Source organism: Electrophorus electricus, chromosome 15 (assembly GCF_041902795.1).
Source record: "Electrophorus electricus isolate QZ-2024a chromosome 15, ASM4190279v1, whole genome shotgun sequence".
In the NCBI taxonomy this organism is placed as follows: Eukaryota; Metazoa; Chordata; class Actinopteri; order Gymnotiformes; family Gymnotidae; genus Electrophorus; species Electrophorus electricus.
Genome location: NC_137511.1, coordinates 9,541,569 through 9,665,000, shown reverse-complemented (window position 1 = coordinate 9,665,000; position 123,432 = coordinate 9,541,569). Strand labels below are relative to the sequence as shown.

At 42.2% G+C, this 123,432-nt stretch overlaps 7 protein-coding genes and 1 long non-coding RNA gene across 39 annotated transcripts in view; 5 read left to right on the top strand and 3 right to left on the bottom strand.

Annotated features, from left to right (window-relative positions):
- LOC145651337 (uncharacterized) overlaps positions 1-96 on the bottom strand; it is an 8,305-nt gene extending 8,209 nt beyond the window's left edge. The window contains exon 1 of the mRNA XM_081697860.1: positions 1-96. This exon is cut by the window's left edge and continues 26 nt beyond it. The gene's annotated coding sequence lies outside the window, so the exon portion shown is untranslated.
- Positions 97-7,385: 7,289 nt separating this feature from the next.
- On the top strand, positions 7,386-10,159 carry LOC113572823 (epithelial cell adhesion molecule). 2 transcript variants are annotated; one of them, XM_035533779.2, is made up of 8 exons: positions 7,386-7,477; positions 7,900-8,001; positions 8,228-8,480; positions 8,558-8,621; positions 8,995-9,093; positions 9,186-9,383; positions 9,605-9,649; positions 9,889-10,155. In XM_035533779.2, exons 3-8 carry the CDS (start codon positions 8,248-8,250, stop codon positions 9,910-9,912), a joined length of 663 nt encoding a protein of 220 aa, XP_035389672.1. In that variant the 5' UTR covers positions 7,386-7,477; positions 7,900-8,001; positions 8,228-8,247; the 3' UTR covers positions 9,913-10,155. The 2 variants fall into 2 exon arrangements, with proteins under 2 accessions (XP_035389672.1, XP_035389671.1); XM_035533778.2 differs by having other exon boundaries at positions 7,461-7,570; positions 9,889-10,159.
- A 94-nt stretch (positions 10,160-10,253) lies between these two features.
- On the top strand, positions 10,254-19,373 carry msh2 (mutS homolog 2 (E. coli)). The gene is made up of 16 exons (XM_027002695.3): positions 10,254-10,609; positions 11,114-11,268; positions 11,485-11,772; positions 11,883-12,029; positions 12,269-12,418; positions 12,750-12,883; positions 14,493-14,692; positions 15,277-15,386; positions 15,472-15,595; positions 15,692-15,842; positions 15,942-16,039; positions 16,137-16,382; positions 16,607-16,811; positions 17,051-17,298; positions 17,395-17,573; positions 17,675-19,373. The coding sequence occupies exons 1-16, from the start codon at positions 10,402-10,404 to the stop codon at positions 17,849-17,851; spliced, it is 2,820 nt and encodes a 939-aa protein (XP_026858496.2). The 5' UTR covers positions 10,254-10,401; the 3' UTR covers positions 17,852-19,373.
- A 351-nt stretch (positions 19,374-19,724) lies between these two features.
- On the top strand, positions 19,725-33,890 carry fbxo11b (F-box protein 11b). 6 transcript variants are annotated; one of them, XM_027002642.3, is made up of 23 exons: positions 19,900-19,974; positions 22,035-22,104; positions 22,874-23,001; positions 23,128-23,209; positions 25,520-25,664; positions 26,033-26,162; positions 26,380-26,463; positions 26,654-26,786; positions 26,975-27,081; positions 27,205-27,316; positions 27,470-27,576; positions 28,977-29,114; positions 29,211-29,428; positions 29,676-29,856; positions 29,946-30,068; positions 30,147-30,232; positions 30,403-30,479; positions 30,724-30,867; positions 31,051-31,161; positions 31,414-31,521; positions 31,610-31,718; positions 31,821-31,919; positions 32,105-33,890. In XM_027002642.3, the coding sequence occupies exons 2-23, from the start codon at positions 22,098-22,100 to the stop codon at positions 32,232-32,234; spliced, it is 2,559 nt and encodes an 852-aa protein (XP_026858443.1). In that variant the 5' UTR covers positions 19,900-19,974; positions 22,035-22,097; the 3' UTR covers positions 32,235-33,890. The 6 variants fall into 6 exon arrangements, 5 of the variants coding, with proteins under 5 accessions (XP_026858442.1, XP_026858443.1, XP_081553426.1 ...); XM_081697300.1 differs by having other exon boundaries at positions 19,919-19,974; positions 22,035-22,094; XR_014117149.1 differs by lacking the exon at positions 22,035-22,104 and having other exon boundaries at positions 19,725-19,974; positions 31,610-31,660; positions 32,105-32,243.
- A 2,755-nt stretch (positions 33,891-36,645) lies between these two features.
- foxn2b (forkhead box N2b) lies at positions 36,646-47,962 on the top strand. Of its 2 annotated transcripts, none has more exons than XM_027002700.3 (6): positions 36,646-36,807; positions 42,835-43,427; positions 44,269-44,393; positions 44,565-44,617; positions 45,008-45,076; positions 45,252-47,962. In XM_027002700.3, exons 1-6 carry the CDS (start codon positions 36,798-36,800, stop codon positions 45,602-45,604), a joined length of 1,203 nt encoding a protein of 400 aa, XP_026858501.2. In that variant the 5' UTR covers positions 36,646-36,797; the 3' UTR covers positions 45,605-47,962. The 2 variants fall into 2 exon arrangements, with proteins under 2 accessions (XP_026858501.2, XP_026858502.2); XM_027002701.3 differs by lacking the exon at positions 36,646-36,807 and adding an exon at positions 37,264-38,300.
- Positions 47,963-49,428: 1,466 nt separating this feature from the next.
- Positions 49,429-57,193, bottom strand: fshr (follicle stimulating hormone receptor). The gene is made up of 10 exons (XM_027002704.3): positions 56,702-57,193; positions 54,201-54,272; positions 53,552-53,626; positions 53,212-53,286; positions 52,873-52,947; positions 52,531-52,611; positions 52,332-52,400; positions 52,154-52,228; positions 51,509-51,694; positions 49,429-51,361 (listed from the first exon to the last, which is right to left on the bottom strand). The coding sequence occupies exons 1-10, from the start codon at positions 56,884-56,886 to the stop codon at positions 50,239-50,241; spliced, it is 2,016 nt and encodes a 671-aa protein (XP_026858505.2). The 5' UTR covers positions 56,887-57,193; the 3' UTR covers positions 49,429-50,238.
- A 3,442-nt stretch (positions 57,194-60,635) lies between these two features.
- LOC145651338 (uncharacterized) lies at positions 60,636-63,219 on the top strand. The gene is made up of 4 exons (XR_014117233.1): positions 60,636-60,789; positions 60,990-61,348; positions 61,509-61,560; positions 63,147-63,219. It is a non-coding gene; the product is annotated as an uncharacterized LOC145651338 (long non-coding RNA).
- Positions 63,220-81,415: 18,196 nt separating this feature from the next.
- Positions 81,416-123,432, bottom strand: part of nrxn1a (neurexin 1a) — a 125,310-nt gene continuing 83,293 nt past the window's right edge. For 12 of the 25 annotated variants that reach the window (XM_081697429.1, XM_081697435.1, XM_081697433.1 and 9 more), the window contains 7 exons: positions 109,570-109,751; positions 101,426-101,597; positions 96,918-97,007; positions 95,402-95,718; positions 89,982-90,041; positions 85,334-85,415; positions 81,416-83,400 (listed from right to left, as the gene is read on the bottom strand). In XM_081697429.1, coding sequence (XP_081553555.1) covers positions 83,096-83,400; positions 85,334-85,415; positions 89,982-90,041; positions 95,402-95,718; positions 96,918-97,007; positions 101,426-101,597; positions 109,570-109,751 — 1,208 coding nt within the window. In that variant the 3' untranslated portion in view covers positions 81,416-83,095. Of the gene's footprint in view, positions 83,401-85,333; positions 85,416-89,981; positions 90,042-95,401; positions 95,719-96,917; positions 97,008-101,425; positions 101,598-109,569; positions 109,752-117,305; positions 120,491-123,432 lie in introns of those variants that run through there. The other 13 variants (XM_081697438.1, XM_081697440.1, XM_081697439.1 and 10 more) reach the window with 8 other exon arrangements.

The window sequence follows — 123,432 nt, the reverse complement described above, 5'->3', positions numbered from 1 at the left end:
TACATGACAAGCTGCTCCAAAGCATGCATATTCACTGTACAGGGTGATATGGGCTGTTCTCTTGCGAAAAATCACATAACTTCATTTGGTGCAGGAAAGACCTGAGCGGCAGAAAAATGAGACAATGAAAAGTGTAAGACCTGTTCCAAAAATACGCCCCTGCTGTCAGCCCCCTCCAGGAGGCAGTTCTATGACTCATCCTGCCCCCTCACATCTCCGATATCAGTGCTGCTCCGCCATGCTACACCGCCATGCTGATGGCAATAAAAGAGAGCTCTTATCATGGGAGCTTTAATACATGCATACGAACAGACGTCCATGAATTGACTGTTTTCAGTGGAAGATCAGAGAGCTGTGATGTTCTTACCCCTATGGCAGTGCTAGCTTTAGCATTTGGCTGTGCTGAACAAACCCTTGTGCCACTGTTGCAGCGGTTTTCTGCAACACTGTGCTGAATGCTTATCAGTTCCAGATGTTCTGAAAAGGAGAATTTAAAAAGGAATAGTGGAGCAGAACCAGAACATAGACTGATAGAGAAGAAGCCTCACTCCTAAAGATGACAACACAAGCACTACTACATTCTGTGCTGAAGGCCAATCTAGAGGCATCTGTAACAGACTTTCAAATGTCAAAGTTTGTTAATAAATGTAGCAGGTTGCAGGCAATGGATTTCATTCACATTTATACAAGTAAATAAGTACAGTACAAACATGTTTTGTGTTTGTGAAACAAACAAGATTGCAACATCCTCTCCTGCTCCTCATCCTCTCTTACATTACAGGGTACATATAGAGGTGTTCTTCAGGAAGGAAATGTTCTTTCTGGCATCCAGTGACTGCTATACCTGCTAGGTATCAGTGTTGTACCTAGGTGTTCTCACCTTTGATCCAGAAATGAGTGTTAACTGATGCTGCCATCCACTGCTAAAAATGACCTTCAACTATATTCAGTTGCAAATGATATTCATACATACATTAACTGCTCTATGAGAACTCTGCAGTTAGAAAAAAATCGAAGCAAAGTTGTACTGCATTCAAGGGCACAGCTGGCATGGGGCAAGAGCCCTGAGTAGGGTGCCAAGGTGAATGGATGCAAGCAAGAAAGCAAGAATCACTGGATATGGATCAAATTTGGACATAATTTGGATAAAATTATTTCCAAAATATGAGCGAGAGAGTGGTGTGCCAGAGACATGGGAATATAGCATAATCCCAGTGGCAGGTGCAAGCGTGTGCTGAAATGGTGTGTCTAGATCATCTGACACTGATGAAGAACCACTCAGGTGACTCATCAGCATTAGGCCAGATCCCAGCAGTGATGACTGTAAGCATGACTCACTCTCTGCCTACTGATCTGACAAATATTCATCAAACATCAGCATCTGTCATATCAAAGCTCCTCGATATTAAAGCTTGCTGCCACCCACAGTTTGGCGGAGGCATTTCTTGTTGGGTAGTTGAGTATATTATGGTGTAAGGGTATGGGCCAAAACTGTCTTTAATGAGGTAAGCAGATTTGGACCTAAAACCCCTTTACATCCTCCTCTGCAGAGAGCAGTACACATGCTCTAAGTGATAATGACCTTCCCATGCTCTCACTTCTAGTGGCGCTTTAGCAAGCCTTTGGCTCAAAAGAGAGCTCTTCTGGGGAGACAGCAGGCAGAGGATGAACCCAGAAGAGTGTACTCTTGGCATCTACCCCTTGTTCCATCGCCCTTTAAGCACCTCACCCAGTCCCCTGATCTGAGAACAGCCTTTAGCTGGCTGACAGATGCTGTGTGGCATCAAACACCTCAATCCATGTACTCAATAAGATCAATGATGGCAATTAAACCGGTTTCAGAAGGAAGCATTGGGGATTTTTCATCACTCTTTCTGGCAGAACAAAGAGAGGACAGCTGCACCTCCAATCTACGTTACAAGTCCCACCTGGCCCATTGACCTACTAATCAGAAATAGCTCAGTGTTAGCAGAGTGTGGGTGAACAGGCCTTTCATTCACACATCCTGACCCCCATGGTGATAGAGAGAAAGAGCAATAAATACAGAAATATACCTGATGTCCATATTTACTTCCAAAAATATACCATAGATACATTTCAGACAGGTGTGCTCTGTCATTTTTATGCATCCTTTTTCCTTCACACTCTCTTACCCCCTACACTCACCACAATTTAATGTTCAGTCAGACTCTAGTCAGTTCTTTACCATCGACCTATCACAGGACACACAATGTAAAGGAAACTGTGATGGAAGGTGTACATCAGCCTAGTGACCCACTGTGCAACAAGAACCAGAAAATGAGTGTGCATCTAACACTCAAGCATGAGCAGCAGTTGTACAGCAAGCTACTCAGCTGCAAAGAAATCTCTTTCATGTCTTTAGTTTGGGTTCTGCCCCTCCCACTATCATCACTCTTAGCAAGAAGTTATGGATTATGTAAGTATGTACAACGCTTGCCAGATCTACAGAGTTAGCCATGTCTTTGGATGAGTCACATATCCTCAGTGCGAAATGAGCGTGTTCTTTGCATGCACTCCCCGAGCATGCATTCTGTCACTCCTATTTATACGTTCTCCACATGCCTGACCGTCCAGATCCCACAGCTTTACCCCATTCATCAGAGCTTTAAGCAGATCTTCTGTTACCACCACCATTAACACTTGTGCGCTATTCTCTGGGACTCTGGTATGCTGATGAGAGATTTGTTGATGTTTATCAATGTAGTCATTAGAGAAGCATCTGGAGATCTCGCTAGTTTTTGCTCTGCTGAATCTCACAGTATTTCCTTGTGCGTCCCACATTGTATCAGCTCCCACCTACAAGATAAGACACCATCATCATCATCATCATAGTCTTTTCCACTTCTGTATCATAAGGCACATACTGCCAGTAGTCAGATAAGTTAACCATTACATATGGAACAAAATATTATGTCCTGATAAAAGCAATGCTATATGTTACTAGAATGCGACAATATAGTATATTATATTAATATTCTGCTTGTTATCCAATTAGAAACGCTTCTCAGTCTCTGAACGAATCAAAACTAACCATGTATATGCCCCGTGTCATATATTTTACATATCACTGTGTAAGCTGCTATGTTGTTGTATATGCACTGATTATAAAGCATTGAAACTTAGTTCGCATTTCAGCAGTCAGCTTCCTACTGAAGCCATTGTTCCAAACACAGCTATACCAGCAAGGCTGTTTCAAACCGATACCTTTAGTACACAGTACCCCTGTATGAGCAGATGCGCAGTGTGATGTGAAATGCTTGCGCTCAAAGCAGTTACAGTGTGCTGAGTGCATTTGTAGGGACTACAGACAGGAAACCCTCATGGAAGGAAAGGGAAAAGTGAGAGAAAGCAGGAGAGGAAAGCCTGATTCACCACACACTAGCTTTTCTCCTGTCCTCCATTGTCTGATACTATTCTCTATTCTTCATCCATGTTTAACAGAACACCTCTTTTACACAAAGAAAGGCACTCGATGATGTTGAAATGTTAATGATGGCACCAATAAACAACTGAAAACGAAAATGGCCTTTACATGTTTTATGAGAACTGGTGGCTGACTGCTTTACACAGAAACTGAGAGACAAAGCAGAGTTTGGGAAACATGCCAGCCAGAGCAAACTAGAACAGAGCAGTAGAGTAAAGACGAAGGGGAAGGAGAGGGGAGAAAACGAGGAGAAATGAGGAGGGGAGCTGCGCGTGGAGAGCACAGAGGCGGAGTTAAAAGTGGGGGGGAACACAGAGAACTGTCGTGATGTTTTCCACTCTCTTTGTCACTCCTTCTCTCCCAGTGAAATGTTGATATGATGAGGATCATGAGGCAGAACTAATGATCAGAAATAGGTCAGAAGTAAAGGAAAGAAGTGGGACAAGCAGAGAGGAGACACGCAGAATGGTTTTAATGTGGCTCATTACATGTTAGGGATGTGTATAGAGCACTCTTTACATTATGAATGTAAGTAACCATGTGCTCTTGGGTCTGTGATTGCCTAAAACAGTGAGCCAGGAAAGCCTTCCTACAGTGTGGCACAAATGTACACAACAGAACAGGTTAATCTGCCATAGCTATCTCAATCCACTAAATTGAAATTGAAGCAGGAAGGGATACAAACATCTTTGTCACTCTTTGTCACTATCATTCTGTCACTCTCGCTCTTTCTTACTTGAGTCCTTTCTTAGTCAGAGTTCGGCAAGCACCCCTACTGGTTGTAAGATTACTTAAACCTCAGCAGCTGCTGTGTCATGTTATGTTAAAGACTTTGATCCTGGGTTTGCAGGGCCAGACTCTGAACTAAACAGCACCAATGCATGAAGCCATGGTGGAGGATCTTCCAGTTCCACAGAGCTCTCCGTGTGATTGCAGAAAGCAGGGTGAGGACAGAGGAGCGTGCGTGAACGCTCATGTCACTGGAAGATCAAAGAAGCTCCATCAGACACTATAGAGACCATGGTTTAGGGGGATGGTTGAAAAGACTACATCTGTGATGACAGCACGGTAGTGTTAGTGCTGACAGGAATGTATCTGGTGAAGAAAATTCTGGCTGATTAAGTTGGTGAGTATGTGATCAAGGATACTTTGATCTCATCAACTGAGACGTACTAATGTTTTATGTGATCAGATCTAAGATGTATGATAAGTAATAATCCAAGAGGACATTGGGATACCCTGTACTTTACATTGGTACCCTGTTATTTGTACATTATACTACATGAACTGCAACACTTAGTGGAAAAGGCAATGTTCACTCCTCTCTGACCTCTTAATCACAAGCTTATTATCTGAAAGCAATTTGCAGTTCATGTAATTTTCATTTGGTCCCTGTGTATTCAGGATGGCCCTTGCCTCCAATACTGCATTAATGGAACATGCTTTTATCCAGCTTCCCTGCAGTCGCTGGCCCTCATTACCACACCCAACACTGTAGGAAGAGACACTCTGCTCTCCAAGGAGGTCAGTCCACTCATCTGCATCTTGTCTCTAAATGTTTTGTGCATCCAGGGGAGCTATACGCCTCTCTCTCGCTTTCTCTCTCTACCAGCTGTGTACACAGTCCCTAGGCATGGAGATGCACACAAAGGGATTCTAATCTATTCTTATTGTTGTCTTAATCACCTTTATGTAGTGCTCATTCAAAGAAAAAAATGTGCAGTATGTATAATGTTGCTCTCATTCTACTGTATAGAAATTAATTATATGAACAGTGCTAAAATTCAGTCCTCACACTCTTCAAAAGGGATAGGAAAAATCCATCCAAGGCCATTATTACTGGCACTTCCTCCCTCACCCTCTTGCCCTCTCTCCCTCCCTTTCTCTCCCTCTCTCCCTCTCTCCCTCTCTCCTTCTCCCTCTCTCCCTCTCTCTTTCTCTCTCTGGCTTTAGCTCTAATTATACTGAAGTAGGCTGCTGTTCTAGTTCAGAGCACCCAAGTGGGTGGCCTGATTCACCATCAATGGCAGGACAGAGTCAGAATGTGTGTGCATATGTATGTAGACATATTTATCCACATACACACGTGCACGCGCACACACACACACACACACACACACACACACACACACGCACACACACGCACGCACACGCACACACACATGCAGCAGCTTGTTTACAAAGCCACAAGTATAATTCCAGCACGAATGGTTGCTTGGCAACCCTTCATAAGGGCTTAGTTTCCCAAAAGATCATCTTATCAGACTTATCTGATACAAAGAGCAAAGTGTTATTCTAATCACCATGTTACAGCTGTCTGTACTTGAGAGAAACCAGGCCCTGTTCAGAAAGAGAGCTACTAAGCTCTTCCTGTATCAGTGCACACTTTACAGCCATTTCACACCCACTCTATGTTCCCCACCTACACAGTCAAAGGCAAAAAATATTATTTTATGAGTCTGTATATTTACAAAAGCAGGAGAAATGTGGCAGTTCTTGAGTCAGGACAGAGATTAGAGGAAAAATTAATCATCACTACAGAGAAAAAAGCAGAGACAGGAAAGGAGTGAGAGAGAGAAAGAAAATTGCCAACATGTTGACTTGCATAACCATGAGCAGCTTTCAGTGAAGCTGAGGCCGAGGTTGCTAGGCAACCGCATCCGCGCAGCAGCTGCATTGCGACATAGAGTTGGGAATACAGTCTGAAGCTGACCATAACCCTGCCCCCCCACCCCCTGCATCCCTTAGCCCTCGTGTTATTTAATTGGAAAGGTGTGTCTCTGCACCAAACAAAACCAATAAGAAGCATATATTCAAAATTGCTTGTATAGTCTGAGGTTCCTTTGAGGACGAGCACACCTCCATGAGATACACAAAAACAGCACACTGTCTAGAGCTGGTGCACTAGTCAACCTAGATTGTGAAATGCTGACTCACTCCTTGTTTGGAGAAGTCATGAGGATGCGGGAGAGCAGTAGATGCAGAGCAAAGGGAGGCTGTCTTAAACCACACACCAGCTGTTCTCAGGGATGATGCCGTTCTAAAATCCACAGGAAACAGGGGTGCAGTGTTTTAGCGCATAAACACAGTTTGGCAAAATTACACATACCCTTAGCATCAAAGCAAAAACCCTGTTCCTCTTAGGCAAGCTTTCTGTGATCTGTGCAGTCAGCACTGAGTTCTGCCTCCTCCATTTTATTAGGCTGCACTAACACCTGCTGGTCATAAAGAGTAACAACGAGCCACCAAGAGCCATGCCATAAAATGATGTCATTTTTTAATCTTTTGTATACACGCATACAAAAGATCCAGAAAAATCTTTAAACTTTGAAATAAAAAACAGTTGTTTTGTTTTCTTAGGGCAGGAATGCTTTTAGGAAAGGCGCATTGTATTTTATTGTCATTGGTATTTATCAGTGTGTGCATTCTGTCCTGTGTCTAATGGACTGGCTCCACCATGTTGCTGCTGATCATGCACTGTATTGGTGAATTTAATGTTTCACATAGTTATCCCTTTGATCACCAAATATTGTGTGCTGTTATTTAAATAAGATTTATTCGTTATTTTTAATTTGTGTGAAGACCCAATTACGTTTAGAGGGTAATGCAGAAATTCAGAATTCTTTCACAAACTGTTTCTCATACCTGTATATTTGCAATATTTAGTTTACACATATTTATGCAGATGACATGCAATATCAAAGACAATTGTTGCCATGATATGTTCTGGTAGGAATAACTTGTGTAGCACGTCTTTCTGCTACACTTTTTCATAAAAAAAACCCCCAATTTATGGGGTTTTTTTCCCCACATTTTGTATATAGTGCAGAAAAGGAAACAGAATAAACTCATTACATTCTTTATCAGTCTTTATTCAATATGTGATGTGCTTTCTGTAAAGCCCCAGGACAAATGTGACCGAGTCTGTTCCGGTTGACAGGTAGAACATTTTGGCCAGAAGGTCACCGCACCTGTTGAATAAAGTGATCGTGTTCACCTTGGAGAGCTCACTGATACCCAGGACATCTTGAGGTAGTTATAAATCTGCATTCACTCTCAGTAACATGGTTTCATTTGGAGTCCTGCTGTTTCTTTCTCTCTTTTGTGTTGGATCATCACATGCTTGTAAGTACACTGGGGTCTTCATATGATGTTTTAAAAATGGTTCATATTTAAAGTAGCCTGTTACCTGTTATTGCTCAAGGTTAGTCAATTTTCCAGCACCTATGACCATACTGTTTTCTTTGTGTCTTCATAGTTGTGAATAATGTTTTCTTCTTGATTGTTTATGACACATTTTTATGTCATTTTGTTAGAAAATATAGAATATGTTTGTTTTTATCTGAGAAAGGGTTTAGCCATGAGGTAATGAATGTAATTCTTTACAGCATTAAAATATTTTTATCTGAACGTCACATGGCTTCACTACAGTGTTTGCTGTTTCTTTGTCATAGGCTTCTGTGCCTCATTAAGCTGGGCCACTTGTAATGAATCTTCATGTGAATGTCATGTCATTGTGGGTAAAGGGCAGAGACAAGCTCTAAACTGCACTACATGTAAGTGTAAATATGTTTTGCTGTGGGAGTATTTACTGTACATATTCGAATACACCCAGTCCACCTGAATATTGTAGCCTTTTCTAGCCAATCTAATGGGCTGACTAAGGATAGCTTGAGCTGAGCTTCCTCTGTCCCATTCTTCCTCTGTCCTATCCTTGTTCTATCCTTCCTCTGTCCTATCCTTGTTCTATCCTTCCTCTGTCCTATCCTTGCTATGTGTCAGCAATTCCAAAGTGCCTCCTGATGAGGGCTGAGATGCACCGCCTTCGGCACCACCCGTCCTCGTTGAGCCAGCCCACCCAGATGCCAGTGGCCCACGACGGTGCCCCGTACGACCCACAGTGTGGTTCTGACGGGCTCTTCAGGGCCAGGCAGTGTGACGAGGCAGATGTGTGCTGGTGTGTGGACGGCTTAGGAGTACGGCGCTCTCACATGGGGGCCCGGAGCCTTGAGGGTGAGGAGCTAGTGGAGGCGAGGCAAGTGACATGGCTTCCCCAATGTTAAGATGAGTCTGCACATCTTCCTGTATGCTTACCCATGTGGTTCTCCACAGCTGGGTACAGGTTGAGGTGAAGCACAGAGGCCAGCAGCTCCCTGGTATCTTTGCAGCTGCAGAGGTGAGTTGTAGAACCTTTTCCCCTCTGGACACACAACCTCATTTCAATGTAAATCAACAAGTTGGGTTGATATTTTAAAGTATGATTAAAATTGACCCAGAGGGTTGTGACATTGTGATACAATGTTTTATTAACTTTAAATGTGGCTTTTCTTCCTGTAGAGTTAATAAAGGAAAAAGCGTGCAGACATTCTAGCAATTGAGATCAGGTTACTTATTTACAGAGCAATTGCTAGTGCAATTCAAGAACAGTACAAAGTGGACAAGAAACTGGTTAGCAAGATCAAGGTCAAGGTGAGACTGACTAAAAACAAAAACAAAGAAAAATAATAAATCATTCATATAAAATACTAGGTAACGTTGTTTTTCTGTAGTATGATGTCGATGCCTGTCTCATCACTCTGGATGTGAAAAGGAACGTCGGCAACCAGACACACGAGCTGTCTCAACTGGCCAACTACATGGAGAAGGATGTGGGAATGCATACATTTAGAAATTTAAGGGGCGACATCTTAATCTATAGGCTGTTGTTATATTTTGACCAGATTTCCTATTTCTCCATAAGGTTAACATGCAGTTGCTCTTCGATGACCTAGTGAAGATCGAACAGACAATAGCAGGTGAGAAATTGGAAATGGAGAGCATCCAGGCGTATTATGTGGGTGAAGAGGCAGCCTCTACTACCACACAGAGGCTCAGTGGTACCATGCTGACTCTCAGTGTGGCCCTGATCCTTGCTGTTCTTCTAGGACTTCTCATTCAGGTCGGTCACCACTTACGTCGCATTTCAGTTATGAGCTACTTTTCTGTAGGATGGAATGTTATTCTGTTTCAATAAGTGGTAGGAAAATGTAACTTAATGTAACTTGTTCCAATCCATATAATGTCTCATGTTTCCTTTAAGGTCTCACTTTAGGGGGTGGTCTTTATAAATTCTGAAATTAGTGCTTTCAGTTACAATAATGAGACATTTTTCTTCTTTAGCTCCTGATAAGAAGACAAAAGCAGGGTAAATATGAAAAGGCCCAGGTGAGTTGGCTGAGTGTTCAAGCCAGTGAGCTCTCTCTTTAAGTCATTTACAGTTCATCATATGCAAAAACACTAAACTAGATTTTTTGAGAACTGTTTTATGAAGTGCTAAAAACTGAGATGTCAGACACTTGAAAAAGTGTGTCTTGTGTCTTGTTAAATTAATTAATGTTATGTTAAAAAAAATTGATTCAAAATATACATTTTAAAAGTTGGTTTTTTTTATATTGTTTTCCCAGACAAGTGAAATGGAGGAAATTTAAGATAATCTTCATGTTTATACATATTACATTTTGATTCTGTACTCTATATTGAGACCATAAAAATGCAAAATTAATCTTTTTAACTGAATATTTGTATAGTTTATTATGTATTAATGCCCTATGTAACTAAGTGACGTGTTTCGCCATTATAATCAAATGGTATTGCATTTAAAATGAAAGTACATTTAAAAAGACTGCTGTTGTACTCGTTGAAATAACCTCACTGCAATAAACATCTCTCATAATAAACATTGCTGTGTTCCAAAATGCGCTGATACATACAAATACTTTTTGTTTTCGGCCAATGTTTCCTTGCTCTTTAGCCTACAGAATGCTCTGTTAGTAGTTATATCTACAGCAGACCGGCGTGCATATTTATGTACCTTGTGGAAAGACACCGTACCGGCCCGTTAGGACGGTCGTTGTGACGTTATTTCCTCTGCTTTGCCTTTGACCTCGTCCACATTGTTGGTGGCGGGAGATTCCAGCATGGCGGTGCAACCAAAGCAGAGTCTGTCTATGGACAGTGCATCAGAAACTGGATTTCTAAATTTTTACTTCTCTATGTCTGAAAAACCAGACACTACAGTGAGAATATTTGATCGAAGTGATTATTATACTGTGCATGGAAAAGATGCTATTTTTGCTGCAAAGGAAGTCTTCAAGACGAATGGAGTTATCAAAAATCTTGGTTCAGGTAAGATAAGCTAGCTAACTAAGTAGATAGCAATCAAGTTCGCACTTGTTACTTATGCTCGCTGGCTTGTTGCAATGTAATTCGGATAGTCTTAGTGTTTAAACGCGCAATGCAGTTTATAAAATGTTTTACCGTGTTTGCTTCTTGCTGAATCCACTTCCTATCTATCCAAATGTTAGTTAGCATAGCTACCCTGCTAATTGGAAACGGCCTTGTTTTGCGCACAATTTTAGTTAGCTAGGTTAACTAGGTAGTGTTAGCTGTCCTAGCTACGTTAAATGTACACGCTGTGCTTTGCTTGTCATTGTTTTTAAAACATTGCACAGTAATTGTTCATTATAATTCCATTATGTATGTATTTAATTTTTCTTTTTTTATCACAAATGTATATCTGCGGAGTAGACTGTTCAAAGTAAATGATAATAAATTTATGTACTAAATCTTTAAAGCTAGTTAACTATGTAAACAAACTCATATTTTGGTTTTGGCTGTCTTCGGATGCAGGTAGCAGGAGGCTGGAGAGTGTGGTCCTCAGTAAGATGAACTTTGAGTCATTCGTGAGAGACTTGCTCCTGGTCAGGCAGTATCGTGTGGAAGTGTACAAGAACAAGGCAGGGAGCAAGAGCAGCAAGGATCACGACTGGCAAATAGCCTACAAGGTGCTCGAACAGACAGAGATAGTTGCCCAACCACTGTTTGTCTCACATTTCTTTAATTTTAGCATTACCATAATCAATCTTATACAAGTGGATTGGGTACTTTATTTTAAGGTTATTTTATTGTCTATCACATTATTTACAAATAGCATGTTGCTGGCCGTCTTATATTCTTGTATATCATATTCATTTGCCTTTGTTTTTGTTCATTTACTCTAGGCCTCTCCAGGGAACCTGACCCAGTTTGAAGAGGTCCTGTTCAGTAGTGCAGGAGGCCCAGGAGAAGGTGCTGCTGGAGTGGTGGGGATACGTTTGGGCACAGCAGGTGACGGTCAGCGTGTTGTGGGTGTTGGATATGTTGACAATGCGCTGAGGAAACTGGGTGTCTGCGAGTTTCCTGATAATGACCAGTTCTCCAACCTAGAAGCTTTCCTGGTACAGGTTGGCCCAAAAGAGTGCGTGCTCGCTGGCGGAGATGCAGCTGGGGACGCTGGTAAACTTAGACAGGTGATTATGGGACCTCATACCTATTTGGCAGAAGTTGCAGTGTCTGATGTTTAAGACATGTCACTGTTATGGTTTATGTCTTTGATGTGCTGTTTTTTGCTGTGTTTAAGGTGGTAGAGCGTGGAGGCATTCTCCTTTCAGACAGGAAGAAGGCAGAGTTTACGACCAAGGACATTGTTCAGGATCTCAACCGTCTGCTGAAGGCTTGCAAGGGAGAGTCCGTTTCTAGTGCTGCACTACCAGAGATGGAGAAACAGGTTAGATGGTCAATGTTCAATGTATACAAGTTACAATGCCCTCACTCAAATTTAACTGTTACAAATCCTGAATTGCCAAAATACTGAACATATTTGTTTTCCAAATTAAAGGCGAGCAGGATATCTTACTGAGCCAGATTATTCCAGACCCCTAGACCACCCCTAGAATACAATATATGCTGTACCATAAAGAAAGACGCAGAACAGCAATGATGACTTTTGATAATTGCCTTTTTCAGATTGCCATGTCCTGTTTGGCAGCCGTTATCAAATACCTGGAGCTTCTTTCTGATGAGTCCAACTTTGGTTCCTTCAAAATGATGATGTTCGACCTCAGCCAGTACATGCGTTTGGACAATGCTGCTGTACAGGCTCTTAACCTCTTCCAGGTTTGGGGTCATAAGACTTGTAAATATGTCTTTGTGATTAAGTGATAATGTTGCTTTTCAAGGAATGGTGTTTTTATGTTTAAATAGGGCTAGTTGTCTATCGATGACTCTCTTGCTAGCTTGCTTTTCCCGTGTTGCCTTAGTGTGCTGTTGAGCCTTTGATTTTTGATGCCACAATACTTTTCATATTGTCCTTGGAAGTCAAGTTAACCTGAACTTATTTGTGCCATATGAAGAACCAGCATGTCATAATGTTTTATATACAGATGCATCTTTCTGACACATGAAGCAATTTTCTGCTAAAATAGTTTAATGCGATTATTTTTTCTAGGCATCTTCTGATGATTCTACAGGTACCCACTCCCTGGCAGGACTTTTGAACAAGTGCAGAACACCTCAAGGCCAACGTCTGGTCAACCAGTGGATCAAACAGCCTCTCATGGACAAAAACAAAATTGAAGAAAGGTGGGGTCATCCAGTCATTCAATATGTACAAGGCATGATTCATCCTATTCATCCTTTATATTGCAGATGTTTCTGATTTGCTTACACTAGAGTTGGGGTTTGGATGAAATTAGTCAAAAGCAAAGCACTTTGTTCCAAATCTTACTTGCATGTTGTTCCCCATGGATGTCATCAGTAAATACAACAGACAGAACAAACTATTAATATTGAGGAAAACTACAGTTTTTGTATTGACTTCACTTCATCGGTACCTATAGGATCATCAGAAGAACCCCGTCTGAAATTACTTGATGCACTGTTATAAATGGAATACATCATTTCAAACTGATTACTGACACCGTAATAGACAGTGGACAAAATGCCTTTAGTACGCATGGACAAATTATTACATGTTTAAACGTGGTGTGAATTTGAAGGACGTTATACAATTAGAGCACTAATACAACTGTGGTATTTCAGAGATTTGGCGTACTTTGACTTGCCAAAATATAACCAGGTCTTCCTCCCCCTGATGAGTAGGACTCTTAGAATATTCTTCCCTCGGGCCCTACAATAAGCCTTCTACTTGTTATGTCCTCAGCATTTCGCCAGCATTTTTAGTATAAGACATTTTATTACTGTATTTTGCTGGTACCGCAACCTTGTTTGAGTGTTTGCCATCGATTATTTGCTCTTCTCTGTGAGGTAATTGGCATTGGTAGTTTATCCTTTTCTTCTTCTGTTACTGTGTTGCAATGTTTTGTTTGATTTGCATATGTATTACGCAAGGTGTTCGGTCATTAGGTATGTTTTGCTTCCTTAGACAGGTCATAGTGTAATTGCCTTTAGGTTTATTGCCTTTCTTCATGGGTGCTGGTGGTTGATCGTGCTGGTGGTGCTGCTGTGCCTGCATCTCATAGGTCCACTCACTAAGTGTGAGGGACTTCCATATTAGTAGTACGACAGGATGGACAAGCACCAAATGTGGCATCGTGTGGCTTTCAGCATGACTGACTGAACCCAAGTTAAAGTATAACTGTGATTTTTGAGAAAGAGGAAAACAGACCATTGAGCTCAGTACCAGATGTTTCAGCCACTGCACTGCATTATTTGTGTAATTTCTGCCAACTAGTGTTTATAAGCAGCTTTGAAGCCCTGAACAGTGACAGACGAATTTAAACTACACATGTAATACTCTCACAGGATGCGATCACATCTGTCATAAAATGTTTAGCTAGTCAATTTACCTGTCCTAGCAGCCCTTAGATGACGTAGAACAGCTGAGTGTGTTGGCAGGGGAGCAGTACAGATTACTGCTTAATTATGTAAGGAGCTCCTCAATGTCTCCCAATGCTCAACACAGTGAGGGGCTTGCGAGTAATCCCTGGCCTGCGTCCCTGTTGGTCATGTTTTTGTGGCATTGCTGGGACAAAGTTTTAATGTCTCCTACCACATTTCTCCAAGTGCTTCACATATGAATGAGCAAAATCAGTATCAGTGGGATTCATTTAGTCTAGGAGAAATTGTAAAATATGGGTCATGGTGAAAATATAATATTGCCTGTACATATTGCCTATTGCCCTCGGGATATAGCATTGATTTTATCTGGCATTTTGTGCTCATATCACAGGCTGGATCTTGTGGAGAGTTTCGTAGAGGACTCGGAGCTGAGGCAGAGCTGTCAGGAGGACCTGTTACGGCGCTTCCCTGATCTTAACCGCTTGGCTAAGAAACTACAGCGGCACAGTGCCACCCTGCAGGACTGTTACCGCGTCTACCAGGCTGTGGGTCAGCTGCCAGGACTGCTTCTGGCCCTGCAAAGACACACTGGTAAGACACTGAACTTTTTTTGTTTAGTGTGGCATTCTCTACACCTAGAAGGTTTATTAGTAATATCTTTTAGTGGTTATATTCTTCTTTCTTTGTTCTAGAGGAAATTGCTGATTGGGGAAAGTTTTACTAATCATGTACACAAGAAAAGCAATGAACTATAAAATAAACATTGTATTCAACGTGTTCGTAAATCATAAAACCTTTGAAACTACTTCTGACAATTATAGCCAGTAATCTATTTTGGATAAGACACTGTAAACTTCGCATATTGGAAGAGAATAGGTTCGCTTGTTATTGAATAACAAAATTGTCCTGACTGCATGTGGTTGGTCGGGAAATGTCAATGAACAGAACCTTGAGGCCTTGCTGTATTTCTAGTAGTGTTTGGATTAAGGCAATGTCTTAAATGTTGATTGGGGCAGGGCTTTTTTTTTTTTTTCTCTCCCCCCCCCTTTTCGTCTAGCTGGCAATGAGTGGTAAATTGCTGTGACCCATTCTAGAAGAAAATGTAAAAGTATGAACTACGTATGCTAAAAGGACCCTTGGGGCATTTGGCAAAAATCTTTTCCATTCACTGGCAGGAAATCATCAAGTCCTGCTGAATGCAGTCTACATTTCGCCCCTCAGTGACCTAATCTCAGACTTCTCCAAGTTTCAGGAGATGATTGAAACGACACTGGACATGAACCAGGTCAGTGATGGCGTACATCCCTGCTGTCCTATATATTGCATTCTTCTTAGTTATTCTCTTAGTTGTGATCTTGTTCCCCATGTAGGTTGAGCACCATGAATTCCTGGTGAAACCATCCTTTGACCCTGCACTGAGTGAACTGAGGGAGAACATGGACTCACTGGAGAAAAACATGCAGGGCTCCTTAAACAGTGCGGCTCGCGAGCTCGGTACCGACACCCCTGTGACCCTTAAGATCACCTTTTTTTTTGTGTAGAGATGCTGTTTATACTCATGGATTGGCACTTTCGGGCCTCTTGCTGTAGGTCTGGATGCAGGTAAGACAGTGAAGCTGGAATCCAATGCGCAGATGGGTTACTACTTCCGGGTCACTTGCAAAGAGGAGAAGAGCCTGCGCAACAATAAAAAGTTCACAACTCTAGACGTGCAGAAGAACGGAGTACGCTTCACCAACAGGTGAGCAGCAGACACCCCTGGCCAACAGCCCGTTTTATGCTACTGGCCTGCTGTGTGCTTTTAGCCCATGATGATGGCATGGTGTTGACTGCGTTGCAGTAAGCTCAGCTCTTTGAATGAGGAGTACATCAAAAGCAGGGAGGAGTATGAGGAAGCACAGAACGCCATCGTTAAAGAGATCCTCAGCATCGCCGCCGGTGAGGTGCACGAGGGGTCTAAGGCCTTCAGGTTAGACTTGTGTTAGCTGAATTAGCAGTGGTCTAACAGTGCTGTACTATTGTTTCTGTGCTCCAGGCTACGTGGACCCTGTGCAGACGCTCAACGATGTGGTCGCACAGCTGGACGCAGTGGTCAGCTTTGCGGTGGTGTCCCACGCAGCTCCCGTGCCCTATGTGAGGCCTAGGGTGCTGGAGAAAGGCTCTGGCACGTTGATTCTGAAGGGAGCACGTCATCCCTGTGTAGAGGCCCAGGACGACGTGGCATTCATCCCCAATGACGTGACTTTCACTAGAGGAGAGAAGATGTTCCACATTATTACAGGTATGCTGCTGTTCATTGGAAAACTCAGCTTCTTGCTTATAGCTAATAACTAGCATATTGTGACAGTTGTTGGATTAGGCACATCGTAGATGTAGATTTCTAGTGGTTCAACGTTTACTTTAAAGTATGTAAATGTATTCAAATTTGAAAAGTTTATAAAGTTGTCTCGAAGGCGGAATATTTTAACCCGCCCTCAAATGTTGCTGTTTTGTTCATTCCTCTAGGTCCAAATATGGGTGGGAAATCAACATACATCCGTCAGGTGGGGGTGATCGTGCTGATGGCACAGGTCGGTTGCTTTGTACCCTGTGATGAGGCGGAGGTTAGTGTAGTGGACTGTATTCTGGCCCGTGTGGGTGCTGGAGACAGTCAGATCAAAGGGGTGTCGACATTTATGGCAGAGATGCTGGAGACAGCCACCATCTTGCGGTCAGTGCTTCATTTGGTGTCCATTCTCCTATGATTCCTTAGTCTTATTATTACCCACCCATATTTGTCTTTTCATTGCGTAATATAGAACAGTGGTCCTGTAACTATTATACACAGTGTGATGGAGAATGGCTGAAACTGAGTGTAATCATACTCTTATACATTGCAATCAGTGTGCAATTTTTAGACGTGTGCTAGGCTGCCGTTTTCATCATTTTCCTCACTGTTTTGTTGATCAGCTCTGCCACTGAGGACTCTCTGATCATAATTGATGAATTAGGCCGGGGAACATCCACTTATGATGGCTTTGGCTTGGCTTGGGCAATCTCTGAGTACATTGCCACGCACCTCAAATCTTTCTGCCTTTTTGCCACTCACTTCCATGAGCTGACTGCCCTAGCACAGCAAGTGCCAACGGTCTGCAACCTACATGTTACTGCACTTACTACAGACAGCACTCTCACCATGCTCTACAGGGTGAAGAAAGGTGAGCTGGGCCTTTCCCTAAGCTAATGGCTTCAGCAGACATCTGCGTCTCTGCTGTCTCCATGTATCCTCTGATCCTGCTCCTTCATTTGTTCAGGTGTGTGTGACCAGAGCTTTGGGATCCATGTGGCTGAGCTGGCTAACTTTCCCAAACATGTAATCGCTAGTGCACGAGAAAAGGCTCTGGAGCTTGAAGAGTTCCAATACGTCTCCAGTGCTGGTGAAGAAGGGACTGAGACTGGGCCTGAAACCAAGAAGCGCTGCATGGAGAAACAGGTGGCTGCTTCCAGCATGCATCTTTTCGTATACCCTTGGATTTGGCAACATGTTTTGTGAGAATTAAAATCGCATTTTTTATCACGTCTGTTTGCCAATAGGAGGGGGAAAAGATCATCGAGGCATTCCTTGCTAAGGTGAAAGTGCTGCCAGTTGAGGACATGTCTTTGGAGGACATCAAAGCACAGCTGGGCAAAATGAAGGTGGAGGTGTTGGCCCAAAACAATGGTTATGTTAACAAAATACTGTCCTGCACTGCAAATGTGAAAATGGATTAAGCATGAGAAGACTGATGTTTGATGCTTGTGATTCCTCTCCAGCTTTTTCAGCTGTACAACACTATCCATTATGATAAACACCTATAACATAAGAGTATTTTTGTATTTTAAAACATTTTTCTGGCTTGTTTTCTTCTCCCTTATGTTCAGTCACCCAATTTCATTGTTTCTGTAGAGTTCTGTTTTTCATAGTAAACGTGTTCTGCCTGTTGTGTGGTTTTTTTTGTTTTTGTTTTTGTCTCCATGTGACTGTCGTCCTGCATAAGTGTTTACTGGTTTTTTTTTTGTTTTGTTTTTTAATGTTCTGATGTGATGTTGCTTCTGATTGTTTAGGTAGGTAGAGGAGTCAACATTCACTGCAACATTGCTCCCTTTATATTATTGTAGAAAAACAATTCAAAGAAATTGTGCCATCTAGTGGTAGAATCAGATCAGTCAACATTTAACATTTTTGAACAAAAAAAAGCATACTTAATATTTTTTTGTTTTTCTTTCTTTTTAAATTATACACTACAAATATGCTACTCAAGAGCATAGATTATAAAATTGTATTTAGAAACGTACCCTGCTCCAGGGATGGATAGTGTAGCTCAATATTCATCACTTGTGATATTTCCATCTAACTGGGACCTGATCAAGCAAAAATTCTGCGACCATTTTTATATTTTATGCCGCTAACACAGGTGCTTTTGCTCTTAGGGTTTTGGGTGAATATGTTCAAATATTTAGAGTTGGCACCATCTGATAACTTGTTTATTGCAGTTGTACTAGACTGTCTTGAACCTGAAAGATACAATTTTATGCCCTGTGGAAACCGATGGAAGGTAATTCTACAGCCCATGTTTCACACACAAAAATGGAGTTCTGGAAATTTTCTTTAAAAGATGCACTGCTAAAAAACGCAACGTTCAGGTTTTAATCTTTTGTGAAATTATTGCTAGCCACTTCTATATATATGAGTGCATGCTGCGCTTACTATTTGGTTCTTAGTGAGTTTGGTGTTAACTAACCTATTGCAAATGGCAAATTTAGCTTTTGTTGGATAGGTTTTAATTTGATTCCACAGACACCTTAAGTAATGTTCAGTGGTTATAGCTTTTTGTCCAAAATGTTATTTTTCACGTTCATTCTGTGGTTCCACAGAGCAGGATACATTAATACCTAGAGAAACTGATCTATTCTGAGTGGGGACAAATTAATTTTCCAATCCTCTTGTGTATAACATTGCGCCTTAATGTAACTATCACTTAGAACACGGTGGATAATTGGCATGTTTTATGTACTTTAGTGGAATTGTTATCTAGCGGGGAAGATAAATACAGGCCTACAACAAAGTACATTTATTCAAAACTTTTATCTGTTTCAGTTTACATGTTGGTTCTGTAAACTAATCTTTCTGGATAGAATCACGTAGTTAGCTGCAATGGAAGTCTGAGTAAGTAGCCAGTCGGGTTTAATAGCATTTTGAACACGATAATAAAAATAATTATAATTAGTAAATAATAAATATATTGATTAAGTGCTCGTGTGCATTTATTCATGTATGCATGTGTACATATGTTATATATGTTCATTCATTCTACTCATTGGGCTTCTTAGATTATCCTATAATCCAAAACGCAGCTGTAAGTACTGAGTTATCACCAAATCTTGTTTTTTCTCTTTTTGTTTGATATTATTAAAACAATAACCAGAATACACAAGGGATAATTTGCAAAGTGGGGACCCACAGGTTTCTATGTCACTGATGAATAGGGATCCCTTGTGATTTCTCCCCCCCCCCCGCCTTTTCGTTTGTGTCCCCGTGTGCGTTAATGGCTCCTCCTGCAAGAGAGAGACGGAGCTTGCATCGAAGAGTACAGGGGGAGCTGCACGAACACCCCCACCCCCCCCCCAAACAAATTGCTGTAAGTTGGCGTTATTTTTAAGTGTTTACGGCGTGGAATTGGTTTCTTTGAAACTAGGGACCCTATGTTAACGATAGAGGAGAACGTCCGAGGGAAACGATCTAATTTTTGAAAAATCAACTCACCAAATGAACTCCGTCAGAGCAACCAACAGAAGACCCAGGCGAGTATCGAGGCCGCGCCCGGTGCAGCCGGAAAGGAACAACGGCGAAAGAGGTAAGACACGACAGTAACACGATACATGAATGTGTATTTCTTGTCGTTTAACACTGTTGGTTGGTGTGTACTATGAGGCGGTTTTTCTCTAGTCCTAAGAACTGATTAGATTCAGCAGGAAATGTCGAGGCTCAGAGATAGTGGCTTGCAGGCCAGGCCGCGCTTTGTTTGGCTTCATTGGCCACGAATTTGAACTAGCTTGTCGGCTATGCTCAGAGCCAAAACCTCAAAGCTCAGTAATTATCGCGCTGTTACGTATTGAGGCAAATAAAATACATATCAAAGCCCTTTCGATTCGATTGATTTTATAGAACTGTTTTATTGTTAAATAAAAATAATTTAAAATGTGTATTTGGACATTACGTCTGCGTAGCTACCCAGTGGGCTGCCATTTTGGGGGGTGTAGGTTAGTGATGTAAAATTGCTAGCTAGGGTTAGCCAGTTACCTCAAATAACTAGTTAGCTAGCATCCATTGCTAGGAAAAATCACTTGTAAGGAAACACATTAAATTATTAGGGTATGAAATATAGAAAGGAACACTGTGTACGTACATACAACCCTTACTCGAGTTACCGAAGCACAGTAGTTTTAAAGTTTATTTTTACATTAGCCTACTGTCTGTTTACACTGCCAAGACTTATAGCAGTAGCTAAGCGAATGGCTGCTACCTAGCTAGCTACGCAGTTGGGTTCACGCTAATGAAGTTTGGAGAAAATGCTCGTCTTTATGTGTTAGCTAACTGGAATTGTTAATGTTTGAAAATATTGTCAAGCCTATCGATCTTATAATTAATGTTTATGCGGAGGGTATCAATAGTAACTTTGCATCGCAACCATCTTTATAGACACGGCCTTGGTTTGCTTGAAGCTAAAAAAAAAAAAACCTACTGCGTTTGTGATAACTAGTCAGAAACCTTTGTTTTAATCTGTTCAGGTAAATTACATTATTGAGTGCTAAGTAAGTTACGTAGCTCTGCTTGTTAAACAAAATGAACTGTTAGCATCTGTGGGCATTGTTGATCAGGTCTTTGTGTTAATGGTTACCGTACATTTTGCTTGTTAATTGTTTGAAAGTCTTATGATGGACCATCAACATGTAAGCCTCTAATAGGTCTAAAGCGTTTTAAAACCTTAATCACAGGTTATTTTGTCTGATTTGTAAGTTTAACAGTAGAACGGCAGTTAGTGTTTTAAGCACACTTAGGATAATAATTACAACGTAACATCAGATTTATCTTTCTTTGTAAATTAATTACTCTAGTTCTAATTTCTAAATGATGCATTTGCTCTAACGGGTAGGGGTGTATTCTATTGGGCTGATTTGATTTTGGTATGAGTAGTCTGCTGTTCTTTAGGTAAAGGCTATTTGAAATTAGCAATGTACATTTGAACCGGAAAAGTCATCTTTTGCCAGAATCACATCAACTTTGCTTTTTCAGAGGATTTTTTTTCATTAATTGATGCATTTGTTTTCTAAATGGGGGGTTATTGCAAGCATGTTCCAAACACGTATCTCAAACTTTGTTGACGGTCTTTTAAGAAAATGATTACTTTTCCGCTATCCAACATAAAATCGTACAGCCAGGTAGCAAAATAGATTTTACCAGTGTTTTTTCCTTTGTCAAAAGAACTGACGTATTGTACTCCCTTCTGCCAACAGATCAAATTATCAAGGATAAGTTTGTTGTAGATACTTCAGATTCATCTGCTGGTATTTCAAAACCTATTTTATGATGCTGCTTGAACTTTATTGATATGGATCTTGGCGACTTGCTTTGTATGCAAACCTCTGCAGCATACAGCGTTTGAGAAATGTCTTTAGTTAACACTCCTATTAGTTAGGAATGACGTTTGCAGGATAACTATCCCAGGTAGCATGTAGATTAGATCAGTACATATTGGGCATTTTGATGCCTTGCAACCCTCTATAAGTGATTGATTGTTGGTCAGCCAACAGTGAATTCAGTAAAATGGTGAACACACAGTGACTAGCTTCAGCTCGTGCTGACAGTAGTGCATTACCATTTAATACGTTTTTAATTTTTGGATGTTGTCTCCAGGTGCCATTTGTGCTGTAGGGAAGGACAGACTGTAGGCCTCTCAGGTGATCAGTACACCAGGTAATGACAGGTAGGTAGGGTGTGCACACACAGAGGTCTTGAACAGGTAGGGATTGTGCAGTTAGGACACAGTACAGAGTGCATCATGTGAAACAGAATATTTAAAAAAGGGTTATTCAGGTCAAGGCTGCCAGGTAGAATGTTTTGTGCAGTACTGTGAAGGAAATGGTGAGCTGTTACCTTCCTTTCCTCATGATTAAGATAATTGCTTTAGAGAATATCACAATGTTTGCAGTTCTTTGATCTTTTAAAGCAAAGTCAGTTCAGAGTGATAGGGATTGTATCGATGAGGTATATTGACCATACTCATAAACTCACGGTGGCATGGTTTGCATAGCGTAACTGTGGCTTGCATCATCAGTTGAGTTGAAGTGTTTCTCTACTCATTTGTATTCAAAGAAGGCCTTGATTTTCCTTCTCTACCTCAGATGGTTTTCCTGTGAGTGTATGTCTATTTTTATATGCCTGTCCTGCTCTGTTACCACTAATCCAGTTGTGACTTTTTTGTGCTCTATAACTCTTTAGGTAGGCTGCACCATTTTTACAAGAGGACAGACTCGTAAAAGTGCTTCTGTATGTTTTTGATGAGTCCCGTATCTGTCAATCTCTGTCTCTCCTTTCTTGTAGGTACTGTATGCTTCATAAACTTGGAAAGGGGAAATTTACCAGGAGAATATACCTGGTATATTCTATAGGGATCACTGACCTGTTACTGTATCTTGACAAATGACTACCTGATTGAGTTGTACTTTTTTCTGTTTTGTCCTGTTTCCATGCAGATGAGGACGTCCCTGCAGATATGGTTGCAGAAGAATCAGGTCCAGGAGCTCAAAACAGTCCATACCAACTCCGCCGAAAATCCTTGTTGCCCAAGAGAACCGCTTGTCCCACAAAGAGCAGTATGGAGGTAAGCAGCAAACTGAACAGTTTTTCAATTGACAAACTTTTCAGGTCACAGATATAGCATGTTTGTTTATATTTCCTTTCAAACATCATTTTATTATTGTTTCAATGTGGTGTTCACATTTTGAAGGGAGCGTCCACTTCAGCAACAGAAACATTTGGCCACAGAGCAAAACGTGCCAGAGTGTCAGGCAAGTCCCAAGACCTTCCAGGTGAGTTAGGAAACCGATGATGACTTTACCAAAGTGTTGGTAATTATGTAGAACATATGGACATAAAAGCTTCAGTAGGAATTCCCTACTGGAAATATGACAGCATGAACATGTGAAAAGCAGAAACGCTGAGGCCTTTATACTAATCTTTGGTAATGAAGAATAACTAGCACACCGTTTGCCTCCTATTCCTTGGTCTGTATAGAGTGTAAATAAACTTTATTTTGCTATGATTTCTTGAACATTTAACAAGTTTATCATAGCATGAAAAAAGTAAATTACTGGTAACTTTGTGATTAACACTCACCTTTCTCATAGCATTACCTTGATGCGTGAGTGTTTGTGAGTACTTGATGCATGAACACTGTTGTAATTGCCACAGCTGTAAGCAGTCTTTTACCTCCCAAGAGCTAGAAGGAAAATGCTAGACAGTTACACAGGAGCAGTTCACCTTATTTCACAATTGACCCCTTCTAATTATTTATGGCCAATTTCTTTCTTTTTTTTTTTCTTTTTCTTTTTTTTTTACACCAATTAAGTAATTTAAATGAAATAAAACAGCCCCCACCCCAATTTAACTCTCTTAAATGGCGAAATACTTCTTGCACGCATTGTACACGCATGCCTCGGCTAACAGGGATAGGAATGCTTGTAATTACTGTTAATTTCCCTCCAAGAAATAGCATTATATACCATTAAATAGCAGTATGTTTGTTTGTTTTTTCCTCTTCATCTGCCTTTTTGCTTCATAGATTGACTGTCATTATCTCTGTGATCAGGACTTGTTCATTCATAGACTTGTTCAAGTAATACTTGCCAAGTTGGTAAGCAAACAATGTTCATAAAAGTGTTAGAATATAAATGAGGTTGATTCTTATAGTGGTTGCTTTGAACATGGTGTCATTGTTTATCACTTTGTGTCAGTTATGACTAAGTAATACAGCACCCCAAATTTGGCTCAAAGCTCTGTCTCTTAATGGAAAAGAATGAAAAACTTAATTTTGCGGTGGACAATTTTCAGTAACTAAGACATATATAGCCAGTGAACATATCCTGGTGATGCCATTTGCTGTTTTTAAACCAATCAAATACAAGAGCAGTTTGTTCTTTCTCCAGCAACTCAAACCTATGAGCCATGAAGAGATTGGACTGAATTGCAGAGGGAAGGCGTTGACCTTTGAAACAAATGTTTTTTGTTTTTTTTTTCTTATTTTTTATAAAATACATATGTGGAGGAAATGAGCATTGTCTATGTATGCTGAATGATTTGTCATAAAATCATGTAATTATAATTTACCATTGATGGTGAAAAAAGATCATTGATGGTGAAAAAAAAAAAGATCTTATAACTGCATATGTTACAAAAACTGTTTGACTCTATCTAACAGGTATTTAATGGGGTTTTGGGTGATCTTTTAAGTAAGACACAAGTTACCAGTAAGAGAAATGAAGCAATTAAACATTTCTAGACAAAACTAGTGGCTTTGCTAATACTCTCAGTATTATGACCACTAAATAATGCAGAGTTTCAGTAAGGGCACATTTTTTTTCCTTTACACAAGTTTGAGAACATTATAGATTGTTTACTAAGCACTACAGGTTAATTCATTTTTCCTCAGTGATGGTGAATTCCAAAATTAGGTTATTAGTATCTTAATCCACATTGTGATCACTTTAGTGAGAAACAACTGGTTGAACAAAATGACAGTATTTTCCATCTAATTTGGTTAAATGGATTACAGGTGTGTGATTCAAGATGGTTCTGTATTGGTGTAAGTGAGGGGGACACTTCAATAGGGAACTCCTTTTGATTTTAGCGCAACATTGTTAGCCATATTTCTTATGCATTAGATTCGTAGTTTTGAATTCATGAAACCTTTGATTTAATCGAGTATTTCTCATTTAAAAATATCTTGGAGCCTTTACGTTTCATCCCTGAAACAGTTTGATTGTATATCCTGTATTATCTCTCTGAGCTATTTTTAATGTTTAAAGCTTTTTATTATATTTAATAACTTTTAATTGGACTGGTTGATTGAAGTTTTAAATAACATTCATGTGATCTCCAAAATGAAGAAGGCTGAATACTTTTACAATTCATAGAAATGAACACTGGCACTAAATTTTATTGTGCAAGTTAGATAATGTCCTGTTTTAGACAAATGTACCTCTTTTTAAATGTACCTAAAATTATATCCTGAAACTCACACCATTTTGTACTAATATTTAAAATGATTTGTGGCTTTGCCAAAATCAATTTGTTGCAGTAAGAAACTGTCTGGATTAACCTTTTTCATGTCTTCCCCTTAGCTGCCCCTGCAGAACAATATCTCCAAGAGAAGCTTCCAGATGAAGTGGTCCTGAAGATCTTTTCCTACCTGCTGGAACAGGACCTGTGCCAGGCAGCTTGTGTGTGCAAGAGATTCAGTGAGCTAGCAAATGACCCTATTCTCTGGTGAGCAGTGCACCTTAGATTTTGTAGATAATCTTCAAGTGCAGACTTTTCCTCATGATCTGTTACTTCACATTCTATTTGAATTTTGTGGATTTCAATTTGGTTGAAGTAGTAGTAAGTTGATTGTGTTGGTTGATTTTGTATTATTTAGTTAATAGTTTGGGAAATATCTAGAATTTGTTGCTGTGTTATTTCGAGATAATGGGGATGGAGAATGTACAGGATCCAAAGCAGGGTTTTAGGTTTTTTGCTGATTATTGCTTTGTAATTGGCTTTGATTGCAAGGATTTCCTCAAAGTAGTAACAGTTGAATAAGTAGTCAAGCAGTTAGTCTTGTTTCTAATGATATTTCTGGATTTGTATTGTAGGAAGAGATTGTACATGGAGGTGTTTGAATACACACGGCCCATGATGCACCCAGAGCCAGGAAAATTCTATCAGATAAACCCTGAAGAATATGAACAGCCCAACCCATGGAAAGAAAGCTTTCAGCAACTGGTATGAATGGTTCTGTCTGAAATCCCCAGACCCTCTAAACTCCATAGCTGCATTCTTTCATGGTGATCGCTATGCTTCATGTGTTTGTAATTTGTTTGGGGGTGGGGTGTTCACGGCATCTGCCCCTCGAGGAGTCATGAATAATCAATGAACATTGTGCTTTCATTCTTTTGAGTGTGTGTAGTTGATTCATAACTTGAAGCTTTGTTTTTTGCAGTATAAAGGAGCACATGTAAAGCCTGGTTTTGCAGAGCATTTTTACAGTAATCCAGGCAGATACAAAGGAAGAGAAAATATGCTGGTATGATATTATTTTTAGTTGTTTATTTATTTATTTATTTATTTAGTTAGTTAGTTAGTTAGTTCTGTTATCTTCTATTGGTGTTGTCTTTTGATTGTCTATATTCGTCAGTCATACAAATTATAGCCTGTACCCGTTTTCATAAGTTTTTATTTTTTTTCCCCTCCTTTTTCTTAAATCTGGTTTTCAGTACTATGACACCATTGAGGATGCTTTGGGAGGGGTCCAGGAAGCCCACTTTGATGGGCTGATATTTGTTCATTCTGGCATTTATACAGATGAATGGATCTATATTGAATCTCCCATCACAATGATTGGTGCAGGTAAATCTAGTTAGCATGTTTATAACTTGTTTGTATGCAAAATACTTTGCCTCTGTAACCCTTGGATATCAAAATCACAATGAATATTGTGATAACAGATTCAGCACCACACTCACGGAGCAATAGGTAAAACTACTGATGCCTGGACATGTTACAGAAATTATATTTTTGTTTTCTCTTTTCCACAGCCCCTGGAAAGGTAGCTGATAAAGTTGTTATTGAGAACACTAGAGATTCAACATTTGTTTTCATGGAGGGTTCAGAGGATGCATATGTGGGTTACATGACTATTAGGGTAAGTCTTGTAAACCACCTTGCCTCCTTTTTTAAACACTCAACTCTTTACTATAATATTTTGTCTGCTTTTCACATTGTGACAGGGGATTGTGAGATTTCAGTTGTCTTGTTTTACCTGTAGTTCAACCCTGATGATAAATCTGCCCAACATCACAATGCACACCACTGCCTGGAGATCACCGTGAACTGTAGCCCCAATATCGACCACTGCATTATCCGCAGCACCTGCACGGGTAGCGACAGTTTGTGTTAAGCTATTGCTACCTCATTAATGTTTGTGTTGGGTTTCTAGTAAATATTTTCTGACCATGCTTTTGTGCATTTTAGTCATCTGTGCTTGTTATTGTGTATTGTTTTACTTTACTGTTCTCAAAATGTCTCTACAGTGGGGTCAGCAGTGTGTGTCAGTGGCCAGGGTGCATGTCCTACCATCAAGCACTGCAACATCAGTGACTGTGAGAATGTGGGGCTGTACATTACTGACCATGCACAGGTAGGAAAACAACCTCGTGTCACAGTGGCGTATGTTTCATTTCACCTTTTGGGGGGGAAATGCTCAAACTACCCAACCTAATACATTATATAGTAGTGTGAGCAGGAATTGAGGGGGACGCCTCTTCCCCTCCCAAAACTACACCCGTGTCTTGTAGTAATGTGTAAAACTGCTCCCATCCTTCTTGGGAATCACCATGGCATCTTTCATAAGGCCATACCAAGCAATGTTTAAAGGCGTTTTCACACTCGATTCGAGTACACTTGAATCTGCTAATTATTGCTGGTTTGCGTTCACACATAAGAACTCTATCCGAACCGTGGATTGTACAATTCTGTGCATAATTTTTTTGCACATAGTTTCACAAAATTGTAGGAAGAAGCTTCATCCATTTGCTACTTATTATTTTTCATGGGTACAAAACAGCACTTTTGGGTTGCATGCAGGAGCACCGAGGAGTCATTCTTGTATGAGAATATTTTTGCTGCATTGTACATCTATAGATTTATTTATATATTTTTTTTATTTTTTTTTCCCTTCCTTTTTTTTCTTGTAAAATATACAGTGCTGTGCAAAAAAAAATTAGGTACCTGAGAGAAATGGATTTAAGAATTTTATCTGCATAGTATGTTTATTTAAACAGAAAATACATGAAACTTTAAAAGGGAAATAACACAATAAATCAAAGCAGTCTCATTACAAAATTAACCAGTCTCTCAGCCCCCACACACGGGTCTGGGGGCAGATGGCTTCAACACCTGCTGAGGACCACACCAGAGCTTGCTAGAATCGAACCTCAGCCCACCGATTTCAGAAGGACCAGACATTTTGTGTAAAAATGCCAGATTTCAAAGGTCGTGGGTAGAAGCTTTTTGCTATAAGTCAAGAGTTTTGATTCATTTGTTTTCTGTGCACAGTTGTTATACCCAAGTGATGCATAAAGCAATGGTTAACGTTTCTGTGAAGGTGCATGAGTATCAAACATCAGTGCAATTGACTAATAAGTTTATAATTATATTGTGTGGGAATTAATCTAGTTTGGGGGGGACCTAAGAAATGCAAATAAATTGATGGAAATCGATTTGTTCAACCCAACAAATTTTTATTACCAATTGGTTTGTTGTAAATATCCAGAATCAAGAGTTTATAGAGTCAAACAAAAAAGTAATATTGGGGGGGCCCCCTTGTGGATTCAGCAGCCTAAAGCTGCTGCTTATACTTATTGCGACAAATGACTTTAGACGCTGGTTACTTGGTTTTTATATTACAACATTGTGCGTTTTATACGATTCCTATTGTTGACATTCTTTGTGCAATGTTAAAATCTAGTATGATGGACTTTTCTCAAAAGTGGAAACTTGATTGCATATTTTCAGTTTTCTTATTTGCTATTTTCTTAGGGCATTTATGAAGATAATGAAATCTCAAACAATGCACTGGCAGGGATCTGGGTTAAAAATCATGGCAACCCCATCATTAGAAGGAACCATATCCATCATGGCAGAGATGTGGGGGTGTTTACATTTGATCATGGAATGGTAAGACCACTCCTCCATTTTAACTTTTCTATTCTCTCACTGTCCCAAGAATGATAGGCTGTAGACTTATTTCTGATTGTCTGTCTCCCCCTGCAGGGCTACTTTGAGAGCTGCAATATTCACAGAAATAGAATTGCAGGTTTTGAGGTGAAGGCCTATGCTAACCCTACAGTTGTGCGCTGTGAAATTCATCATGGCCAGACAGGAGGCATCTACGTCCATGAGAAGGGCCGAGGCCAGTTCATAGAGAATAAGATCTATGCCAATAACTTTGCTGGCGTGTGGATCACTTCCAACAGTGATCCCACCATTAGGTCAGGGTTCCTTCAATCTTCTTTAAATCATTTGTGTGTGTGTGTGTGTGTGTGTGTGTGTGTGTGAAAATTTGTGATGAGTTCTCATAATTAGTACGAGAACTGTCTTGCATGTACATTTTTGAAGAGGTTGACAAACTGACAAGCTCGTAGATTAGCTTTTTGTTTTTGTTCACTTCCTAAAATCAGGCAGTTACACTGCATTTGTCTACCTGTGTCTTGAGTTTTTTTTTATTTTTTCTTCCAGGGGTAATGCCATCTTCAATGGAAACCAAGGAGGCGTTTACATATTTGGTGATGGTAGGGGTCTCATAGAGGGAAATGATATTTATGGAAATGCCCTGGCTGGCATTCAGATCCGAACCAACAGCTGCCCTATAGTCAGACACAACAAGATTCATGATGGCCAGCATGGAGGCATCTATGTGGTAAATTCACACACTACTGGTTTTTATGCTAAAATGTTTGCTAAAATATTTTTAGTTATGCTAAACATGATTCCTTCTTGTGTTGACAGCATGAGAAGGGCCAGGGTGTTATTGAGGAGAATGAAGTGTATAGCAACACGCTGGCAGGGGTGTGGGTAACCACTGGGAGCACACCTGTGCTTAGGAGGAACAGGATCCACAGTGGCAAGCAGGTACACATCTTCATCATATTTTCTCTTCATGACTTACAGTAACTGAAGTGATGCAGAAATTTTGGTTTCTCTTTATAGGTTGGCGTGTATTTCTATGATAACGGTCATGGAGTGTTGGAAGATAATGACATCTACAACCACATGTACTCTGGAGTCCAGATCAGGTAGGATGCTCTTTTACGGAGGTTTTTAAAAAAAACAAAAAACAAAACAAAACTGGTCAGTAAGAGTTACAGGCCTAAATGAAGTCTTCATTTTTGCATGTTTGCTCTAAATACTGAAGCCGTTACTGTGGCCTGCATAACACATTTTGATCCTTCTTGTCTGGATGCAGAACTGGCAGCAACCCTAAAATTAGACGAAACAAAATATGGGGAGGGCAGAATGGAGGTATTCTTGTTTACAACTCGGGTAAGTGAATACTTTGCCATTGTCTTCCTTCTTACTGCACTTCATGAAGCTCTGAGCCCAAATTGTTCTTGTATTTGTCAGCCTGAGACAGTAACCCCAGTTTATGATGCATTACGGCCATAACACTCCATCTAGGGCGGCTATAAATACTACTCGTATAGTTGTTCTCCTTACATCAGGGTGGAAAGAAAGAAGCCCTGAATGTAACACGAATGTCTGTCTGTTTTTAACATTGTGTTCTCAGGGCTTGGTTTCATTGAAGACAACGAGATCTTTGACAATGCAATGGCAGGGGTCTGGATTAAGACAGACAGCAACCCCACCCTACGCAGGAATAAGATCCACGACGGCCGGGATGGTGGTATCTGCATATTCAATGGTGGGAGGGGTAAGGCAGAAGGAACGGTTTGTTCTTTATAAGTCCTCTGTGAAGTGGGGGGGCTTCTACCACATGCCTGGGAATTTGCATTTGTATAGATCATATTGACCAGTCATGGATGTTTGTTTAAATATGTTGATGAATTAAACTTATGCTGTCCATGAGCATACTGCAACAAATGTCTGTGTGCAGGGCTGCTGGAAGAAAATGACATCTTCAGGAATGCCCAGGCTGGTGTTCTCATAAGCACAAACAGTCACCCTGTGTTGCGGAAGAACCGAATATTTGATGGCTTTGCAGCAGGTCAGTTGATGTGTAGGGAAGTGAAGTGCATTAAAAGTGAATTATAGTGTTCTAAACTTTCTAAATATTTAGCACTCTATGACTAAGTAAATTATATTTATTGAGTGTATTTGAGATGAACCTATACTTTTTATCTCTGTTTAATAATGGGTATTTTATTTTGCTGGTTATATTAGGTTTTGCTCATTTTGTTTAGTACTGCTCTAATTTATTTATAAATACTGTATTATGTTTCTCGTTTGTTCCATTTAGGCATTGAGATCACAAATCATGCTACAGCAACCTTAGAAGGCAATCAAATATTCAACAACAGATTTGGAGGTCTATTTCTAGCCTCTGGTGTCAATGTCACAATGAAAGGTAAATACTATTGAGCGTCTATTGAGTGTCTGTCTGTTTGTTGTCCCTGGGTGTCATCTAATGGAGATGTCCCTCATTAATCCTTCAGACAACAAAATCATGAACAATCAGGATGCCATTGAGAAGGCTGTGAGCAGAGGTCAGTGCCTGTACAAGATTTCCAGTTACACCAGCTATCCCATGCACGATTTTTACAGGTACAGTAATTGGTGTGATAGTTCCCTTAAGGAAGTTGAAAAAGGTCTGTAGTTCAGAAGTTAGTTTATTAACATAATTGTTCTTTCTGTACTTTCTCTTAGGTGCCACACCTGTAATACAACAGACAGAAATGCAATCTGTGTGAACTGTATCAAGAAATGCCACCAAGGGCATGATGTTGAGTTTATACGGCATGATAGGTTAGTGTACATTACCTACTAGCTTTGTTCATATCCCAAGTTACCATTAGACCTGCTTCTTTTTTTAAATATATTTGATAATCTCTCTTAAACTCTGGTTTCAGTTAAATTGAAGAATTACTACTATTAGGTTTATTTAATCCAAACACATCTGATCTGACTCCATCTGTTATCTAATCCCTTAGGTTTTTCTGTGACTGTGGTGCAGGTACATTGTCAAACCCTTGCACATTAGCCGGGGAGCCAACACATGACACGGACACTCTGTATGATTCAGCACCTCCTATAGAGTCTAATACTTTACAACACAACTGAAGCTGAACTTGTCCTCTGTTTCAGCACTCTGGTCTTTAATTTAACCTGCCTATAATGAGCTTCTGCCACTTTGGGCTTAGAAAGACTCTGTAAAGCAAAGGGACACCAGGACTTTGAATAAATTGATATATGGGAAAGAACCATTTGAGAGGAGATATGCAGAACTCCCACGGAAAGCTGCCACTTTGCTGGAAAGTGATGTCTGTGTATCTCTAAATGGAAAGTGTTCTGATGCAAATGGAAGCAAGAACTATCCTGTTCTTTTTCAGTTGTGCGAAATGGCTTTCTGCCTGCAAAGAGTTAAATGTTGAGAAACTTTGGAATAGTTAAGGGTTGCACAGAGAAGCAATATGTTGACTCAGGATTCTGGAGATTAAGAGATGAGACAACAGTGGCATCACATTTTGGAGGAAAACGATGGAAACTTTCTTGGTCCTTCCAAACCGATCACCCTGTGCAGTCTCAGTGACGCGTGCAGGTTCAAGTGGAGAAGTTCTGCTGCAGTTTTGTACAGACCTGACAGTGGCCAGAACCCTTTGGAGCCATAGCCTCTTTCCAGAGAGGCTTCTTGGACAGAAGGGAGAGCCATGATGACATGGCTTCCTTGGCAACTGTTTCTAGGTAACAGATGTGCTGAATATAATGTATGGTTTAAAAAAAAGTCAGAAAAAAAATGTGGTTAGCACTTGCTTTTTTAAAAAAAATATGCTAATGTTATTCAGATCAACAAATATGATTTTAATGCTTTCTCATGTAGTTTTGTATTTTCAAGCAAAAAAAATCTTACAGTATTTGAATGTCTTATTTTATTATATATTATATTGTTATTAATATTTTCGTTAGCGCATGTTAGGCTTGTAATCATATTGTGTCTCAGCATATAAATTCTTTCTGTGAAAGAGGATTAGTGAAGAAAAAGATTTGGAAAACATAACACTAAAATATCCTCCAGCGATGGTTTTCGATATGCATGGTATGAAGCAGTCGGTGCATCCTTCCCTTTGGCTGTGATTCCTTAAAGGCCACTTAAGGTGTTCACTTCACCTTCCACTGCCATTTAGATAAAAACAGAAGGGTTCTCTGCATTTTTCTGTTCTTTCAAGAAAATGTCTAACAGTTTAGAAAAGTAATTTCTAAACCAAGAATTAAGTGCTACTAACGTCCCAAAGGCAATTGAGTTGCCCATGAACAGTGAACATTGCTTATAACAGCAGTGTGAAATCCTGTGTCCCTGTTGACTTTACTCTTGTCCATATATTGTTCAATCAACATGACATTGATACAAATGTCCCCTACTTCTAATCAAATATATTTTCTTTTGGGTCCATGGCCCATTGTGTGTGTGTTGCATAAAATTGAAAAGCATTGCTGGAGTTTACCATGTTAAAGGCCCTGGCCTCTTAGCTGAGACATATCTCTACAGCCTCACTGTCTTTTTGCCCCTCAACTTCATCCCCATCTATGTGTAATGTGGTGACTGTGGCTTCTCATGCCGCCTGAATTGTATGCATGTACCATAACATCTAGACTTAATATATTGTGAAGTATTCAATAACCATTATGTAGATGCTAGTATGAATTTAAAAAGGGTTTAATTTCCTAGAAAAAAAAAGGAAACTGGTCATTTTTAAGAAAATAAACTTTATTAGATCAAGACTAATTGTTTTTATTTCATAGAATTTAATTTACTTGACTGCTGCCAAACTGATAAGAATTCATGTCATCGTGGCTCTGTCTGGATTTTTTTTTCCCCTCTTGCTCTCTGTTCCAATCAAATTTGTTACTGTAATAATTTCCATAGTAGTCATAAATCCATTCCCCACTCTGGAACTCCAGACTGTTGAGTGCCGCACCTCTGTTGCTTGTGGCCTGAGGAGAATGCAGCACTGGGTTACACTGCTTGCTGCAAACTTACAGATGCAATTTTGGAGACATTTGGCTTGTGCCTTAATACTACTAATTTCTAACTTGAAAGCTTTTTATGACTGTCAACACAAAGCACAATTAAACACCTAGCACCCTGCTGGCAAGAGCTTGTCAAACATGACCTGATTTGTAAAATATATATATATATATATATATATATATATATATATATATATATATATATAAAAATTGTAAAATACAATCCATGGTTGCAGGTGTGGCCTTGGAGAAATAAGTCAATATGCTGAGCTCTCTATGTACACCAAGCAAATATTGTGAAAGCAAAGTCCTTAAATATCAATGCTGTAGAATTTTACTGCAGCTTGCCTGAGTGGGTTTTTATCCTGTCTGATAAAACATCTAGGTCATTATTGACTCAATTCATAAAGCTGTGGCTTTTCTCAATACTCATGTAAATAGGAGTATCTGTTGGGCAAATGAGATAAGCAAGGGCCCTTGGAGTTCTTTAACAGACCCTTCTGACAGACTAGTTTGATGGTGGCATATTAGTCCTCTATAGTATATACTCAATTAGTAGTCATAAAAACTTAGCATTGGATAACTGTGACCTAGTACAGTTTTATCTTGGTTTGGATTAAACCATCCTTGAAATTGTCTTCATTGACATTTTTTACAATAGTCATGTTTTACTGAGAGGTTTCAGTTATTTTTTCCATGTAACTTTACCTCTTAACTGAGTACAGCACTGGTGTTTGAGACTCAGTAAACTATTTACTGTTATTTTTTAGTTCATTATAGCAGTAAGCATTACTGATTTTCTCTTGTGTGTATATATAAAACCATAGCAAATGAGGTAATTGGTTATATTATTTTGAAACAAGGACTTTTCTCTGGTCTAGTTCTGCATCAATAATCTATGATGTATATCCTAACTATTAATTCAACAGGATTACATTACACTGTTTACAAAGAATACAAGTCAACTTTAATTTTTATTAATTGGCTCTTATCCATTTTGCAGCATTTTGGCATAGTCAGACTAAAAATGTTAGGCATATTGTACCAAATGACACCAAGATATATCATGGGCAGTTTCAAACACACATGCTTACATAGGACAAAGTGTATATGAGACCAATATATGTAACATCATTAAAAGTCAATAGCATTGTAGAGGTATTTGATTAGACAGATGAGCATTACTGGCAATGCAGACTCTTGCTTGACTGCATGGAAACGTGAATTGTTTGCACATGCTCTTGGCCTTGAGCTGCTTATCTGTGGATGTATTGGCCCAGTGGTTTGGATATTAAACTAGATGGTGTGTTTGAAGCAAGGAAGAATTACTTAGAGTTGTTCTGTACCTAACTTGATTATGTACTTGTACAGTCAAAATCATATAAGCACTATGTTTTCAAAAAAGTAATGATCTGCGTTACACTAAAGGAAAATTATACAGCCTAAGTCTAATCAAAGTGACTTATTAAATCTTTAATAATTTGGAGACAGCACAAATTAGAATTTAAATAGGGTTACTAGGCTCCAGTAGCGCATACAAGAGTTTATGCAGAATATGAAGAAATGGCAAATAGTAGCGTTTAGTTGTGGCCTGTGTGCCCTGTTAGTGAACTAGCCTCATTTAAATCTCCTACCAACTATGTCCTAATTGCCCTCTACAAAAACAGACAAGCATCTGCTTACCGACCCCCTCCTGTCAAACCTTATGACTTAGTCACCTCGCCGCAAATCAGTTATATGACAGCAGGGATCAACATATAGACTATTGAACACAGGAAAATAGTTCACACTAGTAGGGCTGCTACTGCTTTCTGCAGAAAGCTAACATTTTTTAAAACCGATGTTACATTTAAAACGACGGTAATGGGTTTATGTTTGGTTTATGACTGAGAAATATTGACCTCAAAGTGAGAGAACTGAAGAGGAGATTTGTAATATTCCTATTCACATTGCTATCCCAGTCTACTTCAGCCTAACCCATTCTAAGCAGGCACCAAATTAATGTAAGTTCGTCGCATATCTGAACAGTACAATGGTTCGTCTACGTCACAACGCGAAATTCCATTTCAGAATCTGCCTTCAGGACTCCCCCGCTAAAATGACGTAATGAAAATCTGACCTCGTTTCCATGTTAGCTAAATACTTCCTCAAAAATGTGTGCAAGAACTAGCCTACCTTTATCCAAAGTGTAGTAGGTTAGGAAACTACACATATTATTGTTTAGTACATGCCGTCGTAAGACCGTTTAATTAAATCTATATTGGTTATAATACTTTTATTAGATTACTAAAAGAGAATTAATAAAATTATAGAACTTTGCAGTCTGTCAATGCACAAACCCAGCGAGAGGCAACGCGTGGTGAATGGTGAGCGCAATCGCTTAGGTTTTCTTAAAAAAAAAAAAAAAAAAAAAAAAAAAAAAAAAAGTAGAAAAAAAAGTGCTACTGCGTTGCGGCAGTTGTCAGGGGATATCGGAGAGCAGGGGTATGATTGGCTGAAGTGGCCCTGTTGCCTTGGCGACGGTAGGGGGGTCCGGTAGCGTTGCTGTGCAGCGTGATCTCTGCGCTGCGTGGATGGAGGAAGCAGCTGCTGATCTTTTGACACAGTACAGGAGAAAGGCAACTGCACCGAGGCTTTGTCGGCGGACACGACCTTAGAATGCACGAATGTAAGTCAACGTTTTTCACTTTAATTCATAATGTATACAGCCACGTATAAATTAAAGGTATGTAGCCAATAACAAATTTACATAAATACATTTAATATAATGATAAGGTAAAATGACAAAAATCCGGGCGAAAAACCCCAATATCTTGCTATATGCACTGTCGTATATTCAAACGCACAGATCAATATATATATATATATATATTTTTTAGAATTGCTGTTTACCCTGTGCATGATGACTTCCGAACGTTTGTATTTAGCGAAATTAGTTTTGTTTCTTTTTAACATTAAAAAATCCTATACATTTCGGACCATGTGATCTATCTAGCTAGGTTAGCTAACTAAGTTGAATCAGTGGAGTGAACGCGTTTTACCTTTAATATAAACTTACACGACACGTTCAGACTTATTTAAATACTTTATTATATACGTTTATTACAACTTAAATAAAGAACAGTATCCAGCAAAAGGGTTTTACTTAACAGAGCTACACACTGTTTGGAAGCGAGGCAGCTTTGAAGCCACGCATTAGCTCTATTGCTATGTAGCTACCTAGCTAGCTAACTTAGTCGAATGCTTTCGCTTCATCAAGCCTCTTATTTTTCCACAGCATTTTTTTAATGCGCAAGTAGTTTTGTTTAGGTCCTTGAAGTAATGTTTACACAACATTTACAGTTCAGTGTAAGTTGGCCGGTAATGTCTTTACGTACAAAAGTACTTTATCCACTTTATTTTGTTGACTCATCACACATTTAGAATCTAGCGGAATAAAACGGCGAATAAACATGAAATTACAATTAACGAAATTGTGGGTTTAAGGTTATAAGCGAAGGTTACAAACATATCCATTTGGTTTCGAGTGCTGAGAATCTAGGGCAGCTATGTAAGAGGAGAGTAGAGGGTGGGAGCTATTATTGTTACTTTTTGTTTCCCTTTTCGTGTTGTTGCCCATATCGTTGGACCTCAGTTCCTCCGTGGCCGATTCAGTCGAAGATATTATTATTATTTTGTTGGCTTTCTTTACAATAAAACATGAGCGACGCGAATGGTGAATCCACATTTCCGGCATAATGGCTAGATTATGCCTGTGAGTGACATTGACACGTGGTCAGAAAGTGCACATAGCTGTACTTGGGAAAGAGCTCGGAGATAGAAGGAGGACGAGTAAGCAACTTCTACCAGTCGTTCCGCTTCGCTTGTCACATGATCACATCATTTAGCTCCGGTTTCATGGCCGAAAGAGTATCCACTTCGACACCCCAGACTGTAAACACACAACACCCACGCACAGAGTGCTCCTCAGTCGGGCACTAGATAATGTTCTAGTGTTATTTAGTTAAGGTAGCTATATATTTATCATGTGTACTGATGAACGACACTGCTTGTTGGTCCTAGCTTTTTAATTGGCTAGCAGTTAGCTTATTTTGCCATCGAAAGTCGAGCTTTGCTTGACTATAATTCATCTTATTATCTAGAGGACTCTGACCCAAATCAGTAAGTCCATATATTTTTTTTATTTAGTTCATGTGATGCATGCTGGTTAAGAAAGGGATATGTCTGCTTTGTTTTCCTGAGACCTGACTATCTTGCAGAATTATTGAATTATTGTTGCTTTATGGCTGCTCTCAGGAGGGCTCTTGTAGGGAACTGCAAATGATCCCTTGCTTATTGGTGCTCTCCTGACAATAGGCAAAGAAATTAATTAGTCTCATTATGACACTAACATTGTCAGGTGCGGTGTGGGTTTGGCTTGCAAGGTTGCATTCTTTCTCTCACAGACATAGAAAATGCAGAAATGGGGATTTGGTTAAATCATTGTAATAGCTAAAAAAACAGTGCTTACATCTCCCCTACATATTACCCCTTTTGAGCTTTTTTTCCAAATGGCCTAAGGATCCTTGACAAAAAGCTCTCTAATATAGTCAGTTGGTGACTGGTGATAACCCCAGTCTTCCTACTCAAAGAGGTGCTTATGACTGTCAGAGTGCAGAAGGAATGAGTGCCTTTATAAGACCCTTTGCATTGGTACTTATCTGAGGGGACCGTTTGGCATTTTCAAAACATGTCACATCTAAACAAAAAAACCCGACTTGTGTCCTTGCATTCACCCGCCAACTAATGACTGTGTCTTTGTCTGGTAGCCCCTCCTCCTGCCATCTTCTCGCTATGGCCCAGCTGCACATATTTCTCATCTGCAGTTAGCCTCTTTTCTTCCTCATGCCCTCAGCGACAGACCGTGAGGTGCAACCCTCATCCCCAGGAGGTTGTAACGCTTTGGTTGCCATGGCTACGTGGTCACATTGGGGAGTGGTAATCAAATATAGGCGATGCTCTGGATTTCATTTGCAAATGTGCCCCCCCCCCCCCCCGTTTGAACTAGGTAGCATCGTGCCCTCACGGTACCCAGCCCCCACACTCTCTCAGTCCAGCCTGGGGGTCTTGGGCTTCTCTCACACTCCCTTTAGCATCCATCTCTTTTGCTCCGAAGGACTTGGGACTTTGGAGCAGCCGCAGGCCGTCAGGGCCCCTCTGCCCATTGACAGTGATGCTAATGTCGGGCGCAGCCTTGACACAGAGAGCTAGACCGAACCCTGTAGCTCCTGTGTCACCTTGGTTACAATGGCCTCTATTGTTTGGGTCACGCCTGCCTGAATAAACTGGGTGTGTTTAATTGAGATGGCTGGGTGTGAGAGGGACACAGAATGGGCAGCAGACAGCACACTAGACGCAACAGCATGTGCATTCACTGTATACTCAAAACATGTTTAGGTGCTACAAGAAGTGTTGAGAAATGGCTTTCACAATACCTAATTAATAAATGGGGACTAGTTGTTAGACTACCCTGCTGTGAATGATTCTTATTGCAGTAGCACATAAAAGGTTCATCTTACCTTAATTTCCATGACTTAATTTCCTCATTTTGTGTGAATGAGATGCCCTATGCCATTAACCTAAAAGTTATAGGTTGTTGGCACATACACAGTAACAGTCACGAAATTTGATTGAACACATTCGGTTAAAGTTATGTTCTGATATGAAATACAACAGCAATTGGAAGTTCATGTGAGGCCCGGTGATTTAAATGATCAGTTGATCTGAGTAAGCTAAATGGTGAAATTAAACAAGGCATAGCGTGATTTCAGGTAAAAATGTTTTGTTGTTATTTTTTGTTGTTATTGTTTGGCTTGCTTTGAAAAAGAAACCTGAACCATTATTAATGCTGTGTCCTTGAGGTTTATGATTACAATGTTTTCGATTGCAGAGCACTTTCTTGTACATGTGTCAAATTGGCTTGGATTCTCAAACCCTGTGTTGGGAGAAAATGAGGCCCTAAACAAATGAAGACTGTCTTAGAAAAACTTTGTGCTGTATGAGGTGGTGAGAGGCAAATAGGCCATTGCTAATGGGGGTTTCAGAGACAGCTAGAATTCCTTGCCTGAACGTGACAGGAAAGTTTGTTTCTGTCAGACCTCTGTCCCTGCCAGGCGGAACACCCAACTCCACGATGAATTTGAAGGTGAAAAAAAGTTGAACTGCTATTGGTAAGAAATCTCCAGTAGTGGCGTAATGAGGGCAGGTCACCTTCTTTCCCAGCACACCGACAGAACACCAGGGGCCGCCGACTCATGCCTGAAACCTTGCACAGCAGTTCTGACAGGCTCGCGCACGTGCAGACAGAAAGTACTACAGGAGGTTCACTCCCAGCAATCCGTGGCTGAGGTGCACTGACCAGGCATGCCCATTCTCTCAGTGCTCTGGTCACACAGAGCAACTCCACTGCACTGATGTAATGCCTTCCCTATCCCTGTGGAACTTTGGAAGCGCACACAAGCGGTTCAGTGGTGAATTAATTCTCCCTTCAGCACTGATGGAAATTAGGCCGCCAAAGCTGGATGACAGGACAGGGAAAGGCGCATGTAGGGTATTTTTAGAGAGTGTTTCGGCCTGTCTCTTTGGAACAGTGATATGCTTGATACAACAGCAATGCTTTTTTGTTGATGGATTTGACTTGACTGTTACAAATAGCTTAAGTGACTAACTTTCACCCAAATTCTTATTTATAACTGCAAAAAAGAGGAAAAAAAATCATAACTTTGAAGAGCAGTGTGATATTTGGAAAGTTCCATGCTATGCATTTCTGTATATCCATAGGTGTGGGTGTGGAGGTGTTGTGTGTTTGTGTAGGGGGGCAGTGTGGTGTTGTGTTTTTTGAAGGTGCTCCACCCATAGACATTATGAGGGCTCATGTTTGAAGTGGCTGAGATGCGTTGAGTGCTGTCATTAGCATTGTCTCTGTTTGTGGATGGGGAGTTTGTAGACACGCTGATGAGCTTGCAGCGCACATTGCCTTTGTCTTGCTAATGGAGGTTAATAGAGAGGCAGCGTGTAATGCAGAGATCAGCGCAGAGAGAGTGGCCGGCAGGAGAACCCATACGAGGAGCTGGAAGAAGCTGCTACTGTCTGCTCAGCATGGGGACAAAGGCCATGTGGAAGGCCATGCCTTCTGTCTGTGAGCTGCACAACAACATGGACAGACACACACAGACACAAAGACTGAGGCTTAACTTAGCAGCTATCCAAATAAAGTTCGCTTCTACAGAGTCTGGTAAATTTTGTAAACAACAAGAGTTCCTCACTTGAACAGGAAGAGGGTTTTTTGTTTTAGGAGGAAAAAGAAAGTCTTTAAAGAGGAAGAAACACCCCCTCCCCTTTTCCTCCAGCCCTGCTTCACTTTCCAAAGAGAGAGAGAGAGAGAGAGAGAGAGAGAGAGAGAGAGAGAGAGAGAGAGAGAGAGAGAGAGAGAGATGGAGGCAGAGAGAGTGAGAGAGAGAGAGAGGGAGATGGAGGCAGAGAGAGAGAGAGAGAAGGAGAGAGGCGCGCTACAGGGAGTGAGTGATTCAGTGCAGCACTTTAGGTGATTATTTATTTATTGATGTGCTGTATGGTTTCCATGGCAGTGGCTCATTTGAGTGGTTGTACCAGTCGGAAAGGAGTGAGGCAGTCGCTCTCACTGGCAGACAGGCCTCCTTTGCTCCAGACGATTATTTATTCATCAGTGTATTCTGTGCGATTTCCGTGGCTGTCCATCAGAAGAAGCCATTTAGTTGCGTCTGAGCATCACTCTGATTGGCTGGTGAAGGACTGTTGTCTCCCCAGGACTCTGGGGGCTTCCTGTTGCTCGGGGCTGTCTGGGGCTGGTGCACAGACAGCCACCACGGTGAGGGAGACGGGGCCTGGCTCTCTCCCAGCCTCGTTGGCCTCGTCCACGCAGCCGCTGGCGGAGGTCATTACCGGGCCGTGAAAGCAGACACGGGCTTTGTGCCGCGCTCCTTGCCTTCTTTCTACACACAATGTGGTCCTTCTGGTGGGGCTGCATGCTGAAGGCAAGGATCAGAGTCCTTTCAGGCACTTCAGTAGACTCCTAAGAGGCCCTTAACTTTGTCCTAAGGACCCCTTCAAGAGCCTCTCAATTCTCTTAAGAAAGAGAGGGAAATGGAGAAGGGTGAGTGTGTGGAGGACAGGCTTAATGGCTGAGTACAGGCAGCGACAAATGGAGTGAAATCACCCAAATATCAAATGTGTGTGTAATGTCGCCTAATAGAATTTTGGATTGGTTCTGATTTGATCTTCTAGTCACCTTGCTGCACCTCTCTGTTCCTGGGCCTCTCCGCACTCAGTCTTTGTCACAATGCCAAAACGTGTGTATTGTTGACGTAGGCTAAATCATAGTTTGAGAAAAGAACACTAAGACCTGTCAGACAGGTTGCACAATTTTGATACAAGTTATAACACTTTCCTTTCGCTCTGAACAGAAACACTTATGCTTTTTCAAGCTTTGTGATCACCTGTGATTTCCTTCGATACAATACATATATTGTCTTTGTGTCATTGTAGAAGGCCAAATTAGGACTTGGTTAAGATTCAGAAGGAGCCCTATGGTCCCTCAGTTCATTCTTTAGCCTGTACAGTAAAATCTCTCTCACACAGCACTTTTTCATCTTCTCTTTATTTGTGTTTGTCTCTGTAGACCCTCCTGGTTTGATGGGTCCGATAATTGGGATGTCTCCGGATAAGAAAGCAGAATTTACAGGCTCTCAGGGCATGTGTGGAGCAGGGACTCTTCCAGAAGCAGAAAGTGCCTCCAGCCCTCTGGCCACTAGTCTGGACCGGATTGGCCCTGCTGTGATGGTGGGTGTGTCTGGGATGGAGCCTGAGGATGATGAGTTGACCAATCTGAACTGGCTCCATGAGAATCTGCTGCAGAACTTCACCTTGGGAGGGCCGGAAGCTCCACCGTGCAATGCGCCACTGTTCGACATCGAGGGCAGTGCCGGCTTGCCCCAGGACCACGGCCTGTCCTCGTCCTCTTCTGTTTCATCTGGTAGTCCAGGCGGTGAGCGCGATCCCCTCAAATCGAAACCCCCGTTCTCCTTCTCGCTCCTGATCTACATGGCCATCGAGCAGTCTCCCAGCAAATCGCTCCCTGTGAAGGACATCTACGGCTGGATCCTGGAGCACTTCCCTTACTTCTCCAGTGCCCCCACTGGCTGGAAGAACTCAGTGCGCCACAACCTGTCCCTCAACAAGTGCTTCCGCAAGGTGGAACGAAGCCTGGGCAAGGTAAGAATCCCCCAGTGGAAAACGGACACGTAGCCGTGTTCTACTAAACGGACACGTAGCCGTGTTCTGCTAAATTGCCCTCGCTGGATAATAGCCAGGCAGAGGAAAGGGCAGGATGTCTGATTAACTGCGTAACTTCATGTGAAATGTGGTAGCGGCGCGTTTATAATGTGCGGAGGTGCATTACAAGGAGGAGCAGAACAGAGCACTGTTGACCTTTTGGGCTTTCTGAGTGCAGGCCACTTGGCTCTCTGAGCAGGAGCACTTCGGAGCTTTCATTTCACTTTAGTGTGAACTGAAGAAAGTGCAGTGACTTGATGGATGTGATGTGTTTGGTTAGGGTGTCGTGTGTGTGTGTGTGTGTGTGTGTGTGTGTGTGTGTGTGTGTGTGTGTGTGTGTGTGTGAGTGAATCTGTGGGTTTCATGTAGCGCAGGCTTATGTCTGTTGCCATGGTAATGTTTCCTCTTTCCTGTTTATGAGAACGGCTGGTGATTTGAGTCAAGGTCATGTTACCCCTGCAGGACCACACCTCAGACAAAGAGGTGATGAGCCTGTTTTATGTACTCGCACCCGCACGTGCACGCCCAAGCACAAACAGACTTGCGCGTGCACGTCAGCACCAAACAGGTCCAGCCGGTTCTGCCATGCAGCCTGGGGACAGCTTTGTGGCTTTGGCAGGCAAGACTAAGCGCTAGCTGAGAACAATACTTCCAGACTTGCATTACGCAGTGGGTGTGTGGAATGTAACACACTGGAGTTTAGTCATGGCACTTCATGAAAGCTTCTTCCAGCCTCAGTTTACCCTCTGCACACTAACCCCACCCTCTCTCTCTGATCCAGACCAATGGGAAAGGCTCTCTGTGGTGCGTTCATCCTGAGTTCCGGCCCACTTTGATGCAAGCTCTGAAGAAACAGCACTTCCCTAACGCACATGCCTTCTGCACCCCACCTGCCTCCCCCCCCAGGTGATGGACTTATATATTATATTATATGAATATTACAATCAGATGAAGTTAGCAGTCCTAATAAGTATTTTAAGGCTGTTTAGTCTGTGTATTCAGCACATATGTGTGAAGTGGGGCTGGTCCTGTGAAGTGTGTGTTACTGCGTGTAAGTAACAGGGCTTTTCTCCACAGTGCCTCGTCTCCTCCTCACCTGTTTTCGTTGGAGCAGGGCTACTCTCTGAAAGGTAAGTGGAATTAACTACCGGCCCTCAGCGTGTCACTTCTGTTCTGGAGGACTTTAAGTGGCTCATAGCCTTCACACACCATGGGCAAATGTATCATTTCACATTTAAGCACATCACTCATCTCAGCTCTTTTTGTTCTGTTCGTCCTCTTCCGGTCTGCACGGCGTGCAAATGCCACCTCTCTCTTGTATTTTGTAACCTTGACAACCAAGGCACTGGTGCTTTTGTAATGAGGGATCGCTCTGGCTGCAAGTGACTCATTCACTTGCACGCACAAACACACACACAGACAAGAGAGAGGCACGCGTACAGACATGCACACATGTGCACGCACACACCATCGTTGGCAGTCAAGTCCTGTGTCCATCCAATGTGTCTTTCTCTTTGCAGAATCTGATTTTGATGCTGCCACTGCTATGATGCTGTTAAAGTCTGCCTCTGAGCATCACATTGCCTCATGTAAGAGACCACCATTACACAGACGCCATCCATCTCCCTGCTTCTCTCATTCTTTCTCCCCTCCTGGTGTACTGTTTTGGTTTTCTCCAGACACAGGGGGATGCATATTCTGTCCTTCATTAAGGTCCTGCTGCTTCTAAACTGTAATGTTCATTTCTGATTTGCTACCTCCCAGATGATCAAGAAGGGCCCATTGACCTGTCCCGAAGGGTCCTCGTGAGTCGCGATCCAAAACAGGACCACAACTACAGCAGCGCGCCCATGTGCTCCCCGCCACGCCAGACATCCCCCTGCCAGGCAGCGGCCTCCGGCCCGGGTTCCCGACTGCAGCAGGAGAGAGGCGGCTGGCCCCCCAGCGCCCACGGCCCCCCACGCAGCTCCTTGCCAGGGAAGAGGGCCAGGCGAGAGTCCCGGCCCGAGTTGGACGAGGAGCTGAAGGAGGCGGCCGGCTCGCTCCTGCACCTGGCTGGCATCTGCACAAGCCTGGGCACTTTGAGGGGCAAGAGCAGGAAGCTGAGCAGGAAATGATGGCCAGTGGCTCGGCTGCTCCGCCCGACGGGACTCCTTCCTGGGGCCTCCAGGCCTCTCTCCTCTGGTTCCCCTCTTGTTGGCATTAGTTTATTTTATTTATTTTTTTTCATCTTTTTCAAACCTGGATCAAATTCACTGTCATCTCATTAAACAGGCAATACTAACACATACACAGGAGAGAAAAGCCATACTGACACTTTTTTGTTGTGCAGTCAAGAGTAAAGGAAGAAGATGCACATTGAACCGCCACCATAAGTTCTGTTCATGAATGAAAGGGTGTGAGGAGAACAGTAGAACTTGGAGGGGAAAAAAACCCAGAGGATATTTGCATGCTTCCACATCTAAAAACCACACAAACCTATTTATACTGAGAATGAATGCATGGATTTCACAAGGTCCCAAGTGGCCATCATCATAGAGGGGGGAAAAAACTAAACAAGAGAAAAATAGAAATATGGAAGTGCCATTGATTTTGGATCATAAGACTTTGGTTAAGAAATATGATACAAAGATAAATGCAATAATTAGTTGACCTGAATACTTCTTTTATTTTTGTACTGCTGTTTTTGTATTTTGTGTGGTGAAGATAGCATGTCCCTTGGAGCCCTGTGCTATCACAGATATGATGTCAAAACCATGTGACTTTTCTGTCCATCCTGATTGGATCTGTGCCCTTACCCAGCCTCCCAGTGCAGTACATATATATGTGTCATGCAGAGGAGATGAGCAGTTCGAAGGTGACACTGTAGCTCTTGGCATGCACACTCACATCAGTATTTGTCCCGTTTATCCATGTAGCCGGTGTAGTCTTGTGCCATCACGTTCACTGCCTTAACCCCCCATTCACGCTTACGGCGCTTTCGCATTTAGGCAAGCATAGGAAACGACACACTGAACGACACGGCGAGGCATGTTCAGCCGAGAACCCCATTCCCTCTTCACTGACCCGATCGGCGTCTCCCTGCCCTTCCTGTAATCAGCAACGCCGTTCCCCACATATGGGGTCTCGGACTGGCTCGTGTCTGCTGCGAAAGCGAATAGCAATCGCCGAAGATGGACTTTAAGAAACGGTGCTTCTCTGGGTGGAGAGTGGTAGAAGCAGAAAGGCTCGTCCGTTCCGGCTGAGAGGGGGCGCTCCAACAGGCAGGCCTTCTCCGCAGATATCCCCACACCCGGGAGGAAACTGGACATAATGCAGCCTCTGGAAGAAGGGTGGCCACGGGCCAGGTGGAAGAGGAAAAAACAGCCCTGTTCCGGCAGCTCTTTTTGGGGTGGCGTCATGGGAACGGACCTGCAGGATGTCAGGCGGGAGAAAGGCGAAGTTCTAACGTGGGTGGACAGTGTTGGCGCGGCTGCAGCGTTCTGCTCTCAACGCACCACTGCTGGGAGTGGATCTGACCTGTGCGCATCGTCTCCATAAAGAACTTGTTGGACTTTCTGTCCAAATTCATGTTTAGGTTTGTGGTTTCTCTGAAATCCTCAAGGATATTATTGACAGCAGCTACTGCAGCTATCTCTGTGACTTCGACCTCTTTTAAAATGGTTTTTTTTTTGGGGGGGGGGGGGATTTTTCAGTGTTTGATTTTTTTTCATCTCAGCTTTTATCTGCCTGAATGATTGAAATACCATTGCCGTTTATCTCTGGTTCTGGCCATATTTATCCCTGCTCAGGACTCAATACACCTCGCAGGCCAGAACGAGGCCTGGCGCCTACTGAGCAGTTGGATCAGCAGCACTGCTGAAATCTGCCGTATGAATGTTCATTCTGTGCTTTCTGGTTGAGCTCAGCTAGGCCTGGGATAGCTGTGGAACGTTTTATCTGTTCCTGACCGGGTCTTTGAAACCCCTATTTAATTTTATTTCTTTGAATGCCTGCTATTATGAAGTTGTGGCCCAATCACTTTCACCAAGGCTGCCAATTTCCCTTGATCTGTACATAGTGATGACACAAAATGCAAGTATTACTGGAGAAGATGTAGAGGAGAGGGACAGTGCTGTAGTATTAGATTTGAAGACTGAAGGCAGGCACTTGCTTCTCCCAGACCAAGAATATTTTGTTAATGAAACAGCTTTTGGTAACATTTCTGTGATACAGGATAGTGATCATTTTTATTATTATTATTATTATTATTATTATTATTATTATTATTATTATCATCATCTACTAATTCAGAGTTGCCAATCCAATCAGTTTGCTCGCATTTGTCTGCCATGTCTGTCTGACAGACTGAACCATTTGGTTTTGTAAGCTAACCTCTGTTAATAAAATGTTTATAAAGTTTATTTTTGCCAAAGATATGCAATTGTTGCATTAAATATGGTATTACAAAATAATAAAAAAAATTGTTTCTTTTATGGCTGTCTGTTACTTATGGTTTATAGGAACTAGGATTTGAAACTAGTGTTATGGTTTTATTGAACAATGCTGCCATCTGGTGGTTGCACTTTGTAAAAGTGAATAGTTTATACACTCCCTTGATGTGCATTGTTGATGGAATGACACCATAATAACTTAACTCAGACAGATAAGTAGAGATGTAGAGGGAGGGTAACAGATGATGGTATTTGGTGTAGAATATCTTGTGTATTTTTCTTCTCTCCCTGTGTGGTGTTCTCTGTCCACTAGGTCCTTGACCTGTATCCTTGAACTCCAGGCCTTGATGCTTAAGCCCTATCATCATACCAAATTCCCCTTTCTGTGTGTGTTCAAGCTACAGAATCCAGCTGCAGCTGACACACACACACACACACACACACACACACACACACACACCCACCCACCCCACCTACCCACCCTACTCCTACCTAATCTCTGAAACACTTACAAATTCAAAAAAAGAGTGAACAACTGTACTCTTGTCTTGTTGCCCAACACCAGTGCAGGTGTACAGATAAGCTGCACAGGGGTCTAGGCCAGTAAGCTCACTGCTCGGCTTCGCACGCGTTTATCCAAAGACACTGCAGAAATAAATCAGTGACGTATTAGGCAGCGTTAAAGAAATCCACAATAATTACATAAATAAACTGAGAAAAACAAACACATGTTTCCGTAGAACCACAGTGTTCACCTTTTTAGGAAATGCGCTGTTGATGTCTCTCTCCCTGACTGTCCGTAGCTGGGAGTCCTGCTTGTGCTGTAACGTCCAGGCTTGGCTCTGCATGCATGGTTACTGAGACACTGAACATGCTGGATGTGCTAAACGAAAGAAGGTTGATGATAAGGGGTCAAAGGGCAAGGTAGGTCAGTGTTCTCTCAGCTGAGGGTGTGATCACACATGGAGATAGTTCTGTTGATTTATGTTTAAATTAAGTCAGTGAAATAAAATTGTAGAATGGAAACCATTTAATTTGTAAAACCATTTCTAAACTCCTGAATGTAATAATACTCTTCTAAACATCTGAATATATGCATTATTGATGTTTTCTTTAATGTAAAGGGATCTTTTTGATTCTGAAATGCGTATAACCACCATAGCAGTTTAAGCAAATGATCACATGTTGATTTCTTGTCTGATCACGCAAGTCCAATCAGATTTATCAAAAAAAAACAAGTAATCTGATTGGAGCAATACATCCTGCTGTCTTGATTTTCATCTCCTTTTCTCATGGGCTTGGGAATAGTAAGATGTACTCACCTAAAACTACCAAATACCTGACATTTGTCAGAAAGAGAAAGTCTCTGACCTCCACTCCAAAGCACCTAAGTCTACAAAGAATAAAACAGGTTTGTAACTTTGTAACTGCATATGTAACTTTCATTACTAGAAAACACTATTACATCATTTGCATCATGTCATTGTTTGTACATTGTACTTACAATGTTCTAATTAGCAGTGTATTTTATTCTAATTTGTATCTGGATTATCAACTTTTACATTCAGTGGGTCAGAATTTAATGTAAAACTGTTGTTTCAAATCAAAATAATACTTGCATGGTGGAAAGAATACATAAAGAATCACTTAAGCATCACTGTACAAACTGTGCTCTTTACTTGGCAATCTACAAATGAACTTTCTATTCAGTTCAGTGAAGTAAGTGACATGATAAGGTGGGATTTTATTGCTTTCTTCCTTCAACTGAGGTGAAAGTCCAGTCATAACTTCAGAACTTGACTGGTGGGACAGCCCACACCGGGTACTAAATTTAGAAGTTGAATAACACATAGGTGTTAGTTATTTGCCCTGTGTGTATTAGAGAGCAGCAAATGTCTCACAGAAATGCTAACCTCAGTATTGTGAGTTACGCACTAGACTTAAATAAGACATTATGAAGGCAGGAGTGAGAAAAGCTCAGATACGGATACAGTTACAATTTACATGTTACTGAAATGTCTACTCTAGTGGAACATCACAAATATTTGCCTGATGAAAAGGAGAATAATATTGAAGCTGTAACATGTCATTCCTCAAAACAACCTCTCCTGATGCTCCTGATCTTAAATCTAAAAACTCACCATACTTACACTGGAAATATTAAGTTCAGAAAAAAAAAACAAGTTGTGTACATAATAGGCACTGGATCTATTTCCTTCTTTCCTGTTTGCTTTGTCCAAGCAGCACAGAATGGGATATATGTGGATGAGAGCAGCTTGCAACTTATAGCACTGGAAGGCCTGCGGGGAGGGTTGTGGTCAGTGCGGGTGAGTGACGTGCATGAGTGTACAAAGTGTCCCGTCGCCGGTCTTCGGGGCAGGCGCCCACGTGCCATTCTGCACGGACGACGTCTCCGTTCGGTAGACGTGCGCGCGGGCCTTGAAGCATCCGAAGCGGCTGGTGAGCATGAAGAAGTCCCGCTTGAAGGTCTTGGTGAAGAAGGCGTAGAGGAAGGGGTTGGCACACGAGTTGATGGGGTAGAAGAGCACCAGCAGCACCTTGGCGTGCGACACCGTGATGAGCGGCAGCTTGAGCGCCGCCGATATGGCGAAGAACGAGATGGGTGCCATGCACAGGAAGTCGGTGAAGATCAGCACGGCCATGCGTTTGGCCAGGCGCGTGTCTGCGCGGGCCGGCACGGACGCCGGCTTGCGCACGGCCAGGTAGATGCCCGTGTAGCAAGCGCACACACCGGCGAAGGCGGCCACGTTAAGCAGCAGCAGCACCACCACGTAGGCCTGTGCCCCTGGCGTCTCCACGTCCATGGGCAGGCAGATGCTGGTCTTCATGTAGCTGCTGACACCCAGCGCAGGTAGCAGGGCTGCGCCAGCGGCAAAGAGCCAGCCGGCTGCCATGGTGACGCAGGCGTGGCGCAGACGCAGCTGCCTTTCCAGCTGCATGGCGTAGGTGATGGTGTGCCAGCGCTCCAGCGTGATGGCCGTCAGCGTGTAGACGGACAGCTCACTGGCGAACACCGTGAAGAAGCCGGCGGCGTGGCAGCCCGACCCTGTCTGCCAGTCAATGCTGTGGTTGTAGTAGTGTGCGCGCGTGTGCACATCCACGCCGGCGATGGTCAGCAGGTAGAGGCCCATGCAGAGGTCGGCGAAGGCCAGGTGGCACATGAGGAAGCGGGGCACGGTCAGCTTGGAGCAGCTGGCCAGGAGCACCAGCAGCACGGCGGAGTTGCCCACGATGGCCAGCACGCTGATGAACCAGATGAGCACACGGAGAACAGTGAAGCCCATGATGTCCTCACATGGGTTGAAGGCATCGGGCTCGGGCGAGCAGGTCACCTCTGTCACTTCCCTGCAGTGCTCTTCGAAAAAGTACGGCTCCAGATTTGGGGCAGCCGGGTCATCGCACAGATGGTTCTTCTCAGACCTGTGCACACACAAAATATGAAATGCGGCACTCGGAGACATAGTGTTCCTTCGCTGAGGACAATTACAAATTAACATTTCAATTTCAAAACCATCAGTGGAGATTTTCGTTATCTAAGGCAGCCGGACATGGACCAGGTTGACCCACTTGTTCTTTTTGAAGTTCTTGAAGGCGCAGCAGTGGCTGGGGTAGGTGAGGTTGGCCTGTGTGAGCTCAGCAAACAGCTCCAACCTGGGCAGCCACTTCAGGGAGTAAACGGAGGTGGCTGTCAGTAGCTTCAGGCCCCCAAGCATACTCTCAGGCAGGGCACTGATGGCGGTGCGCGAGATGTCCCTGCAACAACCACCACATCAGTTGCACATCAAAATAACTCATCCACTCTGCCTGCTGAGTAATTTACCACACAGTATTTGGGACTTACTGTGTTATTAGTAATAAGTTATATATTGGTTAGAGTTATTAACTTTTACTGTATTCATGGTTTCTTGCTTATATTGTTTATTATTTTTAATGTAGAAGTGTTCATTTGTAATATGCTGTTTTACATGGAAATAAACACTTGGCCCCCACTTAAATAGCTTATAATGTCTGAGGCACCCAAGACCTTTGCACGGTATGTAGGTGAGTGTAACTGATCCTGGCACTGGACAGCTGGAGCAGGGACTAGATGGCTGATTTGAAGAGCAGCTCTGAGAATAACAAGGGCTGGGCTGTGAAGAGGCTCGCCCTGCAGTGTGAGATGCCAGCTGGCTGTCTGGATCTGTGTTGACTGTGAGAGCTAGCTGTGCTTACAGAACGACGGGGCCTTCTGCTCCGAGGAAGGCGTCACTGTGGATACGCCTCAGCTGCTGGTTTCCCATGAGAAACCTGAGTAGGTGGGGCGAGGGCCGCAGGCGGAGGGTTTGTAGAGAAGTTGCTATACACAAAATCGACGTTAAAAGCATCGAAACAGGCCATTCAACACACTCACAGTTTTTCCATTCTGGTACCATTGAAGGCATTTCTGTCCACTTCTGTGAGTCCGTTCTTTGTCAGTCTCCTTTTAGAAAAAGGGATACAACAACATGTTGTGCTGTAGATAATGGTATGTACAGATACAGGGGACAGGAATCGCAAGGGTGTGTGCACACAAACCTAATGATCTTAATCAAATAAAGATCTGCCCTTACAGCTCAGTTATTGTGCCACTAGTAAGCCCAAGGAAGGCGTTGCTGGGTATCAATTTGATGTGCATGTTGTCTTGTAGATCACTATTTGGCAAAAAAGCATATTGTTAGTTAAAACAAATAAAAATCGCAATACAAATGCTGTCATGCATCTATTAGAATCCAGACATTTGTTGCTTGGCTGGGTTCAGTCTGAATCTGAATAACAGCTGTGGGTTCTTTCCTATCATATGATATATACAGACATTCCCTCCAAATACAGCACATGGGCAACAAGCCAAGCCTTTAGCAAACACCCACTAATGAGCATTTATAAATGCTATGCAATACAATATAAATACATACAACAGAAATTCAAGAGCAGCAGACTGGACCTTGGAGAAGTCAGGAAGGACTAGAAGACCAGTGTTGGAAATAGTCCTGGAAACACACACACATAGTTTGCAAACACACACACATAGTGATGTTTAGCGAAAGCGGCTTGTTAACTGAACATTTCCTTTTAATTTCCTGTGAGAAATGCTTGTTTTATGCAGCAATGACCCTTGCGTGGGTCACTGCATTTCACTGAGATTTTACAGGGCTTTTAGCATAACCCACTGTAGACAGTAACTCATGTGCGAATACACCCCATTCACTCTCTGGGAGATTACAGTGAGAAAAAGAAAGAAAAGCTGAACTCACAGATATCTCAGTTTGGGAAGTTCCCAGAAGGTAGCTTTGTCCATAAGTACAAGGTTTTTTGATTTGGTAATAGTTCTGTGTGTGGAAAAAAGCAAAGTGTTTTAACCAGGTCTGTTCCTTGATTCTAAACAAATGAATCAAAAGAACAATATATGTGTAATATACTGTACCTTTTCATTATTGTTCATTTTTTTATTTTGTTCTCATGGAACAAGTTAAACACATATAGATGTGACTAAAGTCACATATATTTTTCTATCAGAAAGGAATAGCCTAGCCTGAGAATGAATACAAATGTATGAAGTGTTTCTAGCAAAGCCCTCAAAGAGCTTATACATACATCTCCTCCAGGCTGGTCAGGTCTATGAAGGCATAGGCTCCAAACCGCTGGAGGGCCCCATTCTCAGACACCATTCTAAAAAGCCAGAACACCAGTAATAATTTAACACTGGCTGCATCACCAGTACCACACAAACAACACCAGTAAGTGCTAAACGCACAATTTGATTAGAAGAATTTACATTCCTGGTAACATAATAGCGGTTCTAAACAGTTATCAACATAATGACCTTTCTGGGAAAACATCAGCACAGTATTAATCCAAAGACAATTAAATTTTCTTGGCTCTAAAGTCTACTCGTGTAAACTGAGGGTCGTGGGCATCCAGTGTTTGTATTTTTTCTTACCCTGTTGCTATATTTCTGTAATTCATATCACCTGTGTTTTGTCCCTCCTTAATACATCATGTTCTATATCAAAGACTAAACATATTCAATCAAGACTAAATACTGTGCAATTACATGCTTCTCCATAAACCTTAAATCCAGTGTTAGTCCAGTGAAATCTCTGTTGTAAAATTCAACATCTGGTTCATGATTTATAAAATATAATTATAAGAGGTGGATTTGTCATGTATTTTGCTTACTCACACACACAAACATGCACACTTGGGCCTCTCAGTAATGTGTTTGCATATGATTTCCACTCACATTCTCTTGAGCTCATGAAGAGATGAGATGGCTCTGCTTGGAAACACTGTGATCTGAGTCAGCTTGATCTCTCTGTGCACAATGAGGTTATTTCTCAGCAAATCAACAAATGATTTATTAGTCAGCAACCAGTACTTCATACCTGACAGGAGTCCAACTCTTAGTATGGAAATTCTTGCCTATTGTGTTTAAAACGTCATTCACTATTATCTGCAAAAGCCGTCACACAGTGATTTCCAATTTGAGTTCTTGCATTTATTTTTTTTTTAGTAGATTTTCCTTGATGTAACAACGGCCTTGAAGCAGCAGGTAGTAAGTTTACACCTGAGAAACATTTGAAAAGTGTTGCTTTCTCACTATTATCCTGAAGAAACAGTCTGAATAAAGTGGTGTGCATCTTGGATATTTTGAAAAGTTCAAAAGGAGATTATTTTCACCATCATCCTCTCCCTTTGAAATGAACTTTAAAAAATCCATTACTGACACTGTAATTAGGCTAATTGAAAAAATTTCCCTTTTCCCCCTTTTTTTGCTGACTGAAGTCAAAAAATAAGAATGAAGGACATTCTCAGAATGAAATACTGGCAAAGACAAACAGACTTTCATTGGGATCTGTCAGATTCTAATTTTATTTTATTTGCAAGCAGGACAAATCTGTTCTAAAGATGAAGTATGAAATGGGAGTGCTGTAAACTGCTTATAGCAAGTAATTTAAAATGTGGTAGCAAGAGGATTAGCTACACAGAGATAATAATAATAATAATAATAATAATAATAATAATAATAATAATAATAATAATAATAATAATAATAATAATAATAATAATGGACAAAGTGCTATGATGAGAACATGAAGCTCAATGTTTGGTGTCATCTTGTCTTTTGTGTCCATGTCTATCAACTGACTTGTAGAAATGGCAGAATACAACATTAAAGTTGATGGAAACAAAGACTGTGAATTGCTTACACCCTGGAAAAGATGAACAGACATGTAGCTTTGGCATTCATCTGTTTAAAAATAGGATATTTCTGTCTCTCTTATGTCTTGGGAATGTTTGTCACAAAGGCTCACATTGGTTGAAGACCAAGAATGTGTCTGCCCTGTTTGCAGTTAAGATATTATTCAGAATGAGGGAAGTCATCTGCAGCTCTGTATCCTCTCTATCAATCCCTAGTCCAGGACTGTGTGTTCCCGCCATGTTCCACTTAAGTAGCAAAATTGTATGTTTTCCAACTCATCCTGAAAGGCCCCTGCACTCCCTCAAAAATGGCTGAAGTAAAAAGTAGCCAGGCCGAACATACAGCCCTATTCTGGAAAGGCACGCAGAAAGGCAATCGTCGTGGAGTACTGTCAGCTAGGAGGGGTGAAGGGTTGTAGTCGGTTGGGCGGGTGGTGTGAGGGAGTCCGGTATGTGGGGTGAGGCAGCAAGGAGGGGTAAGGGAGTTTGGTGGGTGGGGTGGTCAGGATGAACCAGTGTAGAGGGTGGGGTGGGGTGGGGTGGGGTGGGGTGGGGTGGGCGGGGTGAGGGAGCGTGGAAGGCAATGCTAAAAGAGGTCAGTCAGAGTCAGAACTGCTGCTGAGCTGGGGAAGCAGATGTCAGAACTTGAACTCCCCTCACTCAACCTGAGTGCAAATTGCTATCACATCACAAACAGAACCCAAAACAAACTGCCTCGACTTAATGAACCTAGGAAATGTCCATGTGCTTGCTTTCTCTCTCTCTCTCTCTCACTCTCCCTTTCTGTCTCTCTCATTCACTCCTCCTCAGCAGTCAAACATGCTGAATACGCTTGATGATGCATGCAAATAGCTCTTTCTTGTGATGCATAAAAAACAAGCTGTAGTTTCTTGTGATGTGTGAAAAACAGGCTATTAAAGTCCCCCTGCCTACAGCTCAAGGCCAGGATGTGTGTGTGTGCAGGCTGATAGCCTTGAGATTGCAAAATATATCTTTCAGAACTCTCAACAGCAGCGTATTTTTGTTGTCAGTCAAATTTCCAAGCAATAACCCCAAGAGCAACCAGCTAGAAAACAATAACAGATCCTTATTGTTATATAACAGAATGTTATTATACAAAGATGACTTTTAGCAGTAAGATTTAGTAAAAATCACAAAGTTATAATTTCTCAAACTTTTTTTGTGTGTTATTAATATATACATTTATGTAGTAATAATGCACCAAATGTATACCTATGTAATAACAGCATCTTGATATTATATGCTAATTAATAAGATGAACCTAGAGATACATGAATTAAGATTTAATTTATTTTTCTTTCGTACACTGCATTTGTATGAAAGACAGTCACATGACATTAAGTTAATGCTTAATACAGGCAGGTATGTAACTGGTGTGTAAGGACAGTTTAATGGAATTCAGTGATGTTGAATGTGTGTGTGTGTGTGTGTGTGTGTGTGTGTGTGTGTGTGTGTGTGTGTGTGTGTGTGTAAGTGAGTGCGTACGTGTGTGCTGGCATGCATGTATCTGTCTGTACTCACATGTATGTGGCATTTTTTGGTATGTCCCTTGGTATCTGTTGGACTTTACTGCCAAGGCAAGCAAAGGAGCGAGTTGTCCCATTAACTGAGCAGGCCTGAGATCCCACACCTGTGCCCTGGGCATGTGCCACCAGCCCCCAGAGGCTGGAGACCAGCATTGGCATGCAGAGCAATATCTTCATCATTCTGTCCCAGGGATGGAGAAACTATTGCTCCAAATGTGCTTGCACTCTCCCTCTGTTTTTATCTTTGTTTCGCTTCCTCTGCGCTGTGACGCTGCCCTGCCTGCAGTCTCTCTGCTGACGCGCAGGCTGTAAGCTTCAGAGCAGCGCTCCGCAGCAGCCCTCCATCACCAGGGTGCACGGCCGGGCGGGCACACGGGCGTCGCTCAGGCGTCTCTTGGGCTCGGAGCTGCCTGTTTGGGGCCACCCGGGCAAGTCTGGGGCTCTGTGCTGCAGGACGTGCGGGATGCTGTGATGCTGGAAGTGTCTCGTTGAGCACTGCGCTTAGTCAGGAGTACCACAGCCAAAGCCATGGAAGACCTTGGAAGAGAGGAACTCTGATAACAAACACATGTGATGTTCACTGCTATTCCCACCCATCTTCTTCTCCTCCCTCTCTTCTTCCCCGATCGCAGCCCCACTACACTCTTTCCTCTCATTTGGTGCTAGACACCCTGCACCCACGGATGGCTACATCCAGCGCACTAATGCCAGGGTTTATCAGACAAGTGTTTCGCTGACTGCTGGCTAGTCATTTGGGAGGACCATGTGACCTATCCAGCAACACATTTTGAATGTTTCTCCACAGAAGGTATTCTACACATTAAATAAACAACAACAACAACAGCAGTAACAACAACAGCAATAATGATAATGTTTTGTACAATTAGCATGCTGTGGAGAATTGTAATGTTTTTCTATGGGATATTGCATATGTTCCTGAAGTGAGAGCATTTGAGGAAATTAGTTGACTTGAACTGTTTAGTCTTAAGAGCCTTGTTTTGTCAGACATGTGATAGTAGTGAACAGTGTGTGCCCTTGCTCTCTGCAGTAATGTCCTGTCTAGCAAGAAATTTTAGACCTAAAACAAACACAGACTATAGTACTGGTCTTTTGGTGGACACATCTAACGATGTAATTTAATTCATATGTGGCTCAGAAACTTCAGAGATAGATTTAAATGACTTGAGTCATGGCTTATGAAGTCCAGCAGTCTTTGGCCGGTAGATACAATTTTCTTTGTACAGTTTGACATTAAGCAACTAACATCAGTGGATTCTCCCATAACTCCTCCTGATCAACTCCTGATGTAGCTTGCAGGATTTGCCATGTTTAAATCTGTGTACTGCCCTCTTCCCTGCACCTGTGCAGCTGTGTCTCACTGGCTGCTCTGAGAGAGCTATGGCAGCTATGGCAGCTATGGCAACTATGGCAGCTATGGCAACTATGGCAGCTATGGCAGCTATGGCAGCTATGGCAACTATGGCAACTATGGCAGCTATGGCAGCTATGGCAACTATGGCAGCTATGGCAGCTATGGCAGCTATGGCAACTATGGCAGCTATGGCAGCTATGGCAACTATGGCAGCTATGGCAGCTATGGCAGCTATGGCAACTATGGCAGCTATGGCAGCTATGGCAGCTATGGCAGCTATGGCAACTATGGCAGCTATGGCAGCTATGGCAACTATGGCAGCTATGGCAGCTATGGCAGCTATGGCAACTATGGCAGCTATGGCAGCTATGGCAGCTATGGCAGCTATGGCAACTATGGCAGCTATGGCAGCTATGGCAGCTATGGCAGCTATGGCAGTTATGGCAGCTATGGCAACTATGGCAGCTATGGCAGCTATGGCAGCTATGGCAGTTATGGCAGCTATGGCAAAACTTGTCCCGTGTTGCAGCTTATCCCACTGCTGCAGCAAAACCGCAACCTTGGCTGCTGAGGACGTTCTCATGCTGTTTCCCATATGAAGGGTTTTTAAAATTCTCTATCAGGCCTAAAGGAGAACTCCAGCTGTGCTGGTGTTAATGGAACCTTGTATAAATATAAGGCTACATGGGGTGAACTGGAGTGATAAAATAGTTAAATGTGTTAGTGTGTGTTTTTCTGACATTGGAATAATATGATGATTTGTGTGGCACAGCTGGAGTTCCAGAAGTGTGAAGTTACACAGAAAACTGTCTTGGAAAGTTATATATAATAGCAGCCCAAGGAAGATTTTTTAAAAGTTTGCCTTCTCATCATTGTTATTAGCCAGATTAAACATGGAATATTATTGCTGTTTAGGGAGTATGCCAAGATTACTAAAAACTACAGGCGAAACTCCTTGGGAGTGAGTGATTAAGCCTGCATAATTGTCTTCTCCATCTCACTGCATTCGTATCGCTACCACATCTGTTGCTCCATTTGGCAGGGGAGCAGGGCTGGCTGGGCTAGATTCAGCTGGGTTGGAAATACAACGAGAAACAGCTAGATGAGCAACAAAGACACATGTTAGTTAATGTGGTTCATTAATGTTTGCAGCTCATTTGTAAAAAAGAGTGTTTTAATGATCCTGAGATTAAACTTACATTTAAATATGCATTTTAAAGACTAAGAATATTTTCTCTAGATGCTTGCCAGTCAAGTTCAAATGTAAACTCAGAAGTATAAGTGCATGAATGAATGTATGAGTAAATGAATTAATGAAATAATAAATGAACAAATCAGGATTGTTGAGTCTGCCTTTTCTATTTAGCTTCAGTCTACTTTTACCAAGATGGAAGTCAAGTATCTCAAGTCCCTGCTCAAAGGAGGTCCCTAAACCATGATCTAACACTTGAGTCCAGTTAGGAACTCTGTCATTATAAGGTGTAATTAATTACAGACTTAATCATTACACTGCAGTGCAGTAACTCGGGACAGTCACAACCTATGTGAGAAACACATAGTTTAATATATATGTATGGATTTTTTTTTTTCTAGTTTGTAAGCAGGTCCAGAGAAACCAAGTTAGGCAGAGGGTATTAAGATCAAGGTGCTCTTTGGGAGTTCAATCAGAATTCTTCTGTATAGTCAGCATTCCTGAGGAACAGGTGTCTCCTTTGCACTGAATCCAATAATCAGTGCCAGCTATTTATTATTTTCGCTATCTTCCACGAGAGGTCAGAAAAGTGCCATCAGAACAGGCATCTAGCTTCACCACCAGGAGGCAGCATTGGCAGATGCAGATGACAGAAGAAACCTGTTGAAATGTACATTTGCCCATGTGCACTCACCTGTTTGTTCAGCTGTTTGTTGGCATGACATAATATGCCATTGATAAATTGACATGTATGATTGGCATTCACTCTCTTTCATAATAAAAAATCTCTCTCTTACTTTACACAGGTAAAACATACAGTATGCATATTCTACACATGTAGGCACTAAACACGCAAATATGTTTTTATTATGTTTACTGTTTACTAGTTTACTAATCTCCCTGGTCATACTTGGTGCTGCGCAGAGCTTTATAACATGCTGGCCAGCTTGTTAGATTGATATTTCAATGCCTAGAGCTTTTGTACATTTTATTAACTGCCTACACACTGTGTAGAATATTTACCAGTCTAAGCACATGCTCTTTTGTCAGCTGTGTGCTTGCATGCCTCTCCTGCCTAGCTGTAGCTGATGGATGATGGATCTGGTGTTGAGGGTAAAAAAAGCACATGCAGAGACCCATGAAAAGGCAGCCAGCCTCTGGTCCTTAAGGGCTTGAGGGTTTAAATCACAAATCAGCATCAGCTCAGTGACAGTAGCGTTCTATAATGTGAAAAGTTGTATATTACAGCTGATTTTTATTAGTGGTATAATTACACATTTTTATGTTGTGTTTATTTATGGAGCAATTTGCCCTTTCCATTTGAGTGTGTTATTCAATATTCCTCCTAGATAGAGATCTCTTTCTGGAGCACCAGCAGAGAGAAAATGTGTGTCTGTCTTTGGAGACATGGTGAGATTCCCTCTGCCAGCTGCCTGATTTTCTTCACACTTTCTCCTTTATGAGAGATAAAATCCAAAGAGGGCTCAGGTGTATGGAGGAGTTATAAAGCATAATAAAGGTATTTATAACTTCTTTCTTTATTTGTGAGCACTGTGGGTATATGCAAAATAAGTCGTTATTGATGCTCTATTGATCTATTGATTTTATTCATCTTTTTTTTTTCTTCCTTTGAGGTAATTGTTTCCAGTAGACTTGCTGTTCTTAATTTGGCTGTATTATGAGCATGCACATTTGATTTGTATTCATTTTCCTTAACAGACCAATATTCCTAAATGGAGTTAGCAAGCCTGTGACCGATGCCCCCTCAGAGCTCATCACAGTGGAGCTTTCAACAGCTGCAGTAATCAGCAGCTTCCATCCAGCCTAACACTGCCCCTTTCCGGAGGTGTTGTAGCCAATGGCGTTTCTGCTTGCTAACTCCATTATACTGCTATGAAAGGAGGCTGCGGAAAATTCCGGTGAGCAAGCCGTTCCTTCACGCTCCATCACTATGCTCTTTCTTTCTCTCCTGCGCTGCTCCTCCAAATCAAACACATCAACCACATTAACTTGCCATGCCAAACAATGAAGCAAGCATTGAGGCGTAGGGAGAGGACAAAAGAGCAGAAAGGAAAGAGGTGAGCATTTTTCATTGTGAGGAGAAATAGGAACAAAATGTATGGCTACTCACAAACGCATCCAGTTTTCTTGCCTTTTAATAATAGAGAATTTCACCGAATATCGAGGACTCATTGTCTGAATTTTTGGCATGACCCTCTACCTGAACTGTGATAACAGGGGTCTTGAGGATTGCTGATGTGCTGCTGCCTGATGCCAAAGACCTCTTGAGGTAAAATTAAGACACGACTGTCTCTAAGGTACCCATAGATGCAAGCGATGTGCCTAGGAGAAGCTTGCACATCAGCCCAGTGGATGATGAATCTGAAAGTCATGGCTAAGTGTACCTCTCATATTCTTCATTGCATTGTGCCAATCCTTCCCAATCATTACACGTGGGCAGATTATAACTTCATAGCATTCACATTCTGATCTGATCAGTGGATAGGTCTGGGCCATTAATGGAAGTGGAAGAGAACGGTAGCATCCTGTGTCTAGTTGTAAGCTAGGAGATAACTCAAACGAATGGCCTGAGGTCTTGAGCAGTTTTAAAAAGGATGTCCACTGTGGTTTTCTCTGTTTGTTTTGTCACTAAGTCTTACCAGTTGCTAGGAAACAGATTGATTAGAAAACATTAAGCTGACTTTCAGCTATGAACAGGTTGTTCTTTAATACTTTTTTGCACACTCATATGTGAACATATTTTCCCGTTGTACATTCATGCTTACATGTCTGCATATCTGTAGTACGACATATTCTCTTACATAAAACCATTAGATAAGTACTTGAACATATTAACCCGACAGGTGTGACCACTGCTCCAAAATCAATGACAGGAGGTGTAGATCACATCAGCACCGAGTTCAGGAGCTTTGCACACTGAGCAGTGGAAGATCTGCCGATACGCAAACCTAAATGGAAATGCTGAAACTGTTCCCAGTTTGAGGCAGAAAGGGTTAAAATAGATCCCCACATTCAATCAGCATCTGAAGCCTTTAACGTATACATGAATCATATGAATGTGTGATGAAGGTCAGATAGGGTTAGGACTATTTCAGACGTGAAGTGCTTAATATTTTATGGCGGAATATTTTGCAGCGATAACTCTAAGCTGTTTTTCTCCTCCTCATTCAAATGCCATGATACCTTGCTCAGTACTCTATGCTCTCTACTGTACTGATGAAACTGGGTTCCTTGGTGATGCAGCTGTGATTACGAACCTGATTATTTGCAGTTTTTGTTTTACTTTGTTTCCTATTTACACTTTTTATTTTACCATTCCACCCCTTGTCCTACAACATAGCTGAGTTTTTCCCTTACTGTGATGCATAAAAAAATGTTATTGTTATTTTGTGCAGTCTTACAAGGCTGTATATTCAGCTTAACAAGATGTTCATAAACTGCCTCTGAAGGCTATTTATGCTTGAGTTGCTTTGCGTGCAACAGTGACTTGGGATGGTTTCTGGCTGAATTTATGGTCTGTTATGATACTTATTGTGAATTCCCTTCTTGGTGTTTCAGTCAAGGTTCAGTTCTTTTTCCTCTTTGAAGAGAGAATAAGAGCTTGAGAGCTTGGGTAAATCTGTTCTCTGTAGAAGTTATTCTCTAAAAAGCTATCCTTTGAGACACAAGTTACATACTGAAAAAACCTTTTTGCAGAGAAAACCCTCTTTAATTCTTGTTAACAAAACAGTGTATTTTTAACATTCAAACAGGGAATAAAATGGAATTGTAGGCTTTGATTGACAATATTTTTGTTTTGTATGGGAGGATGCAAGCAGGAATGTTTTAAATCTAAGTAAACCTTGTTTTCCTCAGGTTAACCCAAATGATTGTGGAAGTATTTGCTCCTTGGACCAGAGGAAGAAAACAAAGTCCTCATCTTGCCTGAGTAGGTAATATGTGTTTATCTTTTAGTGCCCTTGTTAACACAAGCTGGGCCAAATGACCCAGTGATAACCAGACACTACCAAACAAACTGTGATTTGGCTATAGATTTGGAGAATATTGAATGTTTCATTAAATAGTTACAAAATACCCAAATCCAAACATTCAGGACCTGACTAACAAAAAAAAGCAAAAAAAACAAAAAAACAAAAAAAAAAACGGACCACAAGGAGCAGAACAGGGAATATCAGATTGAGGAAGACTACATCTAAAAGAAAGATGTATCTGAAGACTATAAAGCACCTGGGGAAATGTAGCCCTGATAAGCAAAATTGCTAAATGGGGCTATTATAGATTACTGAATTAATCAGTAAACAATCTATTCAGAAAACGTGGAATAAAGAAAACGCTCAGGAGAAATCTGTTGCTAAAATCTGCAGCAAAGAAATATACAAGAAGGAGAGTTTCTGTCTCTGTGTTCTCCTTTTGGGGTATTTAGAGTATGTGTGTCTGTTTACGATGGTTGATAAGGACTAAGGCCTCCCTGGCAGGTGTCCATGGTTACAGCAGCAGGTCAGCCTGGCTATACGCATTACAGGTGTTAATTCATTCCCTCCACCCATCGTTTTCCCTGTCATATCTACTTTCAGAGTAGCCAAAAACTGTTCTCAAGTAAAAGTACTGTTACTTTAAAATTATAATTACTCAGGTAGAAGTAAAACTAGTCATTTAAATTATTATTTAAGTAAAAGTAAGAAAGTATCTGGTAAAAAGACTACTCAAGTAGCGAGTTACTTTATTGGAACTCATTTAATAACACTGGGCAACAAAATATATAGATATGTTTTTATCCCATAAAGATATGTGCTCCTCATAGTTCTTTTTAAATTAAATTCTGTTTTAAAGATGTTTCTCTCAGGCATGGTTTTAAAGTGAATTTTTGCAATAAGTATATATTACTTATTCATAAATAAGGCTGGTATTACAATTAAAATATGTATAATATTGAACATCCCTGTTCAGTGTCCAGTAATAGTCTGCCAACATAGATAGGCTCCACGTTTGTTAGCGGTTTTCCATAGGCCTGCTATAGGCCTACATAAGGATATGTGAGTAAAATCTGTTGTAATCTATTTGTCCTACCTAAGTACAGTAGACATCTAAAAGCAGATGGTAGATTGTGTCTGCTCTATCCCATACATGTAAATGTAAATGGAACAACAACAACAACAACAACAACTATGGTTGATAGAGATTCAGTGTGCAACAATGCTTTAAAAACAGTTGTTTTTCTTTGCTCTACATCTGTCTTACTTAGTTCACATGTTAAAACTACATAAGATTTTTCATATCAGTTAAATATTGTGCATATAACATAATTCACAAGTCACAATCATATTGGATTTGGTAATCACTTTGTGATTTGTACAGTTTCTGGGCATATTACGACCTCTTTTCCAAGGTCACTTACTAGACATTTTACTTTTCGTTATATTTACATTGAAATTAGGCGACCGATTAGTCAGACTGGCTGTCTAGCTAGATTTACTACATTGTCTGGCTAAACACTGTGCCTGTATATGTCAAAAGAAATATCAGTATATCAAATCATTAACAAACCCTAATTTTTTATAACCTTTAAACATATATAGTCTTTGTAACCTTGAAGATATGCCTTATTATGGAGTGTGCAGTCCTCGTTTTAGAGTTCAGCTGCTGCAGGTATTTTTCTGTTGCTTGTAGTTTATAGCTACATAACTATCTAGCTAGCTAGTTTTCTTAGAATATCATTATATCATTATTACATTTATAAAGTAATCATTTGAAACCTACGTCGGAAAATGTGTCTGTTCGCTGTTCCTTGTATCGGTCTACTGTCCAGTTTTCTACCTTACTGAAGTAAAGTGCCGGCACTCAGTGATCATCTTTACACCTCCCGCACTTGACAGGTTGTGGTGAAACATACAAAATGTAAAAATGTAATGGAATATAACTGAGTAAAAGTACATTTTTGACTTCGAAAATGTACTTGAGTAAAAGTACATTTGCTTTTTTAAAACAACACATAAAAGTAAAATGTTTTTCAAAAAGTTACTTATGTAAATGCAGCACATTATTACCCACCTCTGCATATCTAGCATCCTGACTTCTCCTTTTGTTTGAGATCAAATGCATCTTCTAAGATGGTGAACCTTATTTTGAGATGGGGTAGCTTATTTAATGCTGGTGCAAAACCTGAATGTCTCCAGAGAGACTTTGAAATGTGAAATGTGAAGTCCTTTCTGATCTCTCTCTGCCTCATATTAGTGTAGGTGCAAGACAGGGATAAATGATGTGGTCTTTCAGGCTCATATATGCTATAACGCTAGCTGTTTGGAGCTGTGTCTGCTGGGTAGGGTTTGGTTCATTTTAACGTGCAGCTTACTTTAGTGTTAGCTCAGCCTAGTTTAGTTTTATCGGTGTTTCCTACTTATGGTCCTACACTCACACAGCATATTAATCTTTTTTGCTGCTCCATCATTACTGATTCAAACTTTAATTAACATGTTGTTTGTGCCCTGAATTACATGAATTGAACCAGATTAAATACTAAGATGTGTTGCAGGGGAAATCAAAAAGTACTGGGAGTCCCAGTATTGGTACTGGGAAAGCACTGCTCTAAACATATCACTTGTCACTTAATAATGGTCGTGTCTTTAATCATGTTTTGCATTTAGGAGGTTGGTGTAGTTTAATAACTCAAAAAAGCTATAGAAAAGCATGAGATTAGAGCACATTAGATCATTAGTGCTGGAGGTAATGTAACAGAAACAACATGGCTACTATTTGACTAGTATAAATTCAATATGAATCCCTTACTTGATTTTCTGCAATTTTCCACTCTTTATTTTTAATTTATTTTATTTTTATTTTTTTTGTATTTCAGTCAAGCATTTATAGTTTTCATTTTATTTGTTTGGTCTATTTAAATGATTTTTTCTTGTTTTTATTTGTAAGGCACCTCTGATTGCCATGTGTGTGAAATGTGCTTTAAGTAAACAGCTTAAATGTACATTTATAAGTAAACTTGCTTTTCCATCAACATTTAGTTATGCAGCTCATTCTCTTGTTAATTTATGTGTGATGTTGTGGCAAGTTCATTTTAAAGGAAAGTAAAACAGACTCAAGTGGAATGCTATACTTATAAATTTAAATGGAATGCAATACTTATAAATTTAAATGGAATGCAATACTTATAGGCTTAAATTAAATGCTACATTCATAGCAATTCTTCTAAAGTTTCTAGAGCTTATGGTTTGTGTTTTGTGCTTAAAATTTTGAAATGCAACAGTGATGAAAAACTAAAGCCCATTTAGAAATTGCAATTAAAACTCTGTTATGTCCAAGTTCAGCAAGACCACTATTTTAATTTTTATCTCATAATAATGGCACTGAAATACTATGTCACATAGACAGTTATTTAGACACAAAGACTTAATATGATTGGCATGCTCACGTAAATACTAAACAATAACTTTATAAATGTTCATAACAGTTATATAAACTATCAATTATTCATGTTTTACATTACAGCAATATGTAATGCCAGCATGGCTTGAGAAAACTAAAAATTATGTTCCTTTCAAGCACTATTTCAGTATATAAATATTTGAATGAGAGACCTCCAAATAACATAGATTTTGATTGAAATTCGTTTAACTGTAACTTTGATCCTAGACAAACTGATAGCATTTTGTAATGCTGTCATATAAAACCAAAGTACTTCACAAATGCCAATGTTCATATTTCTTAAAGCATTATAAATGTAAATTAATTATAAATATATAAGATGCTGTGAATGTGTTATGTAGGCACGCTGTGGAACACTGCGATGCGCAACGTTTATTGAGGGCAAATTCATAATCATAGTCGTTAGAACAAAAACACAAGGTTTGAATATACAGGCTAATGAGAGGGAAATGAGGAACAGGTGAAACTAATAAGGGGTGGAGACTACGAGGGGAGGCTAAACAGGAAACAAAGCAAAACACAAGACAGGTTACCAAGGGGACCATGATACTAATGGAGGGGAAGCGGGTTACATTTATTTGCAAACATACAAATAGACGCACAAAATAACTCCTGGCCCTCATTACATAAAGGAGCAAGTCTCTTTGTTAGAGACTCCCTTTAACATTAAATGGCAAGCTAACTAAATCTCTTGTAAAACGAAACTTTTTAAAAGTCACGTGTCTGCACACGTGTCTGGACAGCTTTTGCTGGTATGCTCTGCAGCTCTGTATGTTAACTATCCAGAGTGAATTGAAGAATTACATGCAAGACAAACACATAACACTGAGAAGAATGAAAAGCATATTGTTACTTGAGTCACTTTCTTTTTACATTTAGTATTTCTCATCTTTGCTGACTTAATAATTGAAGGAAGACGAATAAATCACAGGCATATTGAGCTGCCTAATATTGCCAACATGGCATGCACACAACCAGAAACAGACAGAAACATACACAAAGATATGCACACAAATCCTCACTGTTGGTGTGTTTTGTTTCCACAGCTCCTGTCCATTGTGTGTTAGAGTTGCTGTCACACTACTGGCTGGTGCAAAGTTGGTGGGATTGCAGTGATTGATGGTACTAGGATAATGCATGATTGGCCCTGTGACTAATGACTGCATTGAGTGAGAGTGACACAGTGGGAGAAACATGGAATCAGGAAGTGATTATGGCAGGCAAAAAGAAATGGCAGCCACTCTGACATCTCTCCCGATGCACAATGACATCAGACATGGCAATGGGGAAAGTCACTGAGACAGAGGCGAGGTCCTGCTGAGAAGCACAGGGTGTCCAGACCTGTTCCCAACCAGCACTGCAAACTGTGAGGCGCTCTGTGCTCCTGACAGCTCCACGAAACTTCATACCCCATACGTCATGCACCTGGAATAAGACACTTGTGATTTTGGCAAGATTGTGATTTTTGCATAACTTTTGCATCAGGCACATTTTGCAATGCTTTTTCTGCATGCTTGTCCATCTGAGATGGTTAGTGCCAAACTATTTCATGGAAAGATGCACACGTGGTTCAAAGGTTAGAGGTGTTGAGAAGGCCAATTTATTCCCAAATGCTAGCTGAAGGAAGAGCTTCTTGTCTTTCAAGCTCTTTTCAGAATGTCAGCCTAGTTCTTCAGTCACTCACGGCTAACAGTAGAGGTGTTTCACTTGCTGCATTGGCAGGTATGTTCGGTGAATAAAAAAGCTCCTTTGCTGGCTATTTGACTCCCTTCCCTGGCACTGTCTGACAAGGGAGCATTTATTCAAATGTAGCGCTCAGTTACACCTTTCATTGTGTGAAGAACTGAGCAGAGGACATGATAAGGATTTCAGAGATTTGACAGATCTGGTGCGACTCCTGGAAGAACTCCCAGAGATCTGCAGAGTAGTGCACATTCAGAAACTTTTTTTTTTTTTCAGAATACAATCAAAGAGCAGCGCTTTCTCCTTCTTAGCCAATAGTCATCCACTTTGCATGCTTTAATTTCCCTCTCACATGTATTTCTATTTCCACTTCCACTCACACATGACCTATTGTCAACTCTTCAGGCTGCAGGTATTATCAGACATGGCAGTTTCTCCAGACACTGCTATTCATATTCCATCCTGAGAAATGTCACAGTGCCGCAGTGTTTCCAGGGGTCAGTGGCAAGGTGGACAGATGGCCCAGGGACCTCAGCTGGGTCGCTGCTGGCGGAAGCAGGAGCAGTCACGTGCTGACCTGTGTAGTAGTGCCTGAATGCACTTTGGAAAAAAAATCAATAAAACTGCCACATTCAGTTCATCCACATTCTATTCTCCTTTCAGTTTCAAATGATGTGTCTCTATGTAAGGAACTCGCAAATTTGTGAGCATTTAGTATTTTCTATAGGAATTGTTGAAGGCTGTTAGTCCAAAGTAGCGCTTATGCCATTAATGATAATATTGCTGCAAACATGTGGACTTTCATTCTGTCCAAATTTGAAACTGCACATATTTATCTTGTTCTGGGGAATGTTGGTTTTGGAGGTAAAAGGGAATATTACATATAAAAAAGCAGCTTATGACAAAGATGAAAAGCAAATGGGTGGAGGAGGCAGGCAATGAGAAGCCGGAGCTGCATGCTCGCATGCTAGTGCACTGACATCCATTATGCTCGTACAGGACAAGCCTTCTAATAACAAACTTTGCTTCCCTTGCAGATAAAAGAATTGAATTCTCTGCTGTTTTTTTTTTTTTTTTTTATGATGCAGGATCCTCTGGGATTTCTGTTTGCAATTAGAGCCACAGAATAGCACAGTGCTTCTGCTGTAGCATTAAAGTAACAGAATGCAAAAAAAATAATAAAGATTTATTACTAAATTATGCATAATCCGTAATCCACAAGTGGACCAATTGCTTCATACTGTGTTCTGTAATAATTCATTGTTTCCTAAAAGCTTTAAATATAGGAATAAGTATGGTGTATAGCAGTAATTATGAAGCTATGTAGAATGAGAAACCACCCACAATGAACTATAACTACAGACTCATTTTCTCACGGCTGGAATTTCTCTGGTTGATTCTGTTAAATAGTTTCAAGAGACGAGGTGACCACTCTCAGTTCAAAATGGAGCAGAGAGAGAGAGAGAGAGAGAGAGAGAGAGAGAGAGAGAGAGAGCGAGAGAGAGCAATATCATCAGAGTAAAGTAGAGGGACAGTGTTGATCCCCTGCTGGAAAACCATCACTCTCGGAATGCACTGAATGTGATGGACCCATCTTAACCTGCTTTAGAGTTTAGAGATGAGGAATTGCATACAGGAAGCTAGCGGAATCCTGCAGGGTTTACTTGATTGCACCAGCAATACCAACATAAGGACCAATCAAGATGTGAATGGTAACAGAGTTTGAAATAGCTTACCCTTTATGTATTCACAATAGCAAATCTGGAGTTAAAATAATAGCAATCTTCATCAACATAGTAAAAATATGTTCCTCATATCCATTACTTTTAGCAAAAAGATAAAGCAAAGATAATGTGATAGGGTGTGATAAGACACTGTTTACAAAATAGAGTTGAACCACTACATGTGTTATATGTGCTGGTAAAAGAAAAGAGAGGAACATATTTACAAAGTGAGGAATGGTGCATGACAGAGACAGAGAAAGAGAGAGATAGGGAGAGTATGTGAGAGAGAAAGAGATCAGCTTACATAAAGGGTGAAAGAAGAGGCACTAAAGCAAGGGTGCTTGGTCAGCTTTCAAAATATCTGAAATTGCCATTTATCACTGTGATTTATTACAACTGAACTGTGTGAATTTACAGTTACCAGAAATAATAATAATAATAATAATAATAATAATAATAATAATAATAATAGAATTATTGTTTATTATGAAATGAAAAGCATATACATTACTATTTAGTGTCTGAAGTTACAAATTAAAAAGGTTTTTTGACCTCAAGAGCAGTTACCAGTACAATATCAAACTATTCACATAATTTTCTAGCATACCAGATTAATTTACCATATTTGTGATTCTTTTCCTTTTGAATTCTATTTGTAAAAATCCTTTAATATAACAAGTATATAACATGAATTCTTACAATATAAAGTTTTAATGGAAACGATATTTATTGTCTTATTTATTTTCTATTAGGGAGAAAATAATAATTTTTGGACTGAACAGTATAATCTTGAATCTATAGCAGTTTCTAAACATTAAAAGGTACATCAGCAAACCATTGCATCCATTTCAGGGCTTTATTTATCTCATGTGTTACATCTTTCTGTAAAACAAGATGCATAGAATTTTCTGTGTAAGTCTTATTTATAGTATGAGCCTGTTATTGAGAAGGAGCACATCCAGGGATGAAACAGATTATTAACAATCTTTGTGCAAAAAGACTGGCCTTTCAAACTGACACATTGTTATCTCAGTTTTGCAAAGGATCAGTGTTATCTGACTGAGGGAATACTTAAAATAAGTCTTCACACAGCTAGGCTGCAGGTGTAATTTCACCAATGTTTCTGAATTAAGGAAGCTGAAAAACATGCAGGGACACTAACAGTTACTAGCCACAAAACTGTAGATTTTTCATCGAGAAAATAATCACTCTGCACCTTGTATTTTAGCTTTTTGCCTCCCATTCAAGGACATAAAAGCAAAATGGTTTGGATATTACAAGGTAACACACTTCAGGCAATTATCATAGTGTGAGAGCCCAGTTGAGGAAAAGACCTTGAGCTCTGCATAGACAAGAGGCAAGTCCAAGCAGAATATATATCAATGTGGTCTGCTACATCTGAGAAGCTGAAGAAGAGGCTGGGCTGAGAGACTGGGCTGGAGGGGAAGAAGAAACACTGAAACACTGTCATGCTAGCAATACTGACAGAGTGCAGAAGCTCCTGATGTCCATGTGCCCACTCCCATCCTGCCCCAAGACCCATAGTTATAGCTCAGTCAAAGCATGCACTCAGATAAGGACATCAGCTCCACTCCAGTGTGCCTGCTCACAGCCATGTCTGAAATATGACACCACAGCCTATAATAACACAATACAGAGAGCATTCAATTACAACAGTGCCTTTGCCAAGGTCCTTTTCCTGGGGGCATGGGTGCAGTATACACACTAGGCTGCCTAGATCTGTTCCGCCTGGGCTGAGTTATGGTCCCCACCCAGAACACTGCAGTTTAGATGAGTTTCACACACATTCTCACATACCTTCCTCTATGTGCATCTGCAGCACCAGAGTCCAAATGTGTAGATAGCAGCCATCTCTCATTTAATTAAAAATGATTTTATAATGATTTATAGAGCTGTTCTCAGGCAGGCGAGGAGGCAGAGCAAGGGAAGTTCTCATATTTTCTCTTGGTTTGACAGGTAAGGCAAAGCAAAGGCAATTGTTTTTTTTCTTGTCTCTCTCTTGTAATCTGAAAAACCTCTTGAAAACTTCAACACACCATGTCAGTACATGGCCTGTTATTTGCAGTTAGTGAGGTACAGGAAGAAAATAGTGCTCATAGCTGTGGAGGACAGATAAGACCATCTTGTCAGAGTGCCCTGAGCAGATGGCAAGCCAAGGAACATAATTATATAGAAACAAGAGTTAGAGCAAATAATTAGAGTCAGCACACATATCTAATACTGGGTGAAAATATTAATCTGGATGTTGGCTGTTCACCCTTTCAGCCTGTCTCTTGTTTCCTCTCTTGTGCTAGCCTGTGACAGATGTGATGGGTTAGTGCAGGGCCTGGGAGGAAGAGAGCAGAACATGGGGATTTACGACCGTGTCCAAGGCCTGCATGAGTGATCACCTTAGCAATAAACACCCTTCCGTCCCACTCCTCAGCAGGAATAGCAATCCCTCAGTGGCTGGAGCACAGGAGCACCTGCACCACAGCACTACAAACGGAGCCATAGAGGAGATGGGAATCAGCAGACATACCTGTCCAGTTAGCCAACTAGAGGTGGAACAGACACATAGTATATATGAAGAATATTCCAGAACGACGCAGAAACCACATCCCTTTTTAAGGATCCTCCACTAATTTCTTATAGACGAGACAAAAACATCAAAGACATTCTTGTCAAGAGTGAGATAAAAGGCCATTCAGATAATAACTGTGGTACTGTAGCCTGAAACTGCTCTAGATGTAAATTTATTAACTCAGCCTCTAAAATAACTGGCACAAAAGGATCAACTGTCATCACCATGACCTCCTCATGCGTTACTGCAGGAGTTGTCTACTTTATTACCTGCAACAGATGTAGTTAGCGTTACATTGTAGAAACCCAAAGAAGCCTTGTTGATTGTTTTGGGGTACACATTTGGACCATCAGAATTAATTATTTGTTGTTTCCAGTGGCAAGGCATTTTAATACTAATGGACATAGCATTAATTACCTATCTGTTTGCACTGCCAGTTGTTGCCATAGCAGCAATGAAATTGGGAAAAAAGAAAGAGAAAAAGAAAAAGAACTGATCTATGCTCCTGGAACTTTAGAATGCAACGTAATGAATGCTGTGATTTAAATATCTACTTTTTAATATATATAATATACTGGTTACTCCTCCTACTTAATTCAAAAGCACTTTGCTTGATGAAGGACCCCTTTCTGAAACATCCTGTTTCTCAGGAAACTTTGTGTACTTCAATAGAATTTGAGTCTCTCTATCTCTCTCTCTCTCTCTCTCTCTCTCTCTCTCTCTCTCTCTCTCTCTCTCTCTCGCTCTCATATATATATATATATATATATATATATATATATATATATATATATATATATATATATATATACACACACACACACAGTGTGGTGTGAAAAAGTGTTTTCCTCTTCCTGATATCTTTTTTTTTTGCATATTTGTCACACTTAAATGTTTCAGATCATCAAACAAATGTAAATATTAGACAAAGATAACACAAGTAAACACAAAATGCGATTTTTAAATGAAGGTTTTTCTTATTAAGCGAAAAAAAATCCAAACTTTCATGGCCCTGTGTGAAAAAGTGATTGCCCCCTAAACCTAATAACTGGTTGGACCACTCTTAGCAGCAGCCACTGTAATCAAGCGTTTGCGATAACTAGCAATGAGTCTTTTACAGCGCTGTGGAGGAATTTTGGCCCACTCATCTTTGCAGAATTGTTGTAATTCGGCCACAATGGAGGGTTTTCGAGCATGAACCACCCTTTTAGTGTCATGCCACAGCATCTCAATCGGAATCAGGTCTGGACTTTGACTAGGCCACTCCAAAGTCTTCATTTTGTTTTTCTTAAGCCATTCAGAGGTGGACTTGCTTGTGTGTTTTGGATCATTGTCCTGCTGCAGAACCCAAGTGCGCTTCAGCTTGAGGTCACGAACAGATGGCTGGACATTCTCCTTCAGGATTTTTTGGTAGACAGCAGAATTCATGGTTCCATTTACCACAGCAAGTCTTCCAGGTCCTGAAGCAGCAAAACAGCCCCAGACCATCACACTACCACCACCATATTTTACTGTTGGTATGATGTTACTTTTCTGAAATGCTGTGTTACTTTTACTGGGACATACACCTTCCAAAAAGTTTAACTTGTGTCTCATCAGTCCACAGAGTAATTTCCCAAAATGTATGTTCTTTTTGCTCAGCACTCGTTTTTGTCTTGGAACTCTGCCATGCAGGCTATTTTTGCCCAGTCTCTTTGATTGGAGTCATGAACACTGACCTTAACTGAGGCAAGTGAGGCCTGCAGTTCTTTGGATGTTGTTGTGGTGTCTATTGTGAGCTCTTGGATGAGTCATCACTGCACGATAATTTTGGCCTGGGTGTAATGCGTGGGGGCCCAAGTGCCGAAGGGCAAGGGGCAGGACACACAGACTCTAGCGACGTGGACGAACATTTATTTACACATAACAACAATGGCACTCGAAGAACATGAACATGTAATGGTTACCATTAAACAAACATGATAAAACACACATATGTTTAACAATGGCGAAAAGAAGATTAAGCTTTCATTAACACGTTACATCAACAATGACCAACGATCCTGCACACTATGACAAGGGTTTAAATACAGACAGGACGAGGTACAGGTGTGTGCAGGCGTGGCCACAAATGAGGCTCCTCCCACTGCATGTGCCGTGACAAACTACGTGACTCGCGGGAGGCGAGTGTTCTGTGACACTGGGAAAGTTCACCACGGTTTGCTGGAGTCCCAAAGCTTTAGAAATGGCTTTATAACTTTTTCCAGACTAATAGATCTCAATTACTTTGTATCTCATTTGTTCCTGAATTTCTTTGGATCGTAGCATGATGTCTAGGCTCTTTTGGTGTACTTCACTTTGTGAAGGAGGGGGGGCAATCACTTTTTCACACAGGGCCATGTAGGTTTGGATTTTTTTTCCCCTTAATAATAAAAACCTTCACTTAAAAACTTGTTTACTTGTGTTATCTTTATCAAATATTTAAATTTGTTTGATGATCTGAAACATTTAAGTGTGACAAACAGGCAAAAAAAATCAGGAAGGGGCAAACCCTTTTTTACACCACTGTATATATTATATATATGTATGTGGTTATGATGAAGAGTTCTTGCTTCTCTTATGTAGATACCGAGAAATACAAAGAATTCAAAATCGTCATTGTATGATGTAGTGGCTCGGTATTTAAGAGCGCATGTAAAGCATGCATAGCTTGCTTTGTTTCTCTAGAAGCAGTTAGCTTGCTTTGCTTGTTCGGAGTTTGATAAATACCCTTTAGATGCATTGCAAGCCAGGATAAGCTAAAAATGATCAGTTCTGTATTTAGACTCTCTGTCACATCTGATAGAGTTCCAGCAAACCCAAGTCCATTTTCTAATCCTGCGTCCCTTGGATTCTCTTCTCAGCTAATGATGATGGTAAGTGCTTTTCTGTGTCTATGGCAGAGCAAACGGCATCTTCAGGCTATGTGACGAAACACTTTACCACAGCAATGATTTACCTGCAGTGAGCTGTCTGCATTCAGAATGTACCACAATATCCATGGCAACCTCTTCCAATTCAGTATCTGGAAGACAAACTGCAATATTTTTAGTGATTTTTTTTTTGGGTTGTTTATTGATGGGTAAGGTTTTTATGTCTTGGTTTGAAAGTCTGTATTTCTAGCACTGCACCATGTAAAAACAACCATGTTTAAATTTTGAGACCTTCTTTAAATACATCTTGGACATCTTAAAATAAGCAGACACATATTTTGGTATATAGAGAAACAATTATATAAACAGTTGTGCATGTACGGATTTTGCAAAAGTGAGACACTCTTATTAGTCTTATCTCACTCTCTGAAAACCTCTGAGGTATTGGAATAGGGCTGTATCAGGATTGGGTGGCCCACAAAGTTTAGATGTCACCTGATCCACCAACATGTAACCTGACGTGATACCTAGAACCATGGCTTTATTCTAACTGTTACGAATGTAGCAGCATGGTACTATTGATATATAAAGGAGCATGGCCTCCACCCTACTTTATACATTCCATACATTTTCCATTTTTTCATCAAGTTAGGTTGAGTTTATCATACATTTACTACATATATGCACACACACACACGTACAAAATATACAGAAAGATGATGATCTCTGTCTGTGCACAGGAAATCTTATCCCCACACACTATTTAATCTTAATCTTAATAGAAATAGTGTAAACTGTTATCTGTGGTGACAAATTAGATAAACCAAGGTCATTCACTATAGACCTCATCAAAATGTATGGAATAGATTAAAGCAGCATATCATTCTCAATACTACGCCTACCCTACTGCATTACACATAGTCACAAAAAGGAACAAGAAAAGATTACAGTTATTTATACAAAGGATTTATTAGGAGAAACCTCTTAACAAAGATGTTACAAGTGCCAGTCTATAATGCGTGCTGCTGATTCTTTTGTACCTACGTTGAAAGGTTGGGAATTTCTAAACCTGTATCAACAGTCTCAGACGTCATATCACAGTGTTAAATGTACACACTGTGAAGCAGGGTAGAAAGGAAAAAAACCCTCTGCAGGTGAACCTGATAGATATTTGGATCCCTGTCTCTCTGATAGAAGATTAAGTCGTATTGTTTGGACTGTTTCATATTCAGATCATGAAACTGTTTACTACACAATAATAGCAGGGTTGCTACTACACAATAATAGCAGGGTTGCTGCCAGTTGCTATCACCTAATCTGGTGATAACAAAGGGAAGTGAAGTTATACAGATCCCTGACCAGCTGGGTGCACAATCCTCACTGTGCTGCTGGACAGAGCTCCCACATTGCAGAATCCCTGCCAGCTGCAGAAGACAACCACCAGATGAGCCTGGTTTGTTGTGCTCCTCTGTTTATAATCCTGCATGATGTTTGCCTATGTTCTAAATCCTGCTGGCTTAACTGATGCTTTAAAGCCTTTGTTATTTTTTAGGCTGGTGTGAAAGGCTATGCTTTACAGACAAACATTCCCATCTGCAGTACTTTGATATGTTAAGTCCTGTTACCTGATTTTTGCACTAGATTTTATTATGAATGTATTTAGTTAGTTTTTATGTAACAAGCAGTGTAATTCTTATTCCTAATATTATGAACACTCTTGTTGCTTAATGCCATGCATTGTTCATCATTTACATACAAACATCATCCATTAAACCGATCTCTTATTTACTTCCTACTGTCCTTTTATCTTGCAATTCAGAATCTAACCCTTCGCATGATCTGCTCTATATCTTATTGGCAATCAACAGATCAACACAACTGGGACAGGGCCACAAATAATAATGAAAGTTCAACCTTCTCTTTTTTTCATTTGGAAACCAACATAACTAAGTTATTTGGACCAGACAGCACATATATGAGGTCTGAGCATGACGTGAAATATCACCATGGACTTAACATAATTTACAAGCACTGCAATGATTAATTTTGTCCCAGATATTTGGAGAACTAGATAATGTCCAAAAACCTCCACCCCCAGATCCTAATGAGGGCTTCTACTGTCACTGGACTCACTGTCTCCAGTCATTTATGTCTGTGGGCACTATTGCATAGACCTGTTAACTGAAATCACATCAAATTAGAACCTGCAAAAATGTGTCTTTCTTAGCATAATTCCCTTGGTGGTTCTTTGAATGTTCACACAAACAATAGGTCCATGGGCTGCAGTTTTCTAGACATGTTCCTTTTCTTTTTGGGTGTTCTTCATCGGCTCCTTTGATATGAGTAATGATAATATGCCATGTAACATGTATTTGTCCTCTGTATACAGACTAACATGCAAGTGATTAACACCTTTTCGCTGATTGGCTATGCTATTGATATATGAAATATCCTAATTGCTAAGAAACATATTCTCTGCTCAGTCAGCAAAGAGAAGACAACAGTCTTCCAAAACCAACCAAAGCTAGGTGAGTGCATAACCTAATTGTTTTATATACAACAGTTCAAACCACAGAGCGTGCCATCCTTGCTCAATGTGGTTAGTTCAGTATAGTCTCTAGCTGTTTCATTCTGCTAACCAGCAGTTGCTAAGTAACAGTGGTTACTTTAACAGTGGATAAAAAATTGCCAATATGAAACATATTTGAAAGCAATTTACAGGGTTCTATGCTTTCCTTTTTTACTTTGCAAAACTGAAGTATAAAAGCAATAGGGTACACGAGGTTGTTAGTTATTGAAAATCATTACTGTGATGATGCACATGTAGACAATTCAGCATGTAGAGGAAAATAATCCCAAACTTCTCTTTCTAAAATATAATTAGTCAAAGGTAATGAAAATTATCTGACATATATCCAGTTTACAAAATGTTAGGACAGATAATATGCATAATAACTCACTGAAGATTTTATTAGGTTTAACTGGTGATGTCACATGTAAGTCTCATGTTTCTCAGAATCGCACAAATTGAATAAATTCACATTTTTGAGTAAAAAAAAAAAAGGATACTCTTAAAGGCCATACACAGCATTTTTCCTCCTTACTCAAAATTTTATAATAGCAGGAATTATGTGATTATCTTTATACTTCTGCTTTAGTTCAACATTTATTGGGCAATGTAAATGCTAACTGGCCTTTTTATTATCACTAACTAGTTTCAAGTATATCGATAGCACATTTGATTTAAAATTGCTATTTGATGAGAATAAACCAATTGTGCTTCACTGGTGTAGTTGACGTAGTCAGATACTGTGGGTAGAGTGAAAAAATAGGCTACTATATGCATCCACTTTCTGATGTTTATGGGTTATGTAGTAACATGATAATATTATACAACTGTCTTGTCATAGATAACATGGAAAACCGCAATTATCCTAACATTAGCAAAATAGTGAGCGCAATATCACGTGTGGCCTGTATGTGATACAGTAAAGCACTGTGGTTATTTGGGAATGGTAACAGAGTGGTCTACTAATGCCTGTTGATCCAGAGATGATGCCAACAGTGTGGGCAGCTTGGATAGTGAGCTGAAGCTTCATTCGTTCAGACTGCAGGTTGTTCCACAGCACTTACATGTAAAAGCCCACTGTGAGCATTCCATTGATAAGACTGTTCTCATCAATGTCCACAACTGTAAATTAAGAAAGTTCAATGATACCACAAAACAGTGCTGCAATTGCTTACCCTAATATATGATGCACATTGTGATATATGGATATGCATGGTTACAGATAATGATCACTACTCTATGCAGCACAATGCATACATCAAAAATGGTTTTCTTAACTTTGTCATAAAGAAAACAGCAGTTACACTGCAAGATCAAGATTTGACAGAGCACTTCCTCCTTCTCTTTCTCTCTTCCTCTGACCAAGACTGAGTTACAAAATAAGGCAATTCACTGTAATGTTGAGAGTGGATGAAATGATGCTAATACATTTTTGGGGATAATCATTTTTAGTTATAACCTGTGCAAAACGAACATACCATGGCCTTAAATACACATCAGACTGTTGGTCTGCATATTTAATGAGTAAAATGTATTAAAAAAAAAAACTAGGCATAAGAATTGTAGATTGAGCCCATGTCAATGTTTCTGATAACTATATTTGGATTAAGACCATATTAAACCTTTATATTTTTATGAATAACAAAATCCTTTAATCCTTTTTTAATCACAGAATAGTATCCTTCAGGAAATGAGAAACTCTCTGAGCTGTACATTAAAGGCTTAGGCTACAAAAGGTTTCAATCAGGACATTTTGGTTGATTTAACAAAATAATAACCTTCATTTACGCTTTTGCCTTCTCAAAATGGTTAGTTAATACATTAAATAATATTTCACCTAGGTATTTCTTACTAGAAATTATATATATATATATATATATATATATATATATATATATATATATATATATATATATATATATATATATATATAAATAAATTAAGGTATGCATAATTGACATTCTGTGAACAGTAAATATGAGTAGCTTAGTTAAATGTGAGTAGCTGCAATAGCTTTAAAATGTGGTCATTTTGATTTATTTTAGTTATTTTAACTTTTCCCATAGGTTTGCTCTGTATTTGGTCATAAATCAGAGGCAAGTGTGTGCTTATTTAAAGTCTGTATATGCCACTACTGGTGCACGTGAACCCTCAATGCACAGCAGAACAGAGTACAGAGTACAGAACAGAGTAACACCATAGCACCCAGTGGTCAGACAATTTTATTTCGACATAAATATTAGCATGATGTCCTGTTGTTTCAATATTTGGTTGCCTGGTTGATATTTGAATATATATATATATATATATATATATATATATATATATATATATATATATATATATATATATATATATTCTTTCATAACATACTACATTAACATTCTCATTCTGTTCATCATTATTCCACCAATTACAGAAAGCAATGGGAATATCTGGCTGATGACTTGTCATCAGCCTTTTGGAAGAGAGCATTAAATGAACGCAGGCTTTCTCAAATGTCCATTTTCAGATTGTCATTACCCACAGCCTTTGCTCCACCACCTCTCCCTCAGTGAAGGAAGTGGTAATGAGGCCTGACGAACTCTGTGGCTGGTGGCAGGGACTGTCCAGGCGGAAAAGGCTCTTTCCCCATGGGTGCTCCCGATCCCTCCTCCTGTGTGGAAAATGGAAGAACAGCTCCAACGTGCAGGTCCAGCGCTGAGGTCCGGCCCTCTCTGAGAGGGCATCTCTGGCCTTGTGCAGCCACATGGGATGCTCATTAGCCTACAGGATCAGTGGCATCCTCCACTATGAAAACACAGTATGAGTTCCCTCTAAGGTGACATAAAGACACTTGTCATACAGTATAGGGGTCTGGACTATTTATATTATTTCTTCGAATGTTTCTGGAATGTTTCGTATGTGTTTCAGTATCTTTGTCACCAGCAAAAAAAAAAAAAAAAAAAGGAAAAGATTTTTTAAATGTTTTTTAATTGTACAACAGCTGCTAATGCAAATGTTTGCCACAAGCTCTAGCTGTAAAAAGATAAATAATAAGTAAATAAGTAAATGAAATTCATGTTCATTACCATTGCCATAGAACCAGATGATGGTGCCAGATGATGTAATTGCATGTACAAAGAAAGGAAAACATGACATAAACATGTGCATTATCTTAAAAAAAATCCCTGCTCTTTACATGCACTAAGGATGCACATCAGGAAACAAATGATGAATAACAAACAAATACCTTCAAGTCTTAATTAATATTTTATTTATTCATTTGATTTTTCAAAACTATTTTTTCATAATAAATCTTCACTTTGAGGTCATCAAATAATTGTCACAAAAAAAAAGAAAACAAAAAACAAAAGAAGGTATCATAGAAAAATTGTACATAAATAAAAAACACAAAACAAAAATCAAACATTTTATTTTGAAATTTATGCATTTTGTACGTCTTGTACATTTGGTGTAGTACAAGATAGCAAAGTGTGTTCACAAACAATATGGTTTAAATTTGAGTTGTCTTAGAGATTAGTATGTTCCAGTTGTTTTGTTCCAATGCACATGTTTATGAATCAATTTCACTTTTAGGTGTCATCTCTTATCATAGCCATGTGTTACTGGCCATGCATAATTAGTCTGGCCATTGAGTAGAGCAAAATTATACTGCTTCAACAGTTCAGCTAAATTGACTTTCCATGTGATGTTTTTCTTTTTCATGAAACCAAATTAATGTTCTCGACTTTGTATGATGACACACAAGTAGCTGAAGAAACAAAGTATAATGACAGAAATAAATTACTGACATTGAGGATGCACATAAAGTTAAATTAAAAAATCCCAAATGTTTGTAGCTAATGGTAGAACAGTTCTATCGCTATAGCAACACATTAACATTTATTTTTTCAGTTTTTTTCAGTTTTTTCCAATTTGCTTTTACTAGAAAATGTTTGAAGAGCAGGTATACTGTAGTTGGCATCATCTATATAACAGGCTATAAAACACCACTTCAGTCACAGTCCAGAGAGCACACATAGATAGTCTTTGCACCGTATATAAACATATGTAATAAGATACTTCACGTGCATGAGTTTTTCCTCAGATTCTCAGATTCACGGTCCCATCATTCTCCACCATAACCATTAGCATCACCACTGCTGTTGTCATAGTCATGACAAACTTACAAACAAAAGAAACAACCAGAGATTTTATACTTGGTTAATAAGGCCTCTGCAGTCCTCTATGACACCAAGGCATCGGGCCGCCATACTCACTTTGACACCAAGGCATCGGGCCGCCGATATACTTAAGTTTGGATCCCTTAGTGTTCCTCATTTTCTCTTCCTTCTGCTCACCAACACTGCCAATAAAAAGGGGTGGGGGGGTGGGGAGGTGGGTGGAGTTGGCGAATACTTTGGCTGATTTAACAATCATACAGTAGGTAGCTTCTCATAGTGGTAAGTCTCTTGCTCTTTATCCTCTGTTATAGTGAATGTCTTTGTCATTTTCCAGATATTCATGGGTTTCCTGGATGTAGAAGACATGTCCCAGCAACACGTACACAGGCAACATAATATGAAACACAGTAACACCTCAGTTCTGGGCAGTGGCCTAGTCTTTGAGAGATTTACCCTAATGTATGGGCTTCAACTGGCTTTCCCAAAGAATTAACTTTGAAGGTTTCCGCCATTCTGTGGGTTTAACATACTCTTTGCCCAATTCTTTGTACACACTTTCAGCTTTGTATAGTTCTTGTGTGCTTGAGTAGAAATGATATTTTCTTATTGTTAGTAACAGTATGCCACGTCTTAAAACCAAGACTGTGTTTTTTTTTTCTCAATTAATTACTATACACAGATTGGCATGTTCTCCCCCTTGCCTGAGTCTCTGAGTATGGGAGCAGTGGGCAGGGAGGGAGAGGAGTTGTGGGATCAGACGTAATATTCTTTGTCCTTGTTCTTTTTGTTCTTGCTAGAGATCTTGGCCACGCCAATGGGCTTCTCCTTGATGGCAGCTCCATTGGGCTGCGTGGCCGAGTTGCTGATGTAGTTGCGGCTCTCGTCCACGTGGTAGGAGCCTTCGTCGCGGTTGCGGTACTTGTACATGGCGTAGAGGAGGATGAGGATGCAGAGAGCTGCTGCAGCGACGATGCCCACCACCATGCCTGTGGTGCTGCTGGACTCCCGGATCACCTCTGGGCTTGGGTAGCCCTTTGCCTCGGGCAGGGGAGGGTGTGCTGTGGGCAGATAGAGAGAGAAGAGAGAGAGATAGAGAAAGATTGTTCATTAATACTTTCCAGTATACCAGTCTCTGACACATGGTGGTAACCTCTCTTATTGATTAAGCTAGCATGATTCCCAGCTTGCTAAAGTAATCAGGCTAAATATTAACTGTGAGAGCTCTCGTGCTCATAGTCAAGGGCTTATTACTGCGTTCATGTAATTCATATACTTCAAACACATTTCCAAGAAGATTACATCTTTTTGTGCATACAGGATGTGTTGGACAAAGGGAAACATGAGAAAGATGAAAAGGATGTTCCCTGTGGAAATGTAAATGACCACTTGGTGCAGTTGGACTATAGACTAACACCCCCCGTGTAACGTCTTTGTAGTGTAGGACATGAATTCCCTCATAAAAATGGTAACCAGTCATTACTATAAGGCACCAGTCCCTGGGCCTCCAACCTGGTTCGACCTGTTTCCAGGCTGAGAGATAGTTATCTCTTTGGTGATTTATGCCGTTTTGGGTCTCATGGCGGGGAGGGGGGAGGGTTGTGTGGGTGGGGGTAACGCTGTGCTGGTGAGCTCGTGGGCAGGACATAAACACCGGGTGAAATGACACCTTAAACATGCCATTTAAAGCCCCTTCACTGGCGTCGTGCCAACTGTAGCCTGCAGGTGTGTAAAATGAGCTGATGAGGAATGCCAGTGAAGAGCAGGGCCTTCAGCCCCCAGGCTGCTTCACAGAGTTATCACATGACTATGCTGAGACCAATGACAAGCCCTGAACAATGCCACCACTTCTACTAGCAGCATTGTACAGTTCTGCTGTCTCCCTATAATAGTGTTTTGGTCTTATTTATATTATTCAGTGGTCTAATCCACACTATTGTTTTTAGATGGGCCACTCTCTTAAAAACGATTAAAATGTCGACGGGCCTACAGCCTTGGGAGGAGATTTTCATTATTTCAGAGGAACATGTTCGAGGCCTAGGTAAATGGAACTATGGCATGGCTCACTCGCAACGTACACAGAGTTGGCTGGGAAGGCCAGTCCCACTTAACCTTTGATGTTTCATTTGTTTGTCAAGACCAGCTTGCCTGGTTGGGTGTGTAAGCACTCGGTCACGCCGCTGGGAAAGATGGAAAAAGCTGATCGAACCACGTAGCCGTGCTCACTGGCCTTTCCCACATCAATACTCTCCATCAAACTCCTCCCACCCCGCTCCCAGAAATCAAACCACATCATGGACAGTCACAATAATTGATTTGCAAGAAGGCTTAAGTGGAAATAAACAAGCAGTGAAAGATAAATCATAATAATAATAATAATAATAATAATAATAATAAAAATAAAACTAGGTTACAATAGCTTAGAGTCATAACGTCTGTATAAAATGTGTCATGAGGCATTTATATATATATATATATATATATATATATATATATATATATATATATATATATATATACACACACACACACACACACACACACACACACACACACACACACAGCAGACGCTTCTAATCCAATAAATGACAACAGCACTATTATATGTGCAGAACACTATAATCTAGAATATGAGATGCAGTCTAAGGGTGTGTCTTTTGCTATATCAGGTCAAGCGTGTTAAATAAATGCTTATAAAGGGAAGCGTGTATGAAAGTGGTTTCAGTTACTATCCTTAAATGAATTAAGTCAAATCACCTGATTACATCACTAAAAAGCAAAATGATTCATCAGTGTATTCCAGAACCTACCAGTAACTACTACGAACTGCCTACAAGTACGACTAACCACCACTAACAGTAACTATTTTTAAAATCACTTAAAATTATGAGAAATAAACATTTTTAACATTGTTTATAAAGGTTATGGAAAATATGGACTGAAGTTTATAAAAGGGCACATGGACAGCAATAATAAAAAAGAAAGATGACTAACCTAACCCACCTGAGGTTGGATCACATGGGTCAATGTCCTCATCATCACTGGGACACTCAGCTGATGCTACCAACAGATCATCCTGAGAGAGAGAGAGAGAGAGAGAGAGAGAGAGAGAGAGAGAGAGAGAGAGAGAGAGAGAGAGAGAGAGAGAGAGAGAGAGAGAGAGAGAGAGAGAGAGAGAGAGAGTGAGAGAGAGTGAATGAGTGTGTGTGTGTCTGTCAGAGTCAGTCTAGCAATCCCAGGTGAGGGGTCGATGCTCCAGAGCCCCCATTTATCCCCACAGGCCTGTGCACTGACAGTGTTAGAAGGTCCACACAAAATCAAGAACACAGGCAGTCAGTATTCTATCACTGAGCATATGCAGTATGCAGTCTTTCTGCTGGATAACACAAGAGCTCCTGTGGGTAATGCTAATTTCAGAGCATTTCACTATGTCAATCTACCTCAGTGAAATATAAACAGAACTGCACATTAAGGCTGTACAAAATCTGAACAGTAGACACAGACAGGCACACATGCGCACACACATATTTCACAGAAATTCTTCTCCCTGACTGAAATATGTGCAAGGAACATCTGAGCCAATCATCCCTCACTTGGAAACAATTTCATCGATAGCAGTCTTTCATCTGAAATGAGACCATGGACAAATCCCCAGCAATCTTTCCCCTTTTACAAAACAGCACCGCTCACAAACACACACTACAACAACAATAACAACAACAAAAAAAACACCCAACAACAACAACAAAAAACACTAGGGAAAACCTTGCCTCTGTTCCGGTGATAGTCCCAAAAGGAAAGAAAGCCATGCTGAGAGCCCTGTGTCTGAACTTAAAAGCCGGATTCCAACCGTGGAGTAGCAGCACAGAAATCAACTTTGATGGCGCCTCGTCATTGGAATGCTTGCTCGGTGGCGTGTGGAGAATGCCAGCCCTACGTCCTCCTCAGCTTTGTGCCCAGAGTCTGACGGCACGGGGCGGCGGCATCCGGCCCGCGCCAGCGTTCACACCTCTCAGTCTCTGATTAGCCTTGTGTGGATCTGAACGCCAGCTGGTGTGTGCGTGCCCGCGCCCGCGTGCGTGTGTGTGTGTGCGTCGTCAGAAAGGCAGGGCTGAGTGCACGAGTGTGTCAGCAGAGGAAAGAGCCATTGGTTCGCCTCTGTGTGTTCACACACACTGCCCACGGGCATCGGGGCAGTGCCCACGCCAGTCAGCACGTCTCAGTGCCATCACAGACGCCTTTCCCACACCAACAGAGGGGCAGAGGGAGAGGGAAAGAGAAAAAGAGTGTGTGTGTGTGAGAGAGAGATGTGAAGGTGGGAGTGGTAAGATCCCCTACACTGTTGTATCAGTGGTTATGGTTGCCATAACCACGCTATTGCCATTTACCACACAGTGCAGGCTCTTCCACTCCCAGCTCTCAACGCCCAGCAAGTAGGTCAGCATGGGTGAATAATTTAGGTCCCTGGTGGCAGTCCGTTGAAGGCAGAGTGTAAGCGTTGGGGGTGTTCTGGGGGGGGCAGGGGGAGTAAAGGAGAGGTGGGGGCAGTTCTGCACTACAGAGCAAATCTGGGCCCAGCCTGTGTCTCTCCTCCTTAGAGAGAGTGAGACAGACAACCATAAAAAGTGAAAAAGGGAGATGGGGAGGCGCATGGCTGGGATATCGTGGCCGTCTGAGGCCATTCACCTACATCAGCTGCTCCATCTTTCACTCTGGTCCCCTGTGCACATACAGGTTTCCATCTTTCTCTTTCCATCTTTCTCTTTCTTTGTCTTTCTCATCTTTCTCTTGCCCATCAGGAATTCAGCTTCTCTGCAAAGTGTCAGGACTACAATCAAAGTCCTCGGATGCGGTGTTACACAAGCAATGAGCACAAGGCTGTTCTCGGAATCCATAAAAGTCAAATATGACTAAGGCTGAGCTATCAGCCTCCATCTGCTGTAGCTCACTCTCCTCTGCCTACTCAACAGCTGTGCTGAATTGGACATGCGGACAGGGAGGCAGAAAATAGGTTCGATTACGAGTGTCTACTTCGTTCTAACCGAATAACTATAGTGTAGCACTGTAGCACAGGGCATCATCTGTGGCAGATCCATACTCCGTCACGCTTGATCTTAATGATTGTATTTCCACCAAGCAGAAGAGCCTAACTTGCAGGCACCTGGGTGAGAACACAGCGAGGAATCAGCTGTGCAATAATGAGAGGATTTAAACTGGGGTTGCTACGACAGCAATATGCACACACACACACACACACACACATAGAAAACCTCCCCTCCAATTAGCCCATCACTGCCATAGAGACTCAGTGAAATGGAGCATGTGTAGGTCCCCTCCGAGCCTCCTGCACACAGAGGTACTGGGGAGAGGAGCTGTCCTCAGCCCAGCAGGGCCCCTTTCCGCACACGGTATCAGAGCATTATCGCTCGATCTCGCTGACTCCCATCTCTTTCCCCCAAGCACTTCATCCATATGCCACTAAGAGACATTTCACCCTGGTCTTCCTTTGATATGCCTTGTTTCTTGTTTCTATAACAATCCCCCCTACACAAAGCCCCAGTCTATATTTTATAGCTGGCAGTGTGAATGCTGTTTTCGTAGCTCGTGTTCGAAGAGCATCCTTGACGGGCCTCTCTCTCTGTCTCTCTCTCGCTTTTTCTCTCACTTTCTCGCTCGCATTCTGTCTTGCTTTCTCTCTCTCTCTCTCTATCTCACTCCCTCGCCCTCTCCTCAGGAGCTGGTTCTGCTGTTCCACCTCCCATACACGCTACCTTCACTCAAAACCGTCGGTTTCTGTTGCCATGGAGACAGAAATTCAGGCCATTAGAAATGGTGGAAGTAAAAACGGCATCTGTGGCGACGTCTCCACTGGGACCCATGAAGCAAAGTGTGGACTCTCTCTCTTCTCCCTCCGCACGCGAGAGACGGAGAGACACAGAGAGAAACAGGAACATCAAAGTGCCTGGCATTCACTCAGCTCCATGCTAATGGCACGTGAATATTTATTCGGTGGTCCGCGAGCTAAACGGAGCCAGCCGCTACTCTCGTTGCCCAGAGCCATACGCCATACAGTTAAAAATACAGACACTGAATACAAAAGGGACTCCAAGACTGCGGCGTTCCTCTCATTCTTCGCATGAAGTCCGCTCTGGACGTGTGTGCTGAAGGGCCTGGGACCACGGCTGCCCCCCACCTCCTCAAGAGCAGCCAGTGGGCCAGGGGGCCAGGGGACGAGGATCCCCAGCCATGACAGTTCAGCTTCGACAGGAGCGCTGATGGGAGGAGGGGTTTAGAAATGAAGTTATGGATGGCCTGAACCTGCTGATAAAGTGTGAAAATTAAGATGGCTGATGGAGAACATCCAGTGCAAATATGCATGTCCACAGAGCACCAATGGCAAGTCAATTCCACAATCACACACACAATCACAGCGGCAGTCACACTCACACTCACTCCCACTCCCTTTATGAATAATAGAAACGCTAGCGACTGATGAAAATGCCACATACAGGCTTTTTTCTTTTGGAGTAAAATTTTCAAAGCAAATTAAGGCCCATCGATAAATGTTTCAACATGAAAGATGTTCAAAGACCAAAGCAAGAGCTGCAGCAACAGCGAAGCTGTGGTAACCACAGCAAGGATGTTCTGACTGATCTGAGACCAGCTCAGGTGAACTTCAGCCACATCGCTGCCCACACTCAAGCAAGCCGGGCTGGGAAGAGCGCCCGTCTGCCGGAGCACCTGCCTCCCTCCCTGACTCACGGCGTGGAGAAGCGGGAGCTCACGAGCTCAGGCCGCGCAGGACCGGGACAGGCCGGTGGGGTGCGGGATCCCGCTCTGGAAGGCGCCGCTCGCCGTGAGGCTGCTTGGCTTGCACTCGGTGGCAGTGTGGAGCCAGAGGTTGGAGGTGCATGAGCAGGTGCGGGCTCGGGGCTGCCCGGATCAGCCGTCCGGAGCGGCACGGCTTAGCGGCGGTGGATGCGCTGCAGGCATGAAGCAGGTGGGCAGGAAGCGGGAGGGGAAGCGGAGCAGTGGGCGGACCGAGGCACGTGCCTCGGGAGCACAGATCACCACCCAGCACGGAGGGAACAAAGAAACGAAACAGCAACCATTCTGCCGTTCACTTGCCAAGCGCTGCAACTTTTCCTCTGGTTCTCTCTCTCTCTCTCTCTCTCCCGCTCCTCCTCCCTCTCACTCACTCTTTCTCACTCTCTCTCTTTCACTCACTCGCTTTTAGCACAAAGCAGTGCAGACAAAAAGGTGTGCATGCCTCCTTCCACTGCATGAATATGAGAACAACATAGCCTTTGCATGCAAAGATGGCAAGATGGTTAAGGACCGTGAGAAAGAGAAACTACCTGGGACGAGGAACAATGCCATCTCGTATCCATGGCAGTGTGGCTAATCTGCCTGCTTCCTGCACACAGCTGATGCCTTTGTTTTGTTTCTCTCTAGGTGAGAGTTTGTCCTGGCTTTGCTCCTTCTCTTTTTCTCCCCCTCTCTCTCTCTCTCTCTCTCTCTCTCTCTCTCTCTCTCTCTCTCTCTCTCTCCCCCTCTCTTCCTCCTGCCTGTGCTCCTAATGGCACCCCAGTAAATTCAGTCCGCTCTGTGAGATCAATAGTGATGAGTGGAGAAGTCGTACTCTGGTAGGGAGATGAGGAAGATAAATTGTCTGCGCATCAGGAGAGCCTATCAGTGTCTTCTACAGAGCATGAGAGAGAGAGAGTGTGTGTGTGTGCGAGCGTGAGCGGGAAGTGGAACAGGAGCATAAGAGAGAAAATGAGAAAGAGTGATACAGAGAGAGAGAGAGAGAGGGGAAGAGAGAGAGTGAGGAAAAAGACTGTAAGACTGTGAACAAACTGTCTGGATCACCTGACTAGTTTTGGCCAATCACAAGGCATGCTCAGCCTAAGGTTGCTAAGGGTTTGCTGGGCTGAAGAAAGCATTTTCTTTTTTTCCAAAAGAAGGAAGTGTGTGCCAGGGGCACTTTATGCCCTGCCACTGAGCCCCCAAGAGACACAACCCACAATCTACAATCAAACCTAAGCTTAAAATACCTGTACCATGCCACAGCAGGGGCATTCGCTTGGGAGGAATGTTACACAACACGGAGAGTGCGAAGAGGAGTGGGAGAGCACGGCTCTCTGGGTCAGAGCGCTCACCGTCTCTCACTCTACCTCTGGTGTACTTCACATGGAGAAGCTCCTAAAACCACCCTCCTCCTGAGACGCTACCTACCATCCAGCAACATTAGCCATTGTGAAACCGGAATGTGAAGCTTTTACCTGACATTTTGCATGGTATCTGGGGAAAGTTCAGTTGACCCAACACACACACACACACACACACACACACACAAAGCTTTTTCTCTTTGTTTCTTGGTCTTTTGTACCATGGCTAGTCTCATGGGACTCAATTTGTCTGCTGTAACTGCAGAATCAACACACTGTGCCCATAAATTATGAATATGACAGAATTCAGAAAGAGAAAAAAAGCAGCCCTGGAGTCACACAGACTGCTAGCATGGTCTAAGGAGGAAAGCAGACTGCAGGAGATGTGACAGATAGGCCAACAAAAATACTTGGATGTAATTAGATCACGTACTAGTGCTGAATTATTTCACTAGACACCATAAAATAATACTGCTCAAAGGAGCAAGCTGGGTCACTTTCCCCATCCTAAATAGACACAGGCAATCACACTCCCCCTGAAACACACACACGCACACAAACAAGAGAGTGTGAGAGAGGGCTGTGTTCTCATAACCCATTTCATTAACCCACTTCCTGCCAGATGAAACATCCATATTGATTGGCTGATTTAAGCAGTCATTGAAAATGAAGCCCAGGACAGTAGTGGATGCAGGGAACAGAACAGGAGCCATTAAATGGATGCTGGAAAGCTGCCAATTCCGCCGGCTTGTTTAAAGCACTTCTTCCGAGGTCCAGTTTAGTCTCTGCTCTTGTCTCATGATGCAATGGCAGGAAAGCGCATGGCGTCTTTGTGAAGGTAAAAATCCCGAGACTTTCATCTGCCATTAAATCCCTCTAAGAGCACGGCACCCACACAAGAACACAAACACCAAAGTTTTCACACGTGCAGATTCACACTTTTTTTCCCCCATCAATTCCAAAGAGCAACACTCTAAGCCCAAATCACCATTATTGTCATTCTCCAGCTGCGAATAGAAAAGAGGAAGAAAAAAGACAGACATGAACACTGCCACAGATTTGCTCCCATAACATCCTCAGCACATGCTAGAAAAACACAAAAACACTGTGAACATTTGCACACAGACCAAGTATGAACAGCCTAGTTCACCTTCCCAGTAACAAACCCCAGATCTCCGTAGCCCTGAGTATATACAGATATGAGTCTCGCCTGAGACATGTGCCTACGCTCCCATTTGGCATGGTACTGCTCAGCCATTCCCCTCCGATCCCCCAGATCTGAAACCCATCCTGGTGTGCTTAATGAAAAGCACTGCTCAAGCGGGGCACGCTCATTCATTATTGAAGGCACATCCCGAAGCTTGCCGCTCTAACGCAGCATGCCACCCCATTAGATCAGAATTAGCACACACATCCAGCCTGGTAATTCCTGAGCTGGAGCCCACAGTCGCCGATCCAGAGATCACCGCCAGCAGTAAAGAGGGAATGTGGGAGTCACGGGCATGAAAAAGATGATTCATTTGAATGAGGGGTGAAGGAGGAGGGAGGGGGAGATATATATATATATATATATATATATATATATATATATAGAGAGAGAGAGAGAGAGAGAGAGAGAGAGAGAGAGCGGCAATAATGCAGTAAGAGTGATGATGAAGAAGACACTAGCACTTCCAAAGCATCCACTTTCAAAATTCAGTTATGCTGAGATCTACTCACAAAGGGGATCAACTTCAGATAGAAATATTAAACACATCATCTGCCAGTCAAATGCAAACTCTGGGTCTGTGCACTGTGTTTTCTTGTGTTTTCCCTTTGAGAAATATTTCAGTTGCATGTTTGCAGTATTTTCAACAGAGAGCAAGATGGAGTGTGCCTTGCCTCGTGTGCTTACAGTAGTACAGGAGGTTCTCCTCCTAGTGACTGGTTTAGCTACAGCTAACCCTACCTACACAAAATAAACTAAAATAAAGTAAAATATCAAAAGCAGTTTGAAGTGTGTCAAGAGAAAAGCTTTGTATGTGGTATGATTAAAAAGACTTTTTTTTTTTGGTTTTGTTTCAGCTTTTCTATCTCACAAGCCCTGCGGCCTTTAATTTGAAATCCATTCCCTCATTGCATCATTAGGCTCAATCAAAGACAACAGATCTTTCACAAGCAGCAACAATCAACAGGATAGAAGTCCTTTGTCCATTAATGACTATTATTTTGGAAGATGTCTAGACATGGGAGCATCAAAGTGATCTATTAAAGAAGTGGGTTATAAATAAAACACATTGCTGAGAGAGAGGGCTATGTTCGAATGGACACGGGGCATGACTAGTCTGTAGCTCCTCCAGCGTCTGCGCACCTCTAGAGGGCTGTTCCATTTCTGGAATGGCAGAGCTGCCTGCAGAGCTCCTGGACTGTGCGATGGTGAAGATGTTGAATTGCCTGGAGAAATCTGGTTGACATTTTTGCAAGAGTGTGACACACCACGGACCAAAGACAATCTGAAAAGGTGCTTAGACATATGTATTAAGAAGGAGATCCTCTGTACTTCAAGAACTGGCTATGCATTTCATGGCTTCTAGATTTAAATGCATAATAAACTATCATTTGTGTTATAGAGATCAAGAGAGATCAATTTAAACAATAATGTATCTAAGCGGGTGGTATTTGATTAGTCTCATCAGTAAAGCAGTCACATACTCACAATAAGTACTAAACTCCAGCACTGAAGCATCTCTGAGTCTAATTTAAGCATGTTTAATTCTATCTGATGGAGATGTCTCCATGGACAAGTGCTAAAGTGGCAGGTAGGGACAGTGAAGCGAGGATGGACCATTAGTAGTGATTACTAAGAGCCCTCTTACCTAATAGAAACCTCACACATCTGTAATCAACGGCTATCCACGACCACTCACATCACATATCAACCCCTCTCTGCCACCCGCACCACTGATTAAACATTAAAAAACAATTACTGCATTAGATATTTCATAAATGAAGTGGTATGCTTTAGGACAGAGCAGACAGCTGGGCAGAAAGAGAGAGAGATGGACAGAGTGAGAGCGAACGAGAGAGGGAGTGAGAGTGAGCATGAGAAAGGAAAGAGGGAGTGAGAGCTAAAAGGAGAGTGGAGACAGAGATAGTGCAGGATTAAGAGGAGGGGAGTTGCAGATTTCCATGGCAACATTTCCCACCATCACATCCTTTTTGTGGGGAGTGCAGGCATGGACACCATTTTGTAGCAGGATGCACACAGATGTGGCTACAATAAGCTAACATGACATCAGGGCTGCAGCCAGCCATACAATATCCACCACCGCGTAACCAGCAATTTCACACAATGCGTCTAGGGTGCCCTTGAGCAGGTAATTTAATACACAGCCCTGGAATTAGTTTTAACCATATCAAATTATGATTTCATTGTCATGGAGGCTGAATCGGAGTGCATGGCGCCACGCATGAGGAGCCAAGCCCATCAGCCGGGCCTGTGTCGGCAGGCCTGTCGATCAGTTTGCCCAGCCTCCAGTACTGACATGTAATTACAGCACTGCAATTAAAGTTCGCCGTCACTGCCTGAGTGATGCCTTGTACACCATGCACTGCACCAGAGCAGGCGAGAAAGTGAGAGAGAGAGAGAGAGAGAGAGAGAGAGAGAGAGAGAGAGATAGATAGATAGATAGATAGATAGATAGAGAGAGAGAGAGAGAGAGAGAGAGAGAGAGATAGATAGATAGATAGATAGATAGAGAGAGAGAGAGAGAGAGAGAGAGATAGATAGATAGATAGATAGATAGATAGATAGATAGATAGATAGATAGATAGATAGATAGAGAGAGAGAGAGAGAGAGAGAGAGAGATAGATAGATAGAGAGAGAGAGAGAGAGAGATAGATAGATAGATAGATAGATAGATAGATAGATAGATAGATAGATAGAGAGAGAGAGAGAGAGAGAGAGAGAGAGAGAGATAGATAGATAGATAGATAGATAGATAGATAGATAGATAGATAGATAGAGAGAGAGAGAGAGAGAGAGATAGATAGATAGATAGATAGATAGATAGATAGATAGATAGATAGATAGATAGATAGATAGATAGATAGATAGATAGATAGATAGATAGATAGATAGATAGAGAGAAATTGGGACAATGCGGTAGACAGAGAAAGGCAAGAAACAGGAAGGCTGATCTATTCCTCTAAGAGCAATAAAGGGAAAATGCTGGCCACTATATAGGGTTCACACCACTGGTGTGAATTCCTCCTGGCTTGAGCTCCATTTCCTTTTAAGTTCCCTTTGATCACGAGTTCACTGTCAGCTTTCCTGCTGGCCCAAGCCCACCCGGCAACCCACTAACAGGGATGGCTGAAGAGACATCAGCTGCAGCCAGTCACTTTACCCACAGAAGAAAGCAAGCTCCACTTGTTCTACAGCTTTGCGGTGTGCCATGGTCTTAATGTCTTGAAGGGCACTGTTGCCTTAGAGAGTGCTGAGCTTGCTTTAGGCTGTCCCAGCTGATGTCTGGGGAACTGATTAACACTGCCACTGCCATAATGACTACTACAGAGACAGAAAAGGAGGTTGAGAGAGAGAGGCAAAGAGAGAGAGAGAGAAAGAAAGAAAGAGAGAGAAGGAGAGAGAGAGAAGGAGAGAGAGAGAGAGAGAGAGAGAGAAGGAGAGAGAGACTTCTCACTTCTTCGCCACTTCTCAACTGAAAGAAATCTAAAGCCCAAATAACACAAATTATTTTTTTGGACACTAAAACATGTGGACAGCTTTATACAATCCACACAGAATAACAGCACTCCCCCATAGCCATTACCCACACAGCTGAGCTGTAGTATCACCCCCCGTGCTACATCACTGAATGCAAGGGCATAAGGCAGAACGCCGCTACTGACCTGTGTGGTTGTGGTCTGCTTGCCCTGGCGGTTGGAGGCTGTGGTGGTGGTGATGTCTGTGAGTGAGGGGGACGAGTCCGAGCGGTTGCCCGTGGCCGAAGCACTGGATTGGGGCGTGATGGAGGAGGAGGGCAGGTCGCCCACCAAACGGGCGCTCCCCTCCACACGCACATTGGGGTCGCCCTCGGCGGCCATGTTGAGCACCTTGAGGCCGTTGTAGTAGAGGCCGGAGAGCTGGCCCTGGAAGGGGCGGCTTCCCCGCTCCCACCCGCCAATCTTTATGGTAGTCTGGCTGTTGAAGATGGTGAGCTGTCTACCTGTCAGTGCACAACGTTACACAAACACAAGAGCGTTCAACAACTCGCTCGCCCCACACGCGCGCACACACACGCTGGCAGTCGCATGTTCTCTCGCACATACACTCATGCACACAGACAGATGATGGAAGATTTGACAGTGACACAACGGTGTCCTTATTGTCCCTGAGGATCATGAAAGCAATAAATTACTCTAATGCTAACAGCAACGCCAGTAATTTATCGGCTTTGATTTAATGGTCTGTTGTTGACAGTGCAAACAAATGGAGAGGATGAAGAATCTTCCCCCTGAGTAATCAATGAAGCTTTGCTAAAAGGACAATCAAATGTTTCCTGGCTGGTAAAAGATCCTCTCTCTGTCCGTGAGAGGGGAGGTTGGAAACAGGAGACTATGGATGGAAATGATTTGTTTTCACAGTTCATCAGTAGAACTTTGCTGTTGATGAGATTGCCTTTCAGCAAGGGTGGTGGAAATTGAAATTAATTATACTGAAACAAGGCTTATGTGAGATGATGGGTTTACAACTACATGACATATAAATCATTCATCATGATAATAACTTCATTAAAAAAGGAAAACGAAAAACAAGCAAACTTTAAATCAATCACTCTAAACGTTTCAAGTTATTACATACATTACAGCATGCACTCAGAAGTTTTTTTCCCTTCTTGTGTTTAATTTGCTTGTTAAAGGGACTTCATATCTGATGCCAATAATCATTGAAGCTATTTAAGATACATTTGCTTTGCCTTTTAAGCTGTGCACTTTAGCAGTTTCCAAAAGCAAAATGTTTAGCATATAAAGTAAATATACATATAACATGAATTAAACATCATTGTCATCACTATGAATTGCAAATGTGAAAAATACTTTAAATGGTCATTTAGATTTCTACAGCTGTAAACATTATTTAAGTATTTTAATGATACAGATATATTTTAATGATTGAACTAATTTGAGATTTATCAGTATATTACCAGTCCCTTTAACCTGTGATTGCCAGATAAAACTGATTACATATGCAGTAGAACAACACATTATTGTACTGTACAAAGCAAATATTACAAACTACATTTGTTTAAAGTTTTAAAATTTGTTATACAGGGGATTTATGTTTTAGATGGTTTATTGTTTGTATATATATCACTTGCTTATGATCAAATTATCTTTTATTTAAAGTTTTAATCAATGTTTTTACCTTTGTCGAGTAGCCATTCGTCAACTACTCGACCAAGCCGATATGGGATTCGCTGTCTAGCAATCGCCAGGCGTTCGTTATCAATGTTGCCTTTAAAGTTTAAAGAGACATTTCATTGTTAAAATCTGAAAGGTCAAAGATTAAAACCTACAGTGAAAAATCTGCCTGAACTATCTGTTTTTTTTCTTGTTTGAAAATTTGGTACACCAAGATTACATACATAGCATTGATATTATTTATTTAAGACAACAAATTAACCCTATATTACGATAAAAACTGTAATATATTAAATATTCACCTACTCTCTTACGATTATGAGAAAACAACCAAAAGCAAGTTTAAATACCATGTCACTCATTTACAAAATACATTTACAAAATGATAATCCTTTTAAATCTTTTTAGCAGATTTTTCATCTAGTTATATACTGCTCATTTTAACCTAAATGTTGTCATTGCAGTACATAAGAAACTTTTGGCAAGCCAATTGGATTTTAGCAACACAATTACTATCTGAAAGAAAATATTTTCATTCATTTATGTTAAGCCAAAATCTCACACTAATTATAAGAAAACAATACATTTAAAGACATCAAAATATCAGCACTCCAGAATATAGACAACAGGGAAACAATCAGGTAAAGCAATAAAACATGTTATATCAGTCAGTTGTCAGAACATATTTTTGCCCCAGGTGAATTTGAGTTGAGAAAGCGTTGACAAAAGCTTTGTCCCCAGAGATTCTGTGAAGGAATAAATTGACATTTCTAATCCATACTCCTTTGACAATAGTGAAGACCCAGTCGTATCGTGACCTGGGAATAAGATGGCCTCACATGGCCTGGCCCTACCGAACAGGGGATTGGGAGATTGGCTATTTGCCTCTCACTCATACAACAATGCATTATCCACTGACTGGCTTTCTGCTCTCTTGAATTCAGATCAGGTAAAAAACATTTACTCCACTTCCATTACAGCCCACACATAATTGCTACTTTTATCTCCAGTTGGAAATGAAAGGTGAACCTGTTCAACTGTGATTTCTACAAAGTATAATTACACGACCCAGAACCCACCCCTCACAGTCATTAACTTGTTATTTGTCAATCAACTGAATGTCTCTGCATGCATTTCTTCCACTTTATACAATTAATGTATGATTACAATATAAGGTGAAGGAAGCAAAACATTTCTCCGTTTGACTGAATTCGAGATTTGATTGATAATATCCAGCGAGAGGACGGCTGAGCAGCACTTCCGAGATATGCAGTGTCCTGACAAACCAGAAAGGGCTTCCTGCTCTCCACATTTCTCATATGCATATTTCATCATAAAACTTCCTCCCGGCACGCAGACACTGAACTGAGTCGCTTTGTTCCTCAGTCCCGCGGTCATGCGCTTTCAGCTCGGCCTCCAGCTCTCCGACATCAGTTTGCCTGCCTTCACTTCGGGTGCAGTGCTTCTAGATCTGACACTCCTGAGCGAAGGCATGGCTTGCTCCCCAGACGTCTGGGATGTGATTTAAATATGTTCCCACCCACGGGCAGACGAGCGAGGTGGGGAGGCAAGCCGAGGGACTGGATGTGAGGTGTGAAAGGAAGGTTTCTGTCACAGCAAAGCCTCTCCTTTACTGCCATTTCTTCCACTCTGCCTCTCAGGCTGGGGGCTGGCTGCTGGATCCACTTGCCCATTTGTATCGGGCAGTAATCACCAAATAAAAGGTCCCCCTTGTCTTTGCCTTTAAAGATGGTGTTGGAGCTGTTAGAGCCCTGATGAAGCAATAGATTACAGACCGTAACTCCTGCAGAGTTCACAGCCAAAAACTTATTTATTATTATAAGATAAGCTACCTCCATAACTCCAAAACGAAACGATACTTTTAATTATGTCGGTAGGACTGTCATAGCAAGAGTTCTGGCCCATGCACCACCAAAAGAGTTCAGTTTTGTCTTTTATCAACATGTAAAAAACAACATCCTATACACTATATACTTGTGCAGTAATGAAGGTCCTGTGTGTAATTACTTTGACTGTTGAATGCTCTTTTTTATCTTAAACTCACAGTGGTAGCTCAGGGGTAATCAGACCAGTAATCAGAAGGTTGTAAGTTCAAATCTCACCACAGCCAGGTTGCCACTGGTGGGCGCCTGAGCAAGTTGCTCAAGCTGTGTTCAGTCAGAATTGTAAGCCACTTTGGATAAAAGTGTAAGTTAAATTTGTAAATGTAAATTACATGACAATCTAGCAATGTTCACACAAGGTGGAAACTTTTTAACTGAGAAAAGTGCTGGTCTCCAACTAGGCTCTGCTGAATTAATTTTCTAGAACTTCAGGGGTGAAATTAATTTAGGGGTGACTGAATCCCTGGATCACACCCTTTGGCTATGTCTCTACTATGCTTGGGTGCACAGGCACGCATACACACATACACACACGTGCATACGCACATACAGACCCAATCACACACAAATACACACACACAGGTCATGCTTGGTTTTGGTGAAGGAACCAGCAGTAGGTTTTCAGTGTGAACACTGAGCTTTTTAGCTTTTTTAATGGTCTTGAATGTTCAATTTTTGCGAGCACATCTTTAATCTTAAATATGATCTGAATCATGTTATTGCATTTTATCAATAAATGTTAATTAGTACATGTTAATTATACAAGCAACCATAGGCAGCCCTTCACAAGCTAAAAGCTTAGCTGAGCATGTCGTTAGTGGGCACTGGAGGAGAGTTAGGGCTCTCTGCTCTGTAGCAAAGCTGTATATTTCTTCTTTCTCTTAGAGCATGCCCTCAGAGAGTGGCAACATTTGGTAATAGAGCGGTCCAACTTTTTATTTGGTACCTTACTTCTCTGGTGAGTGAACAAAGCTGGTATGGTGAGGTTACATGTATTGATTGGTATGCAGACAGTGTGTGTGTGCGTGTGCGCGTGTATGCCTACTGCAGCTGCTTACAGAGAAATACAATGCTATCAAAAGAATAGTGTGCCAATCAGTTTGTCCCTCTGGATTCAAATAAACGATACGTGTGAAACATGTTGGAATAAGCAAGAGCGCTCGACAAAGAACTAATAGCTGATTGGGGAGAAACAAGCGGCCATTATCGTTCTCACCCTTAATTCAAATTCAGTTGGTTTATCACCCCCTTTTCTGCAAAGCAAAGTCAATCAAGTTCTGATTAAGTGCAACAGCCACATGCTTTTTCCTCTTTCTTTTTTTCTTGGGCTGAACAAAGTTTTGCTCATGCTGTTTCGGTTGCTGTGTTAATTAGAATTTGCACACTGATATGCAAAGCTTATTTTTGTTCTCTAGATCCACTGACACAATGGAGCAGCACAGCTTCTGGAAAGCATCGCATTAGAGCGGATTCGACTGGACCATCCAAACGAAGCCATGTGAACACCAGCTCGGATGCTCAGGGTGTGTTTATTTCTATATCACAATACAACGATCTAGAAGCAAAAAATAACTTGTCCTGTTTCTTTTGTCCTTCCTCTCCTCGTTGTTCCTCCTCATCCTCAGTTTCTCTTTGTGCAGTGTACCAGATGCGTTTCTGGGTGACAAGCACAGGCCTAAATCACAGCAAACCTGCACTAGAACATGCCGGATGATGTAAACGTGAGTAAGTCAGTCTCCGTTAGTTAGTCAGCCTGAGCTGCTGCAAAGACAATATGTCCGAGAATGGATTACCGTAATCGTGTTAGCTTCCTTTCATATGGACAACACAATCTCAAAATAGATTTTGGAGGAAACCCGGGCTAATGCACAGAACATGGATACACGGAGCATGCCTTTTATCATCAGAGCCGTTTTCAAAGAAACTACTATAGGATAGGAAGCACTGATGTTTTTGATCAAATAATAAGATTCATGGATTAAGATTAAGGATCAAACTATCTTTAAGCAGTATGTCATTTTCTGAGCTGCTGAGAAGTGAAGAGTATTATAATTTTGGAGCAATCGGACACTAAAAGGTGGTGGAATTGATTCAGTTTTCTAGACAGAGCATTAACAAGATGTTGTTAAAAAACTCTCCCCTTTCCAGTCTGTAGAAAGGCAAGAATAATTAAAGATGTCCTTGATGTCTGAATATGAATTGTCTTCAGAATAGAGGTGGTGTCAGGAAAAGACCTTGACTCCAAACAAATTGCTTCTTTATCATTGTGACTGACAAATGAGGGGATTATTCCTCATCTCTGATCTTGAGCCAAGCTTTTGTCAGGGCTTTTTTCAGGTAGCCATGAGGCTAGTGAACTGGATAACCCACTCTTTGACATTTCCAGCCTTACACACCCCTTCCACCCTCCCTCCACCAGCCCCAAGCCATCATCGCTGTTGACATTTGAAAAGGATAGCAGGGTTACCTTTTTAGAGACTGAGTGAAAGCACAATCACAGGGAAAGGCATTTGGTCCTTAGGCCTGCGATTGAAACTCTCACAAGCTTTTTATCTTGGCTACTCTGATATCTACCCAAGGGTGCGTGCACGGGTGGAGAGAGTCTTACCTGTGGGATATCGCTCTATGACTGGCAGATCGTCCACCTGCAAGGTGGCATTACCACCACTTCTTGTAAAGCGAACTATGTGGTACTTTCCATCATTTACAAACTTTGAGGTCTCTTCAATGTTTATGTCATCGGTGCCCACATTGAACACAACTCTGATATTTCCTTTTTCCTGCACAGAATGAGAGAGAGAGAGAGAGAGAGAGAGAGAGAGAGAGAGAGAGAGAGAGAGAGAGAGAGAGAGATGAGAGCTGTAAAAAAATGCATGACACACCTCAATCTTTGATTGTGTTCTCCAGCTGGTTTGGGAAGTCCACCTCCTGGACTTATAAAAGACTGAGGCACTAAACTCACGGACTGTGTATTGCTGCTCTTGCTGAGTTTTCTATGATTTCTTTCCCCCTTGAGAACTCTCATAAAGAAAAAGCCATATGACTGCACTTTATCTCAAAGGGAAAAAACACCTCCAAATGTGCCAAATGTATTAATTGAGGACCAAACAAGGCAATATTTTATCATCTTGTGTATAATACATCCGACAGCAGAATGCATCAAAAAGATTTAAAACCACTCTAATGGGCAAGCAAAGCATTTATATTTCATAAATTCATATCAAGCGTTTATATTTTTTAATGAGGCTATTATGTGAAGGACATACACAACAACAGGGAAATTAAGATGCATGTGACTTTCACTGCTTTTTCTTATAGAATCCTGCAATAGTAGCTGTCTGGTTGTTTAATAAGGTGGAACATAGAAGTTAATAAGCTAAGGTGTCAAATGATGAAGAAATTGTTTCATGATTTCCTGCTCAGTTTACCTCACTAGTGTCAATCAACAGTTACAGGAATGTGAGCAAAAACACACATACACAAACACACACACACAGAATTTCCCATTTCGTTTAGATTAAGATGGAATTCAAAGTATAATAAACAGCAGGAACGAAAAAATCTTTCATCTATGACTTTGTTCAAAATTACCCCAGAAATATTGTCAGAATCTAAGATAATACAATAAGAATAATTCAAGGAAAAAATGTCTTACAACGTCTCCACTCCACCTCCACACGCCACTGAACGTGCAGAGAAAACTGAAAGGCCATGTTCAGGGGAAGTGAACATAATAATTTTCAGTGTTTTTTTGACAAATGTATTTGCCTACTGAATTAAGAGCAGCAAAGAGCAGAATTACGATCATGCAGTGCAATACACACCAACACCACTAGATGGCCTCAAACCTTAATTATTGCTTTGATAAACGGTAACTCACCACAGCATGTGAAATTTACTTCAATCACATATTTCATGAAAAGAGATACATGCTTCTAATTACTTCACCCAACACTCGGTTAAACAACCACATGCCTCGCTAGAGTTGCAAACATGCACAAACATGTTCACATAGAGAAAGCCAGCCACTTGAAATAATTGCTCTATTTGCATATACACTGGTAGCTGTTTGTTTTCATAAATAAAGTGGCAGGATACATTTTTATCTGACCCTACTCAGAGCCCACATAACTAACATGCTCACTCAGAAGCAATTGCCTTGCCACGCATGCACATAAATATCAGTTAGTCTGTATTACCGTCACTGAAGTCGCAAATGCTTTAACCATTCATAATTACACAAACCTACACAACCTGCAGCAGCAAAGGGCTCACTCAGAGAGACAGGTCCCTCATATTCACGACAGGTGGGTGTCGTTAGTTAAGCCAACGAACAAACGTACATGTAAGTCTGGGTGCAGTCTAGGAAGCTGCAGCTTATTATCCACGAGGTTTTCTCCAGTGGACAAGGCTAGGGTAGCCAATTGGGGCCCATATAAACAATCCAATGAGATGCGAGTGAAGGCGATAAGAGGAAACCCCTACGTGAGCACTGTTCATTCCCACCTTTAGACAGCAAGAGCAGAGCCTGGCGCCCCATTTCACTCCTCCGGCCCCACGGGAGGAGAAGCACTGGGCGTCCTTGGCCAGGAGCAGGGTGGCTCGCATCCGGAGGCCTGCCGCATGCTCCTCACCTCCAGCTGGGCAAGAGTCCAATGTTCCTGTGGCTTCTCACGCCCCATAATGAAGACAGACACCGCCTGTTCACCATGTCCTCCCGCTCCACGAGGGAGCGAGGAGGCCGAGTCTCTGCTTCGTCCTCGTCTCCCTCCTCCCGACTGTCCCTGCCCTCCCCGCTTCTGCTTTATAGCGGTGGAGGGAGAGGGCACGTTCTGATGAGCTGTGACCCACCAAGCCCCGGCTCTAAACGGGAGGACGACCGACCTCCCAGCCTTGCTCTCCTACCCAGATGGCCAGGCTGTGGAGTCCTCAGCCTGGCCGGCTTGACACTGTACTCCACCACATACATGGTTTCATCGTTGCATACTGGCAGGAGGAAATGCTGTAAAAGACACATGTACCACCACGGCAACGCCCCTGTCCTACATTGTGTCCCACGTGTGACAGCGTCCCAGATTAGTTGAATCTCAACAGAAAAAGGTCCAATATTAATACCTTGGGGTCAAAATATAAAGAAAACAAGAAAACTAAAACCTAATATGCCAAAATACCAAACCCCAAATTACAATGAAAAAACAAATGCTTGCAGACTGTAGGCCTAACTGTTTGGTGCCCTGCGAGTGATCCCTTATATAAATAACAAAACCCCATGCCTACACACACACACACACACACACACACACACACACACACACACACACACACCCCAACTTCACTTACACCCTCCACAGCAGTGCTATAAATAAAGAACTAACGATGGATTCTCGCTGGATGTCTTGGAGGGCGTCACAGCAACGCTGCCTTCAGTGTTCACTCTTTCTCTTCTAGGCAATTAGGCAGCAGACCTAGCAGCAGCCTGACTGACAAAACACGCTTCAGCCAAATAGCACTGAGGAAGGAGACTGGGGGGTGGAAAGGGGTTGTTCCAGGGAGGGAACAGTGAGGGAATGGCAAGGGAATGCCAAGTGTTCCCAACATAAGGTTTTAAAAATGGCTTTAAAGGAGGTGAAGAACACGGTTGATTGCTGTGCTGACCGCAGAAACTACCCACTGCACATTTGTATCAATATTTGAAACCAATTAGTAAATTTGGTGTAATTGTGGATAGTATATTATTCCCTTAGATTTAACATTTCTATATTATTGGTGTTACTGTCCCAAAATTAAATATGATAATTGTCATTATTATTAAGTGCAACCATCTGACATAACGAGCATGTTCTCACTGCCAAGAAAACAGCGGTACCTGATTGATGACACTGATGCTAGTAGAGAAGATACACACATACACGCATGCACACACACATACAGCTGCCACATCCTGTAGAGCTGATATGATGTTGGCTCTGGAGCCACTAATGATGTGTCTCATTTACGGTACAGGCTGTAGATGCTACAATATGACAGAGCATGTGTGTGTGTGTGCATGTGTGTGTGCATGTGTTCTGCAGCAGGCTTACTGAAACATGGTGTTCAGCTCAAACGAGGCAGCGCAACCGTGAAACCTCAGCCATTTTCCATAAAGAGCCTCTCTACAACACTCAGGCTAATCCCTAGGGAGTAAGCTTAATTGGACCAAACACAAAGACAAGCAGTACATGCCTTCATAAATGAACAGTGGTTGATATTAGAATAACACATTCATGTATGACACTCTCTATAATGCATGTGCCATAATGTCTGGGTTATGGGCTTTGGGGTTGTGAAAAATCCACTCAGAATGCTGTGTGTGTGTGTGTGTGTGTGTGTGTAGGGATAAATTTAGTATTTCTGCTATGTCAACAGAAATCGTCCACTATGCATGCACACACAAACAAACACACACACACGCACACGCACACACGTACAAACGCACGCACACACGCACATTCACACACCCATGTCTGTACGCACATGCACAAACACCCATACACCCACAGACATCCACACCCACAGACACACATGCACTCTCTCTCTGTGTTTCTCCCTTCAGATCTGTCCAGACCATGGATCCCACTGGTGGCGCAGGTTTCTGTTTCAAGTCCTCTGAGGTTAGCGCAGCCCCACTTCCATGGTCCCAAAACTGCTCTTAGCAGACGGCATCTCCAGAAGCCATCCCAACGTGTTCTCGTGCTCTCTATCTGCAGTGCTCAGCTCTGGCTCTCAGCAGAGCCAGTGGGGAGGCAACAGTCGGAACGGAGATGAAATCATGCCAAAACAAAGCCCCCTCCTATTAGTCTATGTTTCGAATTCACAGCCATACCAAAGTTCGACCTTCCTGCTCTCTCTACCGTTATCACCTTCAAACCGCTCATTAGGTCTCCACAGAGGGATGCAGTTGATGCATCACCTCTAATCCAACTACTTGTTAAATAACACAATAAATAGCGCCATCTCCATCACAAAGCAGGTGGAGGCAGGGCTTATCTTCCCCTTTTGTCTGTCTTAAGGGGAGGTATTGATTCACAATTTAATGCTGCAAAAGTTTTTCCTTCAACAGAAGACAAAAGGACGCTCTCCTCATGTATTACAGACATATTTACATCCTAGTTCATTTCCATCTGCCTGTTTATTCCTCAGCTGCTAAAGATAGACAAACTGGGAAAAACCAGCATGGGCTTCAGTCCATGAAGTGAAATCAAAACATCTTAAATTAAGCATTTATTGCTCTTGCACTGAGCAGCGGCTACTATGGAGATTATTTACTGTCAAATGTAAAGTCTTTCACCCTTTACTTACGAGATTCTGGGACACACTGGCACATTCTGTAACCCGCTCTTTATCTGTGAGCCCGTCATATGTAGGACTGGCATGCCTAGGCTTGTCAGCCATCCTCCATGGCTGGCCAGGTGGGTCCAGGTCTCTGAGAACACTTTCAGGCCTGTGGCCTTTTTGGTCTTCTCTCTATTCATAGCTCTCCTTGCTCTGTTTCTCAGGACTCATAAGGACCAGCATCCACCAACCTGCTGATCGAGCCTTCAACAACCATTAGTCTTTCTCTCTCTCTTGCTCTCTTTATTTGTCACACACACACACACACACACACACACACACACACACACACACACACACACACACACACACACACACACACACACAAATGCACACATTTGGCAGTAAGCTCTGTGGGAGACTGACAAGTGACAAACAATGTGGCTGTACTGCATGGGCAATCACACTGGCTCTCCTCTTTGTCTCTGCTTTACGTCTCCCTCAGCCTTCCTCCGGGCTCATGCCTCTTGGTTGTGGGCAGACTGAAGTATGATGTAGTCCAGCTGGGTGGAGCACAAAGACCATGGAGCTTCTGGTTTTGGGTCAGAGCAGCTGGCTGGGCTGTTTGACCATCCCCCTCACTGTCAACCCTGTGATGAGTAAAATCGGCTGTGTTTGTGTATGTCTTTCTGTTTCTAACCTGCTGTCAGTTTACCACTCAGTCTACTTCTTTCATGCTGTTTTCTGTTTCATTGCTATTTTGGTCATTTGTTTTACGACTCACTTTTTCCATCTGCTTCTTTATTTCACTCCAGGATCCTCTCTCATCACTCTCACTCTCTCATCACTCTCTCTCTCATCACTCTCTCTCTCTCACATCACTCTCTCTCATCACTGACTCTCTCACATCACTCTCTCATCACTCACTCTCTCACATAACTCTCTCTCATCACTCTCTCTCTCTCTCACATAATGCTCTCTCATCACTCTCACATCACTCTCTCATCACTCTCTATCACTCTCTCATCACTCTCTCATCACTCTCTCTCTCTCACATCACTCTCTCATCACTCTCTCTCATCACTCTCTATCACTCTCTCATCACTCTCTCTCTCTCACATCACTCTCATCACTCACTCTCTCACATCACTCTCATCTCTCTCACATCACTCTCTCTCATCACTCTCATCACTCTCTCATCACTCTCTCTCTCTCACATCACTCTCTCTCATCACTGACTCTCTCACATCACTCTCTCATCACTCACTCTCTCACATCACTCTCTCTCATCACTCTCTCTCTCTCACATAATGCTCTCTCATCACTCTCTCATCACTCTCTATCACTCTCTCATCACTCTCTCTCTCACACATCACTCTCTCATCACTCTCTATCACTCTCTCATCACTCTCTCATCACTCTCTCTCTCTCACATCACTCTCATCACTCACTCTCTCACATCACTCTCATCTTTCTCCTCTCTCTCCCTCTCTTTTTCTCTCTTTCTGTCTCTCTCTCTCTCTCTCTCTCTCTCTCTCTTTCTCTTTCTTTATTTCTCTGCAAGAGCAAACGAATAAATAATTGGAAGTGAAGGATGTCTAATGCTAATGCTCCAGTGATGGTGATATGATGATATTAAATTAACTCAATCACAAGCGTTTAGGGCAACGCACATCACTGAACACAGGGTGACACTGTCTGTTTGAAAAATCAGGGCACTGGGGCTACCTCGTTAACATGGTCACTGATCCTCGGTTAATGCACTTTCAGAGGGGAGCTTGGTGGCTGATGATATTCTCCTTGCTTTCAGACAGCTTGATCAGAGCCTACAGCTACATTAGCACTGCACCCTGCCAGAAATGCCAATACTGACAGCCAGGATCCAGCCCGTGTCGAAACACTTAATGAGGAGGGAGGTGAAAGGATTTTCCCATTAATTACAGTAAAAAATGACACTGGGCATCTGTGCTGATGTCAATAATACCATGAGCACACTTAATGATGTAGGTACGGCTAATTTCCCCTCCTACGCTCTGGTGATTCATTTAGCAAATGGCTTTATGCTAGGTTAGCACTCAGTACCACAAACCAAAAAAAAAAAAAAAAAACAACACCCCAGAAAAGCCCTTAGTAAATATAATGGCTGAGAAACAATGTTAGCCCGCATACATCTGCAGATTATCTGTATGGTTTGTATAGCACTGCTATTTAAAAGCATACACTAAGCAAGTAAGTAAGCAAGTAGCTCATACATTGATAAATAATCAAGGAAAAATATTTAATATAATGTTAATCCTAAAATGTCTATGATAAATGTGTATCACATGTATTTTAAGTTGCATCCTATAAATGCTTCTTTGATATTTTACTCATTCAGTGATATGCAACATATGTAGAGTATGTCCATTCTGTAGACTATGTCCATTCTCCAAATCTTCCAAATGGCTGACCAAAGTGTTTCTAATGGCTGTCCATCTCCCAGTATTTCACAGTGAATATCTGAACTAGTCAAAGACTAAATCTTGCATATACGTCAATACATGTAATACAAAATAAATACAAATCCACTGCTATTTCAAGCACACAAAACCACAAAAATAAATACAAAACCACTGCTATTTCTGAAAATCTGTTAGCCAACTCCAAAACACTGGCTTTCTCTTATTGAATCGATCAATGGCACATGCACAGCTCACGTAGCTACCCTGTCTGTTTGCGCTGTGCAAGTGGCAAACAGCTTCTTGATGACACATCTCGTTCACCTCCTGGGTGAGCACAGCAGATCAGGTGGAGGCTTCGAAGCCAAGCTCAACCAGCGGACTGGCTACCGCGCCAGGTCGCCGGCGACTCAGCTGGAGAGACCATTACCTGCCCGCCTGCAGGGGGCTGTTAGCGTGGCAGTACCAGCCGCCTGTGCGATTTCACCCCTGAGAGGGTGTGCTGAATGTTGTGAGGAGTGCTACGTGAATACAGTGAAAAAAAAGAAAGAAAGAGAAAGAGACCCCCCCCCCCACTCTACAAGTTCCCACAGCAGAACCACCAGCCCCTCCCCCAGTGTTGCTCTCTCCTCACACTTCTCATGCTGCCCACAGGATGCTGGGGGCCACAGAGTGGAGGTGAGGCAGCCCAGCCCCCATGGCGCCGTGTGCTACCCCCCATCATTCTTATTCATGCTGGCAGCGTGAGCCTCCGGAATGTTCTACTGCTCTCTGCGCGTGGGAGGAGACCTGGAACATCACCATAAGCCTAACAACCAGCTACAGGCCTTTCTGATGGTTGCGCATGCATTAGTGTGTGTGTGTGTGTGTGTGTGTGTGTGTGTGTGTAGTTTAGGTTGTTAATAAGGTTGTTTTTGTCAAACTCATGGAGTTCCATTATTAATAGTGAATATGATGTGATTTTGTCACTGTTATTGTGTGTGTGTGTGTGTTCACGACTCACTATCTGCAGTTGCAGGTAATCTCCGAGGCCAGAGGAGCTGTCCACTCTGACCAAGACTGCGTCTTTCTGCTGGGTACTGAAGCCAACAGCCAGGCGGTCCGCTCGCGTGCTGGGCCTGTCGTTGGGCGGCCAGGTGTACACAATCAGCCCGCCATCCCGCCCAAAGATGTATGTCGTTCCCGCTGTGGAGAGAAAGAAAAGAGAGAGAAAGAGAGAGAAAAATGAAAGACAAAGAGAGAGAGAGAGAGAGAGAGAGAGAGAGACGGCATTAATGTATAATCTGAAAGTGTGTATGTGTGTGTGCGTTTGTGCTTTTCAGCCCATTAGGCCCAGTGTAGGAGTATCTTGATGAATCCATCAGTGGGTCAGTCAGCCCCTGCTGTATCCTGATTGGCTTAATTACAGCCCTCGCATGACCCTCACAGTGCTGATGTCAGAGCACCTGCATGTGCTAAATAACTGAGGCTGGAACTTAGACATGGGGGTGTTCCTGCACCCCCCCACATGTACACAAACACACACACACACACACACACACACACACACACACACACACACACACAGTCACTCTCCACCTGCATTACTGGACTGATTGAGGCTCTGTGATTCTAATTACAGATCTGTAGCCATCAACACACTGGACAATCAGCCCAGCCCCACAACTCTGAAGTGGTACATGGTAGTACATGGCTTTAGCATGCTTTAGTCTGGGAAAAGTTTACACATGCCTCCACACACACACACACACACACACACACACACACACACACACACACATGCAGAGCAGACATTTGCTATTTCTGCACAGTAAGAGGCATGCTAATGGCCTGATGGAGTTAATTACAGTGCCACAGGTAGGCAGGCCTCAGAGAGCGCAAACATTGGTTCCCAGTGTGGATCAGAGAGAGACTCAGAGAGAAACGGAGCACATTTACAGGGAACAGCGCAAGGAAGGGAAAAAGAGAAAAGGCTGACGGATAGAGAGAAACAGAGAGAAAGAGAAAGAAAGAGAGACAGAGTCCAAGGGAGTTGGAGAGAGAGTGAGAGGGACAGCCACGCTTCTGTCTGATGCCTACTTGTGTAATGCAGCTGATCTCATTCATTCCTGTCTTATTGTCCATCACGATTTCCACAGTAACATCCTTGGGCCATGCCGGGTGCCGCAAGGTGCGTGCACACCGCGTCCGACGCATTTCAGCAGTGAGGGGCTGCGGCTGCTGGAGCTCCCCGTATCTGGAGGACGGAGGTGCGGCGGAGATGACACGTTACAGCCTGCGCGTCTCCCCGTCACGCGCCCGCTCGCTGGCCCTCCCCCACACTGGCCTCTCAGCCTGTTGAGACCGGAGCTGGACGGCCCCATCCATACTGTGTCAGCATTCAGCCCAAATCACTGAGACAAAAAGCGCCCTCAGGGGTCTCGCTTCTGCTCGGGCATGAACACGCACAGAAGACACATACTCCCAAATACATACTCGCACACTTGTCATTGACTGCAGGAGCCACTCTCAGACACAGCTTATCTCATTTAAAAGATGAATTGAGCTTTGCTCTTTAATGTATGTCAGATGCCAGATCTCTCTGTGCATCACACACACACACACACACACACACACAAACAGGTGTGTGTGGGAGAGTTTGGTGGACATTATCAGGGAGCTAGCATTATCCTCCCTAGCCTCATTATCTTCCTGTCACACTTAAGCTGGGGCTGAGTGATACTGGGGCTGAGTGATACTGGGGCTGAGGGATACTGGGGCTGGGTGATGCTGGGGCTGGGTGATGCTGGGGCTGGGTGATGCTGGGGCTGAGTGATACTGGGGCTGGGTAATACTGGGGCTGGGTGATGCTGGGGCTGAGTGATGCTGGGGCTGAGTGATACTGGGGCTGGGTAATACTGGGGCTGGGTGATGCTGGGGCTGAGTGATGCTGGGGCTGAGTGATACTGGGGCTGAGGGATACTGGGGCTGGGTAATACTGGGGCTGGGTGATGCTGGGGCTGGGTGATGCTGGGGCTGAGTGATACTGGGGCTGGGTAATACTGGGGCTGGGTGATGCTGGGGCTGAGTGATGCTGGGGTTGAGTGATACTGGGGCTGGGTGATGCTGGGGCTGGGTGATGCTGGGGCTGAGTGATGCTGGGGTTGAGTGATGCTGGTAGAGCTGGTGCTGAGAGAGTATGGAGCTGAGGGGTTGAGTGATGCTAATAGAACAAAGCCAATGTAGGAGAATGTGTGTTATGGGGAAACACAGTGACATGTCCCTATGCAGGAACTGTCTCAGGAACACAGTGCTGTCTGCAGCGGAATGACCCAAGCCACTATAAAAGGCGACATCAGACTCAGTCAGCCAGTCCCCACAATGGACATCAGGACTTGCTCCTATGTGAATGCAATTTCCCTCTCACCAACCTATTACGTTCCCCCATCCACAGAATGGCAAGCAGACTAGTGTTTCTCTCTCTCTTCTTCCTTAAGTTGTTTTTGCTCTTATCCTTGATGTGTGGGTAAGAAGCTTGCTCAGCCCTCACTGGGGGTTAAATATCCTCTCTAAAGTCTATTTTCCAGTGCTGTTAAATGAAGCAGGCACTGGGTGCAGGGCTGATCGTTAGCCTCCTGAACATGGCCCATCATCACGGCTGGCTGGGCGGCAGGGGCCTGGGTTTAGAGGAGACTGCCCCTCACTCCTGGGCAAAGGGTTTCCACTTCACTGCCTCGCTAAGGTCAATCAGCACATGCTGGAAGGGGAGGGAAAGAGAGAAAGGCTGCGAGGAGAGAGGGAGCGGGAGAGGGAGAGAGCGAGGGAAGCGTGTACTTGGAGCGCCAGTCTAATGGATCAGATTTTACCTGACCCTCCGGAATCCCAACATAAGCCTCATCTCTTGTGTGTTGAAAAAATTGAATTATGAAGCTTCTTTTTGCACTGCCGCTAGGAGCTCGGACGCTCAGGCGCAGTGTGGAGAAACTCAGGGTTTACTCTGCATCCCACGACTCTCTGTGGGGTGGACGAGCGCGCACGTTTTATTGACTCCTGTACTACACGTTTTAATGTAAAATCAATGATAATCACTCCTGTCACGGAGCAACAAAAACCCCTCTGCTGAAATGACACAAGCATGAGCAGCAAAATCTCAACTACATGATGACTACATCTAATCCAGCTGACAAAGGTTCAACAGTAAATTGATGTCTAATCGATTACAGTGTCTGTGTGCGTGTATGTGTGTGGGTGTGTATTTGTGTGTGTGTGTGGTATGTCTGAGATGTCTATGCAAGATGAGAGTGGGCGCAATGTTTTCCACGTGTTTTGTGAAGCAATTATATTGTTTATATTAAATATGCATCTGTGACATTGTATTTGTTTATTAAACATTCATCGCACAACGCGTGGCAGCTCCAATACCGGGGCTTCTGCAATAATAAGCAGGCAATTAAAAAGAGAATTACTGTGGCTCAAATTACCACACTGACACTAGAGCGCTCCAAACCAACTGGGTAATTACAGACAGCAGCTCGAGCGGAACACTGGCAAGCTGAGCTTCGTGTGAACGTGTGTGTGGGTGGGTGTGTGTGGCGTAGGGTGGGGGGCAGTAGCCTGACCACTGTCTTCAGCAAAATGAGGGAGCCGGCCCTCGTAAATCTTGGCCCCACCCAGCCTGCGGGCCAGAGCAGCAACTCCTGGTCGAGGTAGGAAAAGCTGCCATATTCGTGATGGACTCTGTGTTGTGGTAAAAATTCATGATAATGGATTCTCAATTCATGCATTCAAACTGGAAGGTCTATGACCAGTGCAGTATAGATTACTACCTTTTAACATTAAATGTAGTTAGCTTTAGACTAGCTGGTTCTAATCTAAGTGGTCCCACAGGCAGGACATTATACAGCCCAGGCCAGACCCTCAGAGCTCCACTGTATCACATTACACTCCGCCAGCTTTATGTGGAGATGCAGGGCAGTGATCCCCCACCTCTCTCTCTCAGTGTGGGTTGTGGTCAGGAGCTGGGTTTCGGCTGCTCTCCACGCCTGACCTTTCCAGGGCCAATTAAGGCAGCGCTGTTATTCTGGGCTGCAGCAGCATTCATACCTCACGAGGACAGCTTGCTTGCTTTGCCTGTTTATTTATTTATTTTTAATAAGCAATCATGGAATTCAAATCATGGAAACCTCAAAGGGTTCATGTGAAGGCTTGAGGTTGGAGAAGGTTTGGAGCTTTCTCTGTGTGTGTGTGTGTGTGTGTGTGTGTGTGTGTGTGTGTGTGTGTGTGTGTGTGTGTGTGTGTGTGTGTGTGAGAGAGAGAGAGAGAGAAAGAGAGAGAGAGAGAGAGAGAAAGAGAGAGAGAGAGAGCAAGGGAGAACATGACAGAAAATAAAAAAGGAGACCAAGAAAGATGACAAGAAAGTAGGGAAAAAGTAAGTAAGAAAGAAACAAAAAACAAGACCAGCATCTTAATGTCAGGCTCATTTTAAAAACACTGGAAAGGCAAAGACTAGCCATTTTGTGAATCTACATCAACAGTGGATATGGACTCTGTTGTGTCTGGATAATCATATGGTATCTTCTTTTTAGGTGTGAGCATGTGTGTGCATGTGTGTAGGAGCAGGTGTGCGCGTGTCAGTATCTCAGACTTTAAACATCCCTGGGTTTTGAGAGTGTGAGGTAGAGTGACAGGATCAGAACTGTCTCTGGGGTTTTGGCCTGAATCAGTTTAGATTACACTCCACAGTTAATGATCTCTCTCTCTCTTTCTCTATTTTTTTCACTCCCTCGCTCCTTCTGGGACAGAGTACAGTGTTTCAGAGTCAGTCACCATAACACAGGAGCACATCATGCTTCCCTCACCCTGCTACTCTTTCGATTATAACCAGACCTACAAACAGACCCCCCCCCCCCCCCCCCCCACACACACACACACACACAAACACAGCACAGAGTGGGCCAGATAGAGAGAGCTGACTCAACTCAGCATGGGCGATGAGCTCTTATACGCAAACTCTGTGCCTGGGGAAGACAGGAAGAGACTACTTACAGCATTTCACACCCTCACATACGCTCGCCAGAGCACTGTGTACAAATGCGCGCGCACACACACACACACACACACACACACACACACACACACACACACAGAAGTCATTAAGAGCGGAGAGAGTGCATAAACAAATGCTTTACTGCTCTGTAGATAAAGAAGCTGCTGTTAATCACATATACCCAAGATTGAATGTGGACTGTTTTCTGTACTAAACATCGCCCTGTAATACATAGTGTATGGTAATTATGGGAAGCTTTATGTTGCTTCTCTCTAGCTTTATGTCTAGCCTCTACCAAGCTGCATATGTAAAGTGGGAATGATGGAGAGGATATAGGAGGAAAGCATAGTGGAGGGCTCATTCATTTGGGAGCAGAGCTTGGGGGAGAAGCAGCCCTGTGGTGGGGATCAGGCTAACAGCTCAGCACTTGTCTTGCATTCTCCTTTCACATTCACTTTACATCTAATCACTTCGGAGACAGGGAGAGGGCACATTTACTGCCATGCAAAGGGGAATTCACACACACAAAAAGAAGACCACACACCTACACACACACACACACACACACGCACGCGCACACACACACACACACACGGACATGCATGCACACACAAAAATACTGTCTTTCACAGCCTTCTATACTTTGCATAGAAGCATAATAGCTTTTAAATGGTTATTTATAAAATGAGAAAACGAACTCCTACTGCACTTACACTGCTCATTATAATGCACGATGCAGCAAAGGAACAGCTGGAAAACAAAGGACTGTAGATGGTGTTCAATTTGGATAAGAAGACAATTTAAATGTACCATCTTTCTGTGCGACTAGGCTTATGTGCATCAGCTGGTGTGCTGAATGTTTATGTTTGGCTACGACATAAGAATAGAATAATGCCCATTTTATGTGCCAGGAGTGTAAGTGTAAAATGGCCTGAGCTGGAGAAGACGGCATATTTCAGAGGTGTAAATGTATGTTTCAGAGGTGTACCTTTACATTTCGGAGGTGTATGTTTATATTTCAGAGGTGCATGTTTATATTTCAGAGGTGCATGTTTATATTTCAGTGGTGTATGTTTGTATTTCAGAGGTGTACATGTATATTTCAGAGGTATATGTTTATATATTTCAGAGGTGTATATTTATGTTTCAGAGATGTACATTTATATTTCAGAGTTCTATGTTTATATATTTCAGAGGTGTACGTTTATATTTCAGAGGTGTAGGTTTTGGGGTTACAAAGCTTAAATCATATTATAAAGCATATTTGGTATAGTTAGCATATCTGGGGGGAGGACCGGGGGGGGCAGGATGGATGAGGATGGGTGAGGATGGACGAGGATGGGCGAGGATGGGCGAGGATGGACGAGGATGGACGAGGATGGGCGAGGATGGACGAGGATGGACGAGGATGGGTGAGGATGGACAAGGATGGGCGAGGATGGACGAGGAGCTCCTGGGTGTGTAGGGTTGGGAGGGAGGAGAAGCAATGTGCTGCCTCTTTGCCTGGGGTGACGCACATGAGCAGAGGAACTCAGAGATCTCAGCACACCCAGCCATTACAGATGCCAGCTGTGTCACATATGCAAAACAAGTGGGGAGAGAAACAGAGCAAGAAGGAGAGACAAAGAGAGGACGTTAAAGAAAGAGACAACCTCTCCATTAAAATGCTTGATAAATGACTCTTTCGCAAACTTCTGCTCTCGCACTCTCCCCTGCCTGGTTTCAATTGTGTTATCCCATCTTATCAGGGTGCAATCTGTGAGGATAATGGTGAGAGGCAGCCAGGTCCTGTTACAGAAGCCCAGAGCATCAGGGGCTGACAGCTCTGGCTCTTCTGCACACAGCGTGGAAATTGTCCTGATAGTCTTAAACCACAAGCTGCAATGAGACACTCAGCAATAGACTGGAAAGAGAAAGCTGGATGGATTGTTCAGTAGGTGTTCATTTTACACTGTACACAGCTCCTGCGAGGGTTAGCAAATGGGATATAATAGCAATATGTAAGTAATGAGTTTAAAAGGAGAAGAGGACTAAGAGATATAGTGCAGAAATCAGTACAGGGCCCTGAGGCCTAATGGCCTCTTAAAAGCCTGTCCTTTTTCCCTCATGAACTTAGTACCTTCAATTTGCCCTACTCACAGCATCACACACACACACACACACACACACACACACACACACACACACACACACACACACACACACACACACACATACACACAAATACAAATAGGCACATACACACAAACAAGCACACATTTTCTTTGTTGTGCATGGACAGTCATGCTGATAACAGAGAAGCAAGTAATTTGAATATAATTCATTATGTCACAGGTCAGCAAGTGTCAGCTCTTAAGGAATACGTCCTGTATAGGGTCAGGGCCAGAGCAGAAGCATTTAGGCAACCTCAGCAGCCTCCCCAGCCACTAGAAATCAAATGAGGCCATTAAGGCAGGCAAGCGCATCCATGCAGATCCAGAATTGCTCTCCTGCCAGAGCGCTTCCCATCCTAACGGTCACATGAGCACCAGCGCTGGCCTCTGTACAGCCCCGTCTGCATACTGCCTGCCAGCACCTCTGGCACATCCCATTTGCATCTCCACTTCATAATCCTACAAGCCCCCTCCCCCCCTCCTGCTCTCGTCGGGATGCAGGTGAATGAATGAGAGAGCAGTGTGTGGTGGTGGTGGGTGAACGCAGGCAGCTCTACGCACCATGGCCCGCACGCAGCGCTGCGTGGGATCTCTGGATGGCCGCGGCAGAAGGAGTGGGGCGATGATGCGCGGGGCGAGGCGCAGGACGCTCCGCCAGCTCCCCGCGCGTCGCCGGGGCCGAGGCCAGGGATGGGGCGGGCCCCCTCAGGAGGAAGCAGAAGGTGAGCAGGAGCAGGGTGGAGCTCAGCCCGAGAGCAGCACTGCCAGGCCACAGGTACACTGCTGTCAAAGACATGCTTCCAGAGCGCACACAGGGCAGAAGCAGACGCAGAGCGAGAGTGTGGAGAATCCTCAGAGCACCTGGCAATCCATGCCCTCACGCCCCCTGCTTCCCCTTACTAGGGAACAGCCTGGCATCAAAGAAAAACACCTGAACCAAGTCAAATTCAACTGAATGGAAACTTCCAAAGAGTTCTCCAAAATTTTCCAAGTATTTGGCACTGTGAAAAGTAGTTTTGTTTTTAAATCACACCAAAAGAAGGCAGAAAAATCAGTGGAACATTCTCCAGAAAACATGAGATCCTTCCTGAAAGGAAAAAGTGCCCGTGTCGGTATCCCCAGCGATACTCCAGTGAATCGAGGAAGGGCAGCACATCAGGAAAGGACACAGCAAAGGAGTCTGTGGTAGAGCTTTGCTGGGAGCACTGGACTTTACCGGCTTCTTCTAAAGCCCCGTTCTGTATCCCACAGAGCTGGCTGCATCCCCCAAGCCCAAGGGAGGAGCGAGGAGCCAGGAGCCCAAAGCCTAGCGGCGAGCACAGCACCAACAGGACGAGCTCACTGCTGTGGTGCTTAACTCCATCCAGAGTGCTTCTCCCCCTCCCCAAATCACACACACACACACACACACACACACACACACACACACACACACACACACACAATCAAACGCACACACACACACACACGCGCACACGCCAGCTGCTGCTGCCCGCGACTCCACCGCCTCTCGGAGGAAACATTAGCTAGTACGTCACAAAAAAGAGGATGATGAGAAATCGGAGAGGAAAAAATGCATAAGTGTGGAGGGAAAATACAGCACGGCTCTCTGCCAGTTCCTGGGAAAGTAGGCAGTGCGGAAAGAGTGGTCGGTGTGCGTGTGTGAGTGCGTAAGCAAGGATGAAGGCACAGGAAGCAGAGTAGTGATAAGACGTATTGAGCAAAATTCCTTCTCCCCTGCTCTCTTTGCTGGCTTTTGTCTCTTCTTATCTTGCTTCAGTCTCTTTAGGGGAGAGCAGCCTCTTCTGTGTGAGCAGCACGCCTAGCAAGCCAGTCCCACTGAATGAGTGGAGTGGCGAGGGAAAGGAGAGAAAGAGAACGACAGTGCTCGCTTGGGTTTGCCTCCCCCTCCTCCTTCTCTCTCCCTTTTCTCTCTCTCCCTCCTTTCTCTCCTTCTCTCCTCTTTCTGTCTCTCTCTCTTTCTCTTCATTTCCCTCCCCCTCTGTCATGGAATGAGTGTATGGCTGTTCTTGTCCATCCTCCCTCCCCTCAGTGTCTCGTTCTCTCATGTTCTCTGATGGGGAGAAAGAGGTGATAGAGAGGGTTTTTCGGCAGGCAGGTGCAGCTTAGCTGAGACTTAATGAAAGAATGAAGTAAGTCAGTCATCTTTCCAAAGAGAAACAGCCAGCCCCGAGAAGCTCCTTTTCTCACTATGCTCCTCTCTGAGTTGCCATGCCGGGAGCGTAGTAAGTGGCGTGAGCTTCAGCACCATGGACAGCGCCAGGAGCAGAGTCAGTGGGGTGAACATCGGAACTGTGGACAGTGCCGGGAGCGATGTCACTGGGTAGACTTCAGCACCGTGGACAGTGCCGGGAGCACAGTTACTGTGCTGAACTTCAGCACCATGGATAAGGCTAAATTAAAGTCAGTAGGACAGAAACATTGGCCTTGTCTTGGGGGATGCATTGTAGGTATACTGGAAAGCACTACATAAACACGAGCTGAAAAGGTTATGGTGGTTGGTATTCTTTTGGATGAAATCCAAAATTTCCTTTTGCTTTTATTTATTATGGACTCTCATCAAAAAATAAGAGTGTAAAGACTGCTGCTCCAAAATGGAAAAAGTGTAGTACAGTGCATATGACCAAATGACAGTCACAAAACTATTAAAACCATTTTTATTCTGGATTATAAGTGTCAACCTCTGCAATGAGAAAAGTGCACAAGTGTGACACATTATCATGTGTGCATAGGGTGAAAAGTGATCAATCCTGCAGTTGGATTAAGTGCACAGAAATGCTGAACATGTAAGTCATGCCATTTCTTCCTGCACATGACATACTCTCTCTTAGCACTGAGGATCATTAGCACTGAATAATTATAACTGACAAAGCGGACCTATCAGATCAACATTGCCTGGGGCTCGAAAAACACCCTCAAACTTCAGAGGACAGCATGCTGCCCCATTTGGAGCCCTGTGGTTGCCTTTGGGACAGAATAATGCACAGTGTTGCAGCTTTAGTGGCATACGGATTAAGAATCCACACAGGAGCCAATGTGGTGCATCCAAAACCTATTTTTTTTCTCTCTGAGGCGAAAAAAAGCAGAGAGATGTTTGTACCACTTACAAGGTCGCCACCTAGTGGTAATGATTTGCCTTGCATTCAAAGCACATATCTATTAGGACACTCGGTCACATGATAACGTCATTCCATTTCAGATGACCTCAAAAGCTGATTGAAAGGAAGTAGAGCATGTTTAAACACAAGCACTTGTATGCAGCATTTTGAACAATTCAAGCAGTGGGGGACTCTTTAGCTGGATCTGTCTGTCCCTTTCAATTTTCTTCAGCACTGAATTGTTTCCCTCTGTTGGGGTCCCACAATGCGCATTTCATAATGTTCCTTTGTGAGGCAGTTGGAGGTTGCTGCTCGGTCCTTCACAAAAGGTCCAAAATGACTCGAGAAGGAATGCTCTTCTAAGCTACTTAGTTTCTTGCCTATTTCCTCTTCCCCCTCCAGTTTCCCCCAAACTCTCCATATGATTTCAGGAAGTGTTCAGCGGTGGGAACAGCATGCTCCCCCTCCCCAGCAGCACCCACTTCACAGCTAACTGGGGAATATTGACCTTTTTTTTTATTATTAAAAATGAGATTGCTGATAGTATGGAACTAATTAAAAATGATGCACAGCTTTGTAGAAAGGATGCTTCATTTTGAGAGGGAACAGGGAGCTGAGGCTTTTTTTTTTTTTTTTTTTTTTTTTTGCCAGAGAACAGCACAAACATATCAGATTTAATTTCTCTTACCGGGAAGAAGTTATCTATCCAAATTTCCATGTCAACTAGCCATTTTTTTTATTATCATTGCACAATGTATTAGGCTCTTATCTCTAGTCTGTCTTTTTAATTGTACTTATGCATAGCTAATCAGCTCGCAGCATGCACTCTGGCCTGTCCTCATCATTCCTCTCCTGTTAATTACAATATTCAACAGTGTTCCATGATAACCCACAGAAATCAAAGCGCTGCTTTGCTTTGGGAGTCCGCTGCGAGGGTGTGCGAGCGAGAGTGAGTGTGCCTCGATGGAAGTGATAAGGAGCAGATTGACACGATTTCGTATTTGGGAAGTTCGCACAGCAGCGAGTGAACAGTTTGCATGCGGAGGAGGGGTAAGGACGACCTCCTGCAGAGAGGAATATTTTGTGAGTGGGGCACCTCTGAGATCCGCTCTCATGTCCTTTCTGAGGGGCAGCAGGCAAGAGTACGTGTGAGTGCACACGCATGCCCATCCCAGATGCCTAGCAGGGCCCTCGGGCACCACTGGAGCGCTCTGGTGCTCGACCTCCAGGAGAGAGAGGCGCTACGAGAGTGGGGAGAAAGGATATTACCTCCATCTGACATGCAGCTGTGCATAAATGTGCTCGGGGGTGTGCTGCACATCACCAAGGTCCAGCAGCATCACTGTAGCTGGGCTGGGTTGGACTGGGTTGGGATGGCCTGTGGCTCTCTCCCTCAGGCCTGCTGAACCAAGCTGCAGGCGGGATGCAGCCATACATCTGGATGAGCTTATGTGCATGCTCTGTGCATATGCATTTGTGTATATGCACGGTTGAGTCCCTGACAGTGTGCCAATCTCTCTCAGAGCATGAAGCTCATGTAGATAATCCAAATGACAGTAACAAGAGGCTCACACACACACACACACACACACACACACACACACACACACACACACACACAGTCTGCAGCCAATAGCAGAGTAGGATAGACAGAATGAGTCACACACTTCTATGCTTCCACGCTTCAATGACAAATCCTTGGATTAGGGGCATGAATGACTGCTTAATGTGTGTTCTGTGAATGTGACAATAAGTGTGAGACAAGAAATCTGGCAGTTAAAAAGAAGGTACGTGTGTCTCTGTGTGTGTGTGTGTGTGTGTGTGTGTGTGTGTGTGTGTGTGTGTGTGTGTGTGTGCATTTATGTGCATGTATCTGTGATGACTCAGTCCTGTGTGTTTAAAAGAATGATACCACACCCACTACCACTGTTTTACAGCACTGGGTCCTTGCACTGACCATATGCAAGTCAAGGCTTGAGAGAAGAGATAGATAGAGAGAGAGAAAGCAGCAGACTGGGGGAGTGGAGAGGAGAGACAGATGGAGGGAGGGAGGTCAGCTTGATTAAACACTGCAAGTGAGCTCCTCTCATTTCCATTGTGGGCAGAGGCACGGGGGACGCAAGATGAGCTGTGTGTGTAGCTTCCAAGAAGCAAGGCAGCCTCTTATCAGTTTGGCAAGCCCATGGTGTGGATTAGCTGTGCTGGGCCTTGGCCTGTAACAGATCTGCTCCTTAAACCAGCACAAGGACGTTTCGCTTGCTTCAGTTCTCTGGCAGTCAGCACTTTTAGAACACATGAGCTCTCCCTGGCTCTCTGGCCAATTTGCATGTGGGAGTAAAAGCCTTCTATTTTGTGAAGACACTGCAGTATCACAAACATGCTCACACACACACACACACACACACACACACACACACACACACACACACACACACACACACACACACACACACACACACACACACACACACACACACACACCCCTGAAAGGAGTAATGTAATTCTTTATACTAGAGAGATGCTGTCTCATTATAAAGACATTTTCTACTGCAGTGGAATGAGACATGTTGAGATGCTACACCAGTAGCCTCCAGTGGTGGCGGGCAGAGGGTGGGCCACTATTATACTACTACATATTAGGACCTGTTTTACCGGTGTAGAGTTACCTAGGATATCCCACAAAATATAAAAGCTTTATGTCTCTTTGTGACTTATTTCACAGGAAAGAAAAATATTTACACACAAACACACACACCCGTTTGTTGCCAGTCAAAGAAAGAATATTATCCTTCATTTTTCTTTCTTTTCTCACTTTATCTAACCTATGGATTTTATGGTGATTCATCATAGAACTGGATGAGAACAATGTGGGTTTTTTGCTCTTTTTCGGTGCCGGGACCTGTTTTTTGTGTTTTGGGGACATATTTGGCCATTTTGATATTTATGGGGTTAGTTTTATTGTGGTGGTGGGAGGATTGGTTAGGTGAGAGGTTTGAGCCATGAAACAACCTCCTATGGGCTGTTCGTTTTTTCCAAGCTTTTGTTCTCCAGTGAAAAATGTACTGTATGCTGCTAATGCTAGCTGTTAACATGTTGTCTATTCTGGGAAAAGAATAAGTAAAGGAAGGTTTTTCTTTTTTAATAATAAAATATTTTTCCATAATTTTTCAATTCTAGCCACTTTACACTGTGATTATTATATTATATCTACCAGTTCAACATCTGAACATTTAAAGTCACTTCTGTGGTCAAGCCTGAGAGTTACTATAAATTCTAGGCTGCTGGTTCAACACAGTCCTAGCATGCCCCCTAGTGGTGAATTAGAGGTAACTCTTAAAAAAAAAGAGAACTGAATAATATTTTATATGAAACTTTATAGGCAGCTTGTAGTGACCTGCACCTGTAATGTGTGTTATGTCAGCAGGCAGAATGAAAGGACATTTCAGTTTCAAAGGAAACTTGCCAACAAAATCACTGCCCTTATGTGAGAATTCTTTGACTTCACAAAGATGTAGTCCCTGTCCATCTTCTGAATTTGAATTATGTCAAATGCATGAGCTAGCATGCGT

Excerpts from the sequence above, each read along its gene's own strand:
- LOC113572823 (XM_035533778.2), top strand. The coding sequence starts at position 7,510 with ATGGTTTCATTTGGAGTCCTGCTGTTTCTTTCTCTCTTTTGTGTTGGA. Across the intron at positions 8,481-8,557 it reads GAGGAGCTAGTGGAGGCGAG|CTGGGTACAGGTTGAGGTGA; the intron begins GCAAGTGACATG and ends GGTTCTCCACAG. Across the intron at positions 9,650-9,888 it reads GTAAATATGAAAAGGCCCAG|ACAAGTGAAATGGAGGAAAT; the intron begins GTGAGTTGGCTG and ends TTGTTTTCCCAG.
- fbxo11b (XM_027002641.3), top strand. The coding sequence starts at position 19,887 with ATGAACTCCGTCAGAGCAACCAACAGAAGACCCAGGCGAGTATCGAGG. Across the intron at positions 29,115-29,210 it reads TTACATTTGATCATGGAATG|GGCTACTTTGAGAGCTGCAA; the intron begins GTAAGACCACTC and ends CTCCCCCTGCAG. Across the intron at positions 29,857-29,945 it reads AGCATGGAGGCATCTATGTG|CATGAGAAGGGCCAGGGTGT; the intron begins GTAAATTCACAC and ends TTGTGTTGACAG.
- msh2 (XM_027002695.3), top strand. The coding sequence starts at position 10,402 with ATGGCGGTGCAACCAAAGCAGAGTCTGTCTATGGACAGTGCATCAGAA. Across the intron at positions 15,596-15,691 it reads CAGTGCGGCTCGCGAGCTCG|GTCTGGATGCAGGTAAGACA; the intron begins GTACCGACACCC and ends CTCTTGCTGTAG. Across the intron at positions 16,383-16,606 it reads GATGTTCCACATTATTACAG|GTCCAAATATGGGTGGGAAA; the intron begins GTATGCTGCTGT and ends TCATTCCTCTAG.
- foxn2b (XM_027002700.3), top strand. Across the intron at positions 44,394-44,564 it reads CCACCTGCCTCCCCCCCCAG|TGCCTCGTCTCCTCCTCACC; the intron begins GTGATGGACTTA and ends TTTTCTCCACAG. Across the intron at positions 45,077-45,251 it reads TGAGCATCACATTGCCTCAT|ATGATCAAGAAGGGCCCATT; the intron begins GTAAGAGACCAC and ends GCTACCTCCCAG.
- fshr (XM_027002704.3), bottom strand. The coding sequence starts at position 56,886 with ATGATGAAGATATTGCTCTGCATGCCAATGCTGGTCTCCAGCCTCTGG. Across the intron at positions 53,627-54,200 it reads CTTCATGAGCTCAAGAGAAT|AATGGTGTCTGAGAATGGGG; the intron begins GTGAGTGGAAAT and ends CTGGCTTTTTAG. Across the intron at positions 52,612-52,872 it reads GCTGCTCTTGAATTTCTGTT|TGATCTACAAGACAACATGC; the intron begins GTATGTATTTAT and ends TTTGCCAAATAG.